We start from the raw sequence: 144179 nt of genomic DNA on the forward strand, positions 1-144179 counted from the left end.
CAAAAACAGTGCAGGGTACTTTAGTAACCACCAAAAACATCTGACAATTTTCCTTTCTCAAAGAAAAAACAAAAACCACCAAGATGCTTTTAGAACCCAATTTACATAAACTTAGAGAACTCTGTTAACGAAGATAGGAAAACAGACAAAACTGTTTCATCATGAAAGGAGGTCTCCTGTGGTGCTCAAGATTGGATTTCGAGAATTTGCAGTGGATAACCTCTGCAGTAGCCTGTAAGTATGTAAAAGGGATTAGCTAATGTCAAATTGTGCAAATAAACCCACATCTCCACAGCAGACGAGACATTTTTTTAAGCTGAAGGATGCAAGATCAGTATCTGAATATTTTATAATTAATTGAACAGTAATCCATTTCATTAGCACTTGCCTATGCAATGGCATTACCGGAGAAGAATACGTTGTTAATTTCATTATCGTGTAACAAGACTTACTGTAAGAATATTCCACCATAAATAGAGGCGAGAAGGGTGCATGATGTTTCACCTTTGGACTGACAATGCTTTATGTGAAGCGGCTTGTTGACATCTGGTTTCAAAGTAAGTGGCTAGTTCTATGACATGATGTTTCCATAAAGCTCATATTGATGTTAATGACACACATTTATACAGTGACTTTCATCCAAAGTGGATCTCAAAGAGCTTTATAAACTTCACTGGTTCTCCAGACTAATACATATGCACACACAATCTACTTTGCCCATCACTGATGTGTAGCTACCTCTGGGGTGAAATATCACACCTGCTCAGTAGTGTACACCAACACTCTAAAACAGATGTTATCCAAGGGGAATTACAGGGGTACTTAAATAGGCAAATATTACTACCAGTCAGTTAAAGAGTACGGTCATTATAGCATTTATTTACCCCAGATAAAAGGCCAAAATGATACGGCACAAGAAATATGAAAGAAAAATGGAGTATATAGAAACTGCAGTGCTAACGGTGTCTAATAAGGCATTGTTCATACTATTAGAAAACTTGGTTCCCCAGGGAGATAACAGTAATCTTAATAAGACTCACAAATAAGCATTCTTTGAAACATGGTTTGACTTCTGCTTCAGAAACTGGCATGAATAATCCCCGAATGAGAGGAGTCTCAAACCTCACTTAGGCCATGTCTACACTTACCGGAGATCTACGCTGCTGCGATCAATGCAGCAGGGGGTCAATTTATTGGGTCACTATTTATTCACTAGGCCTGCTTAAATTGACCGCAGATTGCTCTCCCATCAACTCTGGTACTCCACCAGAATGAAAAGAGTAATGTCAGTGGATGGGAGAGATTCTCCCATCAACCCAGTGCGGTGTAGACACCACAGTAAGCTGACCTAAGCTACCTTGACTCCAGCTACATTATTCACACAGCTGGAGTAGCGTAACTTAGGTTGACTTACCCCGGTAGTGTAGACAAGGCCTTAGCTGGTAATTTATACCTACCTCCTCCGCTTAGTCCACATTCCTGTCTCTGGAGGACATATAGAATGGTTGAAATACACCACTCTGGAAGGAGTGAGGGGCAGGCTAACAATTAAAGGGAGCACACCCATCTAGTCAGGTTCTGCATTTAAACATGACTACATTAATAACATTTTATTTAAAAGACACCAGTTGTTTCTATCATGTCAGCAAGTTGGTAGATACCAAAAATCTGTTGTTTTTTTTTAAAGGCTCATATAATCAAGAAAAGAAGCAAGAAACTGGAAGTTTTAAAACTAAATCATCAGTGTCCATGGCACCAATGCTGTCTCAAACCTATGAATGGGAACAAGTCTCTAAGAAACAGATGGAAGATCCATGGGAGCTGGGCAGAAGCAGCGCTGTTTATCATAAATGGTGAAGTTGATTAACCATTAGAACAACCAACCAAGGGAAGTGGTCGATTCTCCAGCTCTTGATGTCTTCAGATCAAGACTAGATACCTTTCTGGAAGAGATGCTTTAGTCTAGCAAAAGTTATTGGGCTCAGTACAGGAGTAATGGGATGAAATTTTATGGAAAGTGATATACAGATGATTGGACTAGATGACACTAATGGTCACTTCTAGCTTTAAACTCTATCAGTCTATGAAACCTAAGAAGAATCCAATCTTTAAACCAGGGTTTCTCAAACTGGGGGGGTCGGGACCTCATGGAGGGTCATGAGGTTATCACATGGGGGTCACGAGCTGTCAGCTTCCACCCCAGTAGTATAAGGGCCCTACCGTCAATCAAACCCTAACCCCGTTCCTTGATCCCTTAGCCCCACCCACCGGAAGTCCCGCCCCCATGGGCTATTACTTCCGGGGTCAAGGCTGCCACATGACCGGAAGCAAGGTGAGTCATGTGACACCCACCCCACCCCTTGACCCCTTAGCCCCACCCCTTGACCTCTGCCCCCCCATCAGAAGTCCCGCCCCATGGGGTATTACTTCCAGGGTCAAGGCTGCCACGTGACCAGAAGCAAGGTATGTCATGTGACCACTCTAACAACTCCTCCCATTGCCCTCTACCAATCAGGATTGGTTTCGCCCCTGTAGGACTTCCCCCAAGAGGAGCTTTGACCAATCAGGGCAAGTTCCAGGGCGGGGTGTCCTCTCCAGAAGTGGGTCTTGTGACCCCTCTAACAACTCCACCCCCCCCCATCCTCTACCAATCAGGATGGGTTTCACCCCTGTAGGTCTGCCCAGACAGGAGCTTTGACCAATCAGGGTGAGTTCCAGGGTGGGGGTGTCCTCTCTGGAAGTGGGTCTTGTGACCCCTCTAACAACTCCTCCCCCCACCCCGCTACCAATCAGGAGGGGTTTTGTTCCGATAGGACCAAGAGGAAATTTGACCAATTAGGATGAGTTCCGGGGGCGGGGTGACCCGTCCAGAAATGATTCGTGTGACCCCTCTAACAACTCCTCCCACAAACCTCTACCAATCAGGCCGCTCCAAGAGCAGATTTGACCAAAATAGGGCAGGTTCTGGGATGGGGTGAACTGCCCAGAAGAGGGGCGTATGACCCCTCTGCCAATCAGAGCGCAGCACCATCACCCCATAAGGCCCAGCGTCGGGCAGAAGAGGCTGTCTTTTACCAAGAGCGCGTGTTTTCCAAGAGACTCTGGACAGCGTTGCACCAAGCAGCGAAGATGAACCGGGCCCACCTTGTTTTTGCTCAACACCGATACAAAATGTTGAAGAGGACTCCGAGGATGACGGCTATGAGGAGTTTAGGAGGAGGCTTGGCATGGAACTGACTGAGCCAGTGCCACGTCGTGAGCATAAAAAAGTCATGCGAACTATTGTACGCGTTGCTGTTTATTCTGTTCTTAATCACTGTCTTAGGGAAAAGCTTTTTGAAGATTGTGAGGGCTGTGTCATAGATGCACCAGGCCAGCGGCACCCTGACTCTGTGACTTGGACTTCAGTGGATATAAACTGCAAGCTCCGGGGCCTGTGTGCTGAGCTGTGTTTGGAAAGCTTATTAAACACTGTTATTGCCATAGGTTATGCTATGCAATGTTTGTGCCTAACCCAAGAACGTTTAGCACAAGGCGTGACCTTGATAAATGCTGTGCAATTCAGTGGAGACCCTGACCATGTTTTAAAGAAAATGACCAAACCGGAAGATGCCTGCTTAGAGCGTTATATTGACCGTCTGGTCCACACAAAAAGTTACAGAACCCTGCTTAAGAAAAAGGCTATTTGTAAGAAATCTAAAAGGATTAAGTTAGAAAATGGTGAGGGGCCAAACATGCGATATAAAACTTGGTAGCTGTAAATTTAAAAAAAAAAAAATCCATTGGAAAGGGCTTTGTGACTATCTGTATTTCTGTTAAAAGGTGTCTGGCCCTTAAGGGAGCTTAAAGTCTTTTTTTTTTTTCTTTCTTTTTTTAATGGAGCATCTTGGTTTGTTTTCAAGGAGCTGTATGTCTTTTAAATAAAAAAAAAATTGTTTGTGAGAATCTAGCTCTTGTGTCTTTTGTGTAAGAGAGACCCATTTACAGAAAAAAAAAAAAAAAAAAAAAAAAAAAGCTGAAATGTATGTTGTGGGAGGGGGAAAAATATCCTAAAAATGTGTTTACAATAAAACAAACAGGGATTGTTCAGACATGTGGTTGAGTACAATAGACCTGACTTATTCTGTTGAACTGAACGGGTTTAACTACCCCCCTCACTGAATAGCCAGGGTGACTGTGATTACTCACCCTTGTTGCCATAGGGTTAATTTTGATGGGGGTGCACCCATAGTAAGGGAGGTGGGTGGGTGAGGATGGTGAGTTCTGATTAATATGAAATGAAATAAAACCTCAGGAGTTTGCAGATGCTATTGGGTAGTTTAAATATAACCCCTGGAGTTGGTGGAAAGCTATAGGCCAGTTTAAATATGGCCCAGGAGTTGGTTGTAGGCCACGGGGCACTTTTTCTAGAAATCACCCCCCGCCCCACCAAACTTTAAGCATGAAAGAAACATGTTTTTAAAAACAAAAACAAGCCCAAGACATTCATTGATATCTGCAAAGGGCCCCTCACTTGAAATGGTTACTGTAAGAAGGCCCTACAGGTGGAGAAACAAAAAGTATTTGAACTTAAAAAAAGAAAAAAAAGAAAAGCAGCCCAATTGTGCAGAAAACTTATTCCCCACCCCGATCACAAAAGGGAATGCTAGGGAGGGGTGATCCAATCAACCTGCTAACTATTTTGAAACAAAAGAGTTAGGATGGTGTAAAAAAAAAAAAAACCTCAGGTAGCTTGGAGACTGTCTCTTTCAACAGAAACTCTCTTGAATTGCTGCTGGACTGCAAGTGGAGGTATGTTCCCTGGTTTTTTTTTAACTCTGAAAATATATATATATTATATAATCCCATTTTTTGGCCATGCTATCTTAGTAAATAATGGTGCATATCTTTATTGCAGCGTGATCTGTTTAGCATGGAGCCAGTAACTTTAAGTTGCAGTTCATCACCAGGCCAAAGTAAAAACCATTTTTAACTGTAGTTGTGCTTAATAACTTCAGGTATTACATAGGTTGAATAGGGATTTGGGAGCTAATACTAACTAACATTTTGTCTTGTTTTTTTTACCCCAAAGACTCCAAGCACACATGACTGGGGCGGGGCGTGGGCCAGAACAACCAGGGGTCTTTTTAAAAGCATGTGGGTTTATTGAAAATTATTTTGTTGCAAACAGTGTTTTAAACTCTGTGTGTGTGTGTGTGTGTGTAAAACATAGGTGTTTTTTAAAAAGTATATGTCTACAAACTGATGGTGATGGTGTGTTTCCAATTAACAGGGTTTTTACTTTGCAAAATGAGATGTATTTTTTAAAAAAAATATTTGTGGGGGTTGTTTTCAAAGTGGTAGAAATAAACTCAAAGCCTGTGTTTGTTGTACAGCCTGAAATGGATTATTTTGTTTTAAAGCTATGACTTTTTTAAATAGAAAAAACACCCTAATGGATATTTTTTTATTTTATTTTAAAGTTTACTAGACAGTTTCATGTGTTTTATTAGAATGTTGTTTGCTTTACAGCACGGTCAAAACATGAGCGGGTAAAAATGCTCAAAAGAAAAAGGAAAGAGACAACTGAAAAGAAAAATTCACAAGTATCAGTGACAGATGGATGGATGAAGCCGGGTAAATATATTTTGCTTATTAGTCTGGTTAATTTATGAGGTTTTGTATTTTAAGTACATACATAGGTGTGGGTGAGAAAGCTGGCAAAGTTACGTTTTTGTAAAATGCTTTCCCCCCCTGCCCCAAGCAGGCATATGCAGCCCTTCTGACAAGGCTGTAGTGGGAGCTACAAGGACCCCTCCCCGAGAACCACCAAAGAACCAGGAATCTGCTTTGAGACCTTTAACAACGCAAAACAGCACAAGAGTGCAGATGAAGCATCAGCCCAGTCCAAACCTCATTTACGTCAAACCCAAGGACAAAACAAAACACTCTGGTAAAAAACATTTATGCAAACACAACTCCAGTTCCTCAGCGGCCACCGCCGCACCAAGCCCTGAGAAAACTGTGAGCGAAAACCTCCACATTCACAAACCCGGAGTAGGCGCTCTAGGGGTTGTGAATAAAAAACTAAGGACTGACAATGATCCCCCATATTCTAGTATTTGGGAAGAGTTTGATGCTTTATTCAGAAAACTGATGGCTGCTGAATCCTCGGGGAGCCTAAAAGAAAGGGGGGCTGGAAAGGGTGGCTCTGATCAGGCATGACTAGGTGTGGAAAGGGGTACCTTCAAGGGTGCACATCAGCTCGTGTGTAAACAAAAGGGCGAACGGCGCTTGGGGGATCAACAGATGTCTGCCAAAAAATTCCAGGCCAGGGTCACTGTAAAAATTTTAAAAAGGGCTAAAGAGGTAATGAGGGAAAAAAAACAAAAAGAGATGCCCCCTACCAGAGGCTCTCAAACTGGCATGTCTGAAAATGGGGAGGTGAAATCAGACTCTGGTTTAGAAAATTCCCCAGAGTGCTCTCTAGACGGAGTCCCATCTACTCCCAATGACCCTCACGGAGGCGTCTCAGAGTCTGACTCTCAATTAGTATCGGATGTAGAAGATGCCACTGATGGTTCCGTAGAGGAACCCGCAAGTAACCCTGAAAATGCAGAGGTGTATATGGGGAGAGTGAGAAGTTGGCAATGTGAATTACCTAGATTTGGGGGGGTCGGTGTATTGTGAGGAGTTTCGTTTTGTCCATCTTGAGCAAATAAATTCAGCTCAACAGGCTGTTGAAGCCATACACAGAGGGATACAGCTAGTTCTTGATGATGTTAATGGTAGGGTAGGCCCTGATGATTACGTACAGTTACGTTTAGAGAGCCGTCGTTTAACTAACCCTTTGTTTTCAGTCAGAAGAACTAGGGATGAGCTGTCCGCTGAGGATTTCTTAAACTAGACCTCAAAGCTGCTTCAGAGCAATAGAGAATTGCATCCCGATGGGACGTTGCACCTCGTTGTGACAGTTGTAAAAAATAGGGGTGGGGGCGCTCAAAAAGTTTTAAATTCTATCCTTAGTAGTCAGATTATTCATAAAAAGAGACAATGTTTACTAGACCTGACTTACACCAGTACCAATCTATGTTTTGCGGGAGGGCTCTTGGCCGTCATGGCCGGTCATAAACCTACGGATGCAGAATTGTTAGCACAGGCGAGAAAGTTGCACGATAAACTGGGGTGGTCAGATCAAAAAAAAGGTTATGCTCAGTGATGTAGCAAAGTTTGAACAGCATTTAGGAGTTAACATACAGGTGGTGCTGTATGCTGTGAAAGGTGGCTGGGGTTTTTTTAAAACGGGGGGCCCCGTGTACCCTAATACTTATTTCATCCTGTTGCACAATGAACATTACTATGGGGTTCTGGATGTGAAAAAGTTGTTCGGAGCAAAAAATTACTGTGAGTTTTGCCACACAGTGTACAGTCACGACCATTCTTGCAGGTATCGTTGCCGTCTCTGTTTGAGCGCAACATGCTCTGACAACATGGGTGTGCAGCTGAGGTGTCCTAGCTGTAAACTGTATTGTCGGTCCAAAGAGTGTTTAGACAGACATGTCAACTGTGCGTCAAAAAACCAAGTTGAATGCCTGTCTAAAACTTAGTGCGATAAGTGTCAGGCGTACGTGGACAAGCGGCACAGGTGTAAAGGGAGGCGCTGTAAGCAGTGTCAGGGTTTGATCATTGGAGATGTAGACATTCACCTCTGTTTTATGGACAGTCTTAGAAAGCCCGAATCATCAGAAAAGTATATTTTTTATGATTCTGAATGCATGCAGGAGACTGGGTTGCACACTCCCAATTATATTTTTGCAATGTCCCTAAAGCCGGAAAAATCCTGGGAATTTAAGGGTGACAAATGTCTTTCTATGTTTGTTAAGACCTTTATTGGCAAAGAGTTCCGGGACTACATGTTCCTAGCACACAATTCCAAAGGTTATGATGCGTATTTCTGCGTTAGACAGTTACTGAAGGAAAAGATGTGCATAGAACTGATCACTCAGGGCAGTAAACTAATGTGTGTGGAAGTTAAGGCCCTTGGCATTCGTTTTATAGACTCTTTAAACTTCTTGCCTATGAAGCTTAGCAAGCTCCCACAGGCGATGGGGTTTGAAGGTTGCAAAGGGTATTTTCCACATTTTTTTAACACTTTAGAAAATCAAAATTATGTGGGGCCTATGCCTGGTGTGGAGCACTACAGTGTAGAAAGCATGATGCCCAGGGAAAAAGCAGAGTTTCTCGACTGGTATCAAGACCACAGCTCTGAGACTTTTGACCTGCAGAAAGAGCTTGCGTATTACTGCCAGCAGGATGTAAAAATTTTGAGACAGGCTTGTATCCTATACAGAAAAGAAATTATGAATATGACGGAGAAGGTCGATCTAGTAGAGAGAGAACCCAGTAAATTCACCGAGATAAAACTGTGTATAGATCCGTTCCGGTACATAACGCTGGCGTCCGTCTGCATGGCTATGTACAGGTTTATGTTTTTGGAGCCTAACACGGTAGCTCTTCTCCCTCCACATAACTATCACAGACAGAAAAAGAGATATTCGACCCCATCTATCCAGTGGCTGTTGTATATCTCTCAAAAATAAAATATACAAATACGGCACACTTTACAGGGTGGGGAACTACAGGTAGGCCCCTACTTTTTAAGACGGTTATGCCAATATTGACGGGGTACACACAGCCTTTGAGTTTAATGGGTGTTTTTTTCACGGCTGTGTCGCCTGTCATTGTGAAAAAGCACAAAACCCTATGATGGGTACAACTTTTGGATTTCTTAATTACAAGACGCTCAAGCTCAAGACCGACTATCTAAAACAGCTTGGTTTTGTAGTGAGGACTCTTTGGGAGCACGAGTGGGTGGTGATGAAAGAAACAGACAAGGAGCTTGCGAGCTTTTTAAACCGAGCCCAGTTACCCCAGCCTCTCATGCCTAGGGATGCTCTTTTTGGGGGGAGGACGAACGCCATCCGTCTATATTATAAACCTAAGCCCGGCGAAGAAATCCACTATTATGATTTTACCAGCTTGTACCCTTTTGTAAACAAAATCAAAGACTACCCTATTGGGCACCCCGATATAGTTTATGACAAATTTGGACCCCTTTCAAATTATTTTGGAATTGCAAAAGTTAAATTGTACCCCCCACGAGGCCTCTTTTTCCCATTGTTACCTGTCAGAGTGGGCGGCAAGCTTATGTTCCCGCTATGCCGAACCTGTGCAGAAACCGAGCAGTGGGAGACATGCACCCACACTGATGAGGAGAGGGCCAGCCTGGGGACTTGGTGCACGGTGGAATTGAACGCAGCCATAGCGAAGGGGTACGTGGTGGCTAAAATCTATGAAATCTGTCATTTTAATGAAAAATCTGATGAACTCTTTTCGGAGTACATAAAATTACACCTCCGCCAGAAACAAGAGGCTTCAGGGTATCCCAGCTGGGGCACAGACGAAGACAAACAAAATAAGTATGTTAACGATTTCTACCAGAAAGAAGGCTTGCTTTTACGCCCAACACCAGATCAGGCTAAACCCCGCTAAACGCCAAATTGCTAGAGTGTTTTTAAATTCTCTGTGGGGTAAATTCAGCCAAAGAACCAACCTACCCAATACCAGCATCGTGAGAGACCCCGACGAACTCTTTCAGTACCTATTTTCCCCCAACTACGAGGTTTCATCCTGTGAGTTTATCGATGATGAAACAGCGTGTGTATCTTGGAAGCACACAAAAGACCGTTATTCTGTCTCTGGCAATACCAATGTTTTCATAGCCTGTTTCACCACCGCTTATGCCCGCTTAGAACTATACAACCTCCTAGACGGGTTGCAAGAGCGGTGCCTGTACCACGACACTGACTCGGTGATATTTGTGAAAAGGGAGGGGGCCTGGAATCCCCCTCTGGGGGATTATTTAGGGGACCTCACAAGCGAGATCCCGCCAGATCAACACATCACCGAGTTTGTGTCGGCAGGCCTAAAAACATACGGGTATAAACTGTCAGGAGGAAAGGCCTGTATGAAGGTCAAAGGTATTACCCTGAACGTAGCAAACTGTGAAAAGATCAACTTTGACAGTTTGAAAGATCTAGTCCTGGACTATTGCACGGATCTGCGAGAAAACCCCTCAAAAAAGATAGAGGTGCAGCAACCCTCTATTGTAAGAAACAAAAATCAGTGGCAAATAGAGACAAAAACCTTAAAAAAACACAGAAAGTCGTTTACAACAAAAGGGTCCTAGAAGAAGGGTTTAAAACCCTGCCCTACGGCTTTTGAAAAATGGATACGAGGTGGAAACACCCCTTTTCTGCAATTCTCGTGGGGCCTAGCAACTGCGGGAAAAGTTACTTTATAAAAAATGTATTGGATAATGCCAAACAAACATTGTCTGTTACGCCTGAGAATATTGTGTGGTGTTACAGTTGTTGGCAACCTCTGTATAAAGAAATGCTCTGTAAATACCCCTTTATCAATTTTGTGGAAGGTCTGCCTGATGCTTTTGACAATGACCGTTTGTTTCCTACCAATAAAGTGAAAATGATTATCATGGATGATCTGATGAACTCCGCTTGTGAAAGCGATGAAATCGAGAAAGCCTTTACCAAGTACGTGCATCACAGGAACCTGAGCATTATGTATATAGTTCAGAACGTATTTTGCCAGGGAAAAAAGAGTCGCACTATTAACCTAAACACAAAGTACATGGTTCTGTTCAAAAACCCCAGGGACAGATTACAAATTGCTACACTCGCTCGGCAAATGTACCCTGGCAAAGCTCAGTTCTTTCTAGAAGCTTTTGAGGATGCTACCAAAAGGCCAAAGGCTACCTGGTGGTGGATTTAAATGCTTCCACACCAGAAGCTTATAGGCTAAGAACTGGTCTTTTCCCTCCAGACTGGCCGGCAGTTTATACTTTAAAAAGAACAACAGCCCGGTATAAAAAGAGATGAATTATTGGCAGGGCCCTTTTTAACAGCCGGGGTTGCTGCCTGAAAACATGTCTAGCTGCGTGAAAAGAAACCTGGGCCTTTTAAAATTACTTAGCAAATCGTCCCCGCAGCAAAGGAGGGCTATACTGTGCTCGGCCTCTGATGATCTAGTAGCAGCCATCTCAGAAATAGCGCTCAACACCTTAAAAGGAAACGTACCTTTAACACCTAAGCAAGTGCGTGTGCTGAAAAAGAAACACACGCTTATAAAAACTTTGTGTAATAAAAGGGTTTCACTTAAAAGAAAGAAGCGTGTCTGGTGAAGCAGTCTGGGGGGTTTATAGGACCCCTGTTAAGTTTTGCTATCCCTCTGATAACGGGGCTTTTAACTAATCGATAATGGAGTATGCAGAAAAAATGTACCTGGTGCCCAGCCGGCAGTTGGAGCAATTAAGTGCTCCCCCTCCGGCAGAGGAAAATGTCAGAACAACCGCAACACGCTTACTGGATGCTGAAATGAAATCTGTTCTTCAAAGAACTGACTTAGGTGAATATGAAAAGGCTAAACTTTACAGCACCGTGCTTCAAAGGTACCTAACGTACGTGAAGCAGAGCGATGTGGACAAAGGAAAAAGAAGTCTGTTTCTACCAGAACAGGAACAGAGTGTGACTGCCAAACCCTCCAAAACACCAAAGACCTCAGACTCTGTTGCTCAGGAGGTGTTGGATAACGTGAATAAGCGTTATAAGAAAAATGCATCAATATTGCTAAATAAGCTGGGCCAAGATAAAAACATTTCTTCATGGACCAATAAAGGGTCTTCTGTGTACAAAGGCTCTGTGGTTAATAGTTCTAACATGCTCGACTTAGTCAGGGCCGTCACCCAGATGCGCTCTGTTCCTAGCAGACATGTACCTAAAGGATGGCATGTGTTTATGAATGCCATGGCGGAACTGAACATACCATCTTCCGTCATGAGCAACGCAACCAACAGAGATCTTTTGGAACGCCTCAAGGCCTCGATCGCCGACAACGGTGTGGACCAAGAAACAGTGACCCCTTTTTTGCCATCTAAAAAACGAAAATTGGCTAAAAGAGCCGAATGGCTCAGTTTGTGATCTTTTTCACGTTCTATTTTTTTTTAAAACTGGTAATGTTTTGCTTTAAATAAAACATTTCTGAATTGGGTCATTGTGTTTTGTTTTTTTTTAAAAAACCATGCCAAACATCGATTGTCTTTAAACCCCTCACCTGGGGTGCTTTATTGGATAACATGACTATGAAAATCGTTGCACGATACGCATGTCTGGGCTTGTTGAAACATGCTTTGAGCAAGGCTAGGCATGGCCAAGTATTTACATTTATTTTTTATAAAATTCATCACCATCCGGTCGTTTTGCACTAAGTCATTAGAATACAATTTTAAAATCCGGTCAAAAGATAAACCCTTGCTACTATGGTGTAAGAAAAACACGCAGTGATAGCCGCAGGCGACGGAGCTGGGGTCTTGTAATTGTCTGTTGTGAAACACAATGTCTGTGGCATTTTTGTTTAAAAATTTCATAATGCTTTTAGGAAAGAACACACTGTTTTGGGGATGCCCATATGAGTCAAAAAACTCTCCAAGGTTACGCTACACCAGATACACGGCAAGCCAGTGTTCACCCGGTTGGCTATGTGGATGCGTCTTGACCACCAAACCTAGGGGTCTCTGAGACAGCTTGCCGCCAGGGAGCCAATCTCAGGGAAACACGTCTAAGAAATTCTTTTTTGTGTAAGGGTCCATTGATAAGACACATGAGAGCTGCACGGTGTCCATGTTCACATGTAGTCAAACAGAACATTTCTCCTCTGATTTATCTCTATGACATTGTCAAAAACCCCATACACGATCATATTGACGGTAATGGTTAAAGCCTTCCCAAAACGAATTTCTGCTCTCAGGTTCCCGGTTTTAATCAGGGAATAGTGATCGGCGCATTCCTGGTCGGGGGACAGGTCAAAGGCAAACATGGTGTAACCCTGTGCAAACTCCTCACGGTCGATTAACAGAGAACGATCTTTCATGTGTTTACCAGCCGTCTGTACCAGATTCATGTATTCTCTCACGCAGCATCCTGCCTCGAAGTCTGATTGCAGAGGCTTGGTCGGTATCTGCTCACCATCCACATACAAGGCCACAAAATTAATATCGTAATGCTTAAAATGAAAGGGATTTTTAGCATAACTTCCGCTAAAGGCATCGTTATCCACGAACCCCAGGACAAGCATTGTGGGCAACTGTCCCAAGAACAGGTTCTCCTGGTTAATGACCCTGCTGCCCGCAGGGATGCTAAACACTTTCATTCCCACACGGTCCACAGGGTATTTGGCATTAGCGGTAAGCAGGGCCTCGGCGTTCCCCAGACGAACGCTCGGGGCCACCCGTACCTTCTTCACAAAAAGGGATGCTGATAGAATGTGCAGTTTAAAGCCTTCGGTTCCGCTGCCCATTAAACAGAAAGGATCTTTACTGTGCGTCAGTTTAATTTTCACATCCACTCCGTTCAACAATAGTTTTTCTTGAAAAAACAGGTCGCTGTGTAGATGACCCAGAAGCCCTACTGTTCTGCTTTGAGCGGTCAGCTTTGCATGCCTCACAAACCCTAGATTCTCGCCATCCAAGTCTGTGTCCTCCTATTGTCCGGCAGTGTCTTTGTAAAAGAGGCCTGCGGAAAATTGTGTGGCGAGGGTGTCATTGCTGTAATTGAGCACCGATTCTATAAAGGCCCTGTAAGGGTAACAGTTGTTGCTTTGGCTTACAAGGCGGTCCCCGAGCGTGATATTCAGCTGACTAAAAATAGAGGCCACTGGGTAATTCACCAGGCCCACCTCGGCGTCCGCGTCGAGTTCAGTTCCGTCTCCTTTTACAATCTTGCAACATAGGTACAGCAGTGTGTTGTTTAAATCCATATAATCTACGCCATTCCCTGCTATAAAAAAGTCAATGGGGGCAGACTCCGTAACGGCCGACAGAGGTGGCACCTCGATGTAGATGCTTTGCTCAATGCTGGTCTGCGTAGGGGCTATTTGGAACAAGTCTAGTTCGGATTTGGTGCATTCTTCAGACCCGCAGTGAACGAAAGCCATGTTGATTAAAATATATCTCTCGTATCAGCCAGCGAGTGTTTCCTCTTTCGCCCAGGCTTCCTCTTGGACTTTCACTTATGGCCGACCCTGCGGGTCAAAGCCCTTCTTTTAAAGGGTTTCGGAGGACCTGCGCGTCGCGGGTATGATGTATTTCTCTTTCTCTTCTTCCTCCTTTTAATGTACATCAGTCCCGATCCTTCCTGTGAAGCTGTGTTCCCCACCTTCTCCAGAACAGCACGGGAGACGTGACCTACCACGTCTTTAGCTATGTTTTGAGCGGCGGTTTTTACGTGGGGTTTAATAATCTCTAGCCCCCTCCTCAAAAGCGGTATGGCTTTTCAAAAGACGCTACGGAATATTCCACCCACGCCTGCCCCATACATCATGGGGGCCCCATGATATCCAGGAAGGGCATATCCCGCCTGGGCTTTGTAATAGTTTCTGTAGACGTTGGGGTCGCCGTAATTTTTTAGGATCGCCATAATACTGTTTTGCTTTTTTAGAAAACTCGCTCTCTCCGGGGGCGCAGGTGTAGCTTGATGATCACCTTGCCAAAGCGAAATGAGACGCTTTTGTTCTGATCTGTCTTTATTTCAATGGTAATGGTGTCAATGTGGTGTTTACTGATAGGGATGTAATGAGGTTTATCGTAGGTGATGGTGACAAACTCGTTGTTCCTTCCTTGGATGGGGACACAACGTAACAGGGGAACAGAAAAGTCCCCCACAAACTAATGTTCTACGATATCCATGTACAAATACAAGGAATTAAAACCCCCTGTAATGTCTGCCGAGAAAGGGAATTTTTGGACACTGTGTTTGGGGCCCAAGCCCAGAACGTTAGCTAGCTCCCCGCTGGTAGAAAACATAAAAGTAAAAGCGGCAGATTTAAGTCTAATTTTTCTACCCACAGGGTCGTAGTTCATGACCATCTCAGGTGGTCTGGGGTGATGAGCTATGATACTGTTCATATGATCCAGTAATTCGGGTATGGACGCATAATAACCTCGTCGTAGGATGAAACTCCATGCCATATCTCCAAAAGTGACTTCAAAAGGGGTGTCTTCGTTGATAGTGTTCCAGCTGTGCGGGTATTGTATTTCCACTAACCCTACCTCCCAGGCACCCCGGAGATCCAAGGGCTTAATTAGCCGTATTGTAAAGTTCGAGCTGGTGTTTTGGGGAAAAACTGCAGAGCTGGCGTTGCTGGGCAAAGTAATGTAAAACCCGCTGTCGCTCATCTTCTCTGACTTTGCGGGGAGGAATAACTTTTGTTTGTTTGTTGTTTGCGTCTAAATGTCACAGAGTTGAGAAGCTTTCACCCAGCTGTTAAACTTATCAGGCCACCCCAACCATTTTACCAGTAGTTGCTTTTTTCTCCCTTTTCCCTTCTCTGCTAGAACTTTTTCAACCCTGTAACCCCTGTCTCGTTTGGGGTTTACTTTTTGTAATTCTTCAGGGTAAAAAGATCCAGTAACTGTCTCACCCTTGTAGTCTTTTAATCGGTATACAGGTCTCTGACCCCTGGTTAAGGCTTCATCCACTATGAATATCTCATCGGTAAATGTTTGTTCATAACCTTTTTCAAAAGCTCCTTTGGTTTTAGATAGTCTCACATGGTCGCCTTTTCGAAAAGGGGCAACAACCAGTTTTATTTTAAAATCATCTCCATAAACCATTTTCCATACCTTCAGAGAATTTGAAGGGTTAACATCAGCGGGTCTGGTATGTATAGTTCTGTGAAAGCTCTGGTTGTAAATCTTTATAAAGTCAGGTAACACATCGATGTAGCGAAAGGTGTTATGGGCTGTAAAATATCTCCACATCCTAGTTTTTAAAGTTCTGTTAAACCTCTCCACAACCCCTGCTTTGACTTCATTATTAGTAACAAAATGGTGAATGCCGTGCCGTCTGCTTAAGGGTTTGTTTAAAAATTCTTTCCTCCGATCGGTTTGTAATTTTTGAGGCACACACCCTTCGCTAAAAATAGCTTTAAAGGCCTTGGATACCTCACCACTTGTCTTGTCTCTTAGGCCTAAGGCCCAGGCATGTTTGGATAGAATGTCTACCACTGTTAAGATGTACTTAAAATTGATGTTCTGTTTGGAGAACTGGTGCATATCCACCAAATCTGCCTGCCATTGCGCATCCACATCTGAAACAATGGTCTTGTTTCTTTTAAAACGTATTCAAGCCGGTTTGTGTAAAGTATAAGCATCCTGGTCTGAAAGCCAAGATGTTACTTGTCTTCTATTTAAAGATTTACTATGCTTTTTGGCCACTTGAAAAAGAGGGTTCACCCCGCCAAAGCTCCCAACTTTCCCGGGGGTGTAATATATTTTCTTTACAGAGCCGCCTGTGGAGACATGACTGTTACTGGTACCATCTTTTACTAACACAAGTGTGGGTGGGGGACAACATTCATATTAACACATTTAAATAAGTTTTATTAATTGCCTGGTTTAACACAACCTTTTACACCCGCCTGTAAAAACGGACGCCATGACTCCTAACATGAGGGTGTCTGTGCTGGTTCATTCTTCCATTTTGTCCTTTTCCTCTTGAGATCTGTGTCTCAGACATGAGCAAAAACAGCTGATGCATGATACATTTACTCCCACAGGGCTACCGATGTGCAAGTTCTCAAAGGCCTCCAGAAAGGCATCATAGAGCTGTTGAGAGATTTTTTTTCAAAAAAGAAACAGCGTAAGCACCCCACTGCTTGGTTTTTGATTTACACAATCCCTGGTTCCTAGCCCTTCCACCCCCCATTACACACCCCCACCCCGACTGTCACTTCTTAAACATTCATTTACCTGAGCCACGTCTTTTTCATTCACCTTGTCCGCCCGTAACTCCCCCAAGCCATGATCACCTTCCTTCTCCAGGGGGGTGGACAACAAGAGGCCATCATGCTCATCACGGGGCCCCACAAGCGGCTGGGTTTCAGGGTCCAGGGTATCCATCAATGGCTGGGCCAAAGGGCTCCCCTCAATCGCCCCCTCCTCCTCCTCGGAACTGTCACTGATGTAGCGCTTTCTCCACGGTTTGTCAAAGGCCCTCGGGGCTAAAACAAAGTCTGAAGTTCTCACTCTCACGGGAGTGGTGAAGGAGTCCATGTTTCCACGATTTCTAAAACACGCGCCCTTGGTAAAAGACAGCCTCTTCTGCCCGACGCTGGGCCTTATGGGGTGATGGTGCTGCGCTCTGATTGGCAGAGGGGTCATACGCCCCTCTTCTGGGCGGTTCACCCCATCCCAGAACCTGCCCTATTTTGATCAAATCTGCTCTCGGGGCAGCCTGATTGGTAGAGGTTTGTGGAAGGAGTTGTTAGAGGGGGTCATACGAATCATTTCCGGACGGGTCACCCCGCCCCCGGAACTCAACCTAATTGGTCAAATCTCCTCTTGGTCCTATCAGAACAAAACCCCTCCTGATTGGTAGCGGGGTGGGGGGAGGAGTTGTTAGAGGGGTCACAAGATCCACTTCCAGAGAGGACATCCCCACCCCAGAACTCGCCCTGATTAGTCAAAGCTCCTCTCTGGGGATCCTACAGGGGCAAAACCCATCCTGATTGGTAGAGGATGGGGGGGGGAGGAGTTGTTAGAGGTGTCACAAGACCCACTTCCGGAGAGGACACCCCGCCCCGGAACTCACCCTGATTGGTCAAAGCTCCACTTGGGGGAAGTCCTACAGGGGCAAAACCCATCCTGATTGGTAGAGGGCAGTGGGAGGAGTTGTTAGAGGGGTCACATGACATACCTTGCTTCCGGTCACGTGGCAGCCTTGACCCTGGAAGTAATACCCCATGGGGCATGACTTCCGGTGAGGGGGGCAGAGGTCAAGGGGTGGGGTTAAGGGGTCCAGGGGTGGGGTGGGTGTCACATGACACACCTTGCTTCCGGTCATGTGGCAGCCTTGACCCCGGAAGTAATAGCCCATTCTGGGATTTTTTTCATCGTCATTTTTTATTTCCAGTGTTTTTGAAAAAAATTCTGCTACTTTTTATAAAACTTTGGTTAAAAAACATTTATTTAGCAAGAACATTGTGGCAAACTCTGATTTCTGAAGCAGGAGGACACCAATTAAGTTGCTGATCCTGCAAACACTTATGTATGTGCTTAACTTTATGCAGGAGAGCATAAATCAATGGCCAAAGCAAGTCAAATGTCTCCTAGATCCTAGGAGATCTCAGCGGCACATGAGTAAAGTTAAATGTGTGCATAAATGTTTGCAGGATTGGGATATCTCATGGAATTTTTATTTTCCGGCTCCATGAAAATGCCTTAATGCATGTTTACAATACAAATATTTTGGGTAAAACCATTTACCAAAGGCTCCCATTGGTTTCAGTGCGAGCAGGATAGGGTCTACCATATTTGCCATGAAAAAGGTACAAAGTTTCTGCAGTCTGATCACACAGTAGGATGGCCACCATTATAAGTTTAAAAAAATAGCAGTACTTAAGGACCATGCATTTCCAATAGTTGGATTTCATAATATCAAATAACAGAACTCTTGATCTTCCTCAGCTATTTATTTTCACAGGCCAACTAACTAGGAATTTTAGACCAGAGCCTTTTTTACAATTCTCAGAGGTCATTGGCATGTTGTATGCAAGGGTGATTATTATGCTCTGATTGGGTTTGTGCAGTCTGGAGAAGAGAAGACTGAGCGGGGACATTATAACAGTCTTCCAGTATGTAAAAGGTTGTTATAAAGAGAAGGGTGACAAATTATTATTCTTAACTACTGAGGATAGGACAAAAAGCAGTGCACTTAAATTGCAGCAAGGGAGGTTTAGTTTGGACATTAGGAAGAACTTCCTAACTGTCAGGGTGGTTAAGCACCGGAATAAGTTGCCTAGGGAGGTTGCCTAGGAATCTCATCATTGGAAGTTTTTAAGAGCAGGTTAGACAAACACAGGTCAGGGACAGTCGAGACAAAATTTAGTCCTGTGTCAGTGCAGGGGACTGGACTAGATGACTATCAAACTCCTTTCTATGATTTAAGATAATATACAGTCAAAGGCATTACTCTTCTAAGGCTCTCGGGTCAGGGACAGGGAGGAGGGGGCACTTCTAATAAGATTATTCTGGGCTTGCACGCACATGCCACCCACTCAACTTCTCCCTAACTTTAAGTCACTAATACTATCTTACCAACATTGCTTTCCACTGCCCTGCCAATTTACCTTGACGCCAACCTGGAACGACAACCTCTGGAATGAAAGGGTAGCTCTATGGCTATGCCCATGAAATCACTGGCTTTTTGCTGAGGCTTACTGAGGGTGCTAGCCAGTGCCAATAATACTTTTGACACTTGGCTGCCAGGAACCACACTGAGAGCTTAACCCTGCTGCACACAGAATACCAAAGAGCCACGGGATCATAGCAGCTCTCAGTTACTACTGATTTGGGCTAGATTCAAACCAGTGACCTCAAAGTGAAAGTCACTATGACCATGCCCCTGAATTTGACCCATTGTCAAATTCTGTTCTCCTTACTCAGCCTGTATCATAAATAATAAACAATGCCTTAGGCTTACCGTACTACTGTCCCAGCCTAAGATATGGCTGTTTCCTTGCCGATGGTAGTCCTTCCTTTGGCACGAAACCTAAACTCTCCTAATGCGGCTAAGATGAGTCTGACCAAGAACAAAATTACACTGGTTGATTTTTGTTTCATTGATTTTTTTTCCCTTTTGGTCTGGCATGTCTCAGGTAATTTTTTCATCAATATATGAGCAGGTTTTGTTTATACGGGATTACTAAAGAAAACTGTTTGCACTTTCCAGCAGCTGGTGTGACTTGCAATGCCCTGCACTAGTAAATAGCTAATGAGTTGAGGGATCAAATAATTTTGGTTTGATTCAGATCCAGCATGCTGACACAGCATCAGTTTTGTGTCTAAACTCTGAACAAGTTGGGCGCAGACCCATAACCCACCAGCAGCTTCCAATACTCCTCTGTGTAAACACACACGTCTCTCCAGGGAAAAAGGGAGGGTGGTGTTTGTTTTTCCCAGAGTTCCTACACTTCTCTTTGGCCAGCGTGCAGTGTGGATCTCTCCCATTTCTTCACACACACCCTTTACTCCATTGCTACCCTTCATCATCCTTCTCTCCAGGGAGCCCATTATTACCACTCCTCTACCAGGTGGGAGTTAACTATTGATCAAGGAGACACCCCTTTCCACTCACTCACCTCCTCTCCAGGGCGACCTATTGCTGGCATTTCTAAGGTGCCTTTCACCGTGGCATTTAAGGGATGAGTGTCTTGCCCCCATAGCACTCACAGCCTGTGGATTGAGAGAATGGGATGGATCCCATTAATCCAAGATAATGCCCATCCTGATCTTTACATTTTCCTCAGTCATACATATTGTAAGTTGCACGTGTGAATAGACAGCATGGATTAATATACAACATTTTCCTTCTGCCTCTCAAATCCAAAAACAGAGCTCTGAAAACCCTCAATATAGGTTGTAGGTTTGCAGCTGAGCCCTCTGCACCTTACCTCATCCCTCAGAAATTCAGCTGCTGCCTTAAAGGTGATCTGAAAAGGAAACTCAAAATTGAGTTAAAGCCTTTAACCCCCAGTTTATAGTCCAAATGCCCCCAGTATGCCAGCATGGGAAAGCTTTCACCACAGAACTCAACTTAAATTTACCTCTCTAAAACGGTTTTACGCTCTGTGAGAGTCCACTGCTTTTCCTGAGAAATGCTAGAAATGTTCCAAAATGCATCATGTACAAGTGTTTCTCCACCTTTTTCATACTAGGGACCAACTTGCTGCCTTCCTAAACTGTCTCAAGGAGCTCTCCAGGCCTGGCGCCACTCCGTGGACGGGTCATTGAGAAACACTGCTCTACCACATCTAAGTTACTAGAAGTGCCTGCAGTTGCTAGATTCTCATATCAATAACAATCCAGAAGGACTCTTTTGGCCAAGCAAGGTATCTATATGTACATTCTTTAAACAAGGGTAAATTGCATCCTGCGTCTCTTCTGCACATATCTGGCTATTGACATCAATGAGAGTTTTGCCATTGACTTCAGCGAGGCCAGGATTTCACCTTTGAAGACTTTAATAAGCAAGAGGATGCTACATAGAATTTATCTTCCTGTAAGCAAGCTTCATTTGGGAGCCTGAGCAGATTGATGGTGACCCTTTCCAAATAGGCCTGAAAAGAAATCAAATAAATTACACACGTTAAAAAGAAAAACTCATCCACAATATATCTTTAAGCCAAAGAGTGGGCAAACATATATGTTTTGGCTTCAGAGTCAATTTTCACTTCTAAAGCATCTAAACGGGGTGCGCTGTAGGATTCTGGCAAAGGCCAGCAAAAAGATTCTTTCCCCCTTGATGTCCCCCCTTGTCATAAATATAAAGGGAAGGGTAAACACCTTTAAATCCCTCCTGGCCAGAGGAAAAACCCTTTCACCTGTAAAGGGTTAAAAAGCTAAAATAACCTCTCTGGCACCTGACCAAAATGACCAATGAGGAGACAAGATACTTTCAAAGCTGGAGTGGGGGGGGGGAACAAAGGGTTCTCTCTGTCTGTGTGTTGCTTTTGCCGGGATCAGAGCAGGAATGCAGGTCAGAACTCCTGTAAAAAGTCAGTAAGTAATCTAGCTAGATATGCATTAGATTCTGTTTTGTTTAAATGGCTGATAAAATAAGTTGTGCTTAACTACAGGAATGGAATGTATATTCCTGTTTTTGTGTCTTTTTGTAACTTAAGGTTTAGCCTAGAGGGATTTTCTAGAGAGCTCAAGAATAGGTTTGCAGAGTTGGAAAATGAAGAAGTGGCTCAGCAGGTAATCACTGAAGATAGAAGGGCAAGGAAGAAGAGAAGAGTGGCTAGTCCTATAGGAAAAGGGGAAGAGATAATGGAGACTACACCAAATATGAGCCCCAGGAGGATACAGGATGCTTTGAAGAGGATTACAAGGGAGAATAGGAATGGAAAGAACTTGCAGCCAGAAGGAACAGGGGATAGACTGAAGAATAGCACCGTCACCAGGAAAAGGCTGGTCTATGTGATCGGGGATTCTTTACTGAGAAGAATAGACAGGCCTGTAACCAGAGCTGATCCAGAGAATAGGAGGGTGTGCTGTCTTCCAGGTGCTAAGATACAGGATGTAGACCTGAAGTTGAAAAGGATCCTAAAGGGAGCAGGAAAGAATCCCCTAATTATCCTTCATGTGGGAACAAATGATACGGCTAGATTCTTGCTGGAAAGTACTAAGGGAGACTATGCTAGGCTGGGGAAGGCACTTAAGGAAATCGAAACTCAGGTAATCTTTAGTGGGATTCTGCCTGTTCCTAGAGAAGGGCAGCAAAGGTGTGACAAGATTATGACTATCAACAGATGGCTTAGGCAGTGGTGTTATAAGGAGGGCTTTGGGACGTATGGCCACTGGGAGGCATTCATGGACAGAGGACAGTTCTCTCGGGATGGACTTCATCTGAGTAGGGAAGGAAATAGACTTCTAGGATGGAGGATGGCACAACTGATTGAGAGAGCTTTAAACTAGGAATCTGGGGGAGATGGTTGGGAGATGTCCAGGTAATCTCCACGCCGGATTTTAGCATTGAGAGGAAAGAAAACGAAGTAAGAGAGGATACAGCTGTGGGTAGAAGAATGTATGTAAGGAGGAAGGGCAGTGTAGATACCAGTCTAATAGGTTATACTGGCTGTAGAATGACCGTGCCTAATAGGGTACAGACTGTGAGTGAGGCCAAACAGCAAAAATTAAAATGTTTGTACACCAATGCGAGGAGCCTAGGTAACAAAATGGAGGAACTAGAGCTACTGGTGCAGGAAGTAAAACCAGATATTATAGGGATAACAGAAACATGGTGGAATAGTAGTCATGACTGGACTACAGGTATTGAAGGATATGTGCTCTTTAGGAAAGACCGAAATAAAGGCATGGGTGATGGAGTAGCATTGTATATCAAGGATGAGGTAGAATGTAAAGAAATAAGAAGCGATGGAATGGATAAGACAGAGTCCGTCTGGGCAAAAATTACATTGGGGAAGAAAACTATTAGAGCCTCCCCTGGGATAGTGCTTGGGGCGTGCTATAGACTGCCGGGATCTAATTTGGATATGGATAGAGCCCTCTTTAATGTTTTTAATGAAGTAAATACTAATGGAAACTGTGTGATCATGGGAGACTTTAACTTCACAGATATAGACTGGAGGACGAGTGCTAGTAATAATAATAGGGCTCAGATTTTCCTAGATGTGATAGCTGATGGATTCCTTCATCAAATAGTTGCTGAACCGACTAGAGGGGATTCCATTTTAGATTTGATTATGGTGAGTAGTCAGGACCTTATAGAAGAAATGGTTGTAGGGGATAATCTCGGCTCAAGTGATCATGAGCTAATTCAGTTCAAACTGAACAGAAGGATTAACAAAAATAAATCTGCAACTAGGGTTTTTGATTTCAAAAGGGCTGACTTTCAAAAATTAAGAAAATTAGTTAGGGAAGTGGATTGGACTGAAGAATTTATGGATCTAAAGGTAGAGGAGACCTGGGATTATTTTAAATCAAAGCTGCAGAAGCTATTGGAAGCCTGCATCCCAAGAAAGGGGAAAAAATTCATAGGCAGGAGTTGTAGACCAAGCTGGATGAGCAAGCATCTCAGAGAGGTGATTACAAAAAAGCAGAAAGCATACAGGGAGTGGAAGAAGGGAGGGATCAGCAAGAAAAGCTACCTTATTGAGGTCAGAACATGTAGGGATAAAGCGAGACAGCCTAAAAGTCAAGTAGAGTTGGACCTTGCAAAGGGAATTAAAACCAATAGTAAAAGGTTCTATAGCCATATAAATAAGAAGAAAACAAAGAAAGAAGAAGTGGGACCGCTAAACACTGAGGATGGAGTGGAGGTCAAGGATAATCTAGGCATGGCCCAATATCTAAACAAATACTTTGCCTCAGTCTTTAATAAGGTTAAAGAGGATCTTAGAGATAATGGTAGCATGACAAATGGGAATGAGGATACGGAGGTAGATATTACCATATCTGAGATAGAAGCGAAACTCAAACAGCTTAATGGGACTAAATCGGGGGGCCCAGATAATCTTCATCTAAGAATATTAAAGGAATTGGCACATGAAATTGCAAGCCCATTAGCAAGAATTTTTAATGAATCTGTAAACTCAGGGGTTGTACCATATGATTGGAGAATTGCTAACATAGTTCCGATTTTTAAGAAAGGGGAAAAAAGTGATCCGGGTAACTATAGGCCTGTTAGTTTGAGATCTGTAGTATGCAAGGTCTTGGAAAAAATTTTGAAGGAGAAGGTAGTTAAGGACATTGAAGTCAATGGTAAATGGGATAAAATACAACATGGTTTTACAAAAGGTAAATCGTGCCAAACCAACCTGATCTCCTTCTTTGAGAAAGGTTTCAGAGTAACAGCCGTGTTAGTCTGTATTCGCAAAAAGAAAAGGAGTACTTGTGGCACCTTAGAGACTAACCAATTTATTTGAGCATAAGCTTTCGTGAGCTACAGCTCACTTCGTCGGATGCATACTGTGGAAAGTGTAGAAGATCTTTTTATACACACAAAGCATGAAAAAATACCTCCTCCCACCCCACTCTCCTGCTGGTAATAGCTTATCTAAAGTGATCACTCTCCTTACAATGTGTATGATAATCAAGTTGGGCCATTTCCAGCACAAATCTCCCCCCCACACACATACACACACACAAACCCACTCTCCTGCTAGTAATAGCTTATCTAAAGTGACCACTTTCCTTACAATGTGTATGATATTCAAGGTGGGCCATCTCCAGCACAAATCCAGGGTTTAACAAGAATGTCGGGGGTGGAGGGGAGGAAAAATCAAGGGGAAATAGGTTACCTTGCATAATGACTTAGCCACTCTATTCATGCATAAGTTAACAGTATCCAATTTGCAAATGAATTCCAATTCAACAGTTTCTTGCTGGAGTCTGGATTTGAAGTTTTTTTGTTGTAATATCGCAACTTTCATGTCTGTAATAGCGTGACCAGAGAGATTGAAGTGTTCTCCGACTGGTTTATGAATGTTATAATTCTTGACATCTGATTTGTGTCCATTTATTCTTTTATGTAGAGACTGTCCAGTTTGACCAATGTACATGGCAGAGGGGCATTGCTGGCACATGACGGCATATATCACATTGGTGGATGTGCAGGTGAACGAGCCTCTGATAGTGTGGCTGATGTTATTAGGCCCTGTGATGGTGTCCCCTGAATAGATATGTGGGCACAGTTGGCAACGGGCTTTGTTGCAAGGATAGGTTCCTGGGTTAGTGGTTCTGTTGCATGGTATGTGGTTGCTGGTGAGTATTTGCTTCAGGTTGGGGGGCTGTCTGTAGGCAAGGACTGGCCTGTCTCCCAAGATTTGTGAGAGTGTTGGGTCATCCTTCAGGATAGGTTGTAGATTCTTAATAATGCATTGGAGGCGTTTTAGTTGGGGGGCTGAAGGTGATGGCTAGTGGCGTTCTGTTATTTTCTTTGTTAGGCCTGTCCTGTAGTAGGTGACTTCTGGGAACTCTTCTGAATAAGAATAAATGGACACAAATCAGATGTCAAGAATTATAACATTCATAAACCAGTCGGAGAACACTTCAATCTCTCTGGTCACGCGATTACAGACATGAAAGTTGCGATATTACAACAAAAAAACTTCAAATCCAGATTCCAGTGAGAAACTGTTGAATTGGAATTCATTTGCAAATTGGATACAATTAACTTAGACTTGAATAGAGACTGGGAGTGGCTAAGTCATTATGCAAGGTAACCTATTTCCCCTTGTTTTTTCCTCCCCCTCCTCCCCCCCAGACGTTCTTGTTAAACCCTGGATTTGTGCTGGAAATGGCCCACCTTGATTATCATACACATTGTAAGGAGAGTGGTCACTTTAGATAAGCTATTACCAGCAGGAGAGTGGGGTGGGGGGGAGGTATTTTTTCATGCTTTGTGTGTATAAAAAGATCTTCTACACTTTCCACAGTATGCATCCGATGAATGAGCTGTAGCTCACGAAAGCTTAAGCTCAAATAAATTGGTTAGTCTCTAAGGTGCCACAAGTACTCCTTTTCTTTCTTTGAGAAAGTAACAGATTTTTTGGACAAAGGAAACGCAGTGGATCTAATTTACCTAGATTTCAGTAAGGCGTTTGATACCGTGCCACATGGGGAATTATTAGTTAAATTGGATAAGATGGGGATCAATATGAAAATTGAAAGGTGGATAAGGAATTGGTTAAAGGGGAGACTACAACGGGTCCTACTGAAAGGTGAACTGTCAGGCAGGAGGGAGGTTACCAGTGGAGTTCCTCAAGGATCGGTTTTGGGACCAATCTTATTTAATCTTTTTATTACTGACCTCAACACAAAAAGTGGAAGTGTGCTAATAAAGTTTGCGGATGAGACGAAGCTGGGAGGTATTGCCAATTTAGAGAAGGACAGGGATATCCTACAGGAGGATCTGGATGACCTTGTAAACTGGAGTAATAGTAATAGGATGAAATTTAATAGTGAGAAGTGTAAGGTCGTGCATTTAGGAATTAATAACAAGAATTTTAGTTATAAGTTGGGGATGCATCAATTAGAAGTAACAGAGGAGGAGAAGGACCTTGGTTTATTGGTTGATCATAGGATGACTATGAGCCGCCAATGTGATTTGGCCATGAAAAAAGCTAATGCGGTCTTGGGATGCATCAGGAGAGGTGTTTCCAGTAGGGATAAGGAGGTTTTAGTACCGTTATACAAGGCACTGGTGAGACCTCATCTGGAATACTATGTGCAGTTCTGATCTCCCATGTTTAAGAAGGATGAATTCAAACTGGAACAGGTACAGAGAAGGGCTACTAGGATGATCCGAGGAATGGAAAACTTGTCTTATGAAAGGAGACTCAAGGAGCTTGGTTTGTTTAGCCTAACTAAAAGAAGGTTGAGGGGAGATATGATTGCTCTCTCTATATATATCAGAGGGATAAATACCGGAGAGAGGGAGGAATTATTTAAGCTCAGTACCAATGTGGACACAAGAACAAATGGATATAAACTGGCCACCAGGAAGTTTAGACTTGAAATTAGACAAAGGTTTCTAACCATCAGAGGAGTGAAGTTTTGGAATAGCCTTCCAAGGGAAGCAGTGGGGGCAAAAGATCTATCTGGCTTTAAGATTAAACTCAATAAGTTTATGGAGGAGATGATATGATTAGGTAATTAAATATTCATGATAAATAGGCCCAATGGCCTGTAATGGGATGTTAGATGGGGTGGGATCTGAGTTACCCAGGAAAGAATTTTCTGTAGTATCTGGCTGGTGAATCTTGCCCATATGCTCAGGGTTTAGCTGATCGCCATATCTGGGGTCTGGAAGGAATTTTCCTCCAGGGCAGATTGGAAGAGGCCTTGGAGGTTTTTCACCTTCCTCTGTAGCATGGGGCACTGGTCACTTGCTGGAGGATTCTCTGCTCCTTGAAGTCTTTAAACCACGATTTGAGGACTTCAATAGCTCAGACATACGTGAGAGGTTTTTTGCAGGAGTGGGTGGGTGAGATTCTGTGGCCTGCGTTGTGCAGGAGGTCAGACTAGATGATCATAATGGTCCCTTCTGACCTAAATATGTGTGAATCTATGAATCTGTGTTCTGAATCTGATTAGCCTGTAAGGTATTTACCATCCTGATTTTACAGAGGTGATTCTTTTACTTTTTCTTTAATTAAAAATCTTCTTTTAAGAATCTGATTGCTTTTTCATTGTTCTTAAGATCCAAGGGTTTGGGTCTGTGTTAGCCTATGCAAATTGGTGAGGATTTTTATCAAGCCTTCCCCAGGAAAGGGGGTGTAGGGCTTGGAGGGATTTTGGGGGGAAAGAAGTTCCCAAGTGGGCTCTTTCCCTGTTATATTTGTTAGACGCTTGGTGGTGGCAGCAATAAGGTCCAGGGACAAAAAGTAAAATAGTTTGTACCTTGGGGAAGTTTTAACCTAAGCTGGTAAAAATAAGCTTAGGGGGGTTTTCATGCAGGTCCCCACATCTATACCCTAGAGTTCAGAGTGGGGAAGGAACCTTTCCACCCCTCTTCACAGAGAGAGAGAGAGGTGCAGTGTTGCCAACCTCCATGAGCCTCATTCATTATATTTGGTGTTTTTCTTAAAGCTCCAGCTCTTGGAGTCAGATGATTATGTGAGAATCTCAACTTTCGTTTAAAAATGATGTTTCCCGCCATCCTGGATGCACAAAGAAGCTTGAAAAAGTGACTGCTCAAGACTGAAAAGCAGAAGGCAAATGAAAAGAACCCCACTTTAAAAAAAAAAACCTCATGATTTTTTAAGCCAAACTAATGCTATTTAGGAGCCTGGCATCATTTTTTAAAAACTGTTTAGGGATGGCAATAATGAAAATGCTTGGCCATTCTAAGATGGAGTGGGAGGGCAGCAGGATATTAATATTGATGACTGATGAATTCTCAGGAAAAATCTCTTTGACAAACTATGCTTCTAAAGGATGGCTTTAAATTTAGAAGGCTTTTTTCAAAACAGAAGGTTAGAAACTTGTGACAAGAAAACTGACATCACCAATGCCAGGGACAAGGTGGGTGAGGTAATATATTTTATTGGACCAACTTCTGTTGGTGAGAGTGACCAGCTTTCAAGCTTAGGCTTCATCTACATCACAGAGTTAGGTCAACATAAGGCAGCTTACCAAATTATGTCAGTGTATACACTACAGCCTTGCTCCCGCCGATGTAAGTGCCCTACTACACTGACATAACAACTCCATCTCCACAAGGGGTGTAGAGTTTATGTCGGTGTAGTTAGGGCGACACAATGTGTGTGTGGACACTGGGTTACTTATAACAGCTGTTAGCTGTCATTCTTGTCAATTTCACAGCTGGAGCCATGAAACTGACACAAAAGCAGGGCTGTCACTGGGCTGGTTGGGGGGCTCTAGCTAGAGCCTCATGGCCCCCTGGGCTCCCAACTCCAAGCTGGGCTGCGCCCACCCCACTCCCTCCTCATAGCATGGCTGCCCCCCGGCTCCCAGCTCCCAGTCCAGCTGCTGCCCAGACTCCCCACTGCCAGCTGGGCAGCTGCCTGGAGGTTCCTGGCTCCCCACTGCCAAGAGTCCAGCTGCTCCCCCTGGCTCCCTGACACATCTGGACTCCCGGCAGAGGGCTCCACACCTGGAGTCCAGGCAGCTCCCGGGCTCCCAGTGGGGAGCCGAGAGCCTTGGGCAGCCGCTGGGCTCCCCACAGGGAACAGAGAGCTCAGCCTGGCTCAGAGCTGGGAGTGGGAAGCTCGGCAGGCACAGCCTAGCGGCTGCCCAAACCCTCCCACCAGCTGCCCAGAGGTTTCCGCTCCTCACTTCCTGCCAGGAGCCCAGTGGCTGCACCGAGGCTCCCGAGAGCCGCCTGGATTCAGAGCACAGAGCTCACAGCTGGGAACCTGGCTGCAGCAGGGAGCTTGGGAGGCAGCCAGGCTCCTGATGGTGGGGAGTGGGGAGCCCAGGGGACAGCCAAGCTCCTGGCAGCAGGGATCTGACAGCGCAGGGGGAGGCAGCCAGGCTCCTGGCGGGGAGCTGAGACCCAGGCTCTCAGCCCCCATGCTGCTTCCTCTTAAGTCACTGGAAGCATTTCTAGTGAGACTGTGCACCACCGACCCAAGGAGGGTAGAGTGGACATGAACCACCACAGAAAAGTTGACCTAACATCGGTTGACTTACGTTTCTAGTGTAGACAAGCCCTGACACAGAGCCCTTCTTCAGGTCTGGGAAACGAGCATCACAGCTAAAGACAAGGTGGAACAGATTGTTAGTTAACAATATGTCTAGTTAACACATATTTCAAGGGACCATTCAAGGTGAAGTGGCCCGTTAACACCCCTTCACTATCCTGGGACTACTGCATCACTTCATATCACCAATGATAGATGATACCTAAGACTCTGGACTACACAGACTCCAGCAGCAAAACGCACATTTATACATAGTAAAATGTGTAAAAGTGGTCATTTTAATTATTCCTTGGAAGACTTTTGAAACAGTACAAAATTTTTGTATCCATGTGCTTTTGTCACAACCAACTCAGGCAACAGCTTTGACACTTGACATTTTGTTCCTTTTAAGCAGAAGAGTGGTTGGGAGCATGGGAGCATGATAATCCCTTTAAAATGCTTAATTAATCTCCAAAATAATGTTGTTCTGCTGGCACTGAGGATCAAAAGCCTTTAAGTTCACACCACCACCAAACAGAATTTGTACAGGCCAGTCTGATGCTAGGAAAATGCATGATTCTGGCTCTACAGAACTAAATCACTGCATACACAAACTTACAGGTGCAAAAGCGGAGGCTGTGGTGAGGCCCCTTTGAAAACTTGGCCTTAAGCCATGGTGCTGAAGGAACTCCCAGAGATGCAAGATTCAGGGAGTGGGTGGATGTGTGAGTGAGAGGATGCGTGAGTGAGAGCGAATGTCAGCAAAGAAGCAAGGAAGCAATTTAAGACAGAACAAGGGGACCTAGGGTCTGCTCCCTGGAACCATATATGCATACTTGTTATCTGACTTTAAGATAGCCAATGGGAACCACTGCTGAGCTGATGGAAGAGCTGTCAATCAGCATTTTAATACTTAGCCACCTCAGTGTAGTGCTCCAAGATTCTCAGATGACAGGGACTATATAAGTAAATTATTATTTCTAGGAGTATAAAACTACTTCCCTTTAAGCCTGGAGAGCACAAGCTGAGGAAGGCTATAAATAATTTCAACATCTGTTTCTCTAGTTAATAAAGTTTAATTATTTTTTTAAACATACCAATGATTTTTGGCATTTTAATGATTTGGAAGTGGTTTGGCAGTACTGATTCTGTCAGCTATCCAGCTTACTCTACACTCTTGAAATTGTATTCCTGAAGATCAAGAGTCTCTCACAGCTCATTGAGATGAATAAACATTCAACTATCACAAAAGGCAACTGACACTGTACCCAAATTTATAACCAGAAGGCTAAGATTTCCCTGACACTACAAGTGGACATTTATGTTCACTCAGGGTTGAGTTACTATCCAAGTTTCTCATATGGCAGACTCATTGGTCAATTTGCTGAAAACCATAATTACCTGAGTGTAAGCGATTTTTTTGGTGTACGTGAACGTCCACTCCAAAGGTTCCAGTTACATACTAGCTTCCCAGAATAACTAACTACAGGTCTGGATCACAAGCTGGGTTGAGCTATATTTGTAACCCAAAAAACCATAATGTTCATACTGGAAAGCATCAATTATGAAGAAATGGGTACATACTGTTGTGAACCAGCTTTTTAATTAGTTGACTGTTTACACACAAAGCCTGTGATTAATAAAGCACAAACGCTTATTTAGGCATGCATGGGGCCAGAAAAAGTTTGCCTTTGCTTGGTATTGTAGGTTTATGGTCATATTTCTATTCTGAAGAGTAATAGGATTTTTAAATCAATCCTTTTTATAGCTGCAGGGACTAGTGGTAGTTGAAAGGAGCACATTAGACAGTAATATCTTGAACATCTCCTTAAACCTTGTTTTGTGGCATAATGGTCACCTTTCCCCTTAATATTGGGATAGTCTACATACTGTCTCCCAAAGAGCCTTGAGATATTTCCACTATCCAGTTGCTTTGGGTCCCAATCCCCCAGTTCTTCTTGGAATCCCTGAGAGTTCTGCCATTGATTTTATGAGAGCGGGATCGGGCCTTCCAAAAGGAAGAGGTACAAAAGTCTGACCTTTCTGAGGCCCCAACCCTACCATGGCTTATGCATGCACTTAATATTAACCACTCATCCAATAAATACCTGGGTATTCTTTTTGAACATGTACCTAAAAGCTAGGGATTGAAACAAAAACTAGTAAGAAATCAGATTTTAGATTTCTACACTATACTCTCAAAAGGCAAGAGGATAAAAGCAACCTTTCTACGTTTATATACATACTGGCTCTATTGGCATTCTTCTCTGCCCCATTTTGCAAGGTTGGAAACTTGCAATTGCCTTTTTTGTTACGACGAAACACAGAACACAAGATCCCAGCCTAAGGGAAAGCTTCATTAAACCAGATCCAAACCGATGCATTGTTTAAATAAATAAAAAAAAAATTCTACAGCAAGGAACATTTGATAGTGACCTGCCAAAGAAAGTTAAAGTGTGTTCACAGCTGAGTATAGTGTAGTGGAGACAAACAAGCTACCTAGTTTTAAGATGGAACTCAAATTTATAAATGGGATTACATGGAATGGTTGCCTATGATAACAGGGACTGGACACGATAGGACAGGAAGGGATCTCCTTATTTGTGTTCCCTTTTTGGTTTCTTGGATGTGCAAAGGGTTGAATAGTTTGAAAAGGTGGCTGTATGAAGGAGATTCTGCCTTATTTTAGATTAGACATTCTTGTCATTGTTGTAGGAATCTGTGGTTGTGGGGAGAATAGTGGGATGATGACTTTTTCTCCCCTTTTGCTGGTCACTTTTTTTTTTTTTTTTAAAATAAAAGGAGAATTTGTTCTTATCTTTCACCATTTTTAATCAAACTTCTTATGGCTACAGCATCACCTTTGAAAAAGTGAAACTCTACAGACTCCGGGAGCAAGATAACAAATTTGTTCTTTCCTTATAGAAGAGCACTTGCAGAGCAATATCACTAACAAACCCCTCGGAATTCCTGTGGGAATCAGAGTTCAGTTCCTGGGTTGGTCTCTTGATCTCCAGTTCAGCAAGGGTTGCCGGGGGGGGGGGGGGGGGGGAAGGGGAGGAGGAGGAGGGTTTCCAGATGCAGCATGCCCAGTTGGGGAGTGTCCTCTCTAGCTAAGTCAGCAACAGTGTTTATGGACTTTAGAAGGAAACCACAGCTTGTCTCCTTGATGGGAAAGATGGTGGATGCAATGAAAGGACAGGGTAATTGGGGGGAGGAAGAAATGGGGATTTCCTCAGGGATCTAACAGTCATAGAGGACCCCCAGCAGGTAATACTCTAGTGGTAATACCTACCATGTCTCCCCGTTTTCTCCATCAGTACAGGAATAGGGGAAAGCCAAAAAATTAGTTTATTTTGTTTGAAATGTTTCTAAATGTAAAGTGTCAGGTGGCTCCATCTTATAGTAAAACAACGGACAATATCTTGCATTTTTCTGCTCACACTAGTCCAGTCATTCTCGGAACTGCCATCTGGAAGTATCTACCTTCTTCCATAGAGAGTGTTTATTTGTACTTAGACCAACCCCCTGTGATTATATTCAGAAGAGTAGGTTAGAATGCCTTATGGCAGGGTATAAGTGTAACATTTCCCTGCACCTTTTATAGTCTTCAACAATAAACAAAGCTTATTTCAAATCACCTTTATTATCTTGTTTAAAATAAAAAAAATCATACCGCTATACAGTATACATTGTCGAACAGAGCTTTCTTAATCTACTGTGTACAAAGTCTGAAGTAATCTCACTGGAAAAAAAATTGCTATTTTTAGTCTCCTGATGGGTAGACAGAACTTCATCAGATGTAATGCTTTACGAGGAAAGCAAATCAATTTTTAGACTAGTCATCAACTATTAACATAAGAATACAAATTAACTATTTAATTAACAACAAAAAAGAAAGCTAAAGGTTACATTAACTCCAGATGCCATATGACTACAATAGATGACTCTGTACGTAGACAAAAATTATGACCACAGTTGTATCCGAAAGCAGGGCTAAAATAAAAAGGTTTCAGATATGGTCTTTTGGATACTCATTTTTTCTTGCTATATAGTTTATCTTCATAGTTGACTGGGATTATGCCACCACATTCTTCTGTCTTTGATACTGGATGCTTTAAAAAAGTAGGTCTAATTACATCAACATCACGTCCTAAATGGTTCATCATCGTTGAAACAATCGTAGGTGGGCCATCAAAGTCTACCAAAAAATACCTGTAATGGAAAACACACACAGATACAATAAAATAAGATATATGCACTGCAAAAGCTTTTATTCATACCGTCATTCTGTTGGAATTGTAAAATCAAACTCCCAATTATCTACGAGGAATACCTTATATTTTGTTTTTTTGAACTGTTTTTAAAACAAAGCTCAGTAACATTATGGATTTAAAACACAGGTAAGTCAATTTATATGGAGCTACACAACCGAAAACAATGGAAGTGGGCATCTTTCCTATTCACAGGGCACCATTTCTTGTCTGTGCACTCAAACTGGAAACAGGGGTCTGCCTTTACTTACTCCATACATTTACATACATAGTATTTTTCACACCATTTAGAAGTTGCATATTTATTTGAGTTAAAAAAAATGTACACTTTCCCTCCTTGAATTCAATGCATTTCTCCTCAGGGATCCTTGCCATGTGGAGAATGGACTCACGAACAGATGTCAGTGTCAAACATCTAAAGCTTATATATCATATGGGCAATATTTCATCCATCCCAATACTACTTTATAAGTGAGTGGAAGTTTAAAATAGCAGCAGGAAGTAGGGAGGGAGGAGAGCGAGCGAACTGGAGCTAGCCCAAATGAGCATGTATTCATTAGTGACATGTTTTAACTTCTGAAAACTGAGGACGCTCCATTTCTATTTAAGGCCCCTATGTCACTTCTGCAGTCACTCAAGTCAAGTAACTCACGCATTGGATCCTGTTCTATTAATTCACTTTTCATTTTGAAGGAATCTTTTTAAACTCCAGTGGGATAGAGCGAATGGTAAGGTCTATTGCTCTTCCAAACATATGCTAGTCCCATTTTGGAGGAGAGACTACAACTGGATATTGTATTTCGGTGTTCAGAAATAAATCCTCATATAATTCCCATATCCTCAAATTTTTTCAGAGAGCGAGGTCCACGGCTCTTGCATATTTTGAGTGATTTTACTGCAGCCAGCATATTCATGTTGAAAGATAAGAAATAGATGGCAATTTGGCATTGTAAATAAACTTGTAGTTGTGGGGATTTTTAATCCATCAGCTTGCTTTTGGTAAGGCTTTAACTACAGTACAGTACAAAGGAAGTCTCAGCTGTCTCTCAGAAGTCCTATTAAAGATTAGACGATTACAGTGAGTAGACAGTTTCCAACTGCAGCATTCATTAAAGATACAGTAGACCGCACAATAATTCCCATTTAGCTTTTTGTTTTAAAACTTCTGTACAGTCGCATTTATTAAAGCTATGTGAGTAAAGACAACTGCTCTCTCTGAAGTATACCTCAGTAGAATGCAAAAACGAGTCAGCCACAAAGGGGAACCATATCTTCTTCACATATAATTAGGGCCTTACCAAATTTACGGCCATGAAAAACACGTCACGGACCGTGAAATCTGGTCTTTTGTGTGCTTTTACTCTATACTATACAGATTTCATGGGAGAGACCAGCATTTCTCAAATTGGGGGTTCTAGCCCAAAAGGGAGTTGCGGGGGGGGGGGGGGGTTTGCAAGGTTATCGTAGGGGGGTTACAGTATTTCCACCCTTACTACTTTGCTGTCTTCAGAGCTGGGCAGCCAGAGAGCAGTGGCTGTTGGGTGGGCACCCAGCTCTGAAGGCAGCGCCCCGCCAGCAATACCATACCATACCAGGCCCCCCTTACTGCTGCGCTGCTGCCTTCAGAGGTGGGTGGCTGGAGAGCGGCAGTTGCTGACTGTGGACCCAGCTCTGCAGGCAGCAGTGCAGAGGTAAGGGTGGCAGTACCACACCAGGCCATCCTTATCTTTGCACTGCTGCTGCCAGCAGCTCTGCCTTCAGAGCTGGGATCCTGGCCAGCAGTCACTGCTCTCTGGTCGCCCAGCAGCAGCACGGAAGCAAAGGTAGCAGTACCACAACCCCCACTGCAATAACCTTGTGACCCCCCCTCCCCCCCTCCACCCCCCACACACACCTTCTTTCTTGGTCAGGACCCCTACAATTACAACACCATGAAATTTCAGATTTAAATACCTGAAATGATGACATTTACGATTGTTAAAATCCTATGACTGTGAAATTGACCAAAATGGACTGGGAATTTGGTAGGGCCCTACATAAAACCCAGAACAATCCATACTCAAAACAAACAGAGGCCAAGTGTACCAGCTAGTTTTACTTGGAAATTATATCTGACATGTAGTACTTTTTCCCCACAGTAAGGGCCAGATTCTAATGTAATCTAATTTCAGGTGCATACAATGCATCACAGCACACTCACAAAAGTGTTGAGCTATGCAACAAGTGCCAGGCACCCAAGATGAGAAACTGGGCCTACATATACATCAGAACACAGAGTGCAGAGAATGTGTCAACAACAAAAAGTTCTTTACGTTTTCCATATTATGACATATGAGGAAAACAAACTCCTCCAATCTAAATACCTGCGAGAGGAAGTCCCATGACCATCACCAGGTATTTCACACAGAGAGAGAACAAAATTCCCCCACTACGGAGGGGCAGCACAAAGCCTATGGGTCTGCCTACACTGCAACTGGGAGCGAACCTCCCAGCCCAGGTAGATAGAGGCATGTTAGCTCTGCTCAAGCTAGTGCGCTAAAAATAGCAGTTTGGAGGTTGCAGTGCAGATAAGTGGTTTGGGGTAGTCACCTGAGATTGGACCCTGGGGTTCGGGCAGCCTTGAACTCGAGTAGCTGCGTGTTGCATTGTCCGCACTGTTACGGCTAGCATGCTAGCTCGAGCAGAGCTAACACAAGTCTCTCTACTTGTGCTGGGATGCTCGCTCCCTGCTGCAGTGTAGACATATCCTATACGCCACTTTTAAGGGTAAAGGTGGGACATAAGTGGTGCAAAGGTCTTACGCTGGCCTGCTGCACAGAGGTGAATGCTGCACACAAGGAGAAAACAATAAAGGAGGATTTCCTTAACTGAGCATTCCCAGCCCCTAAATGAATGTGCAGCAATGGACACTAATAACCTTTTGTAGCAGAAGTGCTACAATTTGGAAAACTAAATTAAAGTACTTAATTTCCCTGTATTAGGCTTGAATGGCAAAATCTCCCATGATACTACTTAAGGGACCCAATCCTGTAGTCTGTACTGAAGCAACTAGTCCCCTTGGGGCAGATCCTCAGTGTATAAGGTCAGGTGAAACTATGACAATTTACACCCCATGACTTCAATGGGACTAGTTATGTGAAACTACTCCTCTCATGAATGCTACAATGAGGCCTAATTGCAAAGTCTCAGGGACTTCAATGGGGAGCAGGATTGGGCCCAATACATCTGGAAAAACAGAAATGCCTTAATACTGTCTTATCTCCAGTGAGTAAGAGAAGTCACATACTTTAGACTTTATATAAAAAAACAATGGGTAAAGCCTAACAATAGTGGAATAAATTACAACTCTAACGTTTCCCAAAGGATGTGCATGGTCAAGGAAGGAAAATCCTATTTTCAGTTAAGATATTGACTACCACAGCAAAGATGCAGGACCCTGAAATCCTTTCATAGTTCCAACCAAAAAGGAAAGGAAAGCAAGTTCTAATAGATCGTACTACATCAACGTTTGCATGCTCTTTAGCAGTTAGCAACAACATTCATTCATGAACCGCCCCACTTTTCCATGCTATTTTGGCTTTGCTTTTACAGAATTTCATTCCATTTCTAAATGCAAGTTGTGTGCTGCTTTTTACTGTGCTCCTAAAACTGCAATAGCTTTTCTCCCAAAGGCAGGTTTACTGCTTTGTGGTCTCTCACACATAAGCAGACAGTGGAAATTTCCACTGACGCACTGTTGATAAACGAAGGAGAAGTGGGGGATGGGAAGGATGAGCTGCTCCAGCACGTCTGTGTCTTTTTCACAGAGTAGATATTTTAGCTGAAGACACAAAAATGCAGCAGTTGGGAGAATGCAATTTAGAAACAATACCAACCATCCTTCCTTCAGCGTAAGAAAGCAGTAATTGCTCTGATCTATAAACGGGGCGGGGGGGGGGGAGGGGATAACAAGTCTTTTTGCCTTTTGTTTCCATTAATTTAATTGTGCTTAAACAAAAAACAAAACAAAACAAAACCATGTTAGGCTGCTGCGATTCACGAGCTGATCTGGAACCCTGCCCATAAAGACAAAGGTAGCTAGTCAGAGATGTGTATCTGAATACAGATGTAGGTATTTAAACCTATAGTTCAATCGCACACAGCAGCCTCACGTTTTTCTTCGTTTAAAGCAGTCAGCTGTGGACACACAAATATTGCAGCTACTCTTTGTCAGGTGACCAAAATAAAACCCCAGCAAGGCTGGGAGGAGGATAACATGGAATATAGGAGATAAACAGTCTCTTTTTGCACGCACAGCTGGAAAATGGGAGTTTCAACTCTCTAGGAGTTAGCAAAGTCATCAGGGAGAAAGACAGGAAAATTCCACTCTGATTCACTGTGAGACCAGTTATTTTTGTAACCCTGTTCTACGGTAAATAGAAGGGTAATTTAAATACAGGACAGCAGAACCTTTATCTGCTGAAATGTCAGTGCTATCAAAGGAAGGGGGTCTCCTTTTGCACCTTAAAGTAGCGAGATTTCATTTCTTATATATCCAGGCCAAGAATTATTTCAACCTTTAGCCCAAAAATTACCCACATCTCTGTTTTCAAATGGGTACTTTGACTTAGATGACACATGAGAAGCTCCTAGATCAAAGCTTGCTTTTAAATCTTCTTGGGACATAGCTCTCAGCCTAGTGTACTGTGATTGAGAGCAGAGAGAAAGGGAAGAACTGAAAGAGGTTGAGTGGTCAGCAATCTGGTTAGCTACCCAAAAAAGTTTCCACATGCTGCAAAGGAGAGAATGTTAGATATGGTTAGCCCTCATGCTTTAGGACTCCTCTTTTCTTTAGGAGCTTTAAATCTTGGGGCTTGTCTACACTGACACTTTACAGTGCTGCAACTTTCTCACTCAGGGGTGTGAAAAAACACCCCCCCCCCCCGAACGCTGCAACTACACAGCCATGTTAAAGCGCTGCCGTGGCATGCCCTAAGTAAGCTTCCGTAATGGAGAGGTTGAGGGGGTCGGAGAGAGTGCAGGCTCTAATCTACAGGTAGGATGGGAATGTCCATCGGGATTCAGAGTGGAGGACAAGAGGGGTGACATTATAATGAGAGTTACTGGATGTTTCTGCCAAAACTAACCTAATTGAAATAGTTAATTTTGACATTTGAAATACCATTGTTAGACGTTAGCATTAGCACCCCACTGAGGCCTGTGGTCACATTATAGGTTTGTTTTTTGTCCCTCTGGATTTTAAACATTGTAAAGGCTCCCAGAGAATTCTGATGGACACTCATTATTTTTACTCTTATAAATCAGAATAAATAAAATTACATCCAGATGGTATGGGTTAGTGAATAAGGATTCAACCCCTCTCTCTCAAATGGAAATACTGTTCTGTAATAAGCTGCCTGTTTAAAAATAAGTTGTACAAGGACAGCACCTAGCCTCAAAATACACAGTACTCAGAAGCAGGAAACCCTGAACAACACACTACCTGGCATTTGCACAATAATGCTTCTAATATCTGAGCCACTTCAAGAACACTGAAATTGTTAAAAAACTCCTCTGAGGAATTATCCCCAGTTTACACATTGGGAAATTGAGGTACAGAGACATGAAAGGAGCAAATCCTATCCCCTGAGGAGGGGACAGAGCCACCCACTGCTGTGTGTATCCTGTAGTCCTTCCTCCACAGAAGAGAGGATGCTAGGGGGTAGAGAGGCTAGTCACACTACTTCAGGAGGCTGGAGTAACAGCTATGGAGCAGATCCACTATAAGGAGCTCCCCAAAGCTCAGGTGAGCTATTCAAGCTGAAATCCTCTTCCCAGAAGGCAGTCCATATGATATTCCCAGTGTCACACAGTGAATCAACAGCAGAGCAAGAAATACAACCTAAGTTTCCTGACTTCTAGTCCTGGGTTCTATTAGGTGTTCAATTCCATTTCTTATACCCAATCATAACCATGGTATCTGAGCGCCAATATAGCAAGAAAAGCAAAATCTGAATTTGCTGTGTCAGAAAACAAATAGGCTGATGAGACATGTAGGAATAAACATCAAAACAAAAAAAGATTGAGTGGCATGTGGGCAAATAAATGAGGACTGCTACCTTTTCAAAATTAAACCTGAAAAGGAAGAAAACAACAAGGTGAAAAAAGCTGGCAAATGGCACATGGTATCTATTATGAATATCCAAAATTATGCATAGTTTGCAGCGGAACGCACAAATAAATGAAATGAATTCTACAGAGAGTGTGTGGACAGAGCTAAGAAAGCTACTGAATTCCAAACAGATTATAGAAAAAACAAACAAACATGGTGGGTGAGGCAAGATCTTTATTGGACCCAACCTTTCTGTTACACAGCGATAAACTGAATTTAAAATGTTCAGTGCTGTTTCACAAAAAACATCTCTACTAACAAATCTGACCTTCTCTAGGACACAGAGAGATACAGGGTCAGAGGCAGGATTCTAAAACTCTGGATTCCTGGCTCCTATTCCTGTGCTCAAATCAACATGTACTGGCTCTCTAGCATAAACAATACCATGGGTTTAAAATATTAGTAGTGTCCTCCAGTTTTACATTAAAACACCAATACAGCAATGATTTAGTCAAATTTTTTCCTAAATTTACCCCAACACGCACATAGAAATTTATAGTTTTTGTAATGTTTAAAGCGTACTAAGAGCTCACATGCTTCCAGCAGTTCAGAGCTGATGTTTATCCTTTGGACAAGCAAATTTTAATTCTTTTTTTTAAAAAGCCATAATTTGCCTAAAAAAACCCACCAAACATTAGGGGGAAAACATACAGTAACAGAAATTACAGGTATTAAGAGTGAAATTTTGTTCCTATTGAAGTCAATGCAGAAGTCCCATGGTCTTCGATGAAGCCAGGATTTCACCTTATGTATAATTTTGGCCCCCCAATGACATATCTTTATCATAAAGGTCAGATACTGTAAGTGATTAGAAAGTTATATGATTAAAAACAAAAAGGAATACAGAAAGCTGCAACTATTCCTAAATTTAAGAAATGGTATTTAGGAAAGGTAAGCAATATTTCACCCACCACATGGGCTACAAAAGAGCTGTTTTTCTGTTCAGGATACATTTTATACATCTAGCTCTCAAAATATACACGAATATGAATTGCTAGCCATCTTCTCACAATTACTTAAACTTAAAGGCTCAGTTATACCCTGAAACATAAAGGTAAACACCACCCAAGTTCCTGGGAAAACTATTACTGATACAGTGTTTGCACAAGAGATGTTTTTCAAGGACACAGCAGATTGCACAGAGGTAAATTTAAGAGGAAGACACAGCCCTGAATTTGTACCAGTTCAAGTGTTGCCCCCACCATCAATATACTCTTTCACAGTAAATACAGTTTGCTTACTAAGATCAAGGTAACTTTACACTTCTGCTGAGATCTTCAAAGCTGCCTAGGGGATTTAGACACCCAACTTCCATTAAGTTTAATGGCAATTGTGTGTCTAAATCCCTTATGGGCTTTGAAAAATCAAAACATTGAAATAAGTAGAGATCAGTTGGCTGTAAAATTCCCATTACCTGGCAACGCCCCTGGGTATTCTTAAAATACTCGTTTGCCCCTCATATACCAACAGCATTCTCTGAAGAGTGGCATGGTAGCACTATGGATCCACACAACAAACAACTGCCCTACAATTAACCTCTGAATATTTTCCTGTTTGACTCCTCTCCATTTAGTAAAGGCATTACATTAACCTGGCTAAGTACCTTAGCTGCTTGTCATGTATATTATACTGTATGATTTTGTGCCATGTTTCTCAGTCAAACCCAGCTTTATTATTGCACATGAATATTTTACCCGTATTTTAAAATGTAATGAACTAGATGGAAAAAGAATATTCAGTAAAACAGAGAGGGCTCCAACTATGGTCTGTGGACCATAGAGCACTTTTTGGTGGGATTGTTCAGAGCTGGCAGGGTCGCCCTGTGCTGGCTCTCTACAATATTTCCAATTGAGAAAAACAAAATGGGTAGGAGGGGGAGCTGAAGCAAAGAGCAAAAGCAGACAGTATAATTACTGTTTTACCCTACTAGAAAAAAAATAAACACACTCGAGACAAGCGAAAACCCATTATATAATTTCCTAATGTAACTTTTTCATGTAAACACTCCCCGTAGCTGGCACAGGGACGTTATGCCTCTATAACTGGAAGGCAGGTGGTTCATATGATGGTCACTGGGAGGAGACTGTTTCCCATGGAAAATCTCTGCTAAAATGTGGCCTACACTATGAATGTTTTACTGTCGGAGTTCTCACACTGTTTACCAGCCAGGAGGCCAAAGGTGAGTGGATTCAGCATACATCCCAAGCCCACAAGCATCTGGAAACAAAGGGAAGCAATCAATTGAACGATTAGCTTTACCAAGAGTCACATAAAACCGCCACGCAAGGCTTCGAAAGATTCAGAATTCTGTCCTATCCGTCTCTTCTTACTAGACATAATACCACTTACACCAATGCTTCTCAAGCTATCTGATGTGGGGGACTGGCAATTTTTTTTTCCAATGTGCGCCCAGACCGGCAGTCGATGGCTCATGGACCGGCACCGGTCCACAGACCACCACTTTGAGTAGCACTGACCTATGCCACTCATAGTAGCCTTTTAGTTTCCTTCATAAACAGCTTTGGCAGAATGAGAGATGGAGCTGTGACACTTAAAACCAAGTTAATGAGACAGAAGAGTTAAACAGCATTCAAAAAGTGCCTATTAAAGGGAAGATTAATTTAAGATTTTTTAATAAAAGACAGGTTGCTGGATGTAGATTTAGCTCACTGTAATATTTTGATAAACTACTGTGGTTTTCACGCTGTGTACCATTTTAAATAAAACAATTAAATACCTTTACAAGTGTTATAGGGAGGGAACAAAGTGATTTTAAAAGGTGAATAAAGAACTGGCTTTTATTTCCTATTCCTAGAATTTGCTTAATTACCTGAGTTACCTAAGGTCTTAAACACAGAAAATATCTGATGGCACATCAATAATCCACCACAAATGAGTACTGCAGCACAGCTCTATCTGCTACAGAAGAACAATCACAGCACATGGGGACATCCAGGGACACACTCCCGCTTATTATAGGCACAGCTTGAACAGCACTGCCTGTTATTAAGGTTGCCTAACACTACTCACTGTACAGACCCTGTTTTAAGTTGCTCACAACCTTTTCAGACTTAAACCGTTTGGGCTGAAATTTTACACGCTCAGTGTCTGCCTCAAATTGAGGGTTGTTGTGTGTGTTTGTGTTATTTATTTATTTTATTTCAGCTAAAACCATTCAGACACTTCTAACAAGACCAAGAAAAAAAAAATACGTTGTTTTGTCCATGTTAAAAAATTCTTGAAACCTCTCTCTGAACAGCTCTAGCCTCCCATGCTTTGGAGCAGGCACGTGAATTTGGCAGGGATGTGCCTTTTGCCACGAAATCCAAGCAAATGAGGCCAAGTTAAGTCTGAAAAACTGTTGTTTGCACTGGCTCAGTAGAGACTTCTTAGAGTACAACAGCTAAAATCTCTGATGACTCCATCCGCACGGAGCATGCTGGAGCCTCTCACAGCTCCTGCATGTGATTGCACATGTACCAGCCCCACTGAGCATGCTCCAGTTCAGGACCACATGGGTGAAGAGCTGGGTACTCGAATTGAGGGCAGGGAGCCTGTCTCTCCTTCTGTGCTCAATATCCCCACTGCTGGCATCCACGCAGCATGGAGGAGTAAACAGTCTGACTCTAATGCAGAGGAGATAAAAGTCAGACAGGGAAGAGGGAAAGGAGTAGACTGGGACAAGACTACTAGGACTAGAGGATGGGCGAGACAGGCAGAAATTGAGACTGGGACTAGCTGGGCAGGGAGACTGGGACTTGGAACTGGGTGGGGAAAGGGAGACTGGCCCTGGGAGCTTGTGACACAAGTGAGAAGGATGAGCAGGTTGGCTCATGGGGGGAAAGACAGAGTTGGTTAGACAAGGAGACTGGGGCTAGGAACCAGTGGGGGGGGGAGGGGGAGCAACAGGAGCAGAGGAGAGGGGGAAGACAGATCTAGCAAACAGCTTGGGTGAGGAGGCATAACTGGGCAAGGAGAATGGGACAAGCAACTAGGAAGGGGTTAGACTGGGATAAGGAGCAAAACGCACTATGGAACTTCTAGTGCACAGTAGCAAGGCCCATGGCCACAACTCGAATGTGGCACACTAGTGCAGCGCACTTACCCTGGCTTGCAGCACACTATCTCATCATGTAGATAACTTCTATGGTTGCTGTGCATCCTTAATTTGTCCCTCCTTGTGCTTATATGCCTATGCATTATGATAGTCTTTAATTACATGATCATATATCATAGGACCCCTGCCTCATTCAGTGCACAGAATGGACCTGCTCTAGGGATGAATCTGGGTTGTGCAGTAAAGGAGGCTTCTGTTTATTAGGACCCCTGACTCATTTGTTGCAGAAGTTGAAAGGTGTGTAATGAATGGGGATTGCAGGAAGAGAACGGGAAATCTCATGGTTAAGACAACTGAACAGTGCCCAGGAGAGTTGGATTCTATCCCTACCTCTGCCACAGAATTCCTACGTCATGGTGGGCTTGTCACTTGAACCAAACTTTTTCACAGGTGGTCCCTAATCGTGTGTTCCTCATTTTTTTGGAAGCCTGACTTAACCCTGGGATCTGATCTGCAGAAGTGTTGACCGCTCACAGCTCCAACTGCCGTCAATGGGAGCTGTGCTTGAATATATAATGCAAATACCCTGAAAAGTCAGGTCCTAGGCATCTCAAATTGGACACCCAAAATTAGTAGATACTTTTGACCTTAATCTATCTGTGTTTCAGTTCCCCATTTGTAAAATGGGGATAATACCATCCACAACATCCTGTGAGATGAGTGAAGATAAATTAATATTTGTGAAACATTCAAATACTACAGTGTTGAGTGCCATAGGGAAAACCCACAAGGAAATTAATAATTCTGCATTCAGAAAACGGTTTGGATAGTGTGCAGTAAATCAGGTCTGCGGCCATATATTGAACAATGGGAATAAAACTTAAAACACTGAATAGTTGCTCATTCAGTGTTCACTGTCCATCCTGTGCACTGAATGAGACAGGAGACAAATTAAGGTTGCACAGGCAAACTTAATTCTGTTATTTCCTTACTTCTAGGTGCTTGACTTTGCAATTTCAATGTTCTTTTAATATAGCTGTTTGTGTGCAATTGTATATAGCGCCAGAAACACTGTATGGCAAGTGACAGAAAATGCAGCCCCAGAGCTGAAGAGGCCACAATTTATTTGCTAGATCCTGTGAACAGTTACTTTCATGTTTAGACAATGAGACTAAACACTGGACTAATGGCTTGCAGGATTAGGCAATGCGCCAGTGCGTGATAATTACAAACACCAAGAAGGAAGGGAGGAGGAAGATGATGGTCATACAGCGCTGTTGCTTTGGTTAGCAATATGCACCTCATGGAGGTTTCAAGGTTTTGTTTGAGTGGGAGAGAGGAGGAATTGTTTGCTGGTTTTGTTTCTCCCCCTCAAACTGGCAGAGATCACCTCTCTGACTTTACACAGGAGAATAAAAAGGTCTTCTGAAGTGGGACTGAATTTGTGAGTGAAACGTGGGGAAAGAAGTTGAGAAAGGCTATGCAGCTTAAACATGCATCTTTCAAAGTGTACGTGATTTTCCCTTTGCATGTACCCAGCCTATCCAAAGGTTAGTTTGCATATTGGCTGGCCATCAAATTTCACATATTTATGTGAAAAATATTAAGAAAAATGTATCTTAATGTTATTTTGAGTACTGTATGCAGCCACTATATAATACCCGTTGCCTAGCAACGTTTCTCAATCCTTTCAGAGAAGCAGCATCCATATCAGAGGTAGTCTCAAATAGTTTAACAGCAGCAAAGCACAGGGTTAAGCAATCAAAAGGATGAAATCTTCATTACATTCTCACTGCATCCAGGAAGAGAGTTTATATTCAACATAATAATGCAGTATATCACATAAATGCATTCTGCAAAAATTATCCCCAAAATAATTGAGTCATTATTATACTTCCCTCAAATTATGCAGACAGATAGTCCTCTTTAATAAAAAATAGCATTATGGAAACAAGTATGTCTTGTCTTGTATGTCAGGGCACATATGGCAGCTAACAGTTCAGACATGTTAGAATAAAAAAAAAAAATCACTACCGCCAATTAGTATTGGCATTTCATTTACAGTCAATAGATTCTGTTGTTGTTGAAGTCCTATCACTGGCTTCTGGGGAAAAAAATTACGCATCCAGGAGGAAGCACAGTCTTTACTGTGGAAGATATCTCTCAGGGTTTGTCTACACGGCAGTCAGACATCCACGGCTGTCCTGTGCCAGTTGACTTGGGCTCACGGGGCTCAAACTAAGGGTCTGTTTAACTGCAGCGTAGATGTTGGGACACGGGTTGCAGCCCGAGCTCTGGGACCCTCCCACCTAGCATGGTCCTAGAGTCTGGGCTCCAGCATGAGCCCAGACATCTGCACTGCAATTAAACAGCCCGAGCCCCACAAGCCCAAGTCAGCTGGCACGGGTCAGTCGAGGGTTTTTAACTGTAGCATAGACACACCATCAGAATACAGCTTGTTTAGACACTTGAAACAAGACTATTTGCAGCACTGTGGTTGATGGACTTACAATAAAAACTAACTCGCACAAGATAAACATACTTAGAACTCATAGTGCTTTACAAGTTATATGCCAATAGTCATAGGATACTTACTCGGGTTACCCATCTCCTACATATTTGAACTGATACCCACAGAAAAGACCAAACCAGCCACCATAAATGTTTACATTTTAAGAGATTGAAGGGATTTTAAGGGATCTGATATAGACCATACCCTCCTCTTCTGTGATCTTGATTATGCTTGGAGATTTTATATGGCAGTGATCTTTCTCCCAGGTTTTCCAAGTTCCTCACAACTGCTCCTCTCTCCATCAAAGCCTCTATTGTGCGCTTCAGTGCAGCAGCCATCTCAGGCTTCAAAAAGAGAAAAAAGAAAAAAGAAACACACTCAGATATGGTTCTAAATTAATTAGAATAAATTAATATAGTTACCTAGTTCAACTGTTAGAGGAGGCAAATTAGCAACACAACAAGCCAATGAGGAAACATGAATTGACATCTTACTCAAATATAAAAACTGAAATTTTGAAACTGTAGCCCTGACTCTGCTACCATTGAGCTCGATGATGCAAAATCAGGCTCTATCGATGGGAAAAGAGCCAAAACAGTCAATGGGCCTGATTCACGTCTGCCCTGCACCTTGTATAGCCATTTATATCAAGTCCACTGATTTGGAATCATTTTGCGTGCTGTTTGTACTGGTATAAATAAATACAAGAGGTTCAGGGGAACAGTGAATCAGCCCCAGTGGTTTTAAGGCTCTAATCAGATTTCCATGGACCATTAACATAATAAATAAATCAGTGCATTAACAACAATTTCTCAGTCCAATAACTGGCATAATTTATGGTGTTGCTCAACATAATGAAAAAATCAAATAAAAAGCGTACAAAGGGAATCAGCCAAAGTTTGGCTGATTGCAGATACCACTGATTAGCTAGCTAGAGACTTATTTTACATGGTCATTTCAATTACGTATGTGTAAAAAGAACATGGAGCCTTGTTTAGATTCATGGTGAAATATTTCATTGACTTTATAAATGTTTGGAATTTGAGCAAAAGTTTGGCTTTATTTATGAAATAAGGAACTGAAAAGGACAATGTATAAATGAATTCTGCTCCTAACAAGTAACTGTACTGATCTGAGGAATGGACACACTGCCAAAGACTGAACAGTTTCTTTCTTAGCACATATCAAGGCTGGTTTATAGTTTTAGACCAGTTCAACACTCACCCTTCACCATTACTTTATTTCATCTTTATTTATAGAAAAGCTAAAATAAATGTTTCAGTTGTGTGTCTTCAAGATTGTTGGAACTTGGTGAAGAGGATTATCAGCATTCCCAGGGAACAACACATTCATCCTACTATTTATGACACACTAAGTGATGCTGACAGGCAATCTCAAGAACCACAACCACATTGTTAATACAGTGTTTCTAGATGCTGATGTGAGAAGTAAGAGGAAGTAGCGTGGGGAAACAAATCCCATATGGAGAAGGGAAAACGGAGACTGTAAGTAGCTATAATATCCAACAGAATTATAAAAAATACGCTGTACAGATACTTATAAGATCACATCTCACATTAAAACATATTCCTGTGCTCACTTGCTTGATGTAATGGCAAGAGCTGGAAATAAGAAAGTTATGAAATATAGTTAGCAAAATTTTAAAATGGTTAGAATTTAAGTAAACATATCACTGTGACAGTCTCAGCATTCCCTCTCAGCCTGAAGTGACCTTGTGCAATTCCTCACTTACCTTATCTGTAAAATGAGTGAATATTAGTTACCTCCCTCTAAGGTAGGAATATGAAGCCTTGGTTAACAACAAGAAGTTAACAACAGAAATATTAACAGCAGTCAGTGAAAGAGCAGAATTCATGCTCTCCTGGCTTGCAGCTCAGTGCACATTGCCCTAGGCCAGGGGTTTTCAACCTGGGGGTCAGGACTCCTCATGGGGTCACAAGGTTATTACATGGGAGATCACGAGCTATCAGCCTCCACCCCAAAGCCCACTTTGCCTCAAGCATTTATAATGGTGTTAAATATATTTTTTAAAAATGTTTTTAATTTATAAGGGGGGGGTCGCACTCAGAGGCTTGCTTTGTGAAAGGGGTCATCAGTACAAAAGTGTGAGAACCACTGTCCTAGGCTATCGGTTATCTTATAGGGGAGAGTTTCCCCTCTGGTTTTACCAGACACGCAAATGCAGCATAGACATGCACCATATCTACAGAGCTTGCTTGGACTAGCAGTGCCAAAAGCATGGGAACTGACAAGAACAAAGGAACTCTGGCTGGGTTAGAAGGACTCATTCTCCAGAGAGAAGGAAGTTGTTGGGGAACTGTTTGGCAAAAGCAGAATGACACATAGGTGCTGCAACTAGGGGCATGGGGGGTGCTGCAGCACCCCCTGGCTTGAAGTGGCTTCCATTATATACAGGGCTTACAATGACTCTCAGTACCCCCGCTATAAAAACTGTTCCAGCACCCCTGGAATGACACCCAGGACCTGCTGGAGTGTTTGAAGAAACTAGACCTGCCTATGCTACTGTCGGGTTGGTAAGCCTTTAGGTAAGAAGACATGCATGTAGACTGTTTTAAAATCCTTTTTTCAAAATGCTTTGTTCCTATTGTTAAAAAACAGTTAGTAACCCAACAGCAACCCTTTGAGATGTGGCAGTGAATGTGGATCTCACAGAAGGTGCTCATGTGCCCCATGCATGCAAGCTCAGCATCTTTTGTGTAGCAGTGTGTGGCAGGGCAGCAAATGCACTCTGTGCCTCCTCGTGCCCCCGTAAGAGGGCATAAAGAGCGATGCAACCATGACCCTCCCTTAGCTCCCTCACAACTCAAAGCCTGTGTTAGCTCAGGACTTCAAAGTGGGAATGATGGGCAGATCACAGGATCCACATAGAGTTAGTGGGAAATCTATGGGCATAGCTGACAGGAGAGAAAGTGATGGACAGAGTCAAGGAGTACCCGTGTTACATGGTATGTTCCACTTCATATAGAGCACATCCATCAGCATAAACTCCCCCCTCTTCAGCTATAACATCCGCTCCACCTCCACATTTAATGGGAACAACATTAAAGGTGTCTATAGCAGCACGACATGTGAGCCAGCTATGCTGCCAGTGCTAAAGAAGGAGAGGGACACACAGGATATGAAGGATATCAGCCCTGTGGGTATGACTGGGGCTGAGTGACAATGTCTTGTGGCTCAGTGACCTGAGCAGGAGTTGTAGGGCCCACTTACCAATTTCATTCCCATCCAGCCATGCCTCACTGTGGTATATTTGCAATTCAGAGAGCTGCACAAACTTACCTGAATACAACCTGGTCTACACTAGAAAATAAGGTTGGTTTAACTATGTTGGTCACATAAGCCACACCCAAGGGTGACACAGTTAAGCCAACCTAAGTCCTCATGTAGATCGTACTAAGTTCTTCCATTGACCTAGCTAGCATCTTTCAGGGAGGTGGATTAACTCCACCAACAGGAGAACCCCTCCCATCAGCATAGGCAGTGTCTCAATGAAACACTACGGTGGAGCATTTGTGCTGCTGTAGCGTTACCAATGTAAACATAGCCTTAGACTCTTTTCTGTGGGATTTTATTTGAAAGGGAAAGGGGTTACAGAGGACAATGGTTTAATGCTTTGTGAATATTGGATCAGTTTATTGTAAAAGAAAATAAAAAGTGTTTGACAGGTCGTTATAGGAGTTTACATATACAAGTAAAACTACGTACTGTAATATAATTCTACATGGCATGTGAGTATCTTAGAGCTGTTAAAACTAGTTCTATTTTGCAATCAAGACAATGTATTACAAGAATAATTTTTAAATTGTAAGTATGTAAAATCGATATACTACAAGTACAATTTCTCAGATGAATAATAAATATATCCTATATTAGCTATTAGAAAAGGAAGAGTTCAAGATATTTAAGCAAGTTATTGGGCCCGGAGAGATTACAGGTTATTATAGAGGAAAATCTTTATTCTTCTGTGAGAAATGTTAATCCAATCACTGTCATTTTACAATAATTCACCTACAGTTCAGCTAAGCAAATTAATATTATGCAGCTTTTTTTAAAAATGGAGAAAAATATCTTTAAAGCTTCTCAAAATACATATTTAAAATGGTCACCAAGTGCTTTATTTGACACAACTGCCGTGTTTAAACTGTGAAAATATATGCCACAAGGTGGTCTTTGTAACCCACATGGAAAAGTCTGTCTAGCACTGGGATTCCTGGAGAAGTACATACACAGAGAGCACTATCACCTGATAGCAGATGGGCAAAACTCAGAATTTTTGCTTTGCAGAAAATGTCAATATTTCAAAATTTGGTTTCAGTCTGATTTGGACCTCGTGGCTTAGTTGTCCTAATTGCTACGGACCTACCTGATAGGTTTAGGTAGCTTCATTGAACTGGGTATAATTGCCTGAAATGGCCCTTTCAGCAATTATGCCATTCCTTAGAAGTTAGACTTTCCTAATTTCATTGTACAATACTGTGCACTCACCATATTTAACTTATTGGTGCTAGGAAATCCAATATTCTGAACTTCAGAGTAGCTATGTGCATTTATTAACATTTGTATAGCACCTATCACTATGGTATTTAACACCCCAAACCTACTGTCAGCCCCCTACAGATGTCAACTGACATCAACAGTGCTCCAAGCTGAAGCCACTAAGGCTCTGCACAGGTGTAATGGTCTGCCTGTGCAGATCATCTTGCAGGATTAGGTCTGAAGTGAGATTTTGTCCAGGAAGATTTTTCTACTTTACTGCATTAATGGTCTGAGTGTAGTATTCTAAAAGGTTAATTTTGTAAGTCTTTTATTAATTAAGAACAAAAGCCCATTAGTGCAGTTTTTTTGTTTGGGAATCATAGAAATCTCTCATATGTATTACTTTTCATCTGCAGATTTCAAAGGGCTTTATTCCCCTTTTACAGCTGGGGAAACAGAGACAAAGTAGTCAGCTGACATGTGCAAGGTCACAGTGGGAGAACTGGGAATGGAACCCTGCTCTCCTGACTCACAATACAGTACACTGACCACCCACCATCTCCTCTCTGTTAAAAGACTTTAACAGTACAGTTAAACAATAAGTGAGTCCTAAATTGTGTATGAGTCATTCAAGTAAGGGTTTTTTAACAATTTACATGACATGCATTGCAGATTTTGAGCCAAATACAAGTCACTTGAGGGTTGAAGTTGGCACATTGTGATTGATTAGCTACACTGAATTTCAGTCTTCCTTAATATTGATGAATCAAGCCAGATATTTCTGTACTATTATACTGGCAAATGAGCCTATTGTTTCTAAGATATTGGACTTCCCCACTAAAACCATGATCTCTAGAAGAAACCTGGAGCTAGAATAGAGCCCTTCACAATAATTCCAGGGACTAGGTAAAAGTAAAAACAAAAACAAGTTCTGCTTGGCCATAGTGCAGAGTTGCAGCCTCAGGGAGCCTATTCAAACTTCCATCACTGGAGTAAAGTTCATAATAACAGTAGAAGATCAAGCATAGAAAAGGTCTGCTCCTCTATGCCCTTCCAGAACACACACCTTCACATCCATAAGGTCAGGCGGGCCACTGCCACAGAAGGGGACAGAGCTGCCTCCACTAGTGAAGTTTCCATATGCAAGGAGAATTCACCACCTATCTCTAGCCATTTTACATTACTTATATGGCATAAAGTAGCCTTAGTAGACCAGGGAATCTGGCCCAAACTCTGTACAAGTTCTTATATGACCCCTGTAGTATCTGAGCAACCAAGTTCATCTGAATCAGGATGCCTTGTAAAACAATTATAAAGCAACCCTGCATAGATACTTTACTTAGGCCTGGTCTACACTAGGAGTTGAGGTCGAATTTAGCAGCGTTAAATTGATTTAACCCTGCACCTGTCCACACGATGAAGCCCCCCCCCCTTTTTTTTAGCCTTAAAGGACACTTAAAATAGATTTCTTTACTCCACCCCCAACAAGGGGATTAGCACTGAAATCAGCCTTGCTGGGTCAAATTTGGGGTACTGTGGATGCAATTCGACAGTATTGGCCTCCCGGAGCTAACCCAGAGTGCTCCATTGTGACCGCTCTGGACAGCACTCTCAACTCAGATGCACTGGCCAGGTAGACAGGAAAAGGCCCACAAACTTTTGAATCTCATTTCCTGTTTGGCCAGCATGGCAAGCTGCAGGTGAGTGCAGAGCTCATCAGCAGAGGTGATCATGATGGAGTCCCAGAATTGCCAAAGAGCTCCAGCGTGGATCGAACGGGAGGTACAGGATCTGATCGCTATATGTGGAGACAAATCCGTGCTATCAGAACTCCATTCCAGTTTTCGAAATGCCGAAACATTTGTAAAAATCTCCCAGGGCATGAAGGACAGAGGCCATAACAGGGACCTGAAGCAATGCCGTGTGAAACTTAAGGAGCTGAGGCAAGCCTACCAGAAAACCAGAGATGCAAACGGCCGCTCCAAGTCAGAGCCCCAAACATGCCACTTCTATGATGAGCTGCATGCCATTCTAGGGGGTGCAGCCACCACTCCCCAACCCTGTGCTTTGACTCAGACAATGCAGTGGGAGGCAACACGGAAGCAGGTTTTGGAGACGAGGAAGATGAGGAGGAGGAGGTTGAAGATAGCTCACAGCAAGCAAGCGGAGAAACCGGTTTTCCTGACAGCCAGGAACTGTTTCTCACCCTGGACCCTGGACCCCGAGAATCCACCCAAGGCGCCTCCTGGACCCGCCAGGCGGAGAAGGGACCTCTGGTGAGTGTACCTTTTTAAATAGTATACATGGTTTAAAAGCAAGCATGTTTAATGATTAATTTGCCCTGGCATTTACGGCCAGTACAGCTACTGGAAAAGTCTGTTAATTTGTCTGGGGATGGAGCGGAAATCCTCCAGGGACATCTCCATAAAGCTCTCCTGGATGTACTCCCAACGCCTTTGCAAAAGGTTTCTGGGGAGGGCAGCCTTATTTCGTCCACCATGGTAGGACACTTTACCACACCAGGCCAGTAGCACATAGCCGGGAATCACTGCAGAACAAAGCATTGCGCTGTATGTTTGTTGACGTTCAAACAACATCCGTTCTTTATCTCTGTGTTATCCTCAGGAGAGTGATATCATTCATGGTCACCTGGTTGAAATAGGGTGCTTTTCTTAAGGGGACATTCAGAGGTGCCCATTCCTGCTGGGCTGTTTGCCTGTGGCTGAACAGAAATGTTCCCCGCTGTTAGCCATACGGTGGGGAGAGAGGGGAGGAGCTAGCCACGCAGTGGGGGGAGGCAAAATGCGACCTTGTAATGAAAGCACATGTGCTATGTACGTAATGTTAACAGCAAGGTTTACCATGAAAGAGTGTACCCACTGTTCTATAAAATGTGGGTTTTAAAATACCACTGTCCTTTTTTTTTTTCTCCACTAGGTGCATGTGTTTCAAGGATCACAGTATCTTCTCCTTCCCAGAGGCTAGCGAAGATTAGAAGGTAAAAAAACACAGTCACAATGAAATGTTCTCTGACCTCATGCTGTCCTCCCACACTGACAGAGCACAGACGAATGCGTGGAGGCAGACAATGTCAGAGTGCAGGAAAGCACAACATGAATGCGAGAAGAGGTGGCGGGCTGAAGATGATAGGTGGCGACAGCGTGATGAGAGGAGGCAGGATTCAATGCTGAGGCTGCTGGAGGATCAAACTAATATGCTCCAGCGTATGGTTGAGCTGCAGGAAAGGCAGCTGGAATACAGACCGCCGCTACAGCCCCTGTGTAACCAACCGCCCTTCTCCCCAAGTTCCATAGCCTCCTCACCCAGACGCCCAAGAATGCGGTGAGGGGGCCTCTGGCCACCCAGCCACTCCACCCCAGAGGACTGCCCAAGCAACAGAAGGCTGGCATTCAATAAAGTTTTAAATTTTTTAAGTTTTTAAGTTTTAAAGTGCAGTGTGGCCTTGTCCTTCCTTCCTCCCCCACCCCCAGGCTACCTTGGCAGTTATCCCCCTATTTGTGTGATGAATTAATAAAGAATGCACGAATGTGAAGCAACAATGACTTTATTGCCTCTGCAAGCGGTGATCGAAGGGGGGAGGGGAGGGTGGTTAGCTTACAGGGAAGTAGAGTGAACCAAGGAGGGGAGGGGGTTTCATAAAGGAGAAACAAACAGAACTGTCATACCATAGCCTGGCCAGTCATGAAACTGGTTTTCAAAGCTTCTTTGATGCGCAGCGCTCCCTCCTGTGCTCTTCTAACCACCCCGGTGTCTGGTTTTGCGTAACCAGCAGCCAGGCGATTTGCTTCAACCTCCCACCCCGCCATAAACATCTCCCCCTTACTTTCACAAATATTGTGGGAGCACACAGCAAGCAGTAATAACAATGGGAATATTGGTTTTACTGAGGTCTAAGCGAGTCAGTAAACTGCGCCAGCGCGCTTTTAAACGTCCAAATGCACATTCTACCATCATTCTGCACTTGCTCAGACTGTAGTTAAACAGCTCCTGCCTACTGTCCAGGCTGCCTGTGTATGGCTTCATGAGCCATGGCATTAAGGGGTAGGCTGGGTCCCCAAGGATAACTATAGGCATTTCAACATTCCCAACAGTTATTTTCTGGTCTGGGAAGAAAGTCCTTCCTGCATCTTTTGAAACAGACCAGAGTTCCTGAAGATGAGAGCATCATGTACCTTTCCCAGCCATCCCACACTGATGTTGGTGAAACGTCCCCTGTGATCCACCAGAGCTTGCAGCACTATTGAAAAGTACCCTTTACGGTTTATGTACTTGCCGGCTTGGTGCTCCGGTGCCAAGATAGGGATATGGGTTCTGTCTATCGCCCCACCACAGTTAAGGAATCCCATTGCAGCAAAGCCATCCACTATGACCTGTACATTTCCCAGGGTCACTACCCTTGATATCAGCAGATCTTTGATTGCGCTGGCTACTTGCATCACAGCAGCCCCTGCAGTAGATTTGCCCACTCCAAATTGATTCCCGACTGACCGGCAGCTGTCTGACGTTTGCAAGCTTCCACAGGGCTATCGCCACTCACTGCTCAAATGTGAAGGCTGCTCTCATCTTGGTATTCTGGCGCTTCAGAGCAGGGGAAAGCAAGTCACAAAGTTCCATGAAAGTGCCCTTACGCATGCGAAAGTTTCGCAGCCACTGGGAATCGTCCCAGACCTGCAACACTATGCGGTCCCACCAGTCTGTGCTTGCTTCCCAGGCCCAGAACAGGCGTTCCACCGCATGAACCTGCCTCATTAGCACCATGATGCCCACATTGCCCGGGCCCGTGCTTTGAGAGAAGTCTGTGTCCATATCCTCATCACCGCGCTGATGTCGCCTACTCGCCTGGTTTTGCTTTGGCAGGTTCTGGTGCTGCATATACCTCTGGATAATGCATGTGGTGTTTAATGTGCTCATAATTGCCAAAGTGATCTGAGCGGGCTCCACGTTTGCCGTGGTACGGCGTCTGCACGGAAAAAAGGCGTGGAACGATTGTCTGCCATTGCTCTGATGGAGGGAGGGGCAACTGACAACATGGCTTACAGGGTTAGCTTACTGGGAATTAAGATCAACAAAAGGGGTGGCTTTACATCAAGAAGAAACAAAAACAACCGTCACACAGAATGGCCCCCTCAAGGAATGAACTCAAAACCTTGGGTTTAACAGGCCAATGCTCAACCCACTAAGCCATCCCTCCCCCCGGTATTCCAGGCAGGACTGAATCTCCATTAAACTTTTCAAGGTGCCCCTGACAGACCTCACCGAAACTATTGTCGGCCATTGATTTCACGGGAGGGATGGAGCGAGGGAGGGGGGCGCAAATGAATATACAACAAATCTGGTCTATTTCTTGTTTTGATCCACTCCATCTATCTTTTACATCTTAGGCTGGCAGCAGATGGTGCAATAGGACTGCTAGCCATCCTCATCTCCTGGCTGCTCGCCAGAAGACAGTGCAATATGACTGCTGGCAGGACTAAAGAGAATGACCTGGTCAAGTCACTCCTATTTATGTCCCTGCGCCCATGTCTGCCCAGGCGCTCCTGACCGACCTGACTGACGCGGCCAAGAGCACTTAGGACAGGATGACGATGGTTATCAGGCCTATTGCACTGTCTGTTGCCACAAGGGAATGAGCTGCTGCTGTGTAGCAATGCAGTACCGCGTCTGCCAGCACCCAGGAGACATACGGTGACACTGAGCTGAGCAGGCTCCATGCTTGCCATGGTATGGCGTCTGCACAAGTAACCCAGGAAAAAAGGCGCGAAACGATTATCTGCTGTTGCTTTCACAGAGGGAGGGAGGGCCTGACAACATGTACCCAGAACCACCCACGAGAATGTTTTTGCCCCATCAGGCATTGGGATCTCAACCCAGAATTCCAATGGGCAGCGGAGACTGCGGGAACTGTGGGATAGCTATCCACAGTGCAACGCTCCGGAAGTCGACACTAGCCTCAGTACTGTGGAAGCACTCTGCCGAGTTAATGCACTTAACGCACTTAGAGCATTTTGTGTGGGACACACACAATCAATTATATAAAAATGATTTATAAAAAACCAACTTCTGTAAACTCAACCTAATTTCGTAGCGTAGACATACCTGTAGTACCTGCTCTTATAATCTTTACTCAGAGGAGTATTCTCACCAGAGCCAATGGGGACTCCTTACAGGAGTGAAGGATGCAAAAACCCAACCCATAGTTTGTGATGGCAGCAGTTTTACAGATTGCACTCAAAAACAAAACAATGTAAAACTCCAGAGCCTACAAGTCCACTCAGTCCTACTTCTTGGTCAGCCAATCGCTAAGACAAGTTTGTTTACATTTACAGGAGATAATGCTGCCCGCTTCTTGTTTATGTCACCTGAAAGTGAGAACAGGCGTTTGCGTAGCACTTTTGTAGCTGGCCTTGCAAGATCTTTACATGCCAGATAACCTAAACATTTGTATGTCACTTCATGCTTCGGCCACCATTCCAGAGGACATGCTTCCATGCTGATAATGCTTGTTAAAAAAATAATGTGTTCATTAAATATGTGACTTAACTCCTTGGGGGAGAATTGTATGTCTCCTATTCTGTGTTTTACCCACATTTCATGTTATAGCACGTTGTTCGTTTTAAGAACACTTTCACTGTAGATTTGACAAAACACAAAGAAGGTATCAATGTGAGATTTCTAAAGATAGCTACATCACTCAACCCAAGTTTGAAGAGTCTGAAGAGTCTTGCAAATCTGAGAGGGAAAAGGTATAATGCACGCTTTCAGAAGTCTTAAAAGAGCAACACTCCAATGCAGAAACTACAGAACCCGAACCACCAAAAAAGAAAATCAACCCTCTCCTGGTGGCATGTGACTGACTCAAATGATGAAAATGAACATGTGTCGGTCCACGCTGCTTTGGATGGTTATTGAGCAGAACCAGTCATCAGCATGGCCGCTTGTCCTCTCGAATAGTGGCTCGAAGCATAAAGGGACATATGAATCTTTAGTGCATCTAGCAAATAAATATCTTGTGATGCCAGCTACAACAGTGCCATGCAAATGTCTGTTCTCACTTTCAGGTGATATTGTAAACAAGAAGCAGGCAGCATTATTTCCTGCAAATGTACACAAACTTGTCTTGGCAATTGGATGACCAAGAAGTAGGACTGAGTGGACTTGTAGGCTCTAGAGTTTTATATTGATTTGTTTTTGAGTGCAGTTATTGTTTTGCTCAAAATTCTACATTTGTAAGTTGCACTTTCATGATAGAGATTGCACTACAGTACTTGTATTAGGTTAAATAGTATTTTTCAATTCTTTTGTTTTTTAGAGTGCAAATATTTGTAATCAAAATATAAAGTGAGCACTATACACTTTGTATTCTGTGTTGTAAGTGAAATCAATATATTTGAAAATGTAGAAAACATCCGAACTATTTAAATAAATGGTATATTAACAGTGTGATTAATGCGATTAAAATTAATTTTTTAATCGCTTGACAGCCCTAAAAAATAATCATTTAAATTGGAGGTTGTCCAGGAGAATCGGTTTGCCCAAAAGCCTCATGTCAACCCTGTGCATAACAGTGTGATCACGGCAAACATGAGTTGATTACATTTGGAAGGGTAGAGACAGGGGCATTAAACATATCACAGGCACCTGCAACTATGGAAGACGTAATGAACACATCTGTGGAGAGGATAGTGCTTCTAGCCATGTAATCGTTCTGCAGATAGAGGTCTCCAGGGTTGTCAATTGGCACCATTCACAAACACTGAAGCCACAAACACAGTTTATTTAAAGGCTTCACTACCCCCATGTGCCCAGAAGTTATAAACAGTCTTCACTTACAACCACAGTCAAATACTAGTTCAGAAGCACGTCACCCACACTGACCTTGCTTTCCCTTTCTCTTCACCAACCCCTCAGCAGTTTCCTCTTAGAGGATCTTTTGTATATGGAAGAAATGTCCTCTGAGTGAGCTGAAAGCCATTCCATGCATAGACTTCTTTGGGTCATCAACTAAGGGCTCTAAAAAGGGAGAGGGCTAGGGAGTCAAGTTCTCTTAGATCAATATTTACTCCACATAGGAGAGCCACACTATTGTAATTATATCTAGCAAGTGGTAGAGCACTCCTCCAAGAGCATGCTCATTTGGGAGGATATTTAATGTTCCCAGCATGAAAGAAGTCCACAATACAGTCTTTTATCAATCATGTAAAATTAGAACAGGGACAAGCAAGCATAAAAAGAAGTGGGAGGAAGGGACAGAGGGTTGGGAGACATGGGGCAGGCATATTTTTTATGCGAGTTACAGAACCACCCAGTAGTCAATATGCAACAGGACATTGAACATGAACCTACCAGTCAGTTTTAGTGCTTAATAACCCTGTAGCACAGAAACTGGCAGTAAAAGTCATTCAGTTCCAAAAAGATCCAATGTGCTTTGGCTCTGCAGTAAGCTGGACCTAAATTCTGGGGCAAGGGCCCATGGTTTCTAACCACTCTGGCAACATTCTGTGGCAGTCTGGAAATTCTGCAGCAACTTCAGATAAAGCCTTTGCAAGACTGGTGTTTCATAAAAACTGATCACGTAAATTTTGCATGTATGTTAAGACCAGAAACTTATTTCTAATAGAAGAAATTTGGATACTCAAGCAGGTTTTTTTTTTAAATGACCTACAATACAGTAACTTGTGTTATTTTAATATTAAATTCAATATATGTTATGCTGCTCCTAAGTTTTCAGTGTACTGATTTTTTTATATTGACATTAACCTGCAGCAGGGTGAGTCAATTCAACAGGAACAATGTTATAACAACGCAAGAGCTTTAAATTGACTGTGTAGTCCTGGGGAGTTAAGGGGAGGAAGCATGCAGCCATCCATACAGCTAACTCTTCCCAGGTAGGAAAGATCAACCCTGCAGTTAGTATCAGAGTGGGAGGAACTATACTCCATTTAGGCAACTAAAGGGTAAAGAATTGAGCACAGGAGATAAGCGGGGGGGGAGAGGGGTGCAGGGGGGAAGGTGATAGGAAAGGAAAAGCACAGGCGGCCAAGAGAGGCCTCCTCAAGCCCACACCCCTTCCCAAAAGGGTCCAAAGAGGATGGAGAGAAAAATACGCACAGAATACTTAGGGCAAGTCTACGCTACAAAATTAAGTCAACTTAAGTTATGTCGACATACAGCCACCACAGTAATTAAATCGGTTTGGCATGTCCACACTAGCTCCTTCTGTCTGCGGTCCACATCCTCACCAGAAGCGCTTGCACTAATTTAACTGTGACCAGGGGCTCACAGCCGGAACAGTCAATGCAGCATCTACATTAACACTGTTTTGCCCTAACTGCATCAACCTAAGCACTAAGCCTTTTGCGGAGGTGGAGTTACTAGGTCGGTGTAGTGGGTGACTTACATCGGTGAGACCAACATTGTATCATAGACACTTACAGAGTTAGGTTGACATAAGCTGCCTTACATCAATGTAGATCAGGCCTTAGTTTTAGGGTGAGGTTTGTAGCTGAGTTTCTTTCAGCTAATGATGCAATTAACACAAGACATTTAAATTCAATGGGCATTCCTGATTAAATTATAAACAAAGTTTCCACCATAAACAGCATTACACTTCTCAAGTGATGTTTAAATATGATGCTGGTGGTGGGAAACCACATTTTCTTTAAGTTGTAAAATACTGGCCAAATGTTCTTGTGAGTTTCACACTTCAAAGGAGGGCTAGGTGGGGTGGTGTCAAAATATTGCAAAAATTAGAAGCGAGTTGCAAAGGAATGTAGCAGGGTGCTGGTGCAGAAGCACCTAATAAGCCTCTGCCCGGTCAGCTTCAATCAAGGGAATGAGATTGGGACTGATGGAAAAGGCCTGATGCCAGCCTGAGGACTGGCAACACTTGCTGGCCTGACAAGCCAAGGGCTATAAAGGCTGGGAGGAAGCCAGAAGGAAAGGCACTGTCAAGGAGAAGTCAGTCAGTCAGGGAGTTAGAGGCATGCTAACTGAAGGCTGACTCTGCCTGTAAGGGAGACAACCAAACCTGTAAAGCTTGTATATAGATGGACACTGGTGGTGGGACAATGATAAGTAAATAAAAACACAGGTGTTGCACAAGCTTGAAGCCTCTCCGAGCCTTATTGGGGAGGGCAAGCAGGTTTCAGGAAGAGGGGCAGGTCGTGAACCCTGTTACAGGGAACAACGGTGAAATTTTAATTATGGAACAAGTTCACTATCAATTTGATATGCCAGTGCTAACAAGATAGAAACATACACCCTGTGACTGTTATAGGATTTAGGACTAGATTCACAAGACAGCTTAGCTGGCAGTGTCCCAATTTACACACCACTGGGTATTCACAAAACCCCCACACAGTTGCCACCAAAACCTATAGGGGCAAAGTGAATTTAGGCACCTAAGTTTTTGCAATAAAAGTTCCCTAGGTCTCTGCCTCTGAGCATGTGCACTGCTGCCTCACTTAATGTCCAGACACATTAGCCCCAGTGCAATTCATGAACTGGGAGAAGACAGACATTCCTCTGCCTAATTTGCCTGCATGGCGTGATCTGGTCGGCCTGCTCAGAGCTCACTTAACCCACAAAAACGAGGAGCAGGACCAGCTCCCTCATAACTCTCAACCCAGTGGGTTAGAATGCTCACCTGGGATGCAGGTGACTTTCCATTCAAATCCCCCCCTCTGGCTGATGAGCAAGGATTTGAACAGTGATCTGACACCTCTCAGGCAAGTGCCCTAGCCATCAGTCTATGAGATATTCTGATGTGTGGCCCCCTCAATCTTTCCTGTTGGAGCTGTTCCACCTGGATAAAACAGACTGGAGCAGTCAGACTAGATTAGTGGTCTCCAAACTGTGGGATACACCCCACTATGGGGACACAGAGGAACATCCCGAGGATGTGCAGCAGGGCGAGCCACTTTTCCAGCCCCACTCCGCCCCCAATCCTGTTCAGCCTCCAGGTTCAGATCCACCCCTACCCCCAGCCCCAGCCCCTGCTCTACCTCCAGCGCAAGCTCTGCTGTTGAGGAAGCCTTGGCCGTGCAATAATGGAGTAGAAGCGATGACAGATTCTGGTACCTGGGGGTGGGGAGAAAGAGGGGGCTGTGACTGGAAAAGTCTGCATATCACTTGACTAGGTCCTGGGTCTGGAGTACAGACCTCTTACTCAAACACCTTTCGGTGACTAACTTCACAATTGAGTTCACAGCTGAGAATCCCCAAGGTAAGACTGACACCTAAATCTGGATCAGAGGGAGGTGCGGAACACCTCGAGAGAGGTAGGACTTAGGACACACTCCTTCCTTTAGCATTTTCCATGGGCTAGCTTATGCTTTTTAATTCGTGTGTGAGGTGCCTCTCTCCTCCAATTCATTGTATAAAAGGCACAAAGCTCAAGCTTTCTAACCCAGACTTTGTGAATCCCACTGATTTTTTTTTTTTTTGTAAGTACCTAAAAGTTAGGTGTGGTGACACTCAGCATTGCAATGCCCAAGGCCCTTTGCGAATATAGCCCTTAAATCCAAAATGCTGGCTTTGGATTTTTGTTTTCAAAGCAACATGCTTCCAGTTACTATACTAGGATACTCTACTACAAACTGGCTCATTTTTACATACCTTATGCAGGCAAAACTACCCCTTGAAGACTATCTATTCAAATAAGTAGTAAGACATTCATGAGCAGACCTCTAAATTAAGTTCACATATTAGTTCTCTCCTGTGTGTTTGGTTTCTGGATGGACAGTGTTCTATTTAAGATACCGAACAAACATGAACTAGTGATTCATTTAGTTTAAATTGAGTAGCCTGAATGGCTATACAGGTTCTAGAGCACTCTAGTACTCGCTTCAATTAAAGCAATGTTGTTACATTTAAAGCCTAATCACTTTATTGAGGTATTTTCTTACACAGGTTAACCCAATAGTTCAGTGGATATGCAGAGCATGCTATGATAGAATATGGGGACTGTTGATCGACTGGAACTAGAGATTGTAGAAGTTTCTGAATCATGCTTACATATCCATAAAAGATGCTTCTATAGCACCATCATAGTGCCAAAGGATGCTACACCTTCTGTGCCTTAAGTACTCATAGAATACCAACAGTATTCACAGCAACTTTGAAGGGGGCGGAATGCGGGAGAATTTAAGAAAAAAGCCTAAATACAAAAACGTGATTACAAAGAGTTCAAATATATCTACTTAAGACAACCATCCCATCTCTTCCATAGGGTTAAAACATTACCTAAAAACCAAATTGTCAGAGACCTTTTGGCCTGATTTTCACAGGTGCCAAGCACGAGAGACTCCTGTTGACTTCAATAGGCATTGGGTATTCAGCCCTTCTGAAAACCGGGACATAAGGCTACTCACCAGGTTGAAAAATGTCACTCATGCCATCATACCCTGGGCAAAGCAGTTATGTTTTAAATTGAAAACATATTGTCAGTACATTTCGAAGGAACTGCATTCTCTTGCTTTTGTTATTCCCTTTCCCTTCTTGGGTTCACTCTATCTACCCCACCCCCCAAATGATAGAGGGTATAATCTTTTTCAGCTGTAAGAACCAAAGACTAATTTTGGGGCAGGAGGGAAGTTATTTTAGGTTGACTAATTAATATACACCCAGTTGCTCACGTATTCAGGACCCACATTACTTTGAGAGAAAATGGAGACTCAGGGTTGTTGTTTTTTTAAATAAGTTTTATTAACACATTTTAAAATAGAATCAAGAAAATTTATCACCAAAGCTAAGTTATTAATGTAAAACTAAAAATAAAGCAATACAAGTACTAAATCAATATAAAATAGTTAAATCAACAAAATTGTCTCAACTTTGGATTAAGTTAAAACAAATTAGTTGTAGAGATAACCAATCCTTAGAATGTGTAAGGAAGATTCTAAGAAGGAAGCTGGTTGTTTGGTTATAGCACACGAGCCAATTTTTAACGGCACGCTGCTGTCTGCCGGACCCGGGCAGACAGCAGCATGCCACTAAAAATCCTGCCAGGCCCAGCCCAGCCTTTTCCACCCCCCACTCTCTCCTTGCAGGGCAGGCAAACTTCCCCCTCCTCCCGCCTCTTCCCCCAGCATGCTGGGTTCCTGCCCCTCCTTCTCTCCCTCCCTGCGGCCGATCAACTGACGGCCCTTGCTATGAGTAGGAGAGGTAAAAGCGGAGCCGCAGGGCACTGTCTGCTCCAAGGACCTTGGGGAAGGGGGTGGAATCAGGGCATAACCCCTCCAGCCCCCTGCCGTGAGCCGCTCAGGGCAGGGGGCTGGGAGCACCCTCACAACCCCAGCCCATACCCTCAGCCCTCTGCCCTGATCCCTGCACCCCCCACCCCAGCCCTCTGCCCTGACCCCTCCTCACACACATCCAGCTCTATGCCCTCACCCCTTCACCCCCCACACATCCCAGCCCGTGCCCTGACTCTGGCACCCTCCTCACACACCCCCATCCCCATGCCCTGACTCTTGCACCCCCCACATCCCCACTCCCACCCTGAGCACCAAACGGGAACTCCTGCACACACACACACACACACCCCCCACATTCCTACCTGTACCCCTCGCACCAAATGGGAGCTGCCCAGGTAAGCACTCCACACCCAAACCTCCTGCCCCAACCCTGAGCCCCCTCCCTCATTCTAGCTCCTGGGCAGACCCTACACCCCAACCCCCACCCTGCTCCTTCACCCCCAGCCCTGTTCTCGGCACACTCCCACCCTCATCTCAGTGCAAAGAGAAGAAGAGATTGGCTAGAACCAGGGAGAAGGTAGGTACCTACTCTATGTGGACAGGGCCGTGACTTCAGACCTGCAGCGGGCTGAGCGGGGCCGGCAGCCAGGACCTTGGCTGGCAGGAGCCGGCGGACGGAACCCCAGACAGACAGCGGGCTGAGCCGCTCAGACTACTGCCAGTCTGGGGTCCCGGCCACCAGCCCCGCTCAGCCCACTGCTGGTCTGGGGTTCTGGCTGCCTGCCCCTTGCAAGCCAGGGTCCCGGCCGCAAGCCCCGCTCAGCCTGCTGCCGGCCTAGGTGATGAGGCTTCTTAAACATTTTGAAAACCTTATTTACATACAACAATAGTTATATAATATATAGACTTATAGAGAGAGACCTTCTAAAAAACGTTAAAATGTATTATTGGCACGCGAAACCTTAAATTAAAGTGAATAAATGAAGACTCGGCACACCACTTCTAAAAGGTTGCCGACCCCTGGGTTATACGAACCACAACTAAGAAATGTTATCAACTGTAACCAAGTCTATGACTTGAGCTGGTTAATAGCTTAATACTGAAACAAAATAAGAATGTCTGACCCACAACCTCAGAGCCAATTAAGCTTCCTTCCTAAAATTTTATTCTTATGTGGTAGCTAACCCTTTTATCTTCTCCCAAGATATTGTAATATAGACTTTAACAAAACACTTTTGATAAGTTAGACATTTGGAAACTGTCCATACCCCTAATCATTTCTGTTGCCCTTTTCTCAATCTTTTCCAATTCCAATATAAATTTGCTTGACTTATGACAAATTCATAGTACCCTTCCGGTTTTGGAGCTAGGCTATAGATCAAAGAACACTCTTCTGAAACCTTTACCTTGATAGAAAAATTACTTTAAAGTCTATCAGGATTAAGTTTACAAATATACAATTTTCCATTTTTTATATAAGGACCACATTCTCATATAGGCTATTTCTCGAGGTGCATTCCTACTCTACCTATGATTTCTCTCAGATTTCAATGTCTGTGTCTATTCTCTCCGTGTCACCCTCCCATGCACTAAACTGTAATTATTTCACTATGCTGCTCCCCACCACCACCCCACACGTTCTCTCTCACCTACTTTAAATTATCCTCTCGTCCCTATTCACCTACCCATTCAGACACTGATTTGAGTGACTTAAGTAGGCTTGGCAGAATTTAATTTTTATAATTTTGAGGGATTACACCAATTTTAAGCATTATTTATTTATTTCAATTATCCACAGTTATGGGAAATTATGAGCAGGAGAGCTCAATTATTTAATGACAAGCATTGAGATTTAAAAAGTTAATGCTTTGTAACTGTTAAGCACAAGTTGTCAACACCACATGTCAAAAACATACAAAGTAAATATCTTTAAATCAAACTAACAAGTTCTCAAGCCAACATTTTTCTTACTTTGCTTATCAGTAAATTTTTATTATTAGCAACGCCAATAGATATTTAATTCTTCCAAGCCTAGACTCAATGGCCAGATGGCCAGAGGACAAAAACCCAATGGCCAGAGGACAAAACTGACTGCTGCTGTTTAGGAACAGGGAGAAGCCAACCAGCTCCCCCCTCACACCAGCTGCTGGAAAAGGACAGGATGCTGGAATTGCTTATATTAGGATTTGTTTCCAGGCCCAGCATGGAAGCCCTATCTTTTATAGCTTCTGTCTAGTAGATGTTTGATTAATGTGGAAACCTAACCCCTTCCAGCCCCTCTGGCTGCTGGCATAGAGCAGCACAATATTCTTTCCCTTCATTCTGCTGCACAGTTGAGGGTGGTGGTATTATTTACACCACAGTCCACCTAGGAATCCCAATCATAGATCAGAGCCCCACTGTGCTAATTGGTGTACAAGCCACACAATGAAAACCACAGTCCCTGGCCTCAACAATTTATGATTAAGGCTAAGATTTTGTCACAGTTATCTTTAGGAAAGGTCAAGGACAGGTCATATGCAAACAAACAAAAATTTGTGGAAGCCCGTGACCTGTCCCTGACTTTTACTAAACATATCTGTGACAAAATGGTGGGGGGGGGGTTCAGCACCCACCCCTGCTGTGGCTCCGCTGTCCCTCCGCCATCCACAGTGGCTGGGAGTTGCAAGGCCACCCCCTCCCCCTGGCTGACAGCTCCAGCCTCGCCACCCTGGGGCTGAAGCAGAAAATGTCACGAGGTCTCTGGAAGTCACGGATTCCATGACCTAATCTTAGCCTCACTTATGATCCAAGTAGTAACTCTACTCCTCATCTCCCCATTCTTTTGCAGTCTCCTTTGCTGGGAATCACTCCAGGGCTTGCCTGTACTGCTACTCATAGCTTTGTCAAGCAGCAGCGGCAGCTCAAAACTAGCCTGACTCTTTCCAGTTTAAATTATTTGCTTTTGGTTGCATCTGCAGGGTGCTAGGCATTTTCAAATCAGTTTCCACACTTCTGCAATTTAGAAAAACTCTAAGCAAGGGAGTACCATAGGACTGGAAGGGTCTGAGGGCAGTCTCCTGCTACTGCCGGCAACCTCATCGCAAAATGCCTTTCATAAACTTACCAATCTCCGTCTTAAACCTACTTAGGTTAGGTCTGCCACAGAGGCATGGGTACTGCATGGCCTCCAGAAGACGAGGCTGCATTGGTTTATATTCACAGCCACAAAGGGAAGGAAGTTAAACTTTAAAACCTTGATTCTGCAGAAAGTTACGGTAGTGGGCCTCACACTCTAGTAATTATTAGATATTAGGAACCAGATTTCATGGTCTGAATGATCTTATTTGATTCACCTTTACAGCTCCCCCATTCCTGGGGCATGGCCATTCTCCAGCATCAGATAAAAACTTTCAGCCTAATGAATTATGCAAGGATGCCCACAGCCCAAGGTGTCCTTTATAGCTGTCAAATGCTGGGACATCCCAAGGATGTCCCATAGATAGAGGCCAGAATGTACCATGAGAGCTATTATAGCAGCTCTAGGGCCACTGAAAGATTTCTCTACATAGGAGGGAGTCACCTTGGAGGGTAGTTATACCAGGCTTACATTTGCAACACCAGATTGCATGAGTGAAACTGAGCCCAGTATTCATCTTCTCAACCTTGAGAACCCCTTGATTTAATTGCTCCCCCTCCATTCCAATGGTTGGGGGCAACGTACCAAAACAAAAAATAAATAAAGTTTACGTAACTAGTTTATGGCTAGTATTGAGAATGGTTGCTGTCCATTTTTAGTATTATGAACGTGATGATGTTATAATGCAAATTTATCACTCATTCTTATCATTCTGCAGAGACAACATCCTCAGTAAGGATGTGCTTTTTGGATGACACAGAAAAATATCCTGGGATGCTCACTCTCCCAGGCACAGGGCTGTACATGGTCATAGAATCATAGAATATCAGGGTTGGAAGGGACCCCTGAAGGTCATCTAGTCCAACCCCCTGCTCGAAGCAGGACCAATTCCCAGTTAAATCATCCCAGCCAGGGCTTTGTCAAGCCTGACCTTAAAAACTTCCAAGGAAGGAGATTCCACCACCTCCCTAGGCAACGCATTCCAGTGTTTCACCACCCTCTTAGTGAAAAAGTTTTTCCTAATATCCAATCTAAACCTCCCCCACTGCAACTTGAGACCATTACTCCTCGTTCTGTCATCTGCTACCATTGAGAACAGTCTAGAGCCATCCTCTTTGGAACCCCCTTTCAGGTAGTTGAAAGCAGCTATCAAATCCCCCCTCATTCTTCTCTTCTGCAGGCTAAACAATCCCAGCTCCCTCAGCCTCTCCTCATCAGTCATGTGTTCTAGACCCCTAATCATTTTTGTTGCCCTTCGCTGGACTCTCTCCAATTTATCCACATCCTTCTTGTAGTGTGGGGCCCAAAACTGGACACAGTACTCCAGATGAGGCCTCACCAATGTCGAATAGAGGGGGACGATCACGTCCCTCGATCTGCTCGCTATGCCCCTACTTATACATCCCAAAATGCCATTGGCCTTCTTGGCAACAAGGGCACACTGCTGACTCATATCCAGCTTCTCGTCCACTGTCACCCCTAGGTCCTTTTCCGCAGAACTGCTGCCTAGCCATTCGGTCCCTAGTCTGTAGCGGTGCATTGGATTCTTCCGTCCTAAGTGCAGGACCCTGCACTTATCCTTATTGAACCTCATCAGATTTCTTTTGGCCCAATCCTCCAATTTGTCTAGGTCCTTCTGTATCCTATCCCTCCCCTCCAGCATATCTACCACTCCTCCCAGTTTAGTATTGTCCGCAAATTTGCTGAGAGTGCAATCCACACCATCCTCTAGATCATTTATGAAGATATTGAACAAAACCGGCCCCAGGACCGACCCCTGGGGCACTCCACTTGACACCGGCTGCCAACTAGACATGGAGCCATTGATCACTACCCGTTGAGCCCGACAATCTAGCCAGCTTTCTACCCACCCTATAGTGCATTCATCCAGCCCATACTTCCTTAACTTGCTGACAAGAATACTGTGGGAGACCGTGTCAAAAGCTTTGCTAAAGTCAAGAAACAATACATCCACTGCTTTCCCTTCATCCACAGAACCAGTAATCTCATGATAAAAAGCGATTAGATTAGTCAGGCATGACCTTCCCTTGGTGAATCCATGCTGGCTGTTCCTGATCACTTTCCTCTCATGCAAGTACTTCAAGATTGATTCTTTGAGGACCTGCTCCATGATTTTTCCAGGGACTGAGGTGAGGCTGACTGGCCTGTAGTTCCCAGGATCCTCCTTCTTCCCTTTTTTAAAGATTGGCACTACATTAGCCTTTTTCCAGTCATCCGAGACTTCCCCGGTTCGCCACGAGTTTTCAAAGATAATGGCCAATGGCTCTGCAATCACAGCCGCCAATTCCTTCAGCACTCTCGGATGCAACTCGTCCGGCCCCATGGACTTGTGCACGTCCAGCTTTTCTAAATAGTCCCTAACCACCTCTATCTCCACAGAGGGCTGGCCATCTCTTCCCCATTTTGTGATGCCCAGCGTAGCAGTCTGGGAGCTGACCTTGTTAGTGAAAACAGAGGCAAAAAAAGCATTGAGTACATTAGCTTTTTCCACATCCTCTGTCACTAGGTTGCCTCCCTCATTCAGTAAGGGGCCCACACTTTCCTTGGCTTTCTTCTTGTTGCCAACATACCTGAAGAAACCCTTCTTGTTACTCTTGCCATCTCTCGCTAGCTGCAGCTCCAGGTGCGATTTGGCCCTCCTGATTTCATTCCTACATGCCCGAGCAATATTTTTATACTCTTCCCTGGTCATATGTCCAACCTTCCACTTCTTGTAAGCTTCTTTTTTATGTTTAAGATCCGCTAGGATTTCACCGTTAAGCCAAGCTGGTCGCCTGCCATATTTACTATTCTTTCGACTCATCGGGATGGTTTGTCCCTGTAACCTCAACAAGGATTCCTTGAAATACAGCCAGCTCTCCTGGACTCCTTTCCCCTTCAAGTTAGTCCCTCAGGGGATCCTGGCCATCCCTTCCCTGAGGGAGTCGAAGTCTGCTTTCCTGAAGTCCAGGGTCCGTATCCTGCTGCTTACCTTTCTTCCCTGTGTCAGGATCCTGAACTCAACCAACTCATGGTCACTGCCTCCCAGATTCCCATCCACTTTTGCTTCCCCCACTAATTCTACCCGGTTTGTGAGCAGCAGGTCAAGAAAAGCGCCCCCCCTAGTTGGCTCCTCTAGCACTTATGCCAGGAAATTGTCCCCTACGCTTTCCAAAAACTTCCTGGATTGTCTATGCACCGCAGTATTGCTCTCCCAGCAGATATCAGGAAAATTAAAGTCACCCATGAGAATCAGGGCATGTGATCTAGTAGCTTCCGTGAGCTGCTCATCTACCTCATCCCCCTGGTCCGGTGGTCTATAGCAGACTCCCACCACTACATCACTCTTGTTGCACACACTTCTAAACTTAATCCAGAGACACTCAGGTTTTTCTACAGTTTCGTACCGGAGCTCTGAGCAGTCATACTGCTCCCTTACATACAGTGCTACTCCCCCACCTTTTCTGCCCTGCTTGTCCTTCCTGAACAGTTTATAACCATCCATGACAGTACTCCAGTCATGTGAGTTATCCCACCAAGTCTCTGTGATTCCAATCACATCATAGTTCCAATCACATGGTGTGCAAGCTAAGAGAACAGCAACATCACATTGAGAGAATAAAAGCTAAACAGTTAGCCACCACTGTCCTCCCCTTGAGTTTTTCTAAAAGAACTCATGGGAGGTTGTCAGGGTTCCTTCCCCACTCTGAAAGCTAGGGTACAGATGCGGGGAGCCGCATGAAAGACCCCCTAAACTTATTTCTACCAGTTTAGGTTAAAACTTTCCCAAGGCACAGTCTTTGCCCTTGGATTAGGTAAACGCTGCCACCACCAAGTGATTTAACAAACCATCAGGGAAAGGACCACTTGGAGTTCCTATTTCCCCAAAATATCCCCCCCCCCCAAGCCCTTACACCCCCTTTCCTGGGGAGGCTTGAGAATAAACAAGATGAGCACAGACCAGCCTTGGATTTTTAAGACCCAAAAAAACCCAATCAGAGTCTTAAAAAACAGAACTTTAATAGAAGAACAAAAAAAGAACAACTCTAAGATCAGAATGGAAGATAATCTTACAGGCAGTCAGATTCAAAACACAGAGAATCCCTCTAGGCAAAACCTTAAGTTACAAAAAGACACAAAAACAGGAATACACATTTCCTCCAGCACAGCAAATTTCACAAACCAAAACAAAGAAAACCTAATGCATTTTCTAGCTAGATTACTTACTAACTTTACAGGAGTTGGTGGGCTTGCATCCTTGATCAGTTCCCGGCAAAGGTATCACACAGACAGACAAAAGCCTTTTCCCCCCCTTCAGATCTGAAAGTATCTTGTCCCCTCATTGGTCATTCTGGGTCAGGTGCCAGCCAGGTTACCTGAGCTTCTTAACCCTTTACAGGTAAAAGGGCTTTGTCTCTGGCCAGGAGGGATTTTATAGCACTGTATACAGAAAGGTGGTTACCCTTCCATTTATATTTATGACCGAGGTAAATATGGCAAGTTGGCAGCTGGTGTGCAGGTTCTGTCCACCTGCTCTCCTGGGCCTGCACTATTCATTTAGGGCTGCACTGCCAATTATGGGCACACCAACGTTAACAGATTCTGCAGGCTCATTGGAGTGAGCTGATGCACTGCAAACGGCTCTCTGCTACCAATGCCCTGGACTTGAAATTATGGAGGTAGCAGTGTTGAATCAAACCCTGCCTCCATGGCTTTTTTTTTTTTTTTTTGGGGTGGGGGGGGAGGAGAGGGAGAGAGCGCGCACATGTTCCACACCATGCGTATTAGCTCTTTGTTTTCTGGCCAAGTTCTACAACTATGTTCTGCCTACCTAAATTCCTCTTATAGTTTTAAGTAGACTGGGATAGTCTTAGTTTCTTTGAGTGGATTACTATTTAAATGGTCACTAAATTCCACCCCAGACAGAGCTGCATTTTAATAGTGGGTGAAGAGTGAGGGACTGCAAGATTTATTACAAGTAACCAAAGTCAATGAAGTTAAAACATAAGACAGCTTACAGTATCTACAATTTCTCCCAAATAATTTCAGAAATACATGGGTTTGGGTTTTTTCACCATTTTTATTGAAACTTTTTACAGAATACTTTTTAAACAGGACAAAATGCCATGGTAAAGGAATGTAAACTGCAAGAAACAGTTTGAAGTATCCAGACACTCTCTAATAAGAGTTTTAGTTTGAAGACAAATGCAGTAGGCAAGATAATATGCAAACAGTATACACAGGGTCAGCAGTGAGAACTAGGAGTTTTGCATCAGGTTTACTTCAAAGTTTTTATAACAATATAATACTCTATTCACTAGACCAAAATTACCTTATCATACATCATTTCTATGACAAGAACTTGTAGATATGGACAGTAACAATTTACAAGTATAATCAAGCTATATTAATCTCATTAACACTGCTAAATCTATATTCCTACTACAAGAATTTTTAAAGTCATCCGTCTAATAAGATCTTGCTAGACCCTTAAACAAACACTTGACCGAAGAGAGACCTGGACCCAACTAGAGTTGCCTGATCTGCATGTCCATTTGGTTCATTCCATATGAGTCAGGGGCTAGGGAAAAAGCAGAATTCAAATGCTATATAATATTGTTTGGTTTTGGTCAGCAATGCATTTTAGCAGAATAGTTAAAAATAAGGCAGTTCATTAACTGGTATTTTATATAAAAGCTGCAGAAAATACAACAGCAACGAAAACAGAAAAGTATTTCACAGAAATCTAAGAAAAAAAAGATATCAAATATACAAGGTAAAAGCAGCATCACTTTGACACTGTGCTTTAAAAAAAAGATGAATGAAAAGATTTCTGTCGTGATATTAAAAAAGAATTCGCTTTCTTCTTGAAGAAGACTACTAACATTTTGCACAGCAACTTTTTTTTTTAATAATCACCTCATTTAAAAACGTGTATTGATAGACATAGAATTGTCATATAACATCACCACCATCTTTGCTCAGAGTGTCTGACTTTATACAGTGAAGCTGATAATCTATTTTAAAAAAAAAAAGTGTCACAAGATGTCAATACATAGTCTATTTGATAGTAGAACAAAAATAAAGCAAATGCCTTTTAAACCAACACATAAAGAAAAACCATAAAGTGTTTTGTAGACAAAAAATAAAACCATTTTGCAAACATCAGCATTTTGAGATCTCACCAGTAAAATCAGAAATCCTAGTTACATATTTATTTATATTCTACAACTACTCTTTATCATCACCTAATTAAAGCACATTAAACCACTGAATTATACACATTTTCTTTAAAAAACAACGAAAAACACCTTTAAAACAGTGCACATAAGTTTGTTTACTTTAAAACATCACATGTAACAAGGTTAATATTAATTTCAAAACAATTAAGTTTAAGGGCATGGAACATACAGTTACTGAATAAATACATGAGTATTTCTGCTTTATTATACACTACCAAATCCAAAGCATGTCTCTCAAAGAAAGCTAGAGATAAATGACTCCAAAGATTTTTCAAACCTCTTCCACACAGCCCTTTCTCTGAAAGGTTTTCCCAACAACGCTGTTATCTTAGGATAAGAATATAAAAAACAAAGCTGCATGTTTTAGACGTGCAAGTATCTTTCACTTTGGGTGCTCAAGCAGAGGTTCTGTGATAGCTATTCCCCACTCCACCCTCCTCTAAAACCTTCAGGGAAATCCTTCACACTAGCCAGGTACAAGTACCTACATGACTTACACCAGAAGTATCATCCTGGCCTTTATGGTATGGGGGAAGGGGCAGGTGGAGAGAATGTGGAGGAGAGGCAGAAAAGAGAAGGAGAGTGGTGGGAAGCAGGACTTTGGAGAAGAGCCCGGAGCAGGAGAGCAGAGCAGCGGAGCAGCAGGTCTTTGCCTGGAGCTGGAGCGGAGCCAGAGCACGGCTCCAAAGCCCTGGTGGGAAGCATACAAAGGGTAAACTGAACCATCACATTTCCTTCTCGATATCAATGAAAGATAAAGGAAAAAACTGTTGATGCCATTCTGTCAAAGAAGCTTCTCCAAAATGGAGGGGAAGTTTTCCATAATGAAGTGTACAAAAAGCTTTCAAGAAGCCTTCTCTTTTTAAAAGAAGCTTTTAGTAAATTAGTGGGAGAAAATTAAGAAAAATAAGTTAAGGTGAACAAAAGGGTGACATTTAAAATTAAGCTACAAGCGTCAAAATAGGTGTTATCAAGTGCCATGGTTCAAAAGTTCAAGACAATAAATGGCTAGTTATGTAGGGATGGGTAGAAAAATCATTCTGGATCTCTGTGGCAATTGGTCCAAGTCCACAGCAACAGGCATTGGCCACCATGAGAGGCCAGATACTGAAATTTGAGGGACCAGAATCTGTTACAAAAGATACTATGTTTGTAGTTTTGCAAGCCCCAGGAGTTAATGGTAAACCAACAACATTACATCTAATCTGGGTTCACATCTCTGTTGATCAGATCATGACTCAAGACTGGTAGAGGCATGTTTACGCTACAAAAACCCTGAAGCAATTTCTTACACATCGTAGTCCATGGCATGGTCCAAGTTAGTGTTCTTGCCCATCAAATGTGGTATATGCATAAAGCAGTAAAAGGAATGTAATGAAGTGGTTACACTCATTATTAATACAGGTCTTCACTTTTACCTGAATGCTAAAAGCTCCTTAGCCACTGTTTTAATATTCCAAAGAATATGCACTGGATTTTGCTTTCTATGCACGAAAACAATACTGATAAACATCAAAATGAAGAGAGAAAAACCTTGTCAAGTTACCGTCTTTCATACAACTGAGCCTTCTGCTCTGTAATGTGTCTATGCACCACTGTACAGTATAAGAATATACACATAAAAGTCTGAGATCATGCAGAAAATATTCTTGGGTACAGTTGTATTAATATGAATGATTCTACAGTCGACAACATTAAAACCATCAGTATTATTTTTAAAGCAAAATAAAATATCTCTATTCATTAACAGCCATTAGATATCATGGCTGAAATTCTAGCCCCATTTGCCATTGACTTCAGTGGAGCCAATATTTCACCCCATAACTGAGATTGCAATATAAGTGCCTGGTGATTATCCAGTTTACACTCCCTTTAAAACTGAGAGAAATATACCTAATAAGCATATTTTAAAGATGATAAACATTCCCTCCCTATTCAATAGATTGAGATTTCTTTAAAAAAAATAAAAAAAAATCAGATTAAAAGTGTTCTTCACAGTTGAGTTGCATTAATTTACAATTGGCCTTTTCATAGCTGACCATGCCCATGTTAAAACTATCCCATTTGATTTTCTTACATTACAGAAGCATTAAAAGATACACTTTGGTAGGAAAGTTAGTAAGAAGAGAGATAAGGAACAATGGAGAGGAACAGCAGCAAGATTCAGTTTCCATATAAAACTTGGTAATGTTGACACTTGCACATGGGCTAGTGCTGTCATACAACACTTTACCTCTCTTTACTCATACAACACCAAGACTGACCTAGTGTTTTCAGTTTCAGGTCATACAAGCTATGTAAAAAACACAACTGGTAGACGTATTTTGTCATCTATTAGATGTATCAAATACAGATAGATAACGTTTAATAAATCATATGCAGTGACGAACATTAGCAAATTCTACAGTGACAGCTAAGATGCAGAAATTGAGCTTGCTTGGATATGAAGAAATTACACAGAGATTAGTGGGGAAACAAGTTTCTAAAAAAGCCCAGTATGAAGACAGGTGGATGGTAGTTTCTTTTAAAAAGTCTCCTACCAGTAGGGGCATATTTACACTACAAAACATCAAGTCAACATCCAACCACTACAGTAATTAAGTCATTTGGGTGTGTCCATACCACACTCATTGTGTTGATGGAGCACGTCCTCACTAGCAGCGCTTGCATCGATGCACAGAGCAATGTGCTATGGGTAGCTAACCCATAGTGCAACTAGCCGCAGCCCGGTTTGGGAAGGGCTTGCAATGCCTCATGGAAACAAAACGTCATTGCAGGAGGGAATGGGAACATGGCTTCAACCTCCCATGATGCAGTTTTCTCCCTCCTCTGATATCAACAGCAAACCCCCCATACTTTCCTGCACCTTCCCCTCCCCCCCCCCGCCCTCAAAAGCCTGGCTTAGCCGCACATATGCCATAGCTTGAGAAGGACGGACCCCGCTCAGCTGTGCACTCTTGTTGTGAGCATTATATACACCACATGCCTTATTCTGAAGTATTTCCAGAGCCAAGACAGGAGCCACCACGCAGAACACTGCAATATCACTCAAGCAAGCTATAAAGCAAAACAATTCCCAGTTGCTGCCGGCAGGAACACAGCAGTTGAACACAGTGGAGTGCAGTTTCTGGTCCCAGGAAACAAGCACTGACTGGTGGGACCGGATCGTTATGCAGCTATGGGATGACAAGCAGTGGCTGCAGAACTTTTGAACGCGGAAGGCCACTTTCCAGGAACTTTGTGCAGAGCATTCACCAGCACTGAAGCGCAGCAACACAAAAATGAGACCTGCTCTGACAGTGGAGAAGAGCGTTGCTATCACTCTGTGGAAGCTTGCAACGCAAGACTTCTACTGGTCAGTAGGGAATCAATTTGGAGTTTGTAAATCCACTGCGGGAGCTGCTGTGATCCAAGTGCGCAGGGCCATTAATAGACTTCTGCTAAGAAGGGCAGTGACTCTGGGAAACATGCAGGACATAGTGGATGGTTTTGCTGCAATGGGGTTCCCTAACTGCAGTGGAGCAATAGACAGAACACATATCCCAATCGTGGCACAAACCACCTTGCCAAAAAGAGTACATAAACCAAAAGGGATACTTCTGAATGGTGTTGCAAGTCCTGGTGCATCACAGGGGTATTTCACCGACATCAACGTGGGATGGCCAGGAAAGGTGCATGATGCACACATCTTTAGGAACGCAGGTCTGTTCAGAAAACTGCAAACAGGGACTTTCTTTCCAGACCGCAAAATAGCCATTGCTGATGTTGAAATGCCAGTCGTGATCCTGGGATACTCAGCCTATCCCTTGCTCCCATGGCTCATGAAGCCATACACCAACTCATTGGACAGCAGTAAGGAGCGGTTCAACCATAGGCTGAGCAAGTGCAGAATGGTGGTTAAACGTGCCTTTGGACATTCAAAGGGTCGCTGGCGCAGTTTGCTTATTAGATTAGCCCTCAGTGAAAGCAATATCCTCATCATTATCACTGCCTGCTGTGTGCGCTCCATAATATCTGTGAGGTAAAGGGAGAGAAGTTTCTGCAGCGATGGGGTGTGGACGCAGATAGGTTGGCAGCTGATTTTGAGCAGCCAGATACCAGGGCAAGAAGAAGAGCCCAGCAAGGAGCTCTGTGTCTCTGGAAGGTTCTGAAAAGCAGTTTCACTAATAATGCAGATAAGTGGTGCACATTATTGTGGCTTGTGCTTTCCCCTATCATTCCCCCACTGTATCAGTTCTGCTGGACCTCCCCTCCCCTAGGTCTCCATGGTTGGAATAAATAAAGAGTATTTCATTCTCTAAATGTTGTCTGTTATTGCACAAAAATAAAAACAAAACAGGAAAATAATTTAACCTTGGGCAAACTGTGTGATAAAATTGGAAGGGGAAAAACCAAGCCTGCTTGTGTCTGAAAGCACAGAAGTCTTGCCCATCAAAGGTCTCTGAATTGTTGCCTTTTGTTTTTAGTACCCTCCCCCGGTGTTGAGTGGAAGGGATACTGCACCTTCCCCTGCCACTTCCTGGAACACTTGGGAAGGAGGATTGAGAATAGGGTGATGCTTGCAGGCTATTCTGCAGGGGCTGTAAAGTTGTTTTTCTTGATGCTCAGATACCTTAATGTGTCCGATTGGTCCTTTATAAAACACATCATCTCATCCTGCAGGGTACGCTCATGCTCCTGGGATGCTCTCCAGCTGTCCGTATCCATGTCCAGTTTTTCAAACAATTAAATCCTCCAGGCTCTTAGCTCCATGTCAGCTGTCCCAGAGGCATTCATTAGCTCACTGAACACATTCATCACACGTTCTTTTTTCCACCTTCTATCTGCAAAAGCCTCTCCGCCAGTATAGAGCATATGCTGAAGGCCAAATTTTCCACTATAAGGCATGCAAAGCACAAGGCAACCATTGTTAGTGCATACCCTGGGTCTAGTGCAAGTTTACTATTTAAATATCACTTCCCTTATTATACTGAAGTACAAGCCAGAACATAATCAGAATCCCTGCCTGTCCAATGAACCAGTTTGCTGTTCCAGCCATGGTGAGTATGGCCCAGCAGCCTAGGTAACAGGCCTTGTACTGCAACTTGTGGGAAATCTGAATTGGGAGCTCAGGTGGGTAGGTGGATAATGCCCCCTCCCCTTAGCAACATGGAGGCAGACACTCACTGCACTTCACTTTTTCCTTCATATTAAACAAAAAAAAAAGTATATAACAGCATGTACCCCTACAGTTTGACTGGAATTGCATAATTACTAGAGACGCCTTCCCCTGCATCACACTCGGCCATCATGCTGTCCTGCGACCAACTGACTGGTCTGGGGTTAAAAATAGCTCCTGGCTCTTGGGGAGAATGGATCCCCCACCTCACCTGCCTCCCATTCTCCTCCTCCTCTACATCCAGAATGTCTTCCTCATTTTTACCTGAGGTGGCCCTGGACTTGGACTCCTGGGAGGTATCCATCCTATGGTAGGAGGGTAGTGGTGGGGTTGCCACCGAGAATCACATGTAGGAACAGTATGTCTGTGGGGCAGAATCATAAGGACTGTTCATCTCCCTTGTCTTCTGGTATGCCTGCCAAAGTTCTTTGGTTTTCAAATGTCAGTGCTGCATGTCCTTGGTGTAGCCCTTCTCCCTCATGTCCCACACAATCTTTTTGTAGACCTCTACGTTTCTTCAGCTGGATCAGAGCTGTGTCTGTACAGACGCTTTTCTCCACAGACCAATAAGAACCACCACCACCTGTGTACTTCAGGCTGGAGCACGTTTGGGGCTCTGACTCTCCATGATCAGCTGTGCCGGTGAGCTCTCCAAGCTGATCAAACAGGAAATGGGAATTCAGAAGTTCCTGGGGATTTAAAAAGGGAGGGGCTGTTTCCTGTGTACCTGGCTGCTGAGCAGCAGAGTTGAACACATCTCCAGAGTAGTCACAGTGGAGAATTGCGGGACTCCTCCTGGAGGATAATTTGGTCAACTTACACAACACTGCGTTTACACTGCCTCTCTGACCCAACAACACCGAATTAAGCGCTACGCCTCTCGTGGAAAAGTTGACATTACAGTCAATGTATGTCAGTGGAAGGGACCTGGTACAGTAGAACCTCAGAGTGACTAACACCTCGGGAATGGAGGTTGGTTGTAACTCTGAAACGTTCATAACTCTGAACAAAATGTGATGGCTGTTCTTTCAAAAGTTTACAACTGAACATTGACTTAATACAGCTTTGAAACTCTACTATGCAAAAGAAAAATGCTGCTTTTAACCATCTTAATTAAAAAAAACAAGCACAGAAACAGTTTCCTTACCTTGTCAACATTTTTTTTTTTAATCCTTTTTTTTTTTGTAGTCATTTACATTTAACACAGTATTGTACTGAATGGCTTTTTGTCCATCCCCTCCCCGTCTCTGCTGCTGCCTGAATGCATACTTCTGGTTCCAAATGAGATATATGGTTGACCAGCCAGTTTGTAACTCTGAGGTTCTACTGTAGAGTAGATGCATACATTATTAGGTCTACGAAAGGTAGCTTCCATCAACCTAAGTTTACAGTGTAGACCAGGCCTCAGTTATGAAGACAGGGAGAGAATACAGCCATTTTATCAACTGAGTTTCCAACTATGACTACAACACTTTGCCATATTTAATCCAACAATAGGTTGTCTTACTTCTGTGAAGCTACATAGTGACAGGACTCGATTGATCCCCATTGGAAATAAATTTTTAGAACTAGTGTAATATGGACTTTTAGTATGAAAACATTTAAAATGTAAAGATACAACCAAATAGAGCTAAGTAAACTGTGTTTTAGTATTCGAAGTATAATCAAACACATGCCAATAGACTGAAACTCCTTGTCTTTAAAAGTGTAGACCTAATACAGCCATAATTATTGGTGAATATTACATGTTGTTACAGGGTTAAAATTTTATCACTGATCATAAGTGTGCCCAGTGCCATGTGCACTCATTGTGCAGTAAACATGTAAAGTGGGCTTGGTAGAAAAGAACTCATCTGGGGCAAAGGAACTAGGGAAGAGACTGTTAGGCAGGCTGCTGTTTATCTAGGTGGAGACAAGATATATGCTTCTGGCCCTATTACTGTGTGAGGCATTCCAGGGAAAGAGTAAGAAGGACTGAAGCAGTGGCAGTAAAGCAAAGGGTCCCTGAGCCAGCCTACCTTTGAGAGGCAGGTGATAATACATTCATTAAAACTAGATCAAGAAGGGCCAGTAAGCAAACCCTCTAATGCCAGTTGCTGATGGAAATATATGCAGAGTTAATATGGGATAGTGCCTGTTAACATCCCAAAGATGGCACACCACACCCCCCAAAGTGTGCTACTGAGCATTTTAGCCAGGCCCTGAAAATGCATATAGAAGCTCTGGGTCCACAGCCACTCTGTCCCTACACAAAAGGGAGGAGGCTCCCTGAGTTCTTCATCCCCCTCCTCTTCCTAGTGTATCCATCTAGATTTAGGGCAAACCCATCCAAGCTTTTTTTATTTACTGTTTGTTTATATGCAGGGTAAAGAGTTTTGTTCATTTCTTCATATACTGTATCATTTCCCCCATCACACCTCCAATAACTTATGAACTTGAGTTTCCATTTTTACAGAATCTTTCATGTACTAAGAATTTATCATTTAAAAAAATATTTTTCTGTATGAAGCAACCCATTTAAACAACAACTTTTACACACATTGACAACACTACCAAAACCAAGCCTCATTCATGTACAGTAACTGCCGTCATCTACATTATTCAAACATGGCTCATATGCTCATCGCTCTACTGCGATCCACAGTGTTCTACTTTCCAAGCGCAAGATAGAAACAAAGCTGATAATGAACAGTAGTTGCTGTGAAACATCTTGGCATCTATTCAAATCCACAGACCTACCAGCCTCCATTGCTATTTCAAGAGTATGGTAAATGACCAGTTCCATCAGATAATCTAGTTATTGTTGGCTTACCAAGAGCTGTTCAGTGACCTACTGGAGTTCTATGCAGCAAGATGTTTTTCCTCCAGCAGTCAATAATTAGATTCAACCCAGATTCCATTAACCTACCATTTTTACTCACACCAAGTAGCACACTATTCTGCTAGCAATCCCATTAAAATCAACAGGCTACTCAGGGTAATTAAACTGGGTATTAAACTGTGTCCAATTCTGCAAACCCTTAATAGAGTTTCCAGTAACAGCCCCTAGGGGAAAAAACTTCAAAGTCTCATCTTTTTTGCACTCCTGTAATTTGAAGGTACTTTGCTAAAGCACAAGAAGTTGTTTTGCTTTTCCACATACGCATAAAAAAAACCCCAGCTGAAGATAATGAAGCTGCCCACTACATTCACTTCCTTCCCCATGTGGAATCCTTCAGACTGTTCTTTTCCTAACAGATGAAGTTAGAAAGAAAGAGTACTGTGCTAAATACAGACTCTTGTTATTTGTTGCTTCCACTTCCCTCTTCCACAATAGAAATTTAAAACATATCCATAGTACACATTAGTTAACATTTAACAGACTGCACTGCATCTAGCTTGATGATAGGGTTGCTAGAGATTTCCTTTAGGGGTATTTTTTTAAATCCAGTTGAAGTATATTCGAGTTTTCACTTTGATAATTCTTGGGCAGATCTCTTTTCCTAGCAATAGCATCCATCTGGAGCTTGCTCCCTAAGGAGAGGCTAACCCTATTCATGTACACAGCAAAAATGTTACAGAAATTTGGAATGGGGTGGGAGTGAATTTGTTTTGGTCCACATTTACTAGAAAATTCAGGTAGAGTATCCATCCCTTTTTGACCCCCGCCCTCAGTAGGGTCATAAACTAAAGTTTACAAAAAGTTAAACAGTGTATAATTTCAGGCTTGCTCACATCCATCCCTCAAAAATATATATCAATCTTTCACCATACCAGTGTTTAATTTGGATAGGAGGAAAAAAAAAAGTTAAAATCTGTGACTAAGTATGTTTGGTTTCTAATCTTATGGAGAAAAGTAGAAGGCAGCTGCAGAGTGACCGCATGTTCCAAAATAATACATGAGGAGATAAGTGCATGCAGAATGCTGTCTTTTTGTTGAGTATAAATGAATTGGGCAATTTAAGCACCACACATTTTTTGTACGTAATTTTAAAAAAAAAGTGAAAAACTGCAAGCAAAATTAAGCAACAACATGTTGGTCAAGTTAGCAGGAGTATGATACAGAGGATAAACTATATATGGGTATCTTTAGACTGACAGCCTTGATAATGCCAATTATACACTTAATTTTATTTTCACTTTAATATTGGATTGAGCACCTCTAATGTTCTTCCTTAAAAACAGCCACCTCCTCTTTCTTTGGTGTATACACACACACACACGTACACCTTGCAGTACTGCACTAAAAACCACATTCTTCCTTATTTAAACAGAGCTAATATAATACATATCTCAAATGGTCTTTAAATTGGCTGACAAATTGATTTTACAATATAGCGTAAACAATGCCTGAGATGCAAGTTTTGTATTTTTTTTTAAAATTCTCCAGAGAGACTTGTATCAGCTTCTGTATGTTTAGCCATACCCTTAAAGCTTCACCACTCACAAAGAGAAATAGACAAACATGAATATTCCAAGTGAACAGACACAGAACAGTCCAATATTTAGTAATAGTTTAACTTTTGGAGTCTCTTCCAACATTTGTAAACAGAGAGTCTCTTCCTCTGTATCTTGGATGGCTCTTTCATTCATGTTTCTACTTCTAAAGCCACAGAACCAATCTATGAATTTCCAATGTTTATCTCGATCATCAGTCTCTTCCTCACGCTTTTTCTCACCCATGAGAGCCACCTGTCCATTTGAATAACAATCAACTGGTGTTTCAACTTCAGAGTGACTTACAGAAATCACTGGGTTGCTGTCTTCTCTGCAAGTAACTAGAAGATTTATATCCTCAGGCTTAATATTTTTAATATTTTCTTCAGATTTACCATTTGGCAAGATATGATTGGCATTTTCATTACATTTCAAGACGGTTTTTTCTTGTACCTTATATGGATCCTCTTTTGAAGCATTTTCTTTTACAGACCTGATTTTTAGAGACCAGAAAGTGGTTGTTCGAATCTGTTCCTTTGTTGGTGGTGGTGTAAAGAGGCTTACTGTAATAGTCACAATTCCAGTGATCCAAAACAGAGCAGTAGCAATATACATATAATGGATATTTTTGATGAAGCCTGGCCTAGTATCAGGCTGGTTACACTCAGGGACACGATAAATAAACGCCAATATCAGCCTTATAGACCCAAGAACAAACCCAACCATTCCACCATAGAATGCCCCTTGTTCGTTGCAACGCTTCCAAAAAATACCCAATAGAAACAGTGCAGCCACTGGTGGAGTCAAATAATCTGCTACCTCTTGTATATAGAGATACATCTGGCCTCCTTGCATTTCCACGATTATTGGAACCCAGGCAATGCTTATAATTACCATGAAAGCGACAAACACTCTTCCTACAATCATTAGTTCTCTAGATGGGGCACTCTTGCGTATGAGTTTGTAGACATCAAGTGTAAATATAGTGCTGGCACTGTTAAATATTGAGTCCAAGTCACTCATTAGTGCAGCAATCATTACAGCCATCATAAGTCCCCGCAGACCAACTGGTACAAGTTTCATCACCAAACGTGGATAGGCAATGTTAGAGCATCCAGCTCTGCTTCCACAGACTTGCATGCAGTGTTCGGGACTGATACAGGCAATGTCATCTGCAAACAGTATACGTGAAATCATCCCTGGGATAACTATAATAAACATAGGCAACAGCTTTAAAAAGCCTGCCATTAGTGTGGATCCTTTGGCATGAGCAATATTTTTTGCAGCTAAAACCCTCTGAACTATGACTTGGTCAGCACACCAGTACCATACAGAAGCCGGGGTCTGCCCAAACAGAAATCCAGGCCAGGGAATATCTTCATCTGTTGGCTCACGCAACATTTTAAGAGCATCAGGCTTTGGATGGACATGACAAAAGTTGGTATTGGAAAGATTGTAGGTTAACAAGATTGACGTAATATTTGGTGTTGCCAACATATACCTTCTTTTAACTTCTTCAAACCCACCAACCTCCTTCATACTTATGATCATGAGTGTGAGGGCACCAATAATCATAAGCAGAGCTTGAAGAGTGTCCGTGTAGATGACCGCCACAAGACCTCCAGTCACAGTCAACAAAGCAGTCATTCCAATAAGCAGGATAACTGACAAATAAAGGTTCCAACCTAGAGATTCTTGAATAAAGAGTGCACCTGAATACAAGTCAACAGAAAGTTTGGTGAAGATATAAAGAATCAAAGACAACGCCGCAAAATATATTTGAATTCTATGTCCTCCAAAACGTTTGGACAAGTATTCAGGCATGGTATATACTCCTGACCGTACGTAGACTGGGATGAAGACCCATCCTAAAAGCTGTAAAAGCATTAAGGCGTTGAACTCCCATGCACCTACTGCAAATCCACTTGCTGCTCCAGATCCTGCGAGCCCAATGAAGTGTTCACTCCCAATATTGCTCACAAATAAGGATGCACCAATAGCTATCCATGTCATAGAACGGCCTGCCAAGAAGTAGCCACTTACGGTGCTTCGATTGTATTTCCACATGGCAAAAAAGCCTATGCACAGTACAAGCACAAAGTACAGTGTCACAATGGCAATGTCTGCTGTTTCCAAAGAAGCCCTCATTTTTATAAACAAAATGACTTCCGACTGACGATGTCCAATTTTCACCCCCCAAGAAGTCTTTAGAGTAATATGTGAACCAGTTTACATTTATCAATACTGCAGATCAAATTCTTTGTCCCTTGATTTGCTGTCTTGATGGTGGTGGTTGTAGTACACTTTGAGAAGACAGATTTATTTTCTCCGCTTCTTAAATCGAAATTTGAGAACTTAGCACGCACTTTTAATCGACTTTCCACAAGATCAGCATTAACTCTGTTGATGTAGGAGAAATTCTTAGCTGCAGCTAAGTCTAGTGAGGCCTACTGTACCAACCCTGCAAGGCAGCAAAGACAAAAGACAAAGATTGAATTAGAGAAGGATTTCACTCGATTTATGAGAAAGATTTGAAGTCTATCAAAACAAGGCTGATTACAAGGCTTTTCCTCTTTTAAATTGTATTTGTGCAAGATAGAACAGAGAATTCATTACTCAAACTGAGTAGTGCCCTTTATAATTAAGCTGAAAATCTGGACATGGTACACGTGTATCAATGGATACAGCAAACAAGAGCATAAAGATTAAATGGCTTTAAAAAAAAAAAGTCAAATACTCTCAACACAACAAAATGCATTCTCATTAGGGATTTCCCTCCCCCCCCCCCCCTCCCCACTCCCCAATGCCTCACAGGATTAAAGTCTATTTTAAAAGACATTAAAATAAGCCCTTCCACATTTGCATAGAAAGACACTTTACATTATGACAAAGTTTACTTGGATAGTCCTTTTTTTAATTTCCCCAGGATTCCACCCTAAACAGCCCAAGTTTTCTCTTGCTAGATCCTGAAGTGATGTCACAATTCTGTGTTTGAGACACCACTCTGTTGCCATGACTAAATATAGGAATGAAGTCATAACACTGCCACGCGTATCAAATAATGGTAAGTTTATGACTAACTGTAAAACTGAGGTTATTCTACAAGTTTTAGAACAACTTTGTGTGATATGCACTGCACCCCACAGAGCCATTTTTAAGTGGGAAAGGTATCAGGAAATTCCAGGGGGGGGAAATAGGGAGGAGGGCGGAGTTTTGTTTACATTAATAGGGCAAGCAAAACAAGACCTAAACACATCTTGATGGCGAGTGAGTGAGTGTTTGTAAGTAATATGGTAACTTCTGAAGACCATGTCCAATGAATTCTAAAATTTCAGGTAACACTCTAGGTATCAATGAGAAGAACCCTATTGATTTTTGTGACAATCAGAAAACCGGAAAAAGTCAGTTTTCTACACAGTGCCCATTTGGGGCTGCAAGCAGAGAGCATTATGAGGTCAGAGGTAACTCAGCCAGTCATTGCTCAATATCACCAGTTTATCTGCATATATCAATCCTATTGAATGAAGTGAGTCAGCAAATGAAGCTGCAGATCAGGACTCGGGTGCTTTGACAGAGTTCAGAGGATCAGGACTAGAACAGCAGGGGCTGCTTCAGATCAGAAGCTAGAGCAGCAGAGTAGGAATGAGGCTAGAGATCGGCACCGTTGCTCCCTCCAAACTATACCTGGCTCAAATAGGATCACTTACCTTTGCCTAGTCAAAATTGTTTTAGTTCATCTAAACCAGGGGAGAGATGACCAGGAAAGATAGCATGGTTAGGGTTACGGGAGAGAGTCCTACCAGTTCAGGGATAGAGACCAAGTTCCTGCCCTGCCCTCCACCTGCCAGTTCAGCCTACAAACACAATCAAGAGTGTAGCTCTCTAGTTGTTTTTGTGATTTAGTGCACACTACTACTTGTAATTTTGTGTTTTAATTGGAATGAGTTGACTTCAGTGTGTGTGGGAGGGCCAGGGGGATGAAATCTTGTTTACACTAATAGTTTTGGTACTTAAAAAACCCAACAGAAAATCACCTCAAAATATGCCAGTTTTATTTTCAAATTTTGCTATTTTTGACGGTTTCCACCAGCCAGGGAAGTTCCAATTTACTTTCCTCCCCACCCACCCCCTTTTTTAAAAAAATAAAATAAAATAAAAAAAGTGCTGGTTTCGGTAGTTCCAAATTTAAAAGGTTTTGTATATCATTTCTCCTTCTGTTCCACAGAGCTTGACAAAAACACCTCACCACTTCTACCATCAGCACTGATTTTCATAATTCATTTTTGTCCAGCACCACTTTTTAATTATTTAAAATTAAATTAACACTGTGGTTTTATAAAGACACAGGAAGCCATAGGAATACAGCTAAAAATAAAAGCTATTTTTCAAGTCAAAACTGTTTCCATAGCCTTTAGTGATTAATCTGCAACTGTTCTCTTTTACTAGTGTTCACTTTATGTAGGAGAGGGAGAAATGAAGATTCTTGATTTAGGTTTTTGGTGAAAAGGAAGCTCCAAGCGAGGGCGTGGCTGACACTTGTAGAAGTCACACCCTGATTACAGATGCTTTAAAATAAACAGATGTTGGACAACTCTAATATACAGAGATAGACAGCTGAGATATAGTTCTATGGGACTGTCCTAAACTCATCGTCTGTTTCTAGGAACCAGCAGACCTGTGACCTACTTTGACCCTTTGAACTCTGACTATTCTTTCTGCCATGGAAGGGGATACATTAATGAGAATCAACTCTACACTTAAGATAAGGATGTGTTTTGTGCCTACTGCAGGGATCCAACTTATGTTTATTGTTAAGCTTGGAAGGATTAATTAACCTGTAAATGTCAATTTCACTACACACATGCAAACCAATTAAGTATTGCCATCACTAATAACTGAATTCTACCGATAAGCAAAGTCAGGGAATGCTGCTTGAGAAGTTAAGAGTTTGATTTAAGGATGTTTACTTTGTATATTTTGACAAGTGATGTTCACAATTTGTGTTTTAGCAGTTATAAAACTAACTTTTTGAATCTCAACATCTACGGTCATTAAAGAATTATGTCGAAACCTGCCCCTACATTTTTTGTGTATTTATTGTGTGAAAAGCAAGTCCTTCCTCCCTACTAAAGTTAAAGCATTTACTGAGCGCAGAATGAGTTTTCTGAGAATTTACGAGTGAGTTGACTATTCTGAGTTAAAATTAAACTAAGGGTATGTCTACGCTACGAAATTAGGTCGATATTATAGAAGTCTATTTTTAGAAATCGATTTTATACAGTCGATTGTATAGGTCCACACTAAGCGCATTAAGTCGGAGTGCATCCTCACTACCGTGGCTAGCATCAACTTATGGAGCGGTGCACTGTGGGTAGCTATCCCACAGTTCCCACCGCCCGCTGGAATTCTGGGTTAAGCTCCCAATGCCTGATGGGACAAAAATATTGTGACGGGTGGTTTTGGGTACATGTCATCAGTCGCCCCTCCCTCCGTGAAAGCAACAGCAGACAATCATTTCGCACCTTTTTTCCCCGTGCGGATGCCATACTGCTTTCAGCAGATGGTGCAGTAGGACTGCTAACCATCATCATCCACCGCTTCCGCTGCTACTCTGCTGCTATTGTCTCAATAGCGAATTTCTCCATGTTGTCTGTCATGGGCTCCCAGGTATGCGTGTTCTTTCTTGGGAAATGTGCACGGTGCTAACTATCGTCATCCACCGCTTCTGCTGCAACTCTGCTCTCCTGCTCTCATGAATCCACTTCGCAGATCCTCGTTGTTCTCTATAAATATCTATTCTCGTGGCCTCCGTCGTCAGCCACTGTTTCTGCTGCAACTCTGCTCTCCTGCAGATGGCATACCATTGCAAGCATGGACCTGCTCAGATCACCGCGGCAGTTATGAGCCTTGTAAACACCTCGTGCATTATCCTGCAGCATATGCAAAAGCAGGCGGAGGCAGCAACGGCAGCGCAATGACAAGAGTGATAAGGACATGGACACAGACTTCTCTCAAAGTACAGGCCCTGGCAATTTGGACATCCTGGTGGCAATGGGGCAAGCTCATGCTGTGGAACGCCAATTCTGGGCCCAGGAAACAAGCACAGGGTGGTGGGACCGCATAGTGTTGCGGGTCTGGGATGATTCCCAGTGGCTGCGAAACTTTTGCATGCGTAAGGGCACTTTCATGGAACTTTGTGACTTGCTTTCCCCTGCCCTGAAGTGCAGGAATACCAAGATGAGAGCAGCCCTCACAGTTCACAAGCAAGTGGCGATAGCCCTCTGGAAGCTTGCAAAACCAGACAGCTACCGGTCAGTCAGGAATCAATTTGGAGTGGGCAAATCTACTGCGGGGGCTGCTGTGATCCAAGTAGCCAACGCAATCATTGAGCTGCTGCTATCAAGGGTAGTGACCCTGGGAAATGTGCAGGTCATAGTGAATGGCTTTGCTGCAATGGGGTTCCCTAACTGTGGTGGGGCAATAGACGGAACACATATCCCTATCTTGGGACCGGACCACCAAGGTAGCCAGTACATAAACCGAAAGGAGTACTTTTCAATGGTGCTGCAAGCACTGGTGGATCACAAGGGACGTTTCACCAACATCAACATGGGATGGCTGGGAAAGGTACATGACACTCCTCTTCAGGAACTCTGGTCTGTTTCAACAGCTGCAGCAAGGGACTTACTTTCCAGACCAGAAAATAATGGTTGGGGATGTTGAAATGCCTATAGTTATCCTTGGGGACTCTGCCTACCCCTTAATGCCATGGCTCACGAAGCCATACACAAGCAGCCTGGACAGTAGTAAGGAGCTGTTCAACTAAAGGCTGAGCAAGTGCAGAATGGTGGTAGAATGTGCATTTGGATGTTTAAAAGCACGCTGGCACAGTTTACTGATTTGGTTCGACCTCAGCGAAACCAATATTCCCATTGTTATTACTGCTTGCTGTGTGCTCCACAATCTCTGTGAGAGTAAGGAGGAGACATTGATGGAGGAGTGGGAGGTTGAGGCAAATTGCCTGGCTGCTGATTACATGCGGCCAAACACCAGGGCGATTAGAAGAGCACAGCAGGGCATGCTGCGCATCAGAGAAGCTTTGAAAACCAGTTTCATGACTGGCCAGTCTACAGTGTGACAGTTCTGTTTGTTTCTCCTTGATGAAAACCCACCCCCTTGGTTCACGCTACTTCCTTGTAAGCCAACCGCTCTGCCCCTTTGATCACCGTTTGCAGAGGCAATGAAGTCATTGTTTTTTCAAAATCATGCATTCTTTATTAATTCATCACACAAATAGGGGGATAACTGCCAAGGTAGCCCGGGAGGGGTGGGAGAGGATGGAAGTACTGGGTGGGTGGTGCATGAGGGGAGAAGGGAAGGACAAGGCCACACTGCACTTCAAAACTTATTGAATGCCAGCCTTCTGATGCTTGGGCAGTCCTCTGGGGTGGAGTGGCTGGGTGCCCAGAGCCTGCCCCTGCCCCTCCCCCCCCCCCCCACATTCTTGGGAGTCTGGGTGAGGAGGCTATGGAACTTGGGGAGGAGGGTGGGCAGTTACACAAGGGCTGCAGCAGCAGTCTGTGCTCCTGCTGCCCTTCCTGCAGCTCCACCAGACGCCGGAGCACATCAGTTTGATCCCCCAGTAGCCTCAGCATTGCATCCTGCCTCCTCTCATCACGCTGCCGCCACCTCTCCTGTTGCTCCCGCAACCTCTCATCTTGCTAGTCCCTCCTGCTCATTTTCTGCTTTCCTGGACTTTGCCATTGTTTGTCTTCACGCATTCTGCTGAGCTCTTTCAGTGAGGGAGGACTGCATGAGCTCAGAGAACATTTCATCGCGAGTGCATTTTTTTCACTTTCTTATCTGCGCTAGCCTCTGGGACGGAGATGATAGGGGGAGCGTTGAAACCTTTGCAGCTGTGGGAGGAGAAAAAGGGAGAGTAGTATTTAAAGAGACATTTTAGAGAACAATGGGTAGACTCTTTCATGATGAGCCAAGCTGTTAATATTACATAGCACATGTGCTTTTGGTACAAGGTCGCATTTTGCCTCTTATATTGAGGGCCTGCCAATTTGGTGAGATACATCACACATGCAGGGCTGGGCAACAGAATTCGGCTTGCAGGCAGCCATGGTAAGCCACAGTCTTTCAGCTTCTTCAACTTCATAATATGTGGGAATGGTTTCAAACAGCAGCGCCCTCCTTTCCCACACCAAGGGCCCATTGGGCTGGCCATTTAAAAGGAGGGGCTGTGGTTTTCGGGTTAACGAGCAGCACAAACCCAACTAAACCCCCCCCACTACCACCACCCAATTCTCTGGGATGATCACTTCACCCCTCCTCCCACCACATGACTAATATCAGGGAAGATACCTGCCAGCCAAAGGCTAACAGCTCAGCATGAACGGGCCCTGCCCCACTCCCCACATGGCTAAAAGTGGGGATGATTTCTTTTCAGCCACAGGCAAATAGCCCAGCAGGAACAGCCACCTCTGAATGTCCCCTTAATGTCCCTGGAGGATTTCTGCTCCATCCCCAAACACATTAACAGAGACTTTTCCAATAGTTGTCCTGGACATGAATGCATCCCAAGTCTTCAGGGCAAATCAATCATTAAAACACGCTTGCTTTTAAACCCTGTATTATATTTACAAAAGGTACACTCACCAGAGGTGCCTTCTCTGGCTTCATAGTCCAGAAGCCTGCCTTGAGAGGGTATTGGCTCCAGGGTGATAAACAGTTCCTGGCTGTCAGGGAGAACAGTTTCTCTGCTTGCCTGTTGTGCGCTATCCTCATCTTCCTCATGCCCAAAATCCTCATCCCTGTTGCATGAGACTGCCCCCTTGCAGGTGTCCACGGACAGGGGTTGCGTAGTGGTAGGAGCACCCCTAGAATTGCATGCAGCTCATCACAGAAGCGGCATGTCTGGGGCTCTGACCCAGAGCAGTCGTTTGCCTCTTTGGTAGGCTTGTCTGAGCTCCTTAATTTTCACAGGCACTGCTGCAGATCCCTGTTATAGCCTCTGTCCACCATGACATGGGAGATTCTCTCAAATATTTTGGCATTTCGTGTTTTGGAACAGAGTTCTGATACCACAAACTCATCTCCTCATACAGCGATCAGATCCAGTACCTCCATTCGGTCCATGCTGGAGCTCCTTTGTGACTCTGGGACTGCATGGTCACCTCTGCTGATGAGCTCGCCACGCTGGCCAAACATGAAATGAAATTCAAAAGTTCCTGGTGCTTTTCCTGTGTACCAGGCTAGTGCATCTGAGTTGAAAGTGCTGTCCAGAGCAGTCACAATGGAGCACTCTAGGATAGCTCCCGGAGGCCAATACCATTGAATTGCGTCCACACTACCCCAAATTTGACCCAGCAATGTCTATTTCAGCGCTAATCCCCTCGTCAGGGAGGAGTACAGAAATCAATTTTAAGAGCCCTTTAAGTCGACAAAAATGGCTTCGTCATGTGAACAGCTGCAGGGTTAAGTTGATCTAACGCTGCTAAATTCGACCTAACTCGTAGTGTAGACCAGGGCTAAGAAATTTAGTACTCAAACCTGTTTTGTCCCAAATGATTTTACCACCACAAGAAGTTCAAGTTTTACCTAGGATTAAAAATTCACTGTGATCTTCAAATTTAGCATATGTACAAGAAGTTCGGTTGCAATTAAATTAAAATGTATTAATTACTGTTTTAGCCAGTTGTTATAAAATAGAGAGGGTCACGTATACAGCTCAGGTTACTACTCTTAAGTACAGCCATCTGATTTAGTTACCTTTGATGCCACCACCTTCCCTCTCTAGTTAATTTGGATCTTTCAATTCTATGGGCTGAAGAGAGTCAATGACACAAAAAGAGCTGTACATGTCAAGAGTTTGACAGATTATTTGGCCTTCAACTATCATTGCATTAACCCACTGTCATTACACACACAAAAATTATAGTTGCATTCTGTGGAAATTATGGGCCAGATTCTGCAGTATGCCCTGAATGTTTTGTGCTGCTCCAGTGACACAGAGTCCCTGTAAACATCATTTAATTGGCCAATGTACTCCAGATGCTTTAGACTGTGCTGAAATGACAAAGCTGACAAAGCATACCAACAAATCTGGCCTTAAAACAAAAATGGTTTAAAGATTGATATTACATATCTACAACTCAAAACTATCACAGGGCAGCATTCTTTGGGTTTCTTGTTTAGCATTCATGTGTGAAATTAATTTGAAAACAAAACAGATTCCCAGAGAAAATTATGTTAAGATAGAGCTAAGGCTGAGAGTATGGAGGAGTACCTTAAATGGTTAAAAAGATGTTAACTCTTTTGCTGTTTTAGCAAACTATTACAGGTAATCATGCTGCTTATTCACCGTGAGAATGTGCACTTCTCACTAAGGCAAATGTGTTAACAAGAAAAAAAAAGTTCCACTTCAGTCTTAACAATTTTTGCATTTGTGTATGAACTGGCCATTTTATAAGCAGAATGTTGCACAAAAAATAAAGTATTTCAGAACCAAGGAAGATATGCAGTTTTTACAAAAGAATATTTATACTCTCATTCTGATAAAGTTATATCCAAGAATGATGAGAGACTAGGGAAATGTGATACAAAACAGACTGATTACAGTTGAGGGCTCAATTTATCAAGCTCATGAGTCTCAGACCACAGATCTGTTTTTAAATTACACATCCCCAAAAGGCACTGCAGATTAACTCGTCTATTCCATGGTTTAATTTATTCATAAACAAGACGGTACACTGTGAATGGCTAGCCAACTACAAAAGCAGTTTCTCCTCCCTTGGCGTTCACACCTCAACTGCTAGAAGAGGGCCTCCTCCTCCCTGATTGAGCTAACCTAGTTATCCCTAGCCTGATTCTTGCTTGCATATTTATACCTGCCTCTGGAAATTTCCACTACATGCATCCAACGAAGTGGATATTCACCCACAAAAGCTTATGCTCCAATACATCTGTTAGTCTATAAGGTGCCACAGGACTTTTACAGATCCAGACTAACATGACTACCCCCTGATACAAGACAGTACACTGTAAATGTTTCCAAACTGCATGAAGCTTCTGGGTATGAATGTAATACACTACTTAGCTGCAAGTGCTTCTTTCATTATATTTTTAAATGAAAAATGTAATTACAATACAACATTAATACCAAGATTCCATATATTATTTTAAGGGGAAAAAAGTATACAAAAGCAATCACTCCCGGATACATTGGGTTAAGAGAAATTATGCAAGGAATCAACTACAAAAGGTGAGCCAAGAATAGAGTAAAATTTTAGTTCCTTGTCCTCCTATCTTATTGAAAAAAGTTTTAGACCTAAACTGGTGACACTGACACTAACTGATCAATAGCAGTAATCAGACACAGTAATGAAATCAGATGTGCTGTAACAGTATACAAAAAGGCAGCTAGAGTGCATATCGTAGTGAACAGTCCAACCATGATTATAATCCTTATAAAGGAGTATTTGCCCTTTAATAAGTTGTTATATATGTCACAATTGAGACACTGTCACCGGACATGTAGTATTTATTTTGGTTATAATGTTAACTTCTGGAGAACTTGCTACCTATAGACAAGGCCAAACCATGCTTTAAATAGCTACTTTTCAAGATCATCACTTTTGCAACTTTCAGACTTGGTTTGTGGTGTTCAGCCTGGTAAAGTTTTGAGGGAAATTTGCTGGGCAAAGATCAGAGAAACAAAAGGAAGGAGACTCATTTCACAGTAAGGAAAAGGGAAGAATTTCCAGGGTTATGCTGGAATTAAGTTCAGTAAGGAGCTGGTATAAGAAGTTACTCTGAACTGCTGTAATGAAGCATGTCTACACAGCAAAGAAAAACCTGCAGCTGTTTCATTGCAGTGTAGACTTCTGGGCTCGGACTGGAGCCCAGGCTCTGGGACCTGGAAGTCTACACAGCAGTGAAACATCCCTGCAGCCCAAGCCACATGAGCCCAAGTTGGCTGGTATGAGCCAGCTGCAGGTTTTTCTTTGCTGTGTAGACAGTGACAATGCAACAGATCTATATTGACTACTGAAACTTTCCACCTTCCTGATTAAAGAAGGACTCAAACAGCTGAATGGGGAGACTATCAAGTCACGAGACTAGTGCTTGTGGCACTGACAAAACCAGCAGCACGTCAAAATTTATGCCAAGAACAGTGAACTTCAGCCCTGGCTACTTTCTGATTGGGCCATATCACAAGTACAAGAAACTTTCCTTTGTATCATAACCGTTTGAGATTTCTGTGCAAATATTAGTATGTCTCACACACACACAAAAAAGGCAGTTTATTAGCTAAAGGCAAATTTTCAAAAAAGACAAGATACAGTAGAATAGATTCAGGGTAGGATTTATACGCACACAGAGGCAGAAATATTCTAAGAACATACACTTAACCTATTATTAGAAAAGGAAAATAGCTCATACATCTAAGACCTGTTTCTCTCAGATGTTCGTGTAGGTGATCCAGCCACCATTTCACACTTTAAGGTCTGGAATGTTACAGGTAAGACAACTACAGTTTATGGCACAGTTTAGGTAGGATTCACGTAAGATTCTGATGATGTGTTGGCACATTAAATGCAGCTAGCAGTTGACACCAAGATTACATTTAAGTTCTCATTACAGAAACAAAAACAAACAGCTATTTTGAAGTTTCAAACGGGTCCCTCAAAAAAAAGGGGAACAAAATAAGATCATATAGAAATTCAGGCCTTATTCACAGTTCTTTAAAAGTGCTTGGTCACAACTGAAATTCAGACCTGTCGGGTCACTCTTTTAAAAAGAAGCTTTCTCAGCATGATTTTCTGATAGATGGCCCTTTAAATAATGGGGGGGAGAGGAGAGGGTGAAAGAGACCCACAGCTGCAGCCTTAAACGCTGCTTCCCCAATCTCCTTTCCTCCCAGCTGGTAAGCATTCCTGCTATGTTTTCCTTGTCTCTTATCACCAATGATATAGTCTATCCTGGCAACTCTCATTAAGAGGAAGAGACTATGTCCAAAATATTCTGTTTTTTAATTTTTATTTTATTTCAGGTGCAGATCCATCACATATTACTAAAACTATGCATTCACTAGCAAGTTAGTGAACACATTTGTGCTTGTGGGGTTAAAAAGTATTTGTCTGGAAATGACATTTAACCTTTGCCTACCCCTTAGGTTCTTCACAAAGATATCCCTTAACTACCGCCTATAAATCTGCAAACCCAAAGAAATGGATCATTAACACACACCTACATGGCTGAAAACCTTTCCAAAGTATTAATGCTCCCAATTCCAGGAAAAGGAGCTGCAAAACCTAGTAGTTAGAATCTGAGTACATATTAGTAGTTAATTCCCTTTTTGTCTGTTGAAGTGATCCTGATAACTTTATTATACTAGAACTTTCCTATGCTATTCAAGTTATGCAGCAAGGTTCTTCTGATGCTGCAGTAACACATTCTTCCCCCCCCACCAACCCGGTCAGAGTATTTTTGAATGAGAATCTAGACAAGTGAAACCCCTCTATCAGAAAAGTAGTCTGACCCATAAAGACAGTAGTGTGTAGCTTATTGGGTAATAATAATACACTGTCTAGATCCAGTGCAGCATAGCAATTTTAAGTATGCATTGTTGTACACAAACTTATGAGTTCTGTCTATGCAACAGAAGCAATGTAGTAACTGGAGCTATATGGCCCGGTGAAACTGAAGGATGAAGTGACTCAAAGTATTGTTGTTGGGCCCAACATTTAAAAATGCAGTTTACAATAAAGACTTTTTCCTACCCATCAGGTCTGCCAATATCAGCATGGTCCTAAAAGAATCAAGCTGTGTTCCCCCCCACTCCGCTCAATCAGCAGCTCTGTTGATACATAAATCAGAATAGAATCTGCTCACTCTCTCATAACTGTGCTGGCTCTGTAACGCAGGAGTAAAAAAGAAGATATGATGTAATAAGTACAAGAAGCAGAACTGTTGAGTAAAAGTGATTTAATGGTCATTTTTCTGACCATAACTACATTTTAAACCCCCAAATTGCAATTATATTTTACTGTAGCAGCATGTAACCTGAATGGTCTTCTATACTGATATGTGCGCCTAATTAACATTAGGAGTTAAACAAGCATACTCAGAGGATAATAGGCCTCTAAGAATAAAGGATAGTAGGGAAAAAAAACTGATAGCTATAGGCTATGGGGAGAGTGGAACACCCTGTAAATATACCACAAGTGTCGGGCTTTAGCAGGTTTGAGGAAAAAGAGGGGCCACAGCCAAGGACTTGGCACTCTTCCCAACACAGCCCTCTGCTGACCCCACAGATATTTTATGGTATGCAACCATGGTTGGCACAAGACAACTATGAAGAACTAAGACAACAGCAGTGCAGCTCCTGCTGGATCTGTGCTACAGGCAAGAGCCAAAAAAGTGCAGAAGAGTAACCCCGTTATGTAACTGCCTCCACTTTCCTTCCCCATGAATCCCCAGGATTGAGATGCTATATCTTCACCACTCTCCATGTTCCCAAAACCCCTCACATCTGAGGAAACAGGTTTGGGCCTCCACCTGTTCATTAAAACAAGAACAAAAAACTTGTATAAGTTACATATAAACACGGGACCCTAGATGTACTATAGTAATATGTCAGTTACCAAATAACATGAAGATTCTGTTCACATGTTTTAATAAAAATAAAAGATTAAGTTTTTATACTTTGCTGCCTGAAGTTAAAGTACCCAAACAAGAGTGACTTAATTTTCATAGACACTGAACATCCTCTGCATCCCCTGAAGTCACCAGGAGCTGCAAGTGCTCAGCACCTCTGAAAATTAAACCACTTTTTTGGCAACCAAATTTGGAAAAATTTTGCCTAGGTCATTAGCAGGCACACAACAGCCCAAAGTGGACACTGACCAGATAGAATCTTATGGCAGTTGAGCAGACTGGTAAAAAAAAGGTCAATTGTGTAAGGTTAATTACTGACAGCTAAGTGTCCATATTATTAGTTATCCGTCCACAGCTTCAAAAGCCAGGGCCTACATAGGTTCAAGAAAAAGCAAGCTTTCACAGCAGTGCTGGAAAAAGCTAGAAGGAAATATGGGCAGAGCAAGGTGCCCAATCTGTGGGTCATATGAGACCCAGACAAGAGCCTCCGAAGTAGTATAAACAAAGGGTTGACAAGGAAAAGGAGCAAAATATTTTACACTCATTTTCAGGTCAACATGGTAAAACTCAGGGAGCCGTGACTGGCTGAAACCACCCTGCCCGCTAAGCCAATAAAGCCGCCAACTGACATCCTCGTTGGCAGTTGTAGCAGAGAGGCAGAGTGAATGAGTTGCCCCCTGACTCCTAGAGGTTGCCTCTCCACATCAAGGTTGAGCCATGCTGGCAGGCAGACTGAAGCAGCTTGCACTGCCTGCAACACATGTACAGACAAATTTTAAAAAAAATTAACAGGAGGAGGTGAGTTAATGGGGGAAAAGAAAAAAAAAGAAAACCACACATACACGGGAAGTATAGCAACAGGTACTACCCCAAATTTACTAGACAGAATCCCTGAACTACATAATCTTAGTGCATGCAAGACAGAGCCCATGCTCATATTAGAGAGCCCGTGGATGAAGACAGACATTATTACATCAGTAACACCACTGTCATTATTTAAACTGATTGTTTTCTTAGGAGAAATACTTAATGCGCACTGCATTCCAAAGGACTTCTGTTGATGAATCAGAGCAATAGCTAGAGTTATGAATAGAGCAGATGTGTTATATGAATTTCTCCTTAGAGCTCTACCAGTACCAGCAAGTTCAATTCTGGGGTTTCTCTTGGACAAGGGACTGATTATGTAGACTTTTTCTAACATCCAATGGGAATTAGTATTAAGTCAAACTTTCATTTGTAACCCAAGCCAAAATTTGAAGCCAGGACTCCAGCAGTGCAAGGCCAGCGTATTAACTAAGTGTTCCAACTAGTATCCTCTTTTTTGATTACAGGAAAACCTGAGTCCAACACTTCTATTTTAAACCCATTTTCCATGCCTTTAGAACTCCATCACTACTCTAGGTTATGTGCTCCAAGGGTGAGAGTACTATTTATTTTTGTGATAAGACTATAGGGCAAGAGCTTCAAAAATTGTGCCAAAAGATAGTCCCCTAAATCCATACTTAGATGCCTAAACATGTGGGGCAGATTTTAAAAAAGAGCTTGGCTGGGGACTGGGGGTGGGAGAAAGATGTTTGTTTTTGAACAAACAATGCTGGTTCTCATAGACTTATAGATATTAAAGGTCAGAAGGGACCATTATGATCATCTAGTCTGACCTCCTGCATAATGCAGGCCACAGAATCTCACCCACCCACCCACCCCTGCAATAAACCTCTCACCTATGTCTGAGCTACTGAAGTCCTCAAATTATGGTTTAAAAACTTCAAGGTGCAGAGAATCCTCCAGCAAGTGACCTGTGCCCCATGCTACAGAGGATGACGAAAAACTCCCAGGGCCTCTTCCAATCTGCCCTGGAGGAAAATTCCTTCCTGACCCCAAATATGGCGATCAGCTGAACCCTGAGCATGTGGGCAAGATTCACCAACCAGATACCCAGGAATGAATTCTCTGTAGTAACTCAGATCTCACCCCATCTAACATCCCATCACAGGCCATTGGGCCTATTTACCATGAATAGTTAAAGATCAATTAATTGCCAAAATCATGTTATCCCATCAGACCATCTCCTCCATAAACTTACCAAGTTTAATCTTGAAGCCAGATAGATCTTTTGCCCCCATTGCTTCCCTTGAAAGGCTATTCCAGAACTTCACTCCTCTGACAGTTAGAAACCTTGGTCTAATTTCAAGTCTAAACTTCCCGATGGCCAGTTTATATCCATTTGTTCTTGTGTCCACATTGGTACTGAGCTTAAATAATTCCTCTCCCTCTCTGGTATTTATTTATAGAGAGCAATCATATCTCCCCTCAGCCTTCTTTTGGTTAGGCTAAACAAGCCAAGCTCCTTGAGTCTCCTTTCATAAGACAGGTTTTCCTTTCCTCAGATCATCCTAGTAGCTCTTCTCTGTACCTGTTCCAGTTTGAATTCATCCTTCTTAAACATGGGAGACCAGAACTGCACACAGTATTCCAGGTGAGGTCTCACCAGTGCCTTGTATAATGGTGCTAACAGTTCCTTATCCCTACTGGAAATACCTCACCTGATGCATCCCAAGACTGCATTAGCTTTCTTCTTGACCATATCACATTGGCGGCTCATAGTCATCCCAAGGTCCTTCTCCTCCTCCATTACGTCTAATTGATGCGTCCCCAGCTTATAACTAAAATTCTTGTTATTAATCCCTAAATGCATGACTTTACACTTCTCACTATTCAATTTCATCCTATTACTATTACTCCAGTTTACAAGGTCATCCAGATCCTCCTGTATGATATCCCGATCCTTCTCTAAATTGGCAATACCTCCCAGCTTTGTATCATTCACAAACTTTATTAGCATACTCCACTTTCTCATTTCTCTGGGTTCACAATCAGAGATGCAATAATTTCTGAACATTAAGTTCAAATCATGTGAGTAATCAGAAATGAAGCATCTCAATGTTGTATCCTTTCTGCAGGTTTGAGCTGTGCTCATCTTACCAAGTTCTCTCAAGCAGCAGCTTATGAAACAGACGTGAGGCCACAAATATTGCACTGAAAACTGTAAGGTCCTTTTAAAGTGACATTTCAGTAATGTTGTAGATTTCATCTACTTTTATGTAGGGATATTAAGCAGGTATCTATATCATGGTCTCAGTACATAACAACTTGAGATAGTTTTAGAATTCAACTCCACAACAGTGAGAAACCATGGCAACTCAAGAGTCAAGGTTTTCATGTAAACTCTGCCCCATAAAGATGCCATCATCCAACCGCTCCTTCTTTCAACAAAGGGTATTGAAGAGGAGCATGAAACATTGGTTTTCCCAATTTTCCTCATACATCACCAGCATTAAGTGGGCTGCTGTCACATCACAAGTTCTGTTAACACACATCCTCTAATTTCATGCAGATTTATAGAGAACACATTACCATTGTGTCTAATGTAGTTTTTAATGGCCTTAAGATGTGCTGGAGACATTTTCCTGTGTACCCTGGGCCCCGCTCTTGTAACCCTTCCAATCTGGCAGGCCAGGGCATAGGACAGAGATGGGCAAACTACAGCCCACGGGACCGTTCTACCTGGCCCGACCTCCTGGCCTGGGAGGCTAGCCCTCGGCCCCTCCCCTGCTGTTCCTCCTCCCCCTCAGCTCACTGCACTGTTGGCGCAACGCTCTGGGAGGCGTGGCCATGAACTCTTGCCAGGCACAGCAGCTGCAGAGCCCAGCCTGACCTGGTGCTCTGTGCTGCGCGGGGCGTGACTGGCTCCAGCCGGACAGCACAGCTGCCTGTCCTGGTGCAGCTGTGCCGCCTGCCACTGGTGCTCCAGGCAGCACAGTAAGGGGGCAGGGAACAGGGCTGGATAGAGGGCAGGGAAGTTCGGGGGTCGGGAGAGTGGTCAGGGGTGTGGATAGGGGTCAGGGTACGGGGGGGTTGAATGGGACGGGAGCAGTCAGGGGACAGAGGGCAGGCGGGGTGGGGGGGTGGATGGGGCAGGAGTCATGGGGGGGGCCCCCCCATCAGGGGGCAAGAAGCAGGGGGGCTGGGCCACACCTTGCTGTTTGTGGAGGCAGAGCCTCCCCTAACCGGCCCTCCATACAATTTCTGAAACCCTATGCTGCCCTCAGCTCACCCTCCTCCTCAAGCCCATTCAGGAGCTCCTAGTGAATGAAGACCCCTTCCCTTAACTGCTTATGAGCTCCAGCCAGCCTGTGTTCTTTCCTTTTTCAGGACAAGAGGGCAAGGACTGCAGGCCCTGATGAGCATGAAAAGTCTCTTTGGCCTTAACAGATAAGGCAGCAAGGGTGTACCTAAAGAACCTAGGCTTGAGAGTGGGGCTAACTGGCTTTACGGAAAAAAGATCCTGTGAAGTTAACTTGATTTTTTTTTTACGAGATTACAAAATTGGTTACTAAAGGTAATAGTGGTTACATAACATACTTAGACTACTGTAAACCATTTCACTTGGTACTGCACAAGATGCTGATTAAAAATAAAATGGCACACAATAGTGGATTTAAATCTGGCTAATGGATAGGTCTCAAAAAATGTGACCATAAATGGGAAATAGTCATCAGGCAGGTCTGTTTCCAATGGAGTCCTGAAGGGCCCTGTTCTTGGCCCTACGCTACTTAACATTTTTTACTAATGGCCTGGAAGAAAATGTCATCACTGAATCTTTGCAGATGGGGAAGTGGTAAATAATGAGGACAGGTTAAAGGTCACTAAATTCAGAGCAATCTGGATCACCTGGTAAACTGGGCACATGCAAACAGTGTAAACGTATCAATTTAAGAACAAAGAATGTAGGCCACACTTACAGGATGGGGGACTTTATCCTATGAAGCTGTGACTAGGAAAGATTTGGGGGTGGTGATAGAGGATAATCAGCTCAACATGAACTCCTAGTGTGATGCTGTGGCCAAAAGAGCTACTGCAATCCTGGGATACATGAACAGGAGAATCTTGAATAGGAGTAGAGAGGTTATTTTACCATTGTATTTGGAACTGGTGCAACTACTGCTGGAGTACTGTGTCCAGTTCTGGTGCCCACAGTTCAATAAGTATGTTGATAAGCCAGAGACATCTTGAGCCAGAAGAGCAAAGAGCCAAGAGCATGGTTAAAAGATTTAAAAATCTGATTTACAAGTGTGATCAACCCAAGGAGTTCAATCTGTTTAGCTTAACAAAGAGAAAGTTAAGGGGCAACTTGATCACAGCACATAAATATCTATCTACATGGGAAAAAAGTATTTAATTGTAGGCTCTTCGGTGTAGCAGAGAAAGGTATTATGCAATCCAATCGCTGGAAGTTGATGTTAGCTGAATTCAGACTGAAAATAAGGTGTAAATTTTTTAAACATGATAGTAGTTAGCCATTGGAACACTGTACCAAGAGTCAATGATAGAGACTCCACTGTGACAATTTTAAAATTAGGATGGATATTTTTCTAAAAAGATGTGCTCTAGGAATTATATGGGGGAAGTTCTATGGCCTGTGTTATACAGGAGGTGAGAGACTACATGATCATAATTACCTTCTAGCCTTAGAATCTATGAATCCCATTCACACCTGTAAAATGATATTCTAGTAATCTAACCTCCCATATGACATGGCCATAGAATTTCCCCAAGATAATTTCACTGCTTCTCTTTTAGAAAGGCATGCAATCTGGATTTTAAAATAGTCAGTGATGGAGTATTCATTACCCTTGGTAAATTGTTTCAATGGCTAATTATCCTCACAGTTAAAAATATATGCTTTATTTCCAGTCTGAATTGGTCTAGTTTCAACTTCCAGCTATTGGATCATGTTCTCTGCTAGACTGATGAGCAAATTTTACAAGTGGACAAACTGAAGTACAAAGATTAAATGACTTGCCCAGTCACGAGATAAATGAGCCGAGATTAGAACTCAGGTTTCCTGAATCACAGTCTTCTGTATTACTTCACATCCCAAACTCAGGGGCTTCCATCACACTTCTTGATTTACACAATCCACTGCCCACTATCTACTGTTCTCCTCAACCCATGAGGCCTCTGTCTGTGCCTGCTCACATCCAGAATTGCTGTATGGACCATGAGCCACACAGATTGCCATTTCCTTTCTCCCCACTCCAGCATCCAAACATCAGATATTTCAGTCCAGAAGGTAGTACTCTTAGAAAGTTTATTTATATACAAGGCTTGCAAAAAAAAGTGCTTCCACAAGAATAGTTATAGCAGGAGATAGAGCTCTCATGAGAAGCTGGACCCAGACTATGGACTCATGACAAAAGAAGAATGACTACACATCTCACAGTGTTAGGCACGAAATACACAATTAACGTCTTTGACTTAGACTGCATGAAGAGCTTACTGTGAAAAAGTTATGAGCCTCGTGAGAGACTGGGAGGGGAAGAGGACTACCTGCAAGTTACTCCAGCAGGGAGGGAGGGAGATCAAGTTGTCAGGCAGCACTTTTGTCCATAGCCTGGGCTTCCCTAATATAGCTGAACATTCTTCACAGCAGGCAGAGAATTTATTAAAACATGGCATCCTGCTTGGATGGCAAACAATACATGCTTAAAAAAAAAGTTAGCACGCGAACATACTAAAGTCAAATTGAGAAGCAAGAGAAGCCTTTAGAGCAGTGGTTCTCAACCTAGGGGTGCCGCTTGTTCAGGGAAAGCCCCTGGCAGGCCGGGCCGGTTTGTTTACCTGCCGCTTCCGCAGGTTTGGCCGATCGCAGCTCCCACTGGCCTTGGTTCGCCGCTCCAGACCAATGAGGGCTGGGGGAAGCGGTGCGGGCCAAGGGACGTACTGGCCGCCCTTCCTGCAGCCCCCATTGGCCTGGAGCAGCGAACCGCAGCCAGTGGGAGCCGCGATCGGCCGAACCCGCTGACACAGCAGGTAAACAAACTGGCCTGGCCTGCCAGGGGCTTTCCCTACACAAGCGGCGCACCGAGGTTAAGAACCACTGCTTTGCAGGATCACAGGATATTAGTGAAATAATTTGCTGAAACAGGAGAATTATATATGAAAAAAGTTAATTGATATTTCATGATCTATGCAATTGGTTACGAAACTGAATTCATCCCAAAACCCCTGAATATTTTTTCCTCTTGAAGGGAACTAAAAATATTTAACATGAAAGTAGACAGCTGAATCAGAAAAAAAACTAACTGTAGGATTTATTGAAGAGAGGTATGCCAATTCACAAGTCAAGTTGCAGCAACAGGCAATGCCACACAAGGGATCAGAGTATAGGTCCTACCTCTGTCCCATGCTGCCAGGAATGTCTCATATTGCCCCCTTCAGGTCAATCTGAGGAACTGCATTAGAGCACAACAAAACCATTTCCAAGCCCTCACTGACTAGGACAGGGGTGGCCAGTCTGTGGCTCTTCAGAAGTTAATATGCAGCTCCTTGTACAGGCACTGACTCCGGTGCTGGAGCTACAGGTGCCAACTTTCCAATGTGCCAGGGGGTGCTCACTGGTCAACCCCTGGCTCTGCCACAGGCCCTACCCCCACTCCATCCCTTCCCACGCCCTCCCGAGCCTGCCATGTCCTCACTCCTCCCCATCCCATCCCAAATCTCCTGATCAGCTGTTTTGTGGCATGCAGGAGGTGTGGGGAGGGAGGGGGAGGCGCTGATCAGCAGGGCTGCCGGTGGGTGGGAAGTGCTGGGAGCCGGGGAGGGGGTGCTGATGGGGGGCTGCTGATGTGTTACTGTGGCTCTTTGGCAACGTACATTGGTAAATACTGGCTCCTTCTCAGACTCAGGATGGCCACCCCTGGACTAGAAGGTTCATCACCACAACTGGGAGAATATGCAGGTGGTTTCCTGAAGAGTTCCCCTTTCCCCATATATTCCCTTGGAACTGACTTGAAACGTCACTACGCTCTCCTCCTGAAGCCCCACCTCTGCTACAATGCGTATAGTGCCAGCTTGTGGTTAGAAAGAGTTAGCACTTGATTTACAATAAAAAAAATTTAAGTATTGTATTAGTTTTACTGTGCATTACTACCTTCACCTTTCATATCACTTGTAATCTTGGGACTGTAAACTCTTCAAGGCAGAAAGTACATCTCCATACATTTGTGCTGCAACTCCTGGGAGCACTCTATCCTTATTGTGGCCTCTCAGTACGGTAGAGGAAGATTGTCAAAGGCAGAAGTGGCAGTTAAGCACCATATTCCCATACAAAGCCTTTCCATAGATATTAAATAATTTGGACAAAATTAGTACCCCAGCTGGACACAGCGACAGAACCAAAGTCTCACATGCTATTTCTTGGATGGCAGTTGCAAAGATGTCTCAAATATAGAAACAATATTTCAACTTTTTCTAGAAAGTCATCACTAGGGTTCTTTGTTTGATCAGGAAATACTAAATAGTGTCAAATTCAAATCTAGTTTATTCAGGACCCCATTGTGTGTATTAAATCATTCAAGTCATAAATATTGACTAATGCAATTAATTACAGGATTTCAGACTATTAGCCCAAACTGAATTTCCTTGCTTTGGTGTGTTTACATCACAGTCTCAGTAATAGTTTTTGCACTTAAGAATCTTTAAAATACAAAGTTTTTAAACCAATATGCTGTGCAGGGAAAGATCTTATGGGGCTCACTAAAACAATCCACTTCTTGAGATTCAGCACCACCACTTTAGGGAAGCTCCAGTTGGCACAGAATTGCTCTTTAAAGGGTTTTAACTGCACAGAAAATCAAACTGCAGCAAGATATTTATAGACAGCAAGTTAGTTAACCAATTAAAATGAGACTTAAGAGGAACTCTAGATTTTAGAGTTATGATACAAGGAGTAGGTTAGAAAAACTTAAGTTTCTATACCTAGCTTAATTTCACCAGAACTACTAAACAGTTAACCCAATCGTTTTAGTTTGCAGAAATGCCTTAAAAACAGAACATTTGTTAAGAAAGTACATACTGGAGAGTCAAACTTTTTAAAAAAAGAGTATTTTAGTTGTTACCATAATGTATAAATGCAAATACGAGGCATTCTGTGACCATAAGCACATCTCTGCTTCACCATGTTCTAACCCCAGGAATGCTTGTGAGGCTCTTCAAAGCCACAGTACTCCTAGTCGTGCTTGCACTATAATTTTTTGTTTGTACGTCACTGTGTTGTCGGATCTGTGATACCTTCTCTCCCAATTCAAATGGAGAAAATCTGCAATGTATAATGTAACCTCCACACCTCACTTTTTTAAAAAAAAATCTAACATAGAGACTAAATGTATATATAAAGGTACCTCCACTAATAGAAAAGCTGCTGCATTTAGACACTAGCATTGTGCAAGGACCCTATGCAGTAAGCTTTATAGTGGTGGAGAAAGTTGGGTTGTGTATGTAACTTAGCATGAGGGACAGGAAAGAGGAATACCAAATATTCCCCTTACACTGAATGCATGCGATGAAGTGAGCTGTAGCTCACGAAAGCTTATACTCAAATAAATTTGTTAGTCTCTAAGGTACCACAAGTACTCCTTTTTTTTTTGCGAATACAGGCTAACAAGGCTGCTACTCTGAAACCTTACAGTAAGTGTGTTTCAAAGTCCTACCCACATTAGGGAAATTAAGAGAAAAACAAAAAAATACATACATAGCCAACAATGATTTGGCTCCCAGTGCAGACCTATGAGCAATTTTTTTTTTTTTTTAAATCATCTAAGGCGGTTCCTAGGCACCCAAAACCATGGCAGTATCTGGCAACCCTTAACACTAGTTTCAGGGTGGTAGCGGTGTTAGTCTGTATCAGCAAAAACAAGGAGATGTCCTTGTGGCACCTAAAAGACTCACAAATTTATTTGGGCATAAGCTTTCGTGGGCTAGAACCCACACTAGTGACACTCTGAGAGCTCTATCATTATCAAAGGAGCTCAACTGGCATTAACAACAGTGGAAACCATCTGAAAGATTTCCCTAGCATGGACAGGGTCAGACGGTCACAACACTGGCACTCTCTCCCCTGCAAAAAAGGTAACGCTGTAACTTACAAGAGTGAAATCACGATTTCACTCTTCCTTGTAGGCCTTTGTGAGGAGAGAGAGAGCACCTAGCAGCCACTGCTGTAACTACCCTAGCATCTACTACTGCCTAATTTGTGCCAGGGCTCAGCCCTAGCATCTCTAGGCTTGACACAACGGTTATGAAAATTAAATAAATTGCTTGAACTCTGGAACCCTGTTCATTACAGATTAAGCACTGACCTGCTATAAGCCACCAGAGGTGTGGAGAGGAGCCACACAGTGGAACCAGTGCTGAGCCTAGGGTTGTCAACCCTCAACCTTGTCAAGCCAGGATGGTCCTAGCTGAGCCGGGCAAGGGCAGGAAAGGGCACGCGGAGGGAGGGGGGAGGTTATTTCACGGGGCCAGATGCGCACCTCACACTTCCCCATCCCACACTTACCCAGCTGAGCGGCCCAAGCCCGGGGCCTTCAGGCTCCGGCACAACGGCTTGTCCCCTTTTTTCCCTCCCGCGCAGCCCCAGGCAGGCGAGACCTGCGAGCCCGTCCCCATGACACGCACGTGCGCGGTCAGCCCGCGGGGCGGCGGGAGGCCGAAGGGACGAGCCAGGGAACAGGCGGGGGCCAAGGTCGGGAGGGGCGGCACCGAGCGCTAGGGCGCCGCCGGGCGCGGAGCGGGCCGGGGACACGCGGGCGCTGCACCGGGCTGGCGGGGGAGCCGCACGGGGGAAGCAGCGGGGCAGGGGCTGGGTCCCTCCCTCACTCACCCTCTGCATGGCTTTCAGGATCAAAGCCAGCTCATAGCGGGGCATCCTCCTCCTCCTCCGCCTGCTCCTGCTGGCGGCGGCGCGATGGGGACAGAACGTGGGGGGCGGGGGCGCGGCGGGGCTGGGGCTGCTCGGGCGCGGCGCGGCGCTGCTGGGTCCCAGGCTGCACAAGCGGGAGGCGGGCGAGCGTCGCTGCTTAAAGGGCGCCGCCGCCAGCTGCGCAGGCTCCACCCACAGCGCCGCCCCGCCCCCCCGCCGGCCTCGGAGCCAGGCACCGCCGAGTCCAGCCCCCCGCCCCCGGCCGGGCTAGGTGCGCCCCCTCCCCCCCGCCCGCGCCCCCTCCGGCCCGCAGCCGGCCGGGGGCTGCGCGGGGCTGGCGCCCGGCGAGGGTCGCAGGCGGCCCGAAGCGTGCGGGGGGGAGGGGCCGCCTCTGAGCCGCGTGCGTGAGGCGCCAGCCCCGCCCCCTCCTGCGGCGGCTTCCGCGCTGCTGCTGCAGGGAGTGGAAGTTTCCACTGTGTCCGCCCCCCCCAGCAGGCACAGACAGATACACACACCCCCACCCCCCCCTCCTCCTCCTCCTCCTCCTCCGCTCGGGGAGCGCACGGGGCAACCGAGCCAACGCCTGACACACGCATACTCTGCCCCGCCCCCCTCCTCTCCCGTCAGTGACGCGCGGCCTCACAGATCTCTCCGGACGGCGGGGGCAGCAGGCAGGATGTTCCAGAAACATCGGCACAGACACACCCCTGTGCCAGGGGCACCGCCCCGCCCAGGCCGCCAGCCTCAGAGGGGCCCGCAGACATACACCCACTGGGGCCAGTGACTCCCTGCCCCACTGAGAGGTGCTGCCAGGGGTCCACACCCACACATCGCTCAGTGTTCCAAGCCCCTGGCCCCTACACGCACACACCCCGTGCTCCTGGTTAGGGAAAACACTTCAGTGCCAGAGAGCCCTGACACAGTCCAAGGCATCTGATCTGTATTCCCCCCTCCGTGGCCAAGCAAGCACATCCACTCGAGGCTCCTGGCTCCTCAGCCATCACCTGCCTTGGATTGAGACCCGCATCCCTCCACCTCCTGACCAAGGTTTTTCTAGACTACACAGTTCCCTACAAGCCAGATGGCCTAAACAGGCCAGCGTCTGCAGGTTGCTTTCTCTCCAAATGGCATGAACAGCGTAATTGCCTATAGTTGTAATTTACCACTGAGCATTTTAAAAGCCATGAACCCATAACTGGGTTTTCCCTATGTTTACAAGTGTTTAGCTCTCTCAGATTCAGTACCAGAACCCAAACTGGGCAGATCAGCCTGTTTCTTTATACAGATCTTTTGTCCTCCAACCTCCAGGAATAGGTAATCAGCAGACAATTACCTTCTCAGAGCAGAGCTTCAAAAGGCTGGGTTTTTGCATAACCAGAGGTGGGGAATTTGCCTTAACCTCTCCTTAGGTATTTTCCTGGAAATCCATTGCACACCTAATGTCCCCAAAAATCCATTCTTGTCTGGCACAATTTCAGTACAGTATAGTCCTTTGAACTCCCAGCCCTCACATCACATCTCCCCAGCTAGAGGTAACAATCCCAGCCCACAACAATACATAAACTTTGCATTTAATACACTAAGATTTTCCAAGGATATTGCAGGAAATTGCTATATCTGTCACACTCTCCTCCCCCTATACACATCAGGGCAGTGATACACTCTGTCAGTGAGACCATTGCAACACACACATGCCAGTATTCCAAAAACATCAATACACATCCCTGTGCCCCCCAAAAAAGAGACCCTTACACACACAACTACCCATGCCAGACACATGCACAATTTGCCCTGTGATCCAGAGAGAAGCACTCACCCATTCCTGAAGTCCATCCCACATATATGCATTCAGCTTTGTGAGGTCGTTCATCTACATTAACACAATCTTAATTGAGACCCCCACCACCATGCTCAAACACCAATGCCTGATACTTCTCAACACACACCTTTAGAACCCCCATGCAAACACACAGGTATTTGAGATCCCCATGTGCTCAAACACAAATACACAAACATGAGCTTCCTAATCACACCCCTTTATGAGGCATCCTATATACACTTGTGTGGGAAGCCCCTATTCCATATGTTTATGTAACCATCGCTTATTAGCACCATAGTGTCCAGGAAGTGGATCTCTTGTGTGGACTGGTCCAGGCTGAGGTTGATGGTGGGATGGAAATTGTTGAAATCATGGTGGAATTCATAGAATCATAGAAGGTTAGGGTTGGAAGGGACCTCAGGAGGTCATCTAGTCCAACCCCCTGCTTGAAGCAGGACCAATCCCCAATTTTTGCCCCAGATCCCTAAATGGCCCCCTCAAGGATTGAACTCACAACCCTGGGTTTAGCAGGCCAATGCTCAAACCACTGAGCTATCCCTCCCCCCAAATTCCTCAAGGGCTTCGATGGTCACATAAACACCACCCTATACCGGAAACCTACTGACCGCTATTCCTACCTACATACCTCCAGCTTTCATCCAGACCACACCACACGATCCATTGTCTACAGCCAAGCTCTACGATACAACCGCATTTGCTCCAACCCCTCAGACAGAGACAAACACCTACAAGATCTCTATCAAGCATTCTTACAACTACAATACCCGCCTGCAGAAGTGAAGAAACAGATTGACAGAGCCAGAAGAGTACCCAGAAGTCACCTACTACAGGACAGGCCCAACAAAGAAAAGAACAGAACACACCACTAGCCATCACCTTCAGCCCCCAACTAAAACCTCTCCAACGCATCATCAAGGATCTACAACCTACCCTGAAGGGTGACCCATCACTCTCACAGATCTTGGGAGACAGGCCAGTCCTTGCTTACAGACAGCCCCCCAACCTGAAGCAAATGCTCACCAGCAACCACACACCACACAACAGAACCACTAACCCGGGAACCTATCCTTGCAACAAAGCCCGTTGCCAACTGTGTCCACATATCTATTCAGGGGAAACATTCATAGGGCCTAATCACATCAGCCACACTATCAGAGGCTCGTTCACTTGCACATCTACCAATGTGATATGTGCCAGCAATGCCCCTCTGCCATGTACATTGGTCAAACCGGACAGTCTCTACGTAAAAAAATAAATGGACACAAATCAGACGTCAAGAATTATAACATTTAAAAAACAGTTGGAGAACACTTCAATCTCTTTGGTCACTCGATTACAGACCTAAAAGTGGCAATTCTTCAACAAAAACCTTCAAAAACAGATTCCAACGAGAGACTGGTGAATTGGAATTAATTTGCAAACTGGATACAATTAACTTAGACTTGAATAGAGACTGGGAGTGGATGGGTCATTACACAAAGTAAAACTATTTCCCCTTGTTTATTCCCCTCCCCACCCCCCACTGTTCCTCAGACATTCAACTGCTGGAAATTGCCCACCTTGATTATCACTACAAAAAGTTCTTCCCCCCCCCTTCCCCCTGCCACCCCTCCCCGCTCTCCTGCTGGTAATAGTTCACCTTAAGTGATCATTCTCATTACGGTGTGTATGGTAACACCCATTGTTTCATGTTCTCTATGTATATAAATCTCCCCACTGCATTTTCCACTGAATGCATCTGATGAAGTGAGCTGTAGCTCACAGAAGCTTATGCTCAAATATATTTGTTAGTCTCTAAGGTGCCACAAATACTCCTTTTCTTTTTGCGAATACAAACTAACACGGCTGCTACTCTGAAACTTTTACTGTAGATTTCACAAAATGAAAAGAAGGTACCAATGTGAGATTTCTAAAGATAGCTACAGCACTCAACACAAGATTTAAGAATCTGAAGTGCCTTCCAAAATCTGAGAGCGACAAGATGTGGAGCATGCTTTCAGAAGTCTTAAAAGAGCAACACTCTGATGCAGAAACTACAGAACCCAAACCACCAAAAAAGAAAATCAACTTTCTGTTGGTGACATCTGACTCAGATAATGAAAATGAACATGTGTCTGTCTGCACTGCTTTGGATTGTTATCAAGCAGAACCCGTCATCAGCATGGACGCATGTTCTCTGGAATGGTGGTTGAAGCATGAAAGGACATATGAAACTTTAGCGCATTTGGCATGTAAATATCTTGTGACGCCAGCTACAACAGTGCCATGAGAACGCCTGTTCTCACTTTCAGGTGAAATTGTATACAGGAAGTGGGAAGCATTATCTCCTGCAAATGTAAACTTGTTTGTCTGAGCGATTGGGTGAACAAGAAGTAGGACTGAGTGGACTTGCAGGCTCTACAATTGTATATTGTTTTATTTTTGAATGCAGTTTTTTTTGTAGATAATTCTACATTTATAAGTTCAACTTTTATGATAAAGAGATTGCACTAAAGTAGTTGAATGAGGTGAAATGAAAAATATTATTTCTTTTGGTTTTTTTACAGTGCAAATACTTGTAATCAAAAATAAATATAAATTGAGGACTGTACACTTTGTATTCTGTGTTGTAATTGAAATCAATATATTTGAAAATGTAGAAAACATCCAAAATTATTTAAATAAATGGTATTCTATTATTGTTTAATAGTGAGATTAATTGCGATTAATTTTTTTAATCGCTTGACAGCCCTAATGCAAAGTAATGCACATTGGAAAACATAATCCTAACTATACATACAAAATGATTGGATCTAAATTAGCTCTTACAGGTTGAGAAAGGGTCTTAGAGTCATCACTGATAGTTTTTGAAAAACATCTACTCAGTGTGCAGCATCAGTCAAAAAAGCTAACAAAATGTTAGGAACCCTTAGGAAAGGGATAGACAAGACAGAAAAGAATATAATGCAACTGTATAAATCCATGGTACGCCCACAACTTTAATACTGCATGCAGTTCTGGTTGCCCCATCTCAAAAAAGAGATATTAGAATTGGAAAAAGTACAGGAAAGAAAAAATGATTAGGGGCATGGAACAGCTTCCATATTAGGAGAGATTTAAAAGACTGGGACTGTTCAGTTTAGAAAAGAGACAACTAAGTGGGAATATGATAGAGGTTTATAAAATCATGAATGAGGTGGAGAAAGTGACTAAGGCAGTGTTATTCATATACCATAAGAATCAGGGCTCACTCAATTAAATTAATAGTCAGCAGATTCAAAACAAATTTAAGGAAGTACTTCTTCACACAACACACAGTCAACCCGGTGGAACTCATTGCCAGGATGTTGTGACAGCCAAAAGTATAACTAGGTTAAAAAAAGAATTAGATAAGTTCCATCAGTGGATAGGTCCATCAATGGCTATTAGCCAAGATGGTCAGGGACACAACGCCATGCTCTTATTGTCCCTAAGCATCTGACTGCCAGAAGCTGGGACTGGACAAGAAGGGATGGATCACTCGATATTTGCCCTACTCTGTTCATTCCCTCTGAAGCATCTGGCCCTGGCCACTGTCAGAAGACAGGATACTGAGCTAGACGGAGCTTTGGTCTGACCCAGTACGGCCATTCTTATGTTCTTAATACTTATGCCTGAGGTTCTCACATACACAATTGCAAACGAGTTTACAATTGCAAACGAGTCTGAGGTTCCATTTATTTTCCAAAAAGCCCTGTGCCAGAGGCCCTCTCACCTCCCCCCCACACACACACACACTCTGCCCTTAAGGCCCTCCCATAGAAGCCTGTGCCTGAGGACCCTTAACCACCAACATCCCCTCCCCACTGCTATGCCCAAGGCCCACAAGCACACACCTCTCTGCCTGTGGTCCACACACTACCCTAGCCATAAGCATCAGGCCCACCTGCACATTTGCTTCTATATACTCCTCTCTGTACCTAAGTCATACACACACCCCTCCACTATGCCTGAGTGCTACACACACACACACACATTCTATTGCAGGTCATCCCCATGCATACACATACATCCCTCTACCTCAGGCTCCTGCGTATGTGTCCCCCTCTATACCTGAGGCCCAGACACACAACTCATTCTCCCCTACACACCCCTCTGCTTGGTGGCTACATAGATGCAGTGTTGCCAACTCTCATGATTTTATTTCGCATCTCACAATATTTAGTATTTTTCTTAAAATCGCAAGTGAAGAAAGTTTCTAGCCTTCATGGTTGCAGAGAAAAGCTTGAAAACAAGAAGCAACCATGACCTAAAGGCTCAGAAACCAGAGGCAAATAAAAAGTATCCCACATTTATTCTTTTAAAAAAGTAATGATTTTTAAGCCAAACTCATGATTTTGGGGGCCTGACTCACAATTTTTGAATGCTTAGAGTTGGCAATACTGTGACCTGCTCCACCTCACATCTGAGGGATAGATACACACACACCTCTCTGCTTGAGGGCAGCACAGACATCACGAGTGATGCCACTCTTTCTAAAATAGTGCCAATAAATACCACACCCTCTTATTCTCTTAGGCCACATTTTTCAGAAAAAGCTTTTAGAAATGTTTTAGAGAGTTTTAAAAATTTGGTACTATTTTTTCATATCTCTATATGGCCAGTCTAACTGTACAGGACTCAGAGGGAGAAAAAAATAAAAAACATGTAGTATAGAAACCTCTAGAAATGATCTATTATGACTTTTCTACATATAATTCTGTTACATTTTTAATGGCCTGTTATCTTTGAATCTCCCAGCTCTAGAAGCAAGTGTTCTTTGTCCTGTGGAAAAGCAGGGAATCTCCTTTTCCCCCAACAATACAGAGCCTCTATTTCTAACCATCGTGGTTTGAAAAATATCAAACTTTAAATTTGTCATGGGGTTAGGCTGAATATTTTCTGTTCTGCTCCTCAAATCAAGGTAGATTTTTGTGAGGGGAGTTGGGGGATAACAGAAATTCCATGTTGAGGGATGGAGGGAGAAAGGAATCATTTTGCTGTCAGGTGTATTATTGTTTGTTTGCTTGCTTAACTGGAAGTAGCTCCGAACTTTGGAATGTAGAGTGGTCTGGTCCCAGTGAAACAGATTACTGGGCAGAGTGCAGGCAAGGCAGTATTAGAGCTGCTAGTCTGGCCAAGTTTTAAACTTTTGAAAAATATGTTCAGATATGATCTGTCAAGACTTCTTAGATTTTAGCAGTTCTCCCAAGCTTCTGTCCACACTCAGGGGCGGCAGGTTTGTATAATTTTTGGTGGTGCCCAGAACAGGTCTAAGTCCCCCTCCACCACCACCTGCCTTGAAAGCCAATATACAGTAACTCCTCACTTAAAGTCGTCCCGGTTAACGTTGTTTTGTTGTTACGTTGCTGATCAATTAGAGCAGTGGCTCTCAAACTTCTTTTTCCGCGGACCACTTGAAAATTGCTGAGCGTCTTGGCAGACCACTTAATGATCTTTCCAAATGTTGTTTGTACCGTTAGCTAACTATTGTAAAGCACTTTGGATAAAAGTGCAATATTTTAAAAAAACCTAAATAATAATTAACTTTTTTTGTTCTACACATAAAAGCACACAACTCATATTTTAATATCAGTAGTCTTAACATTTCTAATGCGATGGATGTGCCCTCTCTCCCCCACCACAGCAGCCCCCAAGCTGGGGCTGGGAATGAGAGGAGGGGGGTCTCTCCCTCTCTCCCCTGCCGCAGCAGCCCCCAAGCTGGGACTGGGAAGAAGGGGGGTCTCTCCCTCTCTCCCACACTGCAGCAGCCCCTGAGCTCTGGCTGGAAAGGGGGGGGGGTCTCTCCCCTGCCACAGCAGCCACAGAGCTGAAGCTGGGAAGGAAGGTGGCCTCTCCCCAGCAGCCACAGTCCTGGAGCCTCTTTCTCTGGGCGCTGTATCCCTGGACGTCCCAAATTCCCCCCACCCCCTCTTCTCACCCCACTGCCCCTCCTACCTACCCCCTATTTCCCTTAACGCCACCACCTCCCCTTACATGTGCATCTTGTCCAGAGTCCAGGCACCTAATTAGAGGAGCCACGCCTGCGCAGCTCCACTAATTAGGTGGGTGGCCCTTCATTCTCTCATGTGCGGTCACCCAGGAGTGCACCTTAGAGGGAATTATCCGTGAACGACCCGAATGGAGCTCGCGGACCACTGGTGGTCCACGGACCACAGTTTGAGAACCTCTGAATTAGAGAACATGCTCGTTTAAAGTTGCCCAGTGCTCCCTTATAGTGTTGTTTGGCAGCCGCCTGCTTTGTCCAATGCTTGCAGGAAGAGCAGCCAGTTGCAGCTAGCTGGTGGGGGCTTGGAACCAGGGTGGGCCAACAGCCCCGCATCAGCTCCCCTAAGTTCCCTGTGCGGCTGCTGCCCAGGAGGCTATCAATTGCTGGGCAGTTCAGCTGTCCCTCTCCCCACTGCCATGTGCTGCTCCTGCCCTCTGTCCTGGAGCTGCTCCGGGAGCTTCCTGCTTGCTGTGCAGACAGGGTGACCAGATGTCCCTATTTTATAGGGACAGTCCTGATTTTGAGGTCTTTTTCATATATAGGCTCCTATAACACCCCACTCCCTCACCTGATTTTTCACACTTGCTATCTGGTCACCATATGTGCAGGTGGGGAGGGGAAAGAGTGGTGTTGTTGTCAGGGTGTCCCCCTCCGCATCTTCACAGAGCAGAGGGGGACACAGCAGGGTTCAGAATGGAGGGAGCTTGCTGGCAGCAACTGCTGTCTCAAAGTCTCTCTCTCACACACAGGGTGTGTGTCTCTGTCTCTTTCTCTGCCATGCTGTCTTCCCGCCTCTCCCCTCCATTCCTGCTGCCTTATAGAGTGAGACTGCATTAACAACAATGTATTAACCCTTGAGAGCTCAGCTGAGTGCTAGTTCATCATTTAGCAGTGAGGCATTCCCTGGGAAATATCCCACCCTCTTCCACCCTCTGACTTCACCACCTCAACCAAGCTTCACAATCATCATTGCTGTGTACAGTATTAAATTGTTTGTTTAAAATTTATACTGTGTATATATATAAAATATAGTCTTTTGTCTGGCAAAAAAAAATGTGAGGGCTCTGGGGTGGGGCTGGTGATGAGGGGTTGGGGGGGCTCAGGCAGAGGGCTGGGGCTCTGGGGTGGGGCTGGGGATGAGGGGTTTGGGGTGTGGGAGGGGCTCAGGGCTAGGGCAGAGGGTTGGGGTACAGGGGGTGAGGGCTCTGGGGTGGGATAGGGCTGGGGATGAGGGGTTTGGGGTGCAGACAGGCTGCCCCAGGGCAAAGGCCAGAGAGCAGGATTCCCACCAGCCCTCTCCCCGCAGGCAGCAGTGAGCTCCAGGGGAGGGCTCCCCCACTTCCCCCCTGCACCACTCTCATCTCACACCACTATCATTGCACGTGCTCCTAGGGCCCCTCTCAGGTACAGGAAGCCCCCTTGCCTCCCCTGCAGTGGGTGCCGTGCGGGGGGGCTGCCATCACATGTGCACCTCCTCCCCTGCTGCTGCCCCTCACTGTAGCTTCACTGGGGGTGGGGCTGCCCCTTGTCCAGCATGGGGCAGGAGCGGTGACTGTGGGCGGAGGGGCCCCCTGTGCTAGTGGAGGGTCCCGTTGGATAATGAAAGTGTCTGAGGGGGAAGGGCAGGCTCAGGGTCAGCCTGTCCTGCCAGTTGTGGTTGGGGGGCACTGGGACCCTGCAGCGGTAGTTGATGCAGGGAGGCAGCATGGAGCTGCAGGGGAGAGACAGGGGTGCTCCGCTCCCGGGGAGCTGGGGCAGCAAGGGAAGGCCGGGGGACACGCAGGGAGGTGCAGGGGAGCGGCAGGCGGGACCGGGGGAGAGACCCAGCCCTGAACATTGGTGGAGCTGGGCCCCCGGGTTCTGAATATTGCTGGAGCCCGGGCACCACAGGCCCATATAACTCGCCACCTATGTCCACACTGGGCATGCTCCATCCCCTCCCAGCTCCTACTGCTAATCAGGCAATGCATGCACCATCCTAATCCCCACCCGCCAACCCTCACCGAAAAACTCCAGCCATAGACTACAGGTGAAGCTGGACTTTCCCTGTAACTGTCACTCTCTGCTGGGATGGGGTGCCAAGCACCAGAATTTAGAGCAGGGAGCCTGTCCCTCCTCGGCTCTCAATAATCCCCTGGCTGGCACCCCAGCAGTGTGAAAGAGGATGCTTTCTGATCGAATGCAGAGTGAACAAATGCTAAACCAAAAAGGAAGGGACTAGATTGGGACAAGAAGTCTGGAGAGACTGGGACTGGAGGGGAGTTGAGAAACTGGGATTGGGAGTCAGGGAGGAGAATGGGAACTGGAGAGGTGAAAACTGGAATTGACTGGGCAAGGGGACTGGAAGCCAAGAGGAAGGGAGGCTGGGACTGGAAGCCAGGAAGGAGAAGAAAGGCTCAGACTGGGAGCCAGGAACAGGGCAGGGTGGACTAGAACTGGCAAGGAGAGTAGGACTGGGAGCAGAAGGCTGGGACTGGTTGTATAAGGAGAATGGGCGCTCTGGGGAGGGGATGCTGGTAATGGTTTGGCAAGGAGTCTAGGACTTGGCTGGGATCGGGAGGAAGAAGATGGACATTGAGATCTGACAAAGAAGTGGAGGCAGGGGAGTAGACTGGGATTGGCTGGATAAAGGGGCCAGGACTAGGAACTAGCGTGGGATGGGCAGGGGGTGAGGGGCAGGGGAGAAAGACCTGACAAGGAGCTGGGGTGTGGAGGGAGAACTGGGACTGACTGAATTAAAAGACTGAGACAAAGAGCCAAGGATCGGGGAGACAGGGACAAGGAGCCAGGTAGAGTGGGTAGAGGAGATTGAGATTGGATGAGAAACCCAGAGAGGGAGACTGGGGATGCAAACCAATGAGGGGGGGCAAGGGATTTGGGAGGGGGAGAACTGGGACTGGCTGGTCAAGGAGACTTGGACTGCGATGAGAAGCCTATGTAGCAAAGAATAGGACAGGGACAAGGAGCCAGGAGTGGGGAAGAGACAGGACTAGAACAGGGACACGTTGGAAGGGATGGAAAATAAAGGGTCAAGCTTTAGGGGAAACATGCATAAGAGTTTCAGAGTAGCAGCCGTGTTAGTCTGTATTTGCAAAAAGAAAAGGAGTACTTGTGGAACCTTAGAGACTAACAAATGTATCTGAGCATAAGCTTTCGCCGTAGCTCACGAAAGCTTATGCTCAAATATATTTGTTAGTCTCTAAGGTGCCACAAGTACTCCTTTTCTTTATGCATAAGAGTCAGTACCCAGCAGAGCACACCCCACTCCAGGGCTCGGAATGGAACCCAAGATTCTCACCATTCACCTGATGTCAGCAAGTATCTGTGAGCCCCTTGGCAAAGTTTGTGTCTCATCTGCTTTTAGTACTGGTCCACACAGAACATAACAACCCACTACAGCTATCCATTATTCTATTAACTCTACGTGGCAGAAAGATGCCTATGTGGTGGAGCTAAAGATTCTAACTCTGCTGATGACCTGTTTGGGCCAATATGATACCACAGGACAGATTTTTTTTTTCAGTTTGCTTGTTTAAAAACCTAGGAAATTACACACCAAAAACTACATGAAAAAGAATGTTAAGGTTGCAAAATCAAGCATTTAAAAGTTAGGAAATGCCAGAATTTTAGGTTGTCTGTGCATGACATGTAAATACAAGATCAATATTTTTTCTTTATTATGTAAAAGATGGACAAGCACATATATTAAGCCTCTGTTTGTAAATTTTCTTGATTATGTTATATAGATACTTTTTGTATATGTTTGGGGAGCAAAGGAGGCTTTCAGAAGCTGGGAGTGAGTCAGGGACCCCCATGTCTTGGGAGACAATTGCATAGTGGCAATTGTCACTTGTGAGGCAGTTGTGAAGAATTTTTTATTAAACTGAAAGGGGTTGAGGATTATTATGTATTGTGACAATGCCTAGAGGCCTCATTCTGCTAGACACTATTCAAACACATAGTGGGAGAGATTCCCTGCCCCAAAGAGCTTACAGTCTAAATAGACAAGGGAAGGGGAAATAGAGATTTAACTGAATTCACACAGAAGGGCCATAGCAGAGCTGGGAATAGAACTGAGATCGCCTGAGTCCCATTCCAATGCTTCATCCAATAGACCATGCTGGCTCTGTGATGGAGTCTATTGTATTTCAGCACTAATGTTTTGTTTACACAGACCTCATGTCAATGTTGTGTTGTGTGTTGACAACAGCTACACATTGTGCACTCTGTAAAGAAGTGCCACCAGTACTATGAAAGGTATAAAATAATTGTGAATAATAAAATGAGGTCTCCCACCACCTCTATCTGCACAATGAAATTTCCTGGTTTTACAGATGTTTGTCTTAGTCTGTGGGTACTCGTGATGGCCTTTGCTTATTATAAACTGCATCACAGGTGTGTAATAATCTGAAATATGTAAACCTAAAATAACCCAAATTGTTTATCCCAGTAGTTTAAATCACCATTGGGTGCATTTACACACACACACACACAAAAAGACTCACAGTAGCAAGTTTCAGATTTCAGGTCAACTGACTTGGGCATGCACTGCTGGGCTAAAAATAGCACTGTAGACATTTGGGCTCATGCTGGAGCCAGGCTCTGAAACCCAGTGAGGGAGAGGGTCTTGGAACCCGGGCTCCAGCCCAGGCCTGAATATCTACACTGCTCCTTTTAGCCTTGCAGCATGAGCCCGAGTCATTTGACTCAGACTCTGACACTCACTGCCGCAGGTTGGGTTTTTTTGCTCTATAGACTTGCCCAGAGCAATCCTCAAACCCAGGTTATTTCAGAAAAATGTTTAATTCCAACATGCACACATGTTAATTATATTATTAATTATACCAAAATATAGTCTTATAACCTTACAAACAGATGAACAAAACAATAACAAAAGTCAAACAAATGCAAATCCATTTCTGACTAGCTCCTTAGGGGAAAATGTTCTAACTTCACTAAGTGGAATATCAAGGCTTTCAGGGTCACTTTTCCTCCCTCCAAATGTTCTTTCTGCTGGAATTTAGAGGGGCTTTTATGCTGAGTCACCTTTCCAACAGGACTTGAGATCGTCTTTCTGTCCCCGCCCCGCACCCACCACCTCTCTAATTTAATTTAAAGCAAGAGCTCCTCAGCCACTTCTTGTCGCTGAGCCCCGTTAGGTGACAAATATCTACACAGAGGTCTCTCATCCCCCTACAGACCTCTAGGGATAAATCCTACTTTAAACTGTAATAGTGCCAAAGGAGCAGGGAGGAGGGCAAAGGGAGCAGGTCAGGATCTGTTAGGAAGAGAGAGTATTTGGAAAAATTCTCAGATTATGCCAGGGAATGTGATCATTAGGTTAGGGGGCAGGTCTATGCCCTCCTCCTTACGGATTGGCTGGTGAATAAGCCACAGGCAGCAGCAAGTGCCAGCTGGGGACATGTTTTGCTGCAGCTCAGAGAAGAGGAATTATGCATCCCACATTGTGCATTCCACAGGCTTCAGGAATCCTGTCCTGGCATGACATATGAGAATTCACCCTGTAGCTTGCCTGTACCCTCTCACTGGGCCAGCCAGGGCAGGATTTAGTCCTTGATTGTCATGGGAAAAAAATCATACACTCTTTATTTCTTTATTAAATACATAAATTTATAAATGTTCACATTATAAACTCACTAAGCCAAATTCTACCCTGCAGTAACTTCATTGGCTACAGCAGAGTTGTGCTATGCAGGAATTGGGTCCACAAAGTCATATCAATGTAATCTGAATAGATGTAAGATTATGAATATTCTAAATATTTTCAAATTGTTTATGCACATGTAAACCACAGTAGAAGCTAATGCTTTCAGAGCAAGTCATCCTGGGTTCAGTCCTCACAGATGACATGACCCAGGACATTATTACACACATTCATATAAAAATTTACATATTTAGAAACATCTTTTTATCCTTCAAAGAAGTTATCTTTCTTATACATGTTTCATAAAATGGCACTGAAAACAGATGGCTAGGAAGCTGTGCTGTACTGGTCTTCCAGAACTATTGTGAAATTTTTGGTAACTACTGCTTCTTGCTTGGACTGGAAATTAATCGAGAAAGCCTTTCTAGTGTTATTTCAGAGTTTGAAAATGCCACACAGCCACTTCAAAACAGAAAGAATGAAAAATTTTGGAGTTTTGGATAAAATGAGACCCATATCTAGACAAACCCTTATTCTGCAAAACAAAAATCACTTGCACAAATTGTAAGATGCTTATAGTCTCTATTACCCACATATTCAGAAGACACTCAGATGTCTCTCTTCTCGTCAACAAACACAATCAATGGTGTCACAAAAATGTCACAATGCCTGCAAGAGACTAGCACATGGATAAAGAGGAGTTGAACAGCTCAAACTGCAATTAAGCAAGACTGAAGTAATGCTGGTGGGAAGGGGAGAATCTTCTCCCTCCATTGAAGGCACCAGCTCACCATTTACTGAGGTAATATGAAGTCTCATTGTCTTACTGCAATCATTTCTAATCCTGGATGCTCTGGTAGCAAGCAACTAATGATGAAAGTGGGAGATACAGATCAGATCCTAAACCAGAGTCTGGGCCCTTTGCAATGCTTCAGTAGTTCAAAGAAGCCAAAAAGCAGGCTTTAACAGTCAGCTGAGAAAGCTTCTAATGTGGGGGACTCCACCAGATGATATAGCACTGACATAAATAAAGCTGGTTTGCTGTGCTTAAATACTACAATGATAGGTACCCTATAAATACCCTGGATGGCTGGATAGACAGAGAGGCTGCGTGCAAGATGGACCACAAAGATATGACTTTGGGATGAACAAAAACACTCCAGCTCATCTCTGAACTTTCTGAATGAAATGGAACCCTGGTCCAAAAGCCATCCCTGGTTTTGGTTTTGCAAATACAAAACCTGACCTAGATTTTGCAAAACCAAGATCACCTCAATGTTTGTTTCATCTCTAACATGAGCACAGAAGAGAAAATGAAGAAAGTGTTGCAGTGAATAAGTGTGCAGGTAGAAAAATATAATCACCAAAAATAAAAACATTCCAGATATAAATCATTGCAATGACTACAGGGAAAAAAAAGCACAGCATGATATTTCCACAAATACAAAATACAAAGATGGAATGCAACGTAAGCCAGTGTTCTCTAGGTACATAGCTTAAGTCAGTTTAGAACAGGTCGGGACCCCTCAGGGGGTCACAAGGGTCTTACATGGGGGGGGGGTCACAAGCTATCAGCCTCCACCCCAAACCCCACTTTGCCTCCAGCATTTATAATGGTGTTAAATATATAAAAAGTGTATATTTTTGTTCTAAGCCAGTGGTTCTCAAACTTTTGTGCTGGTGACCCCTTTCACACAGAAAGCCTCTGACTGCGACCCGCCCCCCACTTATAAATTAAGAATTTATTTATATTTATAAGTGGGGGGATCGCACTCAGAGGCTTTCTGTTTGAAAGGAGTCAGCAACATAAAAGTTTGAGAACCACTGGTTTAGAACAACCTACCAGTCAGCACCCACCAAACTCCCTCCCTTTCCTCCTTTTTAAAAAAAACTTCTAAACCCCACCAGTTCTGCACCCAAGAAGTTTCCAGCCAAAAACGAACATACGCCACACTCTGCTCCCTCTGTGCTTTGTTCTGTTTCATACCTGCTTTGTTAAACTGTAAACTCCTTAAGACAAGTTGCCGTTATTTGTTTGCCAAACGTCTCAGAGGGCGCAGTGTAATGTACACTCATGCTAAATAAATGAATATTACACTTTAATATCTTGATTTTTGTTGTGCTTTTAAAATGTCAATACAGGTAAAAAACAGAATTCTGTGTTCCAGTTTATGGTAATATGACGGTGTATCTACAGAAGTCCAAGCATGTACTGCATTTTCCCAAGCCACGGCTCTATATGCAAACAGATCTTACACTGAACACAGACTGACTTAGTAAAGGCAACTGAATTTTTTAACGAATCTACAGTGCAGTATATTGCATCGTCCTCACTCGATGAAGATAAGAATATATCTACTAATTGTTACGGGTCAATTTTGCAGAATCAAGGGAGCGAAACTATGGGTAAGAGCCTTAACTTTTAAGTGGGATTCTACTCTTAAAAGCTCGTCTCAAAATGGCATTGTGGGTTTCCATGTTTATTGTGTCTCAATGATTTTCCTAGCAAATGAGCTCAGTTTACAAGTAAAAACTTGTTTCTTCAAACCTCCAGTCCTGCAAAAAGCCTGGGCTCTGAGAGTCAAACTGGATTCTTTTCAATTTATATGCATCATTACCAATATAAAGCTAGTGCAGGAATTACTATGCCCCTAGCAACATCTGAGCATTGCATTCAGTGAGTTTGCATAGAGTTAACAGGTCTGAACCTGGTCAAAAACTTGTGATGCACAAGATGAAATAGACACCCTTCAGCCTTCCTTTTCATTCATGTTAGTTCTGCAGAGCTAGGGCTAGCAGGAGTAAAAAAATGTATGACTGAATAGTCAGCACATCTTCTCTTTTGGTATAAGTGCTATTTTTGCATAGTCCCTTTTAAGAGTACAACTGCACTCTAAGGGATTTAATCCGCTACAAACCCAAATTCCAAACTAGTTGTGGTTCACCCTTCAGTACTTTATCTTGCACATCACTTCAACAGGATTATTTAACATCTTCACACATACTTCTTGAACTCTACTGAACAAAGCAGATATCCTCCTGGTTTTCATGAAGTAGCAGAACTTCCTTAAAGTCTTTTTTATTATAGATTTCAGAGTAGGCATTTATATGGCAGTATTACTGTAGTATTTGGATGCATTGTATATAGCAATGGCATAAGGGAAACCCATTTCCCATATGTAGAGAAATGGTGTATATCCCATGACTAGCCTCAGGACTGCAAACATAAAAAGTAGAGAGATCAGAAGACATAACATATTGAAACCTTTTTTAGCTTTTCTTACAGATACAGCTTTTCTGTGACAAACATGTCAAACTTCTTTCTTGGCTTTATAGGAAATCAATAGGATTTGATCTTTATTTTCAGCCCTGCTTGTTGTGCTCTGTAATTTGACACTCTTTCTTTAAGCAACTATGGAGCCTCAGGCAAGAAGGTGAACAGTGGAATTTTCCATCATCTGTTGTGTATATATTGTGTGCAGAAGAAGTACTGTAAATGAGTAATAGTGTGCTAAACCTGAGCTATTAAGATTAGGGAGTTAGAGCAAGTATGAATTTTGTCAGTAGTATTCGTAGCTTTGTGTGTGTTATCTGATCACATTATCCTGCAAAATGAGGATGAGAGAGTATATTTGGGACTCTCTCCTCCCTCTGCACTGCAGGTACCATCAACACCATGGTCGCATTGGTTTGAGGCATTTCAGACTTGCTTATTTTGCTAAGTCACTAGCTACAAGCGGCTGGAAAAAAATGACACATCTTTTGAGTGGAAGATGATCCAACTGTCACTTCTATTGAAACATTTAATGCTGGTGTGGAGCAATTATAATTTTGACAATGCTGCCAAATGCTGGGTGAGTCAGTACAGAACTTTATTTGCCTTGAGAGAACATTATCTGTAAATGTGAGGGTCTATCAAAAGAGACCATTATTAAGTAAATCAACTTCGTGTGTGTGTGTGTGTGAAAAAATACAGATAAACAGCAACACAAGTGGTAGCTGCAATGCAGGAAACAAGGCAGTTAAAACAGCTTGCAGATTTATGTACACTGCAGCACAAAAGATCATTATAGCAATTCACCTTGAGAATGCTGAAATTAGACACAAAACTGAACACTGTGGAACAGTGAACTGTATCACTGCTTTGCAGGATGTGTAACTGTCTGTGTTGGGCACTAGGATGTTACAAGTCTGGGAGACAGAACAACTTGTGCTATTCCACTCAGTAGAATAACTCATGCCAACCACAGGGAATTGCTTTCCCTGTCTGTAAGATCTCAAGCGCATATAGTCCCCCTCCTCCTGTGCAAAAATGTGCAGAAGAGAAGGTGCTACCAGTACCACTCAGGATAAATGGCTTGTTCCTTTCACACTGCACCTCATCCCCATCCTTCCAGTTTTCACAGAAAGTCAATATTCACAGGGAGGAATTACAAAAAACACCCCAGGTCATTTTAATATGTGCATAATGTGTGCAATTCTACACTGCTCCCCAAACCTCTTTCCCCTCTGGTACTCGCAGCACAGCAGTCTGATACCGTTGGCATGCTGCCATTGGCCCTGCAATTACCTGTGCTCAGGACTGTGCCTCTGCTTCCTAAATGTAAACTGGGGGTAATAATACCTCCTTTCTCCCACCCTTTGTCTGTCTTGTCTGTTTAGACTACAGACTTTTTGGGGTAGGGAGTGTCTCTTACTATGTGTATTACAGTGTCTAGTAGAATGGGACCCCAATCTCTGCGTGGGCCTCCAGTCGCTACCATAATACAAATAACTAATAAAAGTAAAACAAAGAATAATGTGACTTCTCCATTGATGGTCACAGACAGTAGCTGAAGTTAATGCTGCTCTGAGCAGATTTTCTGAGGTATCCTTTGTACCAAGCAGAGAGGGGGATCACGCAGCTTCGAGCGACTCCACCCGCTCTGGCTATCCATTACCTTCCCTGCTCCCTGATTGTGTGCTCCTGAGGAACGGCTACCGTCAGCTACATTTCAGAGCAGTAGCCTTCATTTGAACAATGGTAATATCATTTATCTTGGATACCAAAACACAGATCTCCCAGTTGTTCCTTCAGCATCAGCTGCCAGCTTAAAATACTGCCCTTCCGAGTTAGGATCATTTGAACAGTAATGTCATTTATACAGCGCCAGTGTCCCTTGTGTGCCGGACAGGTGCTTTACAGATGGATAGTAAGACTAGCCCACGTCCCAAAAAGCTTACAATCTAAGGACCTGAATCTGCAGTCTTTTATCACTATAAAGAGCACTCATTCACACCAGTACTCCTGTTGGAATAACATCTGTGGGAATTAGGGTTGCCAACTTTCTAATTGCACAAAACCGAACACCTTAGCCCTGCCCCTGCCCTGAGGCCCCGCCCTCTGCCTTGCCCCTTCTCTGAGGCCCCACCCCCCACTCACTACATTCCCTCTCCCTCAATGGCTCTCTCTCTCCCACCCTCCCTCACTTTCACTGGGCTGGGGGAGAGGTTGGGAGGGGGAGAGGGCTCTAAATGGGGGTGCGGACACTAGGGTGGGGCCAGAAATGGGGGGTTCAGGGTACGGGAGGAGGCTCCAGGCTGGGGCTGGGAGTTGGGGTGTCAGCTCCGGCTGGGTGTGCAGGCTCTGGGGTGGAGCTGGGGATAAAGGGTTTGGGGTACAGGAGGGGGCTCCAGGCTGGGGGGTGAGGCTGAGGGATTTGGAATGTGGTAGGGGTCTGCGAGTTGAGGCAGAGGTTTGGGATGCATGAGGAGGTACAGACTCTGGGCTGGGGATGAAGGGTTTGGGGTGCAGGAGGGGGCTCTGGGTTTGGGGGGCAGCTCAGAGCTGTGGCAGGGGGTTGGGGCTCAGGGTTGGGGTGCAGGCTTACCTTGGGCAGCTCCCGTTCAGCAGCACAGCGGGGCTAAGGCAGCCTGGCTCCACGCTGTGCTCCAGAAGCGGCTGGCAGGTGCAGCTCCTAGGTGGAGGGGGCCAGGAGGCTCCACGCGCTGCTCTCGTCCACAGGCACTGCCCACCCCCAGCTCCCATTGGCTGCGGTTCCTGGACAATGGGAGGGTGGAGCCAGTGCTCAGGGCAGGGGCAGTGTGCGGAGCCCCGCAGCCCTCCTGCCTATGAACCAGACCTGCTGGCTGCTTGCAAGGTGCAGCGCAGTGCCAGGACAGGTAGGGAGTAGCCTGCCTTAGACCCACAGCAGCGCCAACCGGACTTTTAACGGGGCAGAAAGAGAAGGGATTAATATTTAATCTATAGTTTGACACTATGTTCTTCGACAGTGGGGTTCTGAGACAATGAGGACATACAAACAAAACGGTCAGTGGAATTTTCATGATATATGTTTTATCTGTAACTGTAACGTGCTGAGGCCAAGTTATTAGAGATGATCTGGAAATAGAAGCAATAAAATGCCATTAACTTCAGCACCACAGAAGTTAGGAATACAAATGACCCATTAGGTCCCTGTTTGAGAAAGATTATTCCCCACAATAATATGACAAATGCACCAAATAGCAAGGATAAGAGAGATATTCAGCATAATGGAAAAGCACAGAAAGGACATTTTAAAGTTCCCTGCATTTCAGACTTACGGTCGCCCAACATGCTGGTGTTAATCGTTTTTACCTTCTCCTTAGTTTATACTTTTCTAAGCACATTAGGTATTTCAAGGGTCTGAGAGGAACGGATTATCATATCTAATACAGTTGCGAGGCATCTGTTCCTGCATGGGGGAAGAGAGAGATGCTATAAGAAAAGTACTAGGGGGGATAATGAGCAGTATGGCAATGCGGTGCGACTCACCATCCTGTGAGGTTGGAGGTGGAGCCATGTGTCAGCAGCTGTACAACTTTCTTTATTTTGTCACATGGATGAAAACTTAGCACCATTGTCCCAATGATATCTATTTCCCACCCGCAGTATGCCCCTCCAGCACGCTCATAAGGGAAGGTGTGCAGACACAAGAGGTTGTCATCTTTGTTCAGCATGGTGCAAATGTTCCACACCATAGGTTTATTGCTTATGCACCTGGAGCCTCATCCAATGCCCATTAAAGTCATAGTTTGGATCAGACCCCAGCTTGAGCATGCCTACCCAGCTCTGCAAGTACACATCTCTCCTCTGCAATAGTGAGCGTCCTTAACTTTAAGGGCCAATTTTTGGTTGCATATCTATATTCCGGATGTACACACAACCAGAAGACTTGCAGGAAGCATTGAGAAGGCAAAACAGAAGTTAGCCACCCTCTTTCTGCCTCCTCCAGATTGCCAGGGTAATGCCTTTCCACAGGGCCTGTTCGACTGCTATTGCACATGGTCATCACTGAACATGACTGCTGGGGGAGTGGGAGTAGTGAGCATGCGGACATGTGCACAAATGTCATCACCACAGTCCTCATTCCCTCCTAAATAATTCCAGCTCTGAGTACAAATAACCCAACACATTCAATTCTATGTGGGACAGCACATGCCTGCAGCTGGTCTGAATATAATTACATGCTAATTCTGTCTATTTGTGGGAAAGGTTATGTCATTTTGATTATCTGTTCAGTGGCAGGCAGGAGGCATTGGGAAGGGAGGAGCAGGGGCAGGAAGAGGTGGAGCAAGGGCAGGGGTGGGAAGAGGTGGCGTGGGGGCTGAGCAGGGGAGGAAGGGGTGGAGTGGGCGCAGGGCTGGGGCGGAGGAGGGGTCGAGCACCCCCAGGGAAATCAGAAAGTCGGTGCCTGTGTGCTGAGGACAGTATTTATGTATGTTAGCTTGAGAAACAGCCCCTCAGCTGTTTTCCAGTAAGTCACAGCTCTACAGACCACGATCCAGTACATCAACAAAGTCTATCCCCTTAGTGCACTCATGTGCACAATGGAGGAATTGTGGATGGGCAGTCATATTGCACACAAGGCTACTTATGTTCAGTTTTGTGGCTCTACCTGCTTGCACACCAATGCAGCCAAAAGCAGACCCAAAAATAATTATTTTTATTATAATGTGCCCTTGTTTTAAACTTTGGCATCTCTGTTTTAAGGTAAGTGAGTTATTTATCACAGAAAGAGCCAGATGGATGTAAACAATCCCAAAAGTCACCTTAGAAAAGCCTTGTTACAAATTCACTTTTATAGCAAATGATGGAGCAATGCTTCCATTTTATGGACCCCTATTTTTAAAGGCTTTCTCACTTCACAAATCAGGAGCATACTTAACATGCCAAAAGAGCTGTCCTAAATTAAATAAACCATTTACATTACCAAGGAAGGAAGTGCAGAGTTTGTTGGTTTTAATTTTAAGTTATTATCACTTTGACATTTTTGCTATAAATAACTCACTTACCTTAAAACAGAGATGACTTATAATCACTGACATTTTCCATATCAAACAATCAATCCAAAGAAAGAGGAATCAGTTACCTACAGCACCCCTATAAAGTATGTAAATATTAACCCCACTTTACAGATGGGGAGAGTGAGACAGAGAAACGTGAAGGTCAACATTTTCCAAAGCATCTCCTAATTTTGTATGCCTAACTTGAGATGCACTGAGCCTGATGTTCTGCTGAGCATATGAAACTCTCTTTGATTCAAATGGAGCTCTGAGTACTCAGCACTTCTGAAACTCATGCCCCAGCTGTATCCGGCTGGATCCCCGCAGAAAGAAGCGCCCAGAATTAGTGGACATTTTTGAAAATGTGGGTCTTGTTCATTTATCAGACATCACAGACGACGTCTGAGGCAGAACTAGAAATACAACTCTCATCTTCCCATGCTGTTCTTTAACTACAAAACAATTTGTCCTTCCGTTTACACAAAGTTGTGAAGTGTGTGAAATATTAGCACTGGCCATTCGCAGTAACCCTTTCATGATAGCTTCCTAAAATAAAAAGAATGCATTTCAGCTCCTAGGCACCCATGAGTGGAAACCTCAGAGCCCAAAAGAATATAACTTAGAAATAAGAAAAGGAGTACTTGTGGCACCTTAGAGACTAACCAATTTATGAAGTGAGCTGTAGCTCACGAAAGCTTATGCTCAAATAAATTGGTTAGTCTCTAAGGTGCCACAAGTACTCCTTTTCTTTTTGAGAATACAGACTAACACGGCTGTTACTCTGAAACTTAGAAATAATTTACCACAAATTAGGTCTACTTGCATAAGAAAGAGAGAACATGGGAGCAAAGGAAAGCCCCAGTTCTCCAATCCAACAACAAATAACATTCCATTAGACTCAAAAAGGGATTGAAAATAGAATGATCTCAATGATAAAAAAATAAATCAACACTTGGCCGGAGCTGTCACACTGAGGCACCTGAAATCCTACAGTTATTTCCCATTCCAAATAAAAGAAAATACTGGGATTTCACAGATACACCCTGTGTGGTGACTGTAGATAAATGTTGGCTTTTTAATGATGATGCATTTATCTGGAATTATTCTTTTCAAAGGGATTAACTCAAACCATAATCAATTAATAAAAATAAATTAACGCATTAAAGATGCCTTAAAAACAACCCGAGGGCTATAACACCCATTAAAAAAGTAAATGCAATATAATTAAGCTGGAAGGCCACTGTTAGTCTTGCAATCCCTAAGCATAGCAGGCTGCTACTTTGATGAGCCTCCTTATGCCTAGGTATTGCAGGATTTATGGGGCTTTTCTCCTTTAACTATATTGCCTTGCCTTTGCCAGTTTTGGCTGATATCTAAACATTCCTCTCATTTGGTTGCTGTGTGAATTCTTTTAAGAGGCTCGTTTCCTTGACATTTACTTAGTTCAGTATAGTATGTCCGTCTCTACAGGGAAGTTAGTGTACAGCACTAACTATGGAAAACTCACCTTTTGAACCGATACAAACAACATAGGTACGAAGCAAATATGAGTAAAATGTTGGCCCCATTTAAGTCAATGAGAGTTTTGCCATTCACTTCAGTACAGCCAGGATTTCATCCCATGTGCATTCACACCAGAGTGAGAAATTGTGAAAAGTGAGGCGTATGGACCCAAGCTTGCTCTAGGGACATCAATGGCAAAACTCCCAACAGCTTCAATGGGAGCAGGACCTGGCCTATTATTCTGCATTTGTATCAACCAAACCTGCGACATAAGTACAAATAATTGAGTAAATCACTCTGATGGGGTGCACAGGCTCCCTGAGCTCAAAAAGCACTATACAGGAAACAGAAGCACCTCATCCTGTTTTCTCCATTGATGCAGTCCCCCATCATCAGGGCCAAGTCACACAAACTGCTTTTAACCTCCAGTGATGGGGGACCCAGGTTGGAACTGGTTCCCACGGAAAAGGACATTGATGTCTTCTCCAGAGGAGAGAGGGCGGAAGGGAGCAAGAATGGCTGGTCCTTTAGCAGTCAGAGAAGGAGATGTTTTTACAGAAGGGGAGGGGGAGCAAGAAGTAGAGGGCTCAGGTGCAGCAGCAGCAGCTGGAGGGCCGATGGCCTTCTGTGCATGCAGAGTGCAAAGGGATGGAAAGGATGGATTGCGTGCCCTGCAAATGTGTGCCAGCAGAAGTAAATTGATCAGGGGCAGAATGTATTGATCAGGGAAGAGTTAGTTAATTGGGTGGTTGGAGTGAAGAATCACCAACTGAAATGAAATATGCATGGACATGGGGCATGTGGCAGCGCAGGATATTTTCCCCTCACCCATGCTAGTAGCATAATCCTTCAACGAGTAAGTATTGGGGCAATTTTTCATGTTCTGCTCCTTGCTCTTCTTCCAGCCCCCCTGAGAAGTGTAACCGGGCACACTGACCTTTTAAGGCAACAACTGGAAGTCCCAGGGCACAGGCTACCACTGTCCAGGAGTTCTGCAGGAGGGTGAGGTCTGGGGAACAACAGCATAGATGCTGAGAAAGAAAAGGTGGCCCTAGGAAAACCCCAGGCTACCGTTCTTTCTAAGGATCAGGATCCTTTCTTAGCCAACTAGAACAAGTTCTGGGAAGGAAGGCAGCTATAATCTGATTCTTGCCTCGTAATGGGGATAGACACTGGTAGGAAGAGGTCTGCCTTCTCCCAGGCCAGGAAGAATGAGACTGAATTGTTTGGCCTCTGCCCCTGCAGTGGCTTCAATGCTGCTGCCTACAGCCTTGTCTTTGCCTCTGACCCCCCTGTTCATTCTCACTGCCTGTCTGTGATTTTGCTTCCACTATCACAATTACAACTATTACATGATTAATTACACAGCAAGGATATCCCCATTCAAATGGATCCTAAATGTGCCTGCCTACTGGCCACATAAGTGGCCTAGGGATACATTCAGGCCCCACATCCATCTTCTAGAAAGCCATCTACTGCTGGCAGAGGTCTGTGGGAAATGGGTTTGCTTCCCATTCCAGATCTTTGCAAGCGCTTGTACATCACAGTGGAACTCCATGCAGCAGAGACATGTCTACGCTCAAACTCAGTACCCATAACTCACCACCGGTGCAATTGTGATGGTGGTACAAGTGTGGCAACTGTAGCAGAAGCTGGAAGCGTAGACAGGATGTGGTTTTTTTTTACCCTTACAACATGGTGATAAAAATGCCTGAGTCTTTACCACACCAACCGTTGCCTTGATGCCACCTCTGAGCTACACTGCTAGTAAATTATGACTATACTGTATAAAGGCAGCTTAGGCAGGCAGGATTTCTTCTTCTCCAGCTCACTCAAGCTGAGGTAAAGCAGCTGTGCTTCTGCTTAACCTATCTAATCGAGCACGTGGGTTTTGTTTTCTGTGTATCAAGAGATATAAAAGGCTGGTTTCCTCTCAGAAGGAGGAAGGAGAAAAACTACCATGGGCCAGCCCCTCAAGTATAGCTGGCTGTGGAGGGAGAGTGTAGATATTGCTAGGTTAGCTAACATTTAAATAGATTATTTCTTTGTTTTACTCATGTGACATGCTTGCCAGCCAGAGGAAGAGTCTGATTCTGTAACTTGGGACATTTATATTTCAGAGTCAATACAAAGCTCAACCAACTCAAATCCTAGGAAGGTGTATTTTACAAAAGAAAAAAAAATGTTACAGGACTTGCAGCTGTTTGGTGGTGCTGACCCTAGGCCTTCCACATGGTCTGTGTGTATGTTTTAACTTTCATCAGTATCTTGTATTCACATCCAGTACAAGTGAAGGTCAGATTCTTCCCAGCAGACTAATTAGGCAAAAATATTTAGAAATACTGTAATGCCATTCATGCTTTTGCCATAACATTTAGGAAAAACAACAATGCTGCTGGTATTCACTGTTGCCCCTTAAGTATCTAACAGCTTGTCCACACCTGAAAATTGTGTCCTCATTTTTTCACCAATGGTACATGCACTAGTGTACACAGGGCTCTGCAATTTTTCATGACATCGTGATAAAAAGTCCTGAATCCTCTCTCCATTAGTCTTTGCACCTTTCCCAGCACTAGTGCAGCTGCACCATTGATGGAAGATAAATACAGAATTTGCTGGTGTGGACATACCATAAACGTCCTCAGTTTTGATTTAGAAGGCTCTGTAAGTATTTATTCACTAAAAGAGGACATCATTAAGAGAGCAATATTGTTTACCAACAAAATAATGAGACAGGTTTCTTCTGTGCCAAAATTTGCAATGTGTATTTACAAAGCTTTTCTAATTCTTTTGTTCTACAGTCTTTCTGCTTCCCAGCACAGAAAGGTCATGTTAACAGCAGTAGCTGTTGTGTGGCATTGTCTTGTCTTTTTTATTTTTCCAAATCAATTTAAAAAAATGAAAACAGCCTTGTAAATCTTAGAGTTAAAATGAACTATTGCATTTGCATTAGATTGTAACAAAAGCACTAAATACGCCACTCGGGCTTTTTTGGTCAATGTAAATACTCCATTCTTCTTCTCTGTCAATGTGTTTCAGGATGTAGTGACTTTTTCATCATGAGAGTCATGTTCAAGAGTCGAGCCATATGGTTCCAAAAGGGTATTCAAGCCAATGCCCAAGAGTTTATAGAGTGACTGTGCCAATTCCAGTACTGATTTATTGAAACTCAAATTGGAGCACAGATTTTGTCTCTGCCAAATGATGTAGATGGAATGTCTAGTTATTTTCCCATGTGAATAACCGGAATACAAAAAATAGCCCTGGAACACTTAAGATTAAAGACATTATCCCTTTTCTATTAGGCTGTAACAAACCAGCATATACCCCAGCATTTATTTTTCATTAAATACTTTTTAATATTATCTGTGGTTATTTAATATAAATACTGAACAAAATTATTTGATACAGTTGCATTACACAACAACATACAAGGACGTGTCTTCCCCTCCCTCACTGTCCTCCACCCTCATTTGTGTGTGTGTTTGCCTAACACTGTAAACACCTCAGACAAGAGCTTTGGACTTCACTATGTGGCTATCAAGTGGGAGGGCATTTTATTTTTCTGAAATGAAAGAGCCAATTTATACCCTTTTATGGACCATTTTATAACTAGCTGAAGTGGAAACATTTTCTGCAATAAAGGCTCTTTTGTCTATGAGCCCTTTGTGTTGCAACTTGCAATACCACTTGTTGCACTTAGGGAGTGTCTTGTCTTACAAGCTCTGTTAAAGAAATCAGACTTCTTTATTCCTTTCCCACAAGATTAGAGACATATTTAAAAGCATTTGTATTGCATCACTTGATTCATTATCAAGCTGATGAAAAACACAATACAATGGTAGTGTTCCACACCTGGGATGAGATAGTCTCGAGATGGATATGTGAAAAATTTATAAAGTTCAAAATAATATGGGATCAAATACAATAAAATATTCTTTATTTAAATCTACAACTCCTTGTTACCCAAATCATGGTTATGTTCCCTTATGAATCACTTAGCCAGTTCCTAATGTCATTACCCAATCCCCCGTTTGTCCCTGAAAAGTGTAGGATAAGCAATGTTGTGCTACACTACAATTAGTGGGACTGATTCTGGTCTCAGCTAAAACCAGTGCAGGCAGCTTCAATCCTCAGGTAAAAAGCGGCCTGAATGCATAAACTGGTCCTGCTAGTGTTGTTGTAGCTTTACAATCACATTTGCCTTTTAATATTTAAAAACGTCTCCCCCATTGCTGAAAGACCCCCACCCCCACCCCCCAGCTGCTATTTTCCTCCTCCCTTCCTTCTGTTCCTCCCTGTAACTCAGGGGCAGGCAAACTACGGGGCACTCCAGCCGGGGCGCTGGGTCGGGAGCTGCACCACGCGGCTCGGCCCCATTCCGGCGCTCCAGCTGGGGCGCTGGGTTGCGGCCCGCACCATGCGGCTCCCGGAAACCGCAGCATGGTCCCGCTCCGGCTCCTACATGCTCCAATGGAAGCTGCAGGGGTGGTGCCTGCGGATGGGGCAGCGTGCAGAGCTGCCTGGCCGTGCCTCCGCATAGGAGCCGGAGAAGGGACATGCCACTGCTTCCTGGAGTCACTTGAGCTAAGAGCCGCTCGGAGCCTGCACCCCCCTGACCCTCTCCTGCGCCCCAACCCCCTGCCCCAGCCCCACCTCCCACTCTCCAAACCCCTTGGTCCCAGCCCAGAGCACCCTCCTATATCCCAAACTCCTCATCCCCAGACCATCCCCCCCCAGACCCCGCACTCCCACCCCAATTTTGTGAGCATTCATGGCCCACCATACAATTTCTATTCTGCGATGTGGCCCTCGGGCCAAAAAGTTTGCCCATCCCCTGCTATAACTGGAGGGGTGTTAACTGGCCACTTCACCTTGAATTGTCACTTGAAATGTGTTTAACCACTTATGCTAAACAATCTGTTCCACCTTCTATTTAGCTTAGCGGTGACACTTATTGAGTAACAAGGATTCCGGTGACAACTTAAAGACTAACAGATATATTTGAGCATAAGCTTTCGTGGGTAAAAAACCCACTTCTTCAGATGCATGAAGTGAAAATTACAGATGCAGACATAAATATATTGACACAAGAAGTTTCCCAGAACTGAAGAAGAGCTATGTGTAAGCTCAAAAGCTTGTCTCTCTCACCAACAGAAGTTGGTCCAATAAAATATATTACCTCACCCATCTTGTCTCTCCAACAGGGGAAACTAAGGGCAGGTCTACACTTAAAATGCTGCATTGATGCAGCATAGTGCTTATGTAAAGACACTCCTACACTGATGGGGGAGCTTCTCCTGTCAGCGTAGTTAATCCACCTCGCCGAGAAGCAGTAGCTATGTCAGAGGGAGAAGCTCTCTTGTCAACACAGCACTATGTACACGGGAGGGATCGCCTGGCGCATAGAGGCATGATCACCTGGAAAGATTCGCAAATTTATAAGAGATGGTTGGTCACCTGAGGTCAGGGCAGTAGAGTTCAAAGTGATGACCAGAGTGGCTAGAACAGGCATTGTGGGACACTTCTGGAGGCCGATCAGAGCACATTAACAGACCAGGGCGTCCACACTGGCACCATGGTGCTCCATCTGGGGCACAGCAAACATTATGCTTCTCATGGAGATGGATTACCAGGAGCACTCCAGCCGCGGAGTCCGGGCGCTCTACGTGCCTTGCCAGTGTGGATGCGTCATGAGTTAGGGTGCCCGGAGCTGCTTTAATGTGCTCTAACTCACAAGCGTAGCCAAGCCCTAGGTTGATATAACTACGTCGCTCGGGGGGTGGATTTTTCATATCCCTGAGCATCGTCGTTATACCGATTTAGGTCTGTAGTGTAGACTTGGCCTGACTGACTGACTATACCAGGGATACAATGAAAGTGTCTGTACACAAAGTGCAGTCTAATGCACAAAGTAAATCAGTTGGGGTGGGAAGGGAAGTGACAAATATTTCTCAGGTGTTATTTCAGATAATAGTATTAATATTTTTTCAGGCAGAAGTATAACTTTTCAATTGATGATCTCTAAGAATATTTAACCATTAATAACAGTTAATGATCAACTGGAGGAGTTGAAGGGCTGAGGTTATTACTGTTAACTATGGTATTATAGAAATAAAGAGAAAATAATTATCATTTTATATGTTTAATCACAAGAAGTTGAGCTTCATGTTGCCATGGATATGGTTTTCGGTTTACAGTGCTGGTCTTTTCCTATTAAAGATCCATACTGTGCCCAGTAGGAAAGCAGGATGCAAATCAACATTCCATTAGGTTTATAAAATATCAACATTCCAGACTACAGTGTGTTCTTATCATGGGTATATACACTAGGCTAGATCCTGGCCCACGCTGGCTGTTTTGCCAGTGCAAAGCAGTTGGGAAGCCAGCTTAGTTGGTCGGTTGAGGATTTCACTTGTCTATCAGTGAATCCCCATTTGATGCATCTCAACACCTCCCAACAGCACCTGATACAGGGGTATTGGCCATGGTCTCTTCACGTCACTGATTTCTGGCTGCCAGAAAAGCCCTACAGGGTCATGAGCAGTCAGACATAACTTAGAACTGTCTGAAGGTTGCTGTAATTTACCCCAGGGATTGATCTGGTCTCCTGACAGCCCCAGAAACAGGGAATGGAGGCATAAGAGGATCTGAAGACCACCTTCTTCTCACTGCCCATCCTGCACTTCACAACTGCCTCACAGTATGTAGCTCATATTTTAAACAAACAAGAACAAGTCACTAATGGTGTGGCCATTTCAAATTTATAAAAACCAAAATAAGTCAATATTTGTTTATTAATATAGTTCAGCATTTTCAGCAAAATTCCACCCTTTGACATGTATGTGCAACTCTCACTGAAGTGAATAGCAGTTGTACTCATGTCTGAGAGCACTGCAAATGTAAACAGTACTTTACGATAAAAAAAGATATATCCACTCTGAAGAGCTTCCCATACCACGGACACAACACTTGACAAACAGGTCAGCAGATAGGGAACAAAGTATGAAATCATCACTGGAAAAGAGCAACATAGAGGAGGCCTTATGGAAGAAGTGGGTTCAAAACAGGTGACATGGCACTAGACAGATAAGATACGAGACTTGCAAACATAGGTCACATCTAGTCTAGAAAAATAGCTAGCGTGGTTTTAACCATGACCTAACACATTGTAGGTAATATGAATTTAAACACCAATGAAGAGGGAGTTTAATGCCTTTACAGATGTTTGAGATGGTCATGGTCAACACTGCTGGAAGCGTAGGGTCAAGTGTGGCCAACTAACCTTTTTAACACTTAAATCCTGTCTACACTGGAGTTCAAAACCATGTTGAAAACTTTTTGGGATCAATATCTGTCTGCCTAAGATTTGCCCACAGTTCTTGGGCCTGATTCTCTCCTCACTCTTGTGTATATCAACAATAACAACTCTATGGAGGCCAGTGGAGTTACATGGTTTGTAAAACCAGTAGAAGAAGAGATTGAGGCCCCTCATCTCTAGCTCCTGAGTGGAGTACAGCAGCCCTTGGGTACAGCAACTATTTGAATTAAGGTTGCAAAACCAGTTTCCATTAGAATCCCATTTGCACACATTCCTCAAAAATTCACCTTTCAGGCTAAAATTTCCTTGTGAGGTCTCTGTGTCAGGGTGAATTTTATTGGACACCATCACCTATTTTTCAATTTTGTAAGCATGAAAAAATCTATCTGAAGATGTGCAGTACCTCACTCTCCTCCCTGTTTTGTCATCGCTACAAACAGACTAGATCTTGTGGCCTTAAGAAGGATTGAGCCGCCATAATTTCCCTTCATGTCAGTGAGATCTGTGGATGCTCAGCAACTCTGAAAAATCAGGCTACTTAAACCCAAGTTAGTTTATCTCTCAGCTAAATCTTACTCTGTGCTGTTCAGAAGAGCCTCTTCTCCCTGGTTATGCAACTCAGCAGGATTTCTCTACAGCACTCAAGAAAGTTCTAGCGCAGAGGATTGGCTAACATGCTGACTCATGGACCAAGTTATTATGGGCTGTGGTGTGATGTGTGGATTGGGGGGTATGGCTAGCCCCAGTCAATTCGCAGATATGCCTTGATCAGCATCAAGAGCTAGCTGTCCATTCAAAGTGAAGTGTGTTCTAGAGCACATTGCCCCACCCCATCCTGAGGAATTCAGTAGGATTTCTGTAGAACAGGATAGGCCAGCCACATTTCCTTTTCCTTTTCCTTCCCTATCTGGGAAGGATTTGGTTCTGTAAGAGCAGCTATTGCTGAACCTCAACCATATCTTTTTTTAAAATCTAGAAAAAAATTTCTTGATTTAAAAAAATAATGTATAATGTTGCATAGCATACAGACTCACATCTCATCCAGACCATGTTTCGACAAGTATAGTGCTGGGTGTGTGATCTGTCCAAGGTGATCACGTTATTTTTCCATCGTATCCTTTTTGCTATGAAAGCTGCCATCTGCCCTCTATTTTTTTCTTATTTAAACAACTACTGTTAAAATAACAAAAGGTAATAAATAACATTATCATTTCCCCAGACTGTTCAGTCATTTAACATCTTTTTTGTTAGATCACGAAGTGGTTTCCCTGCTCCCTTCCTCCCCTGACAAAAACCTTCTGATTCTTTCTTTTCTTTCTTCTTTTTTGTTTTCAGCACCAATCTGCATATACTGTTCTGCTTTGAAAAAGACTAAATACTACGTTGAAAGAGCCTTCTGAGGAAGAATAGAATACTGTACTATTCTTTATGCCAACAAAATGCTTGACAATGGTGAGACAGTGGGCATGCTGACTATTCTATTTATTAAGGCTAGTCAGGATTGTTTTGTTGGTCACCTTGTCCTCCCTCCTCTCCTCCCACTATTTATTTGTCTTCTCTACTTATTTTCTTGTCATATCTGTAAGTTGTGAGCTCCTTAGGTCAGAAACTGTCTTGTTATTATATGTAAGTTCAGTGCCTAGCACAATGGAGCTCTGAGCCCTGATTGAGGCTACTAGGTGCTATTGTAATGTAAGTAATAAATAATATGAGTTTATCTGTGCCTATGAGAAGTTTTGAGTGTTAAGAACATAAGAACATAATAACGGCCATACGGGGTGAGACCAAAGGCCCATCTAGCCCAGTATCCTGTCTTCCAACAGTGGCCAATGCCAGGTGCCCCAGAGGGCATGAACAGAACAGGTAATCATGAAGTGATCCATCCCCGGTCACCCATTCCCAGCTTCTGGCAAACAGAAGCTAGGGACACCATCCCTGCCCATCCTGGCTAATAGCCACTGATGGACCTATCCTCCATGAACTTATCTAGTTCTTTTTTGTTATAGTCTTGGCCTTCACAAAATCCTCTGGCAAGGAGTTCCACCGGTTGATTGTGAGATGTGTGAAAAAATACTTACTTTTGTTTGTTTTAAACCTGCTACCTATTAATTTAATTTGGTGACCCCTAGTTCTTGTCTTATGAGGAGTAAATAACACTTCCTTATTTACTATGTCCACACCAATCATGATTTTATAGACCTCTGTCATATCCTCCCTTAGTCATCTGTTTTCCAAGCTGAAAAGTCCCAATCTTATTAATCTCTCCTCCTATGGAAGCCGTTCCATACCCCGAATAATTTTTGTTGCCCTTTTCTGAACCTTTTCTAATTTTAATATATCTTTTTTAAGATGCGGCGACCACATCTGCATGCAATGTTCAAGATGTGGGCATACCATGGATTTATATAGATGCAATATGATATGATATTGGTGTTGGTTCTCTATATTTTATACATTGTGAGTATTCACCCCTTCTTGGTGGAATTTCACCATCTCCTGTTTTGATTTACAGTGTGGTTCTGTGTGCTATAATTGTTTTTTGACCTTCATAATTAAACAAAATCAAAATGCTTTTCAAAGATTTTTTGAGAATACCAATAAAATCTGCAAGCTACTGGCAACTCTCAAAACTAAAACTACTATCAGTAATCACAAATATCAAAAGATCAGCTGGCAGAAGACTAAGTAAAACTGAAGAGACAATAATGAATTTGAACAATCTGATGGTGACCTTTATTGCTCCTCGATGCAATAAAGATAATCCTGAGAATATGCATAATGCCATTGTGCTGTATCTAAAACCAACCGACCAAAACAAACACACATGCCCTAAAGAGAAGGAATGGATTCCTTGAAATCTGTGATGCTGTTACTGCTAAAATACTGTGGAGCGGGGAAAACACCAGGTCCAGCAATTACACCATTGATTTATTTTAAAACATTCATTGAGACTGTCAAAAAGACTGTCAATAATTCATTTGGTAACAGATCTTTCACTACAGAATTAGCACAATCCCACCTGCCTCATGCACAGAAGGAAAGGAGGATCAGGTCCACTTCACAAATGCCAAACTGGGATCCACAATCACATAGACCAAGATCACCTGTGACCAAAATCACCTGTGGCTCTGGGAAGGAGGATAAAGGAGTATGAGGCGCAAGCAGTGTTCTCGTCCATCCTCCCCGTGGAAGGAAAAGGCCGGGGTAGGGATCGTCGAATCGTGGAAGTCAATGAATGGCTTCGCCGGTGGTGTCGGAGAGAAGGCTTTGGATTCTTTGAATGGGATGGTGTTCCAAGAAGGAGGAGTGCTAGGCAGAGACGGGCTCCACCTAACAAAGAGAGGGAAGAGCATCTTCGCGAGCAGGCTGGCTAACCTAGTGAGGAGGGCTTTAAACTAGGTTCACCGGGGGAAGGAGACCAAAGCCCTGAGGTAGGTGGGGAAGCGGGATACCGGGAGGAAGCACAAGCAGGAGCATGTGAGAGGGAAGGGCTCCTGCCTCATACTGAAAATGAGGGGCGATCAGCGGGTTATCTCAAGTGCCTATATACAAATGCACAACGCCTGGGAAACAAGCAGGGAGAACTGGAGGTCCTGGCAAAGTCAGGGAATTATGATGTGATTGGAATAACAGAGACTTCGTGGGATAACTCGCATGACTGGAGTACTGTCATGGATGGGTATAAACTGTTCAGGAAGGACAGGGAGGCCAGAAAAGGTGGGGGAGTTGCACTGTATATAAGAGAGCAGTATGACTGCTCAGAGCTCAAGTATGAAACTGCAGAAAAACCTGAGAGTCTCTGGATTAAGTTTAGAAGCGTGAGCAACAAGGGTGATGTCATGGTGGGAGCCTGCTATAGACCACCGGACCAGGGGGATGAGGTGCACGAGGCTTTCTTCCAGCAACTCGCAGAAGCTCCTAGATCGCACACCCTAGGTCTCATGGGCAACTTCAATCATCTGATATCTGTTGGGAGAGCAATACAGCGGTGCACAGACAATCCAGGAAGTTTTGGAAACTGTAGGGGACAATTTCCTGGTGCAAGTGCTGGAGGAACCAACTAGGGGCGGAGCTCTTCTTGACCTGCTGCTCACAAACCGGGAAGAATTAGTAGGGGAAGCAAAAGTGGATGGGAACCTGGGAGGCAGTGACCATGAGATGGTCGAGTTCAGGATCCTGACACAAGGAAGAAAGGAAAGCAGCAGAATACGGACCCTGGACTTCAGAAAAGCAGACTTTGACTCCCTCCGGGAACTGATGGGCAGGATCCCCTGGGAGAATAACATGAGGGGGAAAGGAGTCCAGGAGAGCTGACTGTATTTTAAAGAATCCTTATTGTGGTTACAGGGACAAACCATCCCGATGTGTAGAAAGAATAGTAAATATGGCAGGCGACCAGCTTGGCTTAACAGTGAAATCCTTGCTGATCTTAAACACAAAAAAGAGGTTTACAAGAAGTGGAAGATTGGACAAATGACCAGGGATGAGTATAAAAATATTGCTCGGACATGTAGGAGTGAAATCAGGAAGGCTAAATCACACCTGGAGTTGCAGCTAGCGAGAGATGTTAAGAGTAACAAGAAGGGTTTCTTCAGGTATGATGGCAACAAGAAGAAAGCCAAGGAAAGTATGGGCCCCTTACTAAATGAGGGAGGCAACC

General features: G+C 43.7%; 2 protein-coding genes across 3 annotated transcripts; both read right to left on the reverse strand.

Annotated features, from left to right (window-relative positions):
* Positions 1 to 33414: 33414 nt before the first annotated feature.
* Positions 33415 to 109113, reverse strand: MRPS6 (mitochondrial ribosomal protein S6). The gene is made up of 3 exons (XM_077818890.1): positions 108838 to 109113; positions 46980 to 47119; positions 33415 to 33996 (listed from the first exon to the last, which is right to left on the reverse strand). Exons 1-3 carry the CDS (start codon positions 108880 to 108882, stop codon positions 33816 to 33818), a joined length of 366 nt encoding a protein of 121 aa, XP_077675016.1. The 5' UTR covers positions 108883 to 109113; the 3' UTR covers positions 33415 to 33815.
* Positions 76771 to 108961, reverse strand: SLC5A3 (solute carrier family 5 member 3). 2 transcript variants are annotated; one of them, XR_013346378.1, is made up of 3 exons: positions 108838 to 108961; positions 79293 to 85905; positions 76771 to 78746 (listed from the first exon to the last, which is right to left on the reverse strand). XR_013346378.1 is itself a non-coding variant. In XM_077818873.1 (2 exons), the coding sequence occupies exon 2, from the start codon at positions 85590 to 85592 to the stop codon at positions 83451 to 83453; it is 2142 nt and encodes a 713-aa protein (XP_077674999.1). In that variant the 5' UTR covers positions 85593 to 85905; positions 108838 to 108961; the 3' UTR covers positions 76771 to 83450. The 2 variants fall into 2 exon arrangements, 1 of the variants encoding a protein (XP_077674999.1); XM_077818873.1 differs by having other exon boundaries at positions 76771 to 85905.
* Positions 109114 to 144179: the final 35066 nt, after the last annotated feature.

The sequence above is a fragment of the Eretmochelys imbricata genome, chromosome 1, assembly GCF_965152235.1.
Source record: "Eretmochelys imbricata isolate rEreImb1 chromosome 1, rEreImb1.hap1, whole genome shotgun sequence".
NCBI classification, from domain to species: domain Eukaryota; kingdom Metazoa; phylum Chordata; order Testudines; family Cheloniidae; genus Eretmochelys; species Eretmochelys imbricata.

Bases quoted from the DNA above. Each gene is read 5' to 3' on its own strand.
- SLC5A3 (XM_077818873.1), bottom strand. From the start codon at position 85,592: ATGAGGGCTTCTTTGGAAACAGCAGACATTGCCATTGTGACACTGTAC.
- MRPS6 (XM_077818890.1), bottom strand. From the start codon at position 108,882: ATGCCCCGCTATGAGCTGGCTTTGATCCTGAAAGCCATGCAGAGG. The intron at 47,120-108,837 runs GTGAGTGAGGGA...CTCTTTTTGAAG, and splicing joins TCCTGAAAGCCATGCAGAGG to CCTGAGATGGCTGCTGCACT. The intron at 33,997-46,979 runs GTATGGTCTATA...TTTCCATTACAG, and splicing joins CAAGATCACAGAAGAGGAGG to GTATTTTTTGGTAGACTTTG.